At 54.4% G+C, this 144,179-nt stretch overlaps 1 protein-coding gene across 1 annotated transcript; it reads right to left on the reverse strand.

Moving 5' to 3' along the window:
* Nucleotides 1–14,612: 14,612 nt before the first annotated feature.
* Nucleotides 14,613–94,439, reverse strand: KCNN2 (potassium calcium-activated channel subfamily N member 2). Its single transcript, XM_040977142.1, has 9 exons — nucleotides 94,418–94,439; nucleotides 92,535–93,772; nucleotides 92,020–92,115; nucleotides 67,436–67,854; nucleotides 25,749–25,890; nucleotides 21,190–21,300; nucleotides 19,870–19,997; nucleotides 16,211–16,280; nucleotides 14,613–15,044 (listed from the first exon to the last, which is right to left on the reverse strand). Exons 1-9 carry the CDS (start codon nucleotides 94,437–94,439, stop codon nucleotides 14,757–14,759), a joined length of 2,514 nt encoding a protein of 837 aa, XP_040833076.1. The 3' UTR covers nucleotides 14,613–14,756.
* Nucleotides 94,440–144,179: the final 49,740 nt, after the last annotated feature.

The following is a 144,179-nucleotide window of genomic DNA, read 5'->3' on the forward strand; positions in this document are numbered from 1 at the left end:
ACAGAGAGCCTGAGTGTGAAGGCTGGAGATTGGCAGTGAGGGAGACCTCAGCGCTAACTCTTGGCTCACAGGCGGCTTTCACAGAGGCAAGCCCTCTGAACGGGACTGGGGAGGCCCTCAAACCCCTCCACGCGACCATCCCTGCCCTAAGTGGTTCCAGCTGGGGGGGGCGAGACCCTCTCAGCTGCTGACACTTGTTCTTGTGTCCATCTTTCACGGCCATTGCCACTGCGGTGGGCATCGCGTTCAAAGGCAAGTGGGACACTCTGTCCTTCCACTCTGCCTGGCACAGAGAGGAGCCCAGTACTGATGCTGTGCCAGAGAGGGTGATGTGTCAGCGAAGCCGAGCAGTGGGCTTTCCAGCTCTGCTTGTCCGGCTTTGAATGCCGTCTGGTGGGAGCCACTCTGCTCTCTGCAGGCCTGGGAGTCGATGCTCATGCCCCTCTGTTTTATAAGCCGCCCTGCGACCCGCAGCGTGGATTCCATGACGTGTGCTCAGCCATCCATGCCTATATTTGCATCCGACACCAGTGGGTGGCATCCTCCCTTTGACCAGCAAGTTCCATCATCGGCCCTGCTGCGCAATGATCGCATTTCACAAGTCCGCCCCTCTCCTTTGGGCTGTGTCTTTCGGGCGGGGTGTGCGGTTCTGGTTCCACCCCGTGGTGCAGTTAGCGGCTGCTGGTCATGCCTACAGGTGCTGTCCCCCCCCCCCTGGTATCCACGGGCTGCTCATCCCGGAGGGGACACACCTCCATCATTCCTATACACCCTCTCGTTGCCTCCCCTGTGTCTCCCACCCCTTGCACATGGATGTCCTTAGCCGCACCGTCCTGGAGTCTATAAATCTTCCCCTAGTATGCGACTCCTCTGGATATTCCGATTATAACAATCAACCGCAGGATCCGAGGGCCTCAGCTTCACTCTTCCCCCCTCGAGAACGACCGACGGCGAAAAAGACGCATTCGGAGGGAGGAGTGAACCCCACAGGGCGTGCGTAGCCCTGCTGCTGGCCCTCATGATTCCCGTGGCCCCCCCCCTCCCCCGGAGAGGCCTTCCATGAAATGAGCAAGTAAGGGTCCTGCGATTCTTGTCAGGTCGGGGAATTCTTAACCTGCATGACGCTGTGTGATGATGTGTGCGGGTTGCCACTTCCTGCTTACATGTTGCCATTTTTTTGCTTCCAGGCATGTGGGCCGCGTTTCTTTCTATCCGTGCGATGTGAAGGAGTGTTGACCCTCGCAGGTTTTGCTGTTGTCCGTCTTCATTGTGCTAAGGAGGTCTGTTGTAGTGCCTGCCCTCTGATGCCGGGCCATCTTTGCCAAGATAAGCCTAAATTCTTCATGGTCAATTATCATGTTTGTGTGTTGCTGAACTTGATACAATTTTTTATTTCATTATTGGATCAGCTTACGTTCTTTCGTTTTACATGCTTCGTGAAGCTGGCCCCACGGCGTGGCGGGCTCATGAAGTGAGCTGGGATGCTCTCCCTGGTTCTCTGCCCTCTAGAAAAGCTGTGGGAAGAGCAGCCGCCGTCTTTGCTTTGGTGTGAACGCACCGAGAAAGCTGCCTTGTCCGGGGATATTTTTAATTACAGAATCAGTTCTGCAGTAAATATGGAATATCTGCTTTTTCTCTATCTCCCCCTGTCAATTTGGAAAAAATAGCTTGTTCAGGAATTTCCCCCTTCTTTTGGGATGTTTTAGAACTATTGGACAAAAATAGTAATACTTTCTTGTATTTTGACAGATAATATTTATCTGATATGTAAATTACTTTTCCATTCTGGATAATATTGTTTGTGTTTTCCTTTAAAAGTTATTAAGTCACTTTTGCCATTGGGCTATTAATTTATTAGTTTTATGAAAAGAGCCAGCATTCCAGTTGTGTCCTGGCTGCTCTGCTTCCCATCCGGCTCTCTGCTTGTGGCCTAGGAGAGCAGAGGAGGATGGCCCAAGGCCTTGGGGCCCTGCACCTGTGTGACAGACCTGGAGGAGGGTCCTGGCCTTGGTCCACCTCGGCTCAGCTCCTGGGACTCCGTGTGAGACAGGATTGGATTGGGTAATTCAGACTCAGGAGCAGGGTCAGGACGTGGCTGGCTGCCAGGGCGGATCTGAGCACAGCAGGGAAGCTTGCTGTCCCCTGGGGCATCATCAGCGCAGGTGGAAGCGGGGCCTCCCCTTCGTTGGCTGTTCAGAGCAGCCTTGAGGGCTCTCAGTGGCAGAAAGATGACTGACAGAACCCAGCCCTGAGCGCAGTGGTGTCACAGACTGGTGTGTCCGGTGGTCTCACAGGACACACCTTCGTGTTGGAAGCATGGCTACCTGCTCTTGCCCAAACCTTATCGCCTATAGGAATTGCTTCTTTGAACTTTGGGTATCAGGCAGCGTTGGGCAGTAGAATATCCTGGTACATAAACCACATTGGAAGTCCAGCAGCCAGTGGGAAGAGGACCCAGGGCCTTCCCTGGCAGGTCGGAGAGCTGTGTGTCTGCTGTTGACCTCTCCTTCTCTGTGTGGTTGACTGAAAGACATTTTTAAACATTGTTATGTCCAACACTTCCTGCTTCCGTCTCATCGAAGATGGCGATGTCAGAAGTTCGGTTGCAGACAGCTCTGCTCACCTGTTGCTGTACAGCTTGGGGTCCTGTGAGCATCTCAGACACTTCACGTAACCCTCACACGAACTCCCGTCTATCGCAGAGCCTGCGTCTCGGCCAGCGTGGGTCCGTGGGCTTCGACACAGCTCTTAGCTTCCACTAGGGCCTGCTTTCTTAACAAACTTTGTGAAAAATGTGTATTATAGAATAGCACATGGATTTCATTTTTTTTTCCATCTCATTACACCCAACACAACCCACATCCTCAACATTAAACAAATCCATCTCACCATCTCTTCTCTCTCTCCCTCTCATCCCAACACATTAACCCCACCCCCCCCATTAATCCTATTCATATCCCTTTTCATCACCCCCTACCTTCTTCATTCCATTAACACGCTACCGCTCGCGCACGCAATCATTTCATTTCCCCCTCCCCACCTTCATTTCATCCTTTTCCCCCTTAATCCCCATCCCCTCCATCCTCCATTACCCTCCCACCTAACCCCACTAAAAAACCAAACCAAAACACCCCTCCAAATTCCAACCCCCTTCACATCAACCTACACACCAAACCCCTCTCACAACAACCAACCCCCCCAACACATTCCCCTCCCCTTACCGTTTTCAAAAAAAAGTCTTTACTAATATTAAAATCACTAAAATTAATAACTTTTTCAATCAAATGAATCTCCTAAAATTTTTATAATCACTCCCCCCCCCCCCCATTTTCAATTAACATAGTAAAACGATTATTATTTTATTCTGCACTCGGTCCTTGTCACTCCACAGATCCTTCCTGCGATTCACAATTTCAATACCAAATGTCCTACACCACTCCCACCTAGTACACCCAAAGGACAACACTCAGAGGCCTTTGCCTGTGGCTAAGAAACTCAGCGAAGGGCCAGCAGATGGCAGGGATGCGCAGGTGTGGGTATAGGGATGGGAGCTCGCGAAATTGCCAAGTGTTTGATCTCAGTCCAAGTGTTGCTTTGTCCTGGGGGGTAAGAAGTACATGGTGTAAGGATGAGACCTCTGCCGGTGCTGTCTGAGAAAATGGCACGGATTCAGAACAGCGTCACCTTGCTTGGAGCAGAGCTGGCTGCCCAGGGGCTAACTCCTCAACACACGTCACGTATGGAGACAAGAACTCAGACCCCTCACTGCTGGCTTGCTTCCTGACTGCCTGCAGTAGCCCAGGCTGGGCCAGACTAAGCCAGGAACCCAGAGCTCTGCTGGGGTGGCAGGGGCCCTGTTCTTTGAGCCAGCACCACCAGCTGCCAGGGTCTGTACAAACAGACACTGGGCTTGGGAGCTGGAACGCCATCTTGGTGGTTAGGGTTTAAACACAGTAGTTAACAGCGTACCATTTGTAGAACGTGCCTGGTTTTACTAGGGTTTTTCGTGAAGTTGATGCCCTTGGGTGCTCAGGTGGTGCACGCCGAGGACCCTCTGCACCTCTGCTCGCACTCAGCTTCCCCTGTGTCCAGGCACTCACTGCTCTGGGGTTGTTATTGCTGAATCTAAGTGTTGCTGAGCGCTGGAGCCTTGTGCAGCGTATCTGCTGTTCAGTGCTGAGAACCCGAGGTCTGTGCACGGCATGGCGGGAGGAGCGTCTCGGTCCCACTGTGCGGCGTTTCATTTCTGAGTGGCATGGTTTATCACAGTACCTGATGACGGAGCTGTCCCCAGGGTCTGGCAACGGAGCTGTCCCCATGCTCTGGTAACAGAGTTGTCCCCAGGGTCTGGTGACGGAGCTGTCCCCAGGGTCTGGGGCAGTGCTGTTGCCTGCTTCGGGGAGCTCTTGCAATGGCTGGTGCAGTGGTACCCACTTTCAAAAATGGTTTTCCAAAAATGATTCTTGTGTGCGTGTGCATCCCCTGGCTGTGACAAGCCTTTTCGGTTTATGAAGTGTCCTTGGAGTTCTAGAAAGTACTGCTGAAGTTGGGTTGATGGGGTGTTTTATGGTTTTCCCAGGAACAACCAAGAAACGTGTGTCCGCCCTTGTGAGAAAGGTTCACACTAAGTTTGCTCCTAGTGGTTTTAGTTCTTCTGTTTAATCTATAGGTGATTATTGCAGTGTGAGGAAAGGGCCAGCTTTCCTTCTTAAAATACAGACCTGTGGCTGCTGAGCCACATTTGTTTAACAATGTCTACTCCTCGTTTGGCTATTCACGTGTACACACACGTGCAGCGCTCGTATTCCTGGTTGTCCCTCGTGCCTGTGGCCGTGCGTGTCTGTCGTGCCATGGTCATCGGCTGCCTTCCGCGGGGATGCCACCTTCTCGTGTTCATCTCTGTGAGCCCCCAGATGCTGTCGTAACTACAGTGGACAAGTGCTGTCTCACACTCCACGTATCACGCCGCACACACCGTACTATACGCAACACACACTACACACAACATACACACACCATTAAACATACTTCACACAGTGTACACTACACACAACACACACACACCATATAAAACACACACTACACACACCGCACTACACAACACATGTAACACACTCACATAGACTACATACTACACACAACCCATTACACACAACACCCAGTACGCATACGCCATATAAAACGTAAACTACACACCCACCACACATACCACATACCACACTGCATACATCATGCCCACCACACACATAGCACATGGCTTCAGCAGGTGCAGTACCAGGTCATCTCTGCTGGGCTCCTGTTGGTCCACACAGGGCAGTGCTGCAGTCGGTGCTGCAGTTAGTCCCTGGGTGGTGTCCCTGTCCCCTGTGCTCTCAAGGAGCTGAGGGGGCAGCAGCTCAGGGATGGGGGCCAGCTGCTTCTTGGAGGAAGCCTCAGTGTCCCCCACTTGTAAGAACTCGCCTCATGTAGGCGTCCTGAGTGCTCGGACCCTGCCTCTCCCCTCTGCCTTCAGGGGCCCTAACTTAGCCCGGTCTCTGGCAGTAACAGTTGGTGGTTATTGAGGCCCATGGCTCGGTACCCAACAGGGTGGCCCTTCACAGTGGCACACACAAACAGCAGCTGGATCCTCATGAGCTTGCAGGTGACCTCCCAGCTGGTGTGTCGCATGTAATGCTGGCCACGCACCCACGGCCAGAGGCCTGGTGTGCAGTGTCCCCATGGGAGGCAGGGCATGAGCTGCCCCCACGGTCACGACCACACACAGTTCTCAGGAGCCTAGCTGCTTGGCATCCACCCACCTGCCCAGGCCTGTCGGCCACACTCCTGCCCTGAGTCTTCCTTTCCAGGCACTGTGTGTGCCTCCACTGGGCATCTCCCATCCTCTGCCCACATTTCTGCCTGCCACACGGCATCATCAGGCTGTGTCCCATGGCCTCCTGGGAGGCCAGCTGGGTGAGGAGCCACAGGGCTCCGCCAGAGTCCGCACACATCCCTCATGTTTGGAGGTGCTGTCTGTGCTGTAGAACTCAGCCTCACGGAGGGAAGCAGGTGCCTGGGATGGAGTGGCAGACGGATCCTGGCTCTGGCTGTGGGGAGTCATAGGATGCCTGGTCTTGGGGGAAGATGCCCACAGACGGGACTGCACACCCTCCTGGGAGAGCCATGGCATGCTTCAGCAGCGATCTTCAGTGCAAATTCAGGTACAGGCAGGAGGCCACGTGCTTGCTTCAGATGCCACTCACCTGCTTAGGCCAGAGAAGTGACCTAAGCCCAGGGAGTTGAGGGACAGAGGGTCCCAGTACGAGAAGTGAAAATGACACTCTGTGGCTGTGCTCCTTTTGTGGACAAATATGGATCAGGATTTAATGGCGAGAGGCAAAACAAGCATTTGTGCATGAGTGTGGGCTTCCCCCACCGCACCCCCAGAAACTCACAGAATGAGGGGGGCCCTGGAATGCTTGGAGGGAGAAGCAAGGGAGGGGAAGAGACACCTCTGATGTGGTTTGGGGCAGCGTCCCCACGTGGGGACTTTAGGAAGCTCCCATAAATTCCACTTGGACCTTAGTATCTACACTTACAGCATTTGCCCCTCTGTCTCACGTGGTGCAGGTGTGTCCAGGACAGGGGTGTCAGGTGGGGGCTTGCAAACATCGCCAGCTTACTCCGAGTTTTAGCCAGATCGCTGCCTGGTTGCACCATGTCAGAGGAGGCTGTGGGGTGTGGAGGGGCCTCAGGCGTGTGCGAGGCTGGGTGCTGTGTCAAGTCCCGCTCAGAATGATTTTTCTGAAGCTCTTTTGACCCTACAGAAGATGGCAGGACAGGCTGTGCTTGCAACCTGTGGCAGCGGTCATCCCAGGCAGCTGGTGTGGGCAGCCCAAGCTCCCTTCCCACCTGGGCACAACCTCCCGGCCACTGGCCAGAGCAAGTGTGTGGGCCATACAAACCCTCTGAGCCCGACCTCTGTGTGGCAAAGGACTGGCCGACATCACCCTGAACTTGGGACTTCTGATGCCCCTGGGGTGGGTGTGAGCAGTGTTGGATTTCCTTCTCTAAGAGAAGCCCCAAAGGGCTGATCCTTGTGTCGGCAGCACTGTTGCTCCATGCGAAGCCAGTGACACTAGCGGATCCTACAGCTTGCAGCCAGGATCTGTTAGGCAGCTGCTATGGCAACCCCAGGAACATCCCCTCCGCCTAGCTGCCAGGCACCCCCTGTGAGGCCGTCTCTCTTCCCGTTGTTCCCACCCACCCAGCCAAGATCCAAAGCAAAGAGACAGAAAATAACACGTCCTAACAATCTGCTTGCCATTTGGAAACAGCTCACTGGATAAATGTCATGGAAACAAGCTGTTCTTTGGGGAAGAGGAGAAAGCACTGCTCCCTCTGCATTTTAATCTTCCTAATAAGAGAGTCACACAGGCAAATGCCCCTGGTTCTTGGCCGGCTCCAGCCTCGGGGCTGGCCGGCAGCTCCGGCAGCGGGAAGTGGATCAGGTGCTCAGAGTGGGATGCAGCGGCTGCTCGAGGTGACAGCAGCAGGCCAGGGGGCGCTTACGTCAGGGCCAAGGGGACGCTGCACAGTCAGGACCGAGGGTGCTGGCTGGGGTGCCTCTCAGGGAGCATCTGTGAGGTGCTCACTGCAGTCAGTTGGGACACAAGGGCCTGTGGAAGCCACGCAGAGCCCCAGGCAGCCCCTTTGGGCTCCGCTTCCGTGGGCAGAGAAGGCTGAGGCGCAAGCTGAGCCCCGGGAAGAGGGGGATTTCAGCGGCAGCATAAGGGCAAGAGAAGGAATTCCGGGGAACAGGTGCACCTGCACAGCGAGAGGACCTTGAAGGGGTGTCAGCTGCTAAAGGTCTGGGCTGACGTGGAGCCATGACCTCTGGTGTGGAGTGTGGATCCTGGCATGAGGAACATGCATGGAGAGCCTGTGCCCCCGCTCCAGGATGCCAAGCGCTTCCTGGTGAAGGGGCTTCCTCAGTGTGCACGCTCGGGGGGGCTGTGGCCGTGTCCAGTGAAGGAATAGAAGAAGCTACTGAGAAACAAAGGGGTGGAAGGAACCTGTGGAGTCTGTAGAAGAGAAGCTTCCAGAAAGTCAGACGTCGGGTATGAATTTGACTGGGCACTTGGGTGCTTGGGGTGGTGAGGAGTGAGGTGTCTGTACAGCAAGGGCTTGGCCAGCACGTGCAGTGTGCCCCAAGAATGCAGGCAGTGGCACCTCTGTGAGCGTGTCCCAGAGAGCAGGCAGTAACCCGTGTCACTGTTGAGTGGGTGGGCCCTGGGCTCAGCAGCCCACCCTGCCTGCTGAGTGGGTGGGCCTGGGCTCAGCAGCCCACCCTGCCTGCTGAGTGGGTGGGCCTGGGCTCAGCAGCCCACCCTGCCTGCTGAGTGGGTGGGCCTGGGCTCAGCAGCCCACCCTGCCTGCTGAGTGGGTGGGCCTGGGCTCAGCAGCCCACCCTGCCTGTTACGCCTGTGGGCTTCCTGTGCTGGTGTTGCAGTCCCTGCGAGGGAAGGTGGGACGGTGATGCCTGTATGCCAGCTTGCTCCTGGAGTGAGTCGTTCTCTGCACCGCAGTTAAAGCGGTGTTTGCTGCAAAGAGAAAGTGGTTGTGTTAAGGCGGATGGATTTGCTTCAACTTGCAAAAACAAATGACAGTTGCTGTCTCAGTCACTGCATTTCTTGTAACAGGAGAGAGGGAAGCTTCAGGCCACACCTGCTGAGCCAATAGGCTGATACGTTGAATAACATTCAGATAAAACAAAGCAAAATAGAAAATACAGTATTTTCACGGACTCAGTAAAGACTTTGTTCCACTCACAACCACTTTTTACAAAGTGACGCAGCAAATTGTAAAACCCTTTCCCACACAACACGGGAGCCAGGTGTTGTCCCAGACAAGTTCAAGTGAACCCTCAAGTCACCGTGAATTCCAGATCTATAATTCCAGCTGAAGGTAAAACCACACGTGGGTACCCTTTTGTTCCTGTGATGCTGGAGAAGTGGGAGTGTCAGTGAGGTTGCGTCATTGTGGAGCACAGCGGGGCGGATTCTCCCACGGGGGACAGGGCTGTGTCCTCACAGCGCGCCCCTGCTCCTCAGCGTGCGAGCTGTGCCTGCTCCCAGGGACCTCAACAAGGGGTCACCCTGTGGCCCAACGTCACCAGTCCCTGCGGAAGTGAGCACACATGTCAGGAGTTCCTTAGAGAATATGATGTCACCATGCCATCTGCTCTGTGTGTTTACAGAACGGTCGATGGTCAGTTGGAGAAGAAAACTGTCCCTTGCTCCTTCGATGTTTGTGGAAGCATTGCTGTAGCGTGGCCCTGAACACAGTGGTGTGGCTTGAGAGAGAGAGCGAGAGAGAGAGACAGAGAGAGAATGAACTCATGGTCACAGTTGGTGTGCTGGAGTGGGTGCCAGCACTCTTGGAGTCCTAGACAACCCTGTGGACTCCCCACGCTAGAACCTGGTCGACTTCAGCTGCATCAACTCACCAGTGGACTGGTTGCAACAAAGAAAGGTCGTATGGCATTAACTGGCAAGGTTTGTTCTGACCATACACCCGTGCACACACACACGCGCACACACGCACACGCGCACCCCACATATATATTCTCAAATATCGATAGAGCTCACAGCCTTGAGCTAAAAAGGAAACTGACAGAATAGACACATGACTGTATGGGATAGAAACAGAGGATGCACGTTGTAAAGGAGACCTGAGGACGGCGGTGAGAGCAGGTGAGACGCAGGGAAAACAGCGGTGTGATTGAAGTGTTCACAAGGTGAGTTAATTATTTTAAAATAGTGCATCACTGTGCGAAACAGTTTAGAAAACTCTTGTGGAAGGTTTATTTATTTGACAGGCAGAATCATACCGAGTGAGGTCTTCCATCTGCTGGCTTCACTCCACAAATGGCTTCAGCAGCCAGGACTGGGCCAGGCCAAGGCCAGGAGCCTGGAACTATCCAGGTCTCCCGCACGTGTCGGGGATCCAAGCCCCCTGTGCGTTAGCAGGTGTGTTAGGCGCAGAGTGGCTGGCGTTTCAGCTGGGGCAAGCGTGAGATGCTGGTGTCACAGGCACAGCCTAACCTGTGGGCCGCAACGCTGGCCCCATCAGTAAGAACAACGTGGAGATCGGCATCAGATTGTTGGTCCACGGGCAGCCTTCTGGAAAGTTCCATACTTTCTTCTTACATTAAGAAAACATCCAGATTGAGCATGGACAAGAGGTGGCAGCTGACTTAGCAGACACACAGTGTGATTGTTAATACCCCAATCCGTGCTTAAATAGTTACAATGCCAGGGACTCACTACCCGTGGAAGCGGCCCGTTCTGGGTGGAAAGCCAGGTGTGCAAGTCACAGCGCTAACTCTCCCAGTCTTGTACCCAAAGCTCCTGTCCCTGTGGGTGAGCCCTTTCTTCGCTCCCAAGGTCCTTGAACGTGCTCAGTCAGCTGCCAGACCCTCTGGAGTTCTCGGACTCTTCAGCTGACGTAGCAGTGGACCTCAGGTCCCGCTTCATGCAGCGCCTGGGCTGGCAGCCCCGACATCAGTCCCCTGCCTGTGTGTCCCTGCTCCTCGGCCTCACCGTCCTTTGTGTTAGGCGAGCGATTCCGCTCTCCAAGGCTTAGCCTCTGTTTGCTGCTGTCCCATTGGTGATTTTCTTCTTTGTTAAAAGTCTCCTTTGATTTTACTTGGCTGCCATTACAGCACGTAACGAACACATTTCTCCCCTAAAATATTAAAACAGTAGAGTCCGCAGGGCTGTGTGGTAGTATAGCCGGCTAATCCTCAGCCTGTGGTGCCAGCATCCCATATTGGTGAACTTGGAGAACTTGCTGTGACTTTGTAGGCTCAAAGCCTGTCCCATTCTTTTGACTTTTAGTCAACAACTGCTCATTCAACCCACATTAATGAACTTTAGGGTTTTTTTTTTAATCACTTTTTGTTTTGATTTAATTTCAAGTTTACAGAAAAGTTGTAGGAATAACAAGAAGAACTTGGGAGTAGCTTCTCACTTCGATGTACTAAGGGTTAGCATTTTTCCATGTCACTCCAATCACTTCTCTCTCTCTCTCCTACTCCCGTGTGCCCTCGCCCCCTGGTTGGTTCCCGTGTGCCCTCGTCCTCTGGTTGGTTCCCGTGTGCCCTCGTCCCCTGGTTGGTTCCCGTGTGCCCTCGTCCCCTGGTTGGTTCCCGTGTGCCCTCGTCCCCTGGTTGGTTCCCGTGTGCCCTCGCCCCCTGGTTGGTTCCCGTGTGCCCTCGTCCTCTGGTTGGTTCCCGTGTGCCCTCGTCCTCTGGTTGGTTCCCGTGTGCCCTCGTCCTCTGGTTGGTTCCCGTGTGCCCTCGTCCTCTGGTTGGTTCCCGTGTGCCCTCGCCCCCTGGTTGGTTCCCGTGTGCCCTCGTCCCCTGGTTGGTTCCCGTGTGCCCTCGTCCTCTGGTTGGTTCCCGTGTGCCCTCGCCCCCTGGTTGGTTCCCGTGTGCCCTCGTCCTCTGGTTGGTCCCCGTGTGCCCTCGCCCCTTGCCTGGTTGGTCCCCGTGCGCCCTCGCCCCCTGGTTGGCTGGTGGAACCCTGCGGAGACACCTGCGAGACAGGTGTTTTCCCTTTCCGACAGGTGGTAGCGAGTCAGTGTGTGGTTTTGGCTGCCGAGTAGAGGCCGTATTGGTCTGGGGCAGCACTTGGCTGTGGTGTGGGTGGGAGGCCCACGCGGCAGCATGTCTTCCTGGCTGTGCCACACTGGTTTACAGCATCGCTGGTGGCGTGGCTTGGTTCCCTGGAATTAGCTTGTGTTTGCTCGGTTCTTGTTTCCTCTAAAAACCAAAACTAATAAATTTAAGCACGGATCCTTCGCAGTTAGTGACCGCGTGTGACAGGGTTGCTTTCACAGCCTGTAAGAGGGGTTTCCATTTTTATTTGTGGAAGATGACATAAGGATTCTTTCTGTATTTTTTATATTGCGAGGGTCACGTGGTCCTGTGGTCAGATTCATGTCTGTTTCTCTGGCATGGGGTCAACACCGCACTTGCCTGTCCTAGCCCCAGACTCAGTTGTTCCTCTGAGAAGGAGTGTCTGGGGGAAGCAGCGTCTGAGGACCGGCTTGCGGACGCCCCCCGTGGGATCACCTTCCTGTGGCCTCTCCCTCCGAGGTGTGTCCAGTCCCATGCTGCAGGCAAGGGTGGGTGTGGAGGAGCCCATGCTGTGTGCACAGCTGGACGTGATGGGCAGGGCTGAGTGTGAGCTGTGAGGCTTATTCTGCTGCACTCAGGCCTGAGAGGCACCCGCCCCCTCCCTGCGCATACGGGCTGCAGTGTCAGCCCATCTCTCCAGGTTCATAGGGATCACAATGGATGGCCTTTGTCCCTGATGCCCTTAATTCTAGTCGCGCCCTACTCCGTGCTGCGTTGGTTGGCATCTGACGTGCAGTGGAGCAAAATATCCCTGTGCAGCACGGGTGCTCATGCCCACAGGAGCACCCTGCCTGCTGTGCAGTCACTGTGCCACCCTGCTGTGTGCCAAGGACACTGTCATTCCCTGGACAGCCAGGACCTACAGTGCTGTGTCTCACAGCATGTCCCCACCTGAGATCACAGGGAACCACACAGGCATGGCGGAAGCATGTCCATCCCCTGACCTCACTGCCTGCTAGGCCTTTGGTTCACTGTCGGCTCTTGGATGCCTGACCTTGACATGGTCTCCAGGCGGATGAAGATGGCACAGAAGGGTGGTGCCACCGCGGTGCACTGTGGTGTGAGGGAGACAGATGCAGCAGGCAGGCCGAGGGGAGCCTGGAAACAGAGGCCGTTGCAGCTCTGCCCAGCAGCGTGGGCTGGAGAAAGACTGGGACCACACAACCACCGGGAGGCTGCCGAGGTGCCCGTGCGGGGCAGCAGGCTGGTGACTATGACGCCTGAGCAGTGGGGACTGCCAGCTTCCTCTTTCTCTCTCCCTCCTCCCAAGGTGTGTTTATTGGCAAGAAAGGGAGAGAGGACAGGGAGAGAGATCATTAACGCACTGGTCCACTCCCCAGATGGCTGCATTGGCCAGGGTTGAGTCAGGCCAAGGCTGGGAGCTTCATTTCTGCCTCCCATGTGGGTAGAAGGGGTCCGGTCTCTGCTACTTTCCCAGGCTGTTAGCAGGGAGCTGGATTGTAAGAGGAACAGCCGTGACCTGACCTGGTGTCCCAAGCAGTGGTTTAACCCACAGTGCCACAATGCTGGACCCCTCCTCCATGGCTATTCTGTAATTTTTAAACGTTCAGTAGAAAAGCATTTGCTGGTCTTCATGTACTCTGCAGAGTGGACAGGAAGGGAAGATGTGTTTTCAGGGACAGGAATGACCTGTCTACGTGAGCGGTCATGCAGAATCACGGCGTACGAACTCGGCCCCGTCCCCTTCCAGGAGAGCCAGGCATTCGCTGCTGCTCCTCGCAGGGCTCTGTGCTGGGAGAGCTAATTGATCATTACGATGGTAATTAGGCTTAATTATCTCTGCCTTTTAGTCACAACACAGGTCTCATAAGCCATAATTAACTGCATCAGTTGCAGGAACAAATTAATCATCTTTTCACCACGCCCGGCTGCTGACACGCGTGGTTTCCAGAGTCCTTGCCACACCTTGCGTGGAGCAGAGAGCACAGGCGAGGGCTCCCGACTCTGGCATGCCCACTGGGCAGGACCATGGCACCACGGCAGTGGTCTGCGCGCCCTGGGGGCAGACCCAGGACATGTGCGAGTGGGCTTCAGTGCCAGCCACTTGGGGTTGGTGGCAAGTGACAAGCTGTGCACGCGCCTCGTGGACCTGCAGAGGAAATGTCAGTGATGGGTGGAGGGTGGGTGTAAGGCCGACTTCGTCACTGAATCAGGCAAGGTGGACCAAACGCGTCACTCTACTTCTTGCTAAAGGGAAAAAAAACCCGATCACGTGGGGTGGCGTTGACAGCGCTTGGGCCGCCCGCGTGCAGTGCTCAGCTCTAGCTCGGGCTCAGTTAAGGGCTGGCGTGGACGCAGGGCCTGCTCCTGGTCTCGAGCCCCGTCCGTGGCTGCTGTGGGCACCCGGGCAGTGAACCAGGCAGGAGCTCACCTCCTTCCTGTCTCTCAAAAGCAACGAAAGGAAATTCTCGCTACGCCAGCAGCGTGCAGTGTGGCACGCCCGGTGCTGTGGAAGGCAGGTGTATCCGCCTCCTGGACAGATGTTTCTGAAGATGGACTGACGTTTAGATCAGGCCAATGCAAGTGAGCTGCTGCGGGAGCGTCACTCCAGGCCTCGCCTTAGGCGGCGGTAATGGCCCCTGCAGAGCAGCGCTCCCCGCAGGCTCCAGGCCAGCGCCCCACGAGGGCACCCGCTAGTGGGTGCGGGACTCCGGGCTCTGTGGCTTGAACCCGCCAGGTCTTTGCCAGTCAGAGTCACCAAAGTACACACGGAGAGAGAACGGGGTGTCGCGCGTCTCAGCAGTGTGAGAATGCCAAGTGACCAAACGAGCGAGTGCAGAAATTAATTTTTTAATTATATATCATATAATGTAGTAGTAAAGTCTGAAGTGCATGAATAAAAAGGTAGTGAAATTACAGGAGGAACAATCGATAGCAGTAGTAGTGCATTCCTGTGCCTCACTCATTTGGCCTAAAACTTCGTGTTCAGCTTCCCCGGATTCTGACATAGAACCAGGATAACGCTGATTAGAACCGTAGGGCTTTACAATAAAAGCTAAAATATTGACCATATGATGGCAAAAAGTCTTAGTTGTGGGTAACCGACTCTCTTCTAGCTGCTCTCGGAGGAGGTGGGCGGTGCCGTGGAGGAGGACCGCCGCCGCCGCGAGGAGGACCGGGACCGCGCCGCCTCGTAGGGCGCCTGCTTGTCGCGGGCGTCGAGCTGCGCCTCCAGGAAGTCCCGCTGCTGCTGCCGCAGGGTCTGGCTGAGCAGCCCCGGCAGGGCCTGGATGCTGCTGGTCAGAGTCTCCAGCTTGGTCTCCAGCGTCACGATGCGCTTCTCGAAGTCCTCGCTCCGCTCGTTCAGGTCGGACAGCACGTCGTACATGATGTTCTGGGTCTGCGGGCGGAGGCGGGCCCGGTGAAGCGACCGCCCGCGACCAGGAAGGCCCCGCAGCCGGCCTGGGCTGGCCGGGCCTCTGAGGGAGGATGCGCAGGCTCTCCTCCCAGCACTGCTGGCCACGAGCTGTGGGGCTCTGCTGACCATGCCCCGGGCCATGGGGTGAGCTTGCCCAGCGCCACCCACCGAGGGGCTCGGGGGGCCATCGGGTGTGCTCACATAGCACCTCCAAGGGGCCAGCGGCCTGCGTCCATCCCAGACTGCCTAGTCTGAGCTGCCCCTCATCCCCCTTCCCTTCCTCTTTGGGTGTCCCACAGGTGATCCCCGAGGGAAGGTGGCCCCTGTGTCACCTGCTCAGAGGTCTGTTCTGAAAACACAAGCCCCAAGGTCAAAGTTGGGGTGGCGCTGAGGAGGGATGGGAGCAGCTGCGGCAGGCCCTGCGGGCACCTGGAGGTGAACCTGCTCGTCCGCGTCATGCAGGTGGGTGCCCTGTGTGGCTGCTTTGGGAACACATCCCATCTCTTCTCTGAACGAGGAGGGTGTCCAGGCCTGCCCCACCTGCAAACCCTCTGGAAGTCTGCCCAGAATCATGAGGCAGGTGTCGCTGCCACACAACCTGGGACAGTTCGCATGCAAAGGTGAGTGGGACCAGCCCCAGTGCGTGCTTTCCACAGATGGCACAAGGAGTGCTCCATGCTGGCACACCCCAGCCTGGCTCTCTTAGGTCGGGGCCTTCTGGTGCCCCCGTGGAACTGGCACGGCAAAGGCAGTGCTGGGATTTCTGCACACAAGTTTTCAGAGTGGATTTTACAAATCTCAGAACGGTGGGAGAAGCAGCTGGGTGTTACAGCCTTTCTACAAGGCGGGGCAGGATTATTAGACGGTGACATGGAGAACGTGGGAATGCACGGTGTGCGAGACACCTCACTCCAGGAAGTCCTTCCGGGTTCCCTGTGTGAGTCTGCGTGGAGGCAGAGGAGGTTATGCTGCTGCCGGTGGGGCCTGACCCCCGCCCAGCCCGGGGCCCAGCTCCTGCAGTGCCGAGAGGGCATTCTCCTGGGACTGCTTCATGTTCCCATGATGCGCCTTGAGTTTTGGGAAACTGGGGCTGAGCTCTCGCTGTCCTGCTGTTATAGTATGACCTGTCCACTTGATCGGGGGCTCACCTTTGCCAGGTCCACCAGGGTGTTGGCTTGGTCGTTCAGCTTCCTCTGCTCCATTTTCACACTCCTTAACCTAAAGAGGCAGAAGCCGCAGTGAGGAAGGCTCCTCCCCGCCACGCCATGTCTCACGCCTTGCAAACAGCATGCACAGACCGACAAGAGCCAGTAACTGCATGGATAATGCCTGGGCACCCGGGGCAGAGCCCACACCAGTTATATGTCTGCTACGATGAGAAGCATGCTTCCCCAACAACACGGCAAGAAGGAAGGGACAGTGCAGAGGCGACACGTCCACGGGACCACCGGTGCCCGGGGAAGTGGGACTCGGAGGTCACAGAGCTTTTCCCCTATGAGGGGAAGCCACAGCGTTCCCGCAAGCTCTCGGCTCGTGGCCGATAGACATAGGAAGCCATGTGCGAAGCAGCTGGGGCTTGGTCAGTGTGGAGCCATGGCCGCCTTCCTATGCCTACGCGACTAGAGACAGGTGTGAAGCCTGTGTAGTCTGAGATGGGTTGGGTTAGGAAATTCAACCTGATGAGAATACAGTGATAAGTGAGATTCTTGTTAGCAAAAACAGCACTTTGACTCAGCCGGCAGCGAGACCACTGAACACAGTTTTCTTATTCTTCATTGTGGCTTTCTGCACTTTGCATCTTTCACTCCTGGACTGGAAGGGAGCTAGGCTGGAGCACACCCTGGGAGGAGTTCCTTCAGTTTTACTAGGGATCAAAGGCAACAGACTGGTGAACTTAACAGGTGTGTGGGGTCACTGTCAGCTCCTGGCTCTCTGTGCACTGAGCAACTAAGGCTCAAGGTGAGGGGCTCTGTGCCAGCGATGCCCAGCCTTGCCCTCCGAGCTGCTGGGCAAGGAAGGGAGCATGCGCTCCGACCGTACTGCACTCAAGGGTCATTTTACAGGGCAGAGGGCTGAATGCCTCGGGGAGCACTTCTCCAACCTTAAAGTAGAGGTGGCTGCAGAGAAGGAATGCCAACTCGCAGGGCAGGTGTTACTGCCAGGGAGATGCTCTCACACGTGTGAGGTGGGCTCTGCAATATGCCCCAGGTCCACTCTCCCCCTAAGGGCGGCCACTGACTTGGACGCAGTCACAGGTTGGGCCTGGTCTCTGTGGCTCTGAATATAGGAGCGCTCGGGATGACATGAGCTCGACAGAGCTGGACTGTGCACAAACGTGTGTTTAAATCCACTGCCATGTTGAGAAAGCTTTCTCTGGGTACTTGCAAATAACAGTGCTTGCCACGTGCCTTTTAGCAAACTGGCAGGAGTCCCTAACCGCCTGTGGGCCTTTCCCTTCCCCGTGTGTTGTGGCCTCAGCCACACGGGCGCTCACCTGACCTTGGGAGACAGCAGTGTGGACTGGGGCACTGTCCCTGTTCTGTCGGCCAGCCCTGGGGTGGAGGGTGGGTGTCTCAGATGGTGCTAAGGTGTGAAGAGAGAGCCTGCTCCTTTTTGTTCACTCCCAGGTGCGGGCCGCGCCTGCCACGGGTCTCCTGCCAGCCCTGTGGCTCCCTGGTGCACTCCAGCGCCCAGCTGTCCCTCACCCTGGGGAGAGCACGACATTTTCTTACTTCCTAGTGACAGGGACTCAAACAGACCCTTCGGAAGGCTTGAACACGTGGTTCAGAGCGACTGCCTGGGGCCTCCAGACTAGCTGCTCAGGTCCGCAGGTGCCTGGTGTGCTGCCTGCCCTCACTAACCTGGCCAGCCTGCAGCCAGGTACCCTGCTGGAGGACGCGCCCCCCTAAAGCTGCAGCCGCCACCTGCTGTTCCCCAACAGAAGAATAAGAACCACGTTTGCTTCTTCCAGGTGAACTTCACTTATCACAGGGAAGTGTCATGATTTCGGGTCACGTTTCCATAGCAGCAACCAACTACCAAAAGTCACGAATCAAGGGTCGGCTGGGTGCATGCAGCCGTGGGACTCTGCAGACACAGCAAGGAGCAGCTCACACAACTTACTTCCGAGCTCTAGTTTCATTTTGTAGAAAAAAAAAAGACAAAAGAAAAGAAACTATGAAATATTCTGGCAAAGAGTAATACAGGGTGGCATTGAGCGGCGCACCGGGGCTCAACTGGTCAGCTAGGAGCTGTTGCTGGGGTCCCGAGATGACAGCAGAGGAGCCCTGCCCCCACCCGAGGTTCAGCTCCCCCCACGCCCCAGAAGGAACCAGCAGCGAGCAGCCAGCGTGGCTTCGGGCCACCTGTCACTGCGGTGGACACCAGGCGACGCCCTGGCCCATTGTGAGCGTGATGGGACTCAGCGCCTGCAGCCCTGGGTCTCTGGTACAAGCGCAGGTTGGCTGAGTGGACCATGGTGGAGCTAGAAGAATAATCAGCTTTAAAATCAAAGCTGCAACCAGAAAACAGGTAGGCAGAGAAAGAAACGTGTCCTGGCAGAAAGTGGACAGTCCAGCAAGGCAGATACTGAGGGCACAGGCCAGGAGAGGGCAACAGCTGTGTCGGAGGCTTGCAGACTTGGAGAGGGGGGGTGCAGTGCAGGAGGCCTGGGCGCCCTGTCCCAGGAACACTGCCCGCGGCTGGGGCCAGGTGTGTGGGGCCTGAACAGAAGTGGAGAGGCACGCCCCTGGGAACCCTGTGTGGCACCCCAGACGCTGCCCACGGGAGGGCACAGGCACCAGCTGCATTCTTAGCCGTGTAAGTAAACTCCTTCAGCCCAGGAACACCTGACATGCAAGCTGCATGTCCATTACACTTCTGAAGGACCCACTGCAGGGAGGACGTCCGACCGCAGGGCACAGGATGCCCACTGCAGGGAGGACATCTGACGGCATGGGGCACAGGACCCCCTCTGCAGCGCCCTCCTAGGTGCTGCCCATCCGCTTAGGGAGTGCCTGGCTCAGCGCTCCCCGGATGCTCTGCCATCTGTCCCATCATCGGCCGGCAGACAGGTACTCACCATCGTACATGGCTGGAGAATAGCGCGTCTCCCACACCCCCGGGGGCCTGGGGGCTCGGTGTCCCCTGCCCGTGGCTGCAAGTATCCACAGCTGCTTTCACCATGGCTCACTCTGATATAAAGGGACACCCCCGGGCGAGGGGCTGTGGACCCTCCATCCTGGACTCTCCTCACTTCACGGCGAGTGTTGCTGACACTCAGGTGCGGAGTCCCTGACTCCGGGCCCCGCCCTTCCTTTCTCAGCAGGGGACAGCACAGCTGGGAGGTGCCGCTGGGGCCAGCTACCCTGCGCCTGGGCCTTGGCCCTCAGGAGGATGGCAGTTTCCACAGGGCAGCTGCCTGGGAGTGAGGCCTGAGAGCTGTAGTCTCAGGGTGTCTGGGCTGCCAGGCTCCGAGGTCAGCTGCAGTACCGACCTACGGGCCTGCCACAGGGGTGTGAGCCAGTGGTGGCGACACGCTGCCTAGAACCCGTTCACCATCCCAGGGGATGCACCGTGTGGTGGCTCGGGAAGGCCTGCCCCGCATCGGTGACGCTGAGCTCCTGCAGGCCCGTGTGCACAGCAAGTGCGACAGGTTCCTGTGTCGCTCATTCTGGAGCGGGAACCTGAGAAGGCGCTCGGGAAGTGACGATTCTCCTAAGAAATGGTCTGCAGTGGGAACAGACCCCTTGTCGGAGCTGGGCTGGGGCGGGCTCACGCAGGCCGCGGTGGAGCGCCGGGTACTTACTGGTGAATGGCCTGCAGGAACTTGCGCTGGTGTTTTCGCACTCTGGCGTGGTCGATCTTCTTGACTAGCTTGGTGTTTTTGTAGATGAGCCACGTTTCCCTGAGTACGTTGGCGGCCGCATTCTTCACCTGTGGAGAAGCGGGCACAGCAGCCCCTGAGGCAGGGCCGAGCCCGACCTTGCCCCAGCGGCAGAACCAAGGCCCCCTGGAGCAGCACGGCCTCCTCCACGGGGATGCCAGGATTCTGCCTGCAGCCCTCCCGTCCCGAGGAGCCCCAGCGTGGCAGCCTTTCCACTCGGGCTCAGTGAGTGATGCTTCCTCATGCTGAGTTTGCACAGGAACACGTGCTAACACTAGAACCCGCTTTTGACAAAAAGGCTGGTTTCTTTCCGGTAGGACTGCTTCACAGCAGACTTCTCGGGGTGCTCAGTGGAGCCCCCAGTTCAAAAAAAGTAAGGCCTATCTTTATCTCCCCTGGCATGCGTGTTTGGAAGCAGGGTCCTACGTCCACATTCATCCCATGCTAGGTAGTTGGGAAGAAAAACCAACCAGCAGCGCCTCCCATCCCCCTCACTCACTTGGAGGGGGCAGTGGGGACAGTCCTGTGGGTGCCACCTGCCCAGGATGGCTGTGCTGGCACACAGAGCATGCAGGTATCTCATGGCAGTGTGGGACAGGGAAGGGGTTGGCCTGGCGGGCGGGGGTCTGTACCCTTCTCTTCACTGCCACCTGTGTCCCCTCGGATCACTCTGGAACCCTGTCCACTGACTCTCATCCAGGGAACGCAGTGGACACACTGGGTGACTTGGGGAACACTCCACCTGGGTGCCATACTGGATAGTGGCTGCATGGCAAGGTGCCCACCAGGGAGTAAGCCTTACTTACTGCTCCATTTCATCTTTTGGGGTCTCCAGTGACTGACAGAGGGGCTGACACTTCAGCCTCATGAACGCTATGTTCTGCTGACGTGTGTGTCCCCGAGCCCATGTGGGGAGCCCTTTGCTGCAGATGGGGCCTGTCTGTCTGGTGTCTGACTGGTCCTTGAACCTTTGCCTACCACCACCCCCCCGTGCCAACAGTCACGTCCCTGCCCCCAACAGGTGAGCAGGCCCATTGGCTTCCATTAACAGTGTCTGTTTTACTACTCAGCAAGTACCAAGGTAACCCAGTTATTCTCTAACTGACCTTAACCTTGAAAGAATCTCTTTCAGAGACATGAAGAACTGAAACTGATTCTGAGTGTGCCTCCACCTCACCCGTGGCATCCCTGGTGAAATGAGCGCCCGACTCCCTAGCAAGGGCACACCCTGCACCTGCTCACCCGCTTGGTCAACTGCGTGTCCATCATGAAGTTGTGCACATGCTTCTCAGCTTTGGTGAGTTCCAGCTTCCGGGCCACCACGGCCACCACCAGGGCTGTGCAGCCAGCACCCTGCAACCAGGCGAGAGGAGAGAGCCCAGTCAGCAGCTTGGGCCTTGGCCACCTGGGACAGCGCGAGTTTCCCAAGGGAAATGGGACGAGCGGAGCCCTGCCCTTGTTGGAGCCTTGGACTGGACAGCCACAGGGCTTGAACCCTCCTAGGAACGAATGGTGAGTGCAGGCGTCAGTGCGGAGGCCTGGTCTCCCTGGGAGAGCAGCCCCTGTCTCCCCTGGCACTGGTCTGTGGCCCGGCAAGGGCACTGGCGAGCCCTTGTTCAGTCCAGGACCATGCTATGCTCCCGTAGCCCGGCTTCCTGTGCCCACTTCTGTCAACAGGGCCTACCCAGCATGGACGGGCTTCTTGGTGGGCGAGCAGGGAGCACACACGGGGCCGGTGGTAGCAGCAGAGTCCTCAGTGAGTCCCAGCTGCGGAGACCAGGGGGTCAGGACACAGGCCTCCTGCCTCCTTCCTGCAGCCTAGCCCGGCCCCCCATGGCTTCTCCAAGGGCACACCCCACAGAGCTGCAAGCCTTCCCCTGGTCTCATCTCCTGACAACAGAGATGATCTGGCCTGCGGCAGCTCCTAGCCAGTACCTCAGGACCGCATGCCTGTGTGTCCATGCCTGTAGCTACTTCCATAGCTTTGATGTCTTGTCAGGCCTCCTCACCCAGGCCGTGGGCACTGGGCTTCAAGACCAGGAAGTCACCCCCCACGGCTCTTAGCTGGTGAGGAATCGGACAAGTTACTTCCGAAAAACCAACTGGCCTTGGCCCACATCATCGGTAACTGGTGGTCAACTAGACCCCTAGGAATGGTGGTGCTGAGCCAGCGCCCACAGCCTGGATAGGATGCTCAGTCCCGGCAAGGGTCAGGTCACTCACTGCCAGGACCAAGTGACGCAGAGTACACAATGGGTGGGTACCAGGGGAGGAGAGTGACCACTGGGAATTCCTGTGCCCCGGCTTAGCAGTTCAGCAGACCCCCTCGGGGTGGACGGCTCCTGGGCCAGTGGCAGCCTGACCCGGCACGTGGCTGCAGCAGTGCCCTGCGTTGCTGAGGCCTGGAGGAGGTAGCTGGCACAAAGGCTGAACACCGCTCTTTCCTGGCAGGTGGCCATGGCCGAGCTTCTTCTGGAAGGGAAGTAAAATCTTTGCCGGAGTGGAAAATCACTGGCCCAGGAGCCCTGGCCCGTCGGCTGCACGCGGGGGTCCCTGGGCCTGCTGTAGCTGGCGCAGGACCTGGCTTACTGCATGTACCCTGGCACACTCAAAGCCCGCGTCTGCCGCAGTGCCAATGAGGTAGGCACGCAGCCATGACCTGCCCACTCCCTCCACCACCCGCTGCACCCATGGCATACCTCAGAAATGCATGTCCTGTCCTTCCATCCTTAAATTGCACTTCAGAGACGCCATAAGCTTGTGCTCCCCCCAGTTCTTCATATTTGTTTTTAAATCCCCTGCATTTTCAAGCTCTCCAAATCTGCTTACATGAAGGGGGCTCCCAAAGCTTTCCAGGTCCAAGGCCCATTCCTTCTCCCCCATCCCACCCCCGTCCATGCTCACGGTGGGGGAGGGCTGAGGAATGGAGGGACATCACCGTCCACTCGGTCCCAGGACCATCCTGCCTCGCACAGTGGCTCGGTGAGCCTAAGTGAGGCCTGCCTTGCCTCCCCAGTCCCCTGACAAGTGCAGAGTTGGGACTTACACAGGGGACCACCTGAGACACCGGGCCCTGCAGTGAGATGAGTCATCTCCCTTTGACACAGTCACGGTGCATCCGACTACTTGTTCCTGCTTCCGTTCTTAGGGAAATCCTGCCTGATTCGCCAAGATGCCCAGGTGTGCCAACACAGTGGAGAGCGAGCACTGTCCCGGCTGCTGCAGCTGAGTGGACAGTACCCGGGAACCCTGGACACTGCCACGGGCAAGGAGCTCTCGTTCCCTCGGTTCCCAGGACAGCTCGGGGCCCGGAGGCTGCACCAGCAGGCTCCACCTTCCTCCCCACAGGCCCTGTGACGGTGGCCCTGCGGGCACTCTGGAGGCTCGCTGCATAAGGCAGGCATGGCAGCCAGTGGAGGCTCACACCCTCCAACGACTCCGTGTATTTGCTGGTTTTGATTCCGTTATACGCACCAAGGCTGATGCAAAAGAATACTTCAATATTTTGAATATAAGTCTGAAATAACCGTCTGGTCGATTTTTTTTAAGTTTTCAAAATCTCAAATTTCAATGACTGCTGACTGATTACAATAAGTAATTAGGGTGCAATGAAAATTATGAAACTACAGTTGATTAGGAAAAACCTCAGACTTTTTACCTCCAGTGAGCAAGCGGCCTTGGGATGGCTCTCCCAGCACACGAGCCTGCTCTCCAGACGAACACACGTGTGAACAGGACCCCCGCTCCTCTGCCCGGGGCCAAGGCACTCAACAGCCCAGAACCGCGATGCGCTTGACGGCATGCCCATGGACAGCCTGTCCCTGTGGGCTCTGGCAGAGCCTCCCTGGCTGCTGCAGACTCTGACCTTGGCCCCAAGCCCTAGGGGACTCGGTCATGGTGGCCCAGAGCTCCGTCCACAGGACGGGAATGGGCAGCCCTCCCGGGGACTTCCTCCAGGAGACACATGCTGGAGCAAGAACCCGTAACCAACAAGCGTGCAGGCTGCGAGGCACTGGTGGGGGGCTTGACACTCCTGCCGAGCAACTCGGACACAAGGTGCACAAGTTCAAAGGAGAACAGCTGGAATAGTCAGGTCTGCTCCCATAACCCGCAGTGCCAACACTGCACCCAAACTGCCCAAAGCTCCTGGAGTTGCTGTAAGGGAGCACTTCCATCTCAGGGAAACAAATGAAACAAACTTCTCTTGTTTTAGGCTCCTGGACTGCCAGCCAGCCTCCGGCCACAGGTCCTCTCCCCGAGCCCCGGGATCATCGTGGGGGATGAGGACCTGTGGCCGACCTTCAGGAGCATGCCGGGTCTGAGCAAGTCTGCCCCAAGGGTGGGGACAGGGGCCCCCCAGCCTCAGGACCTCGGGTTTTATGCCCACACAGACGGTGGGGTGCTTCTCCTTCTGCAAGAGACGAGGGAGGGAAGAACAGCACCGCCTGGTTGCTGACTTTGGACCCAGGGAAGGAACTACACCTGATAAACCCAGGCACGACTAGGGCGGAGGGCTCAGCTGCACGCCCAACAGGGCCCCCACTCACGTGAACCCCTCAACGCTGATCTGCGGAGGGGGCGGCGGCCTTACCCCCATGCCCTGCAGCATGTGTGGGATCTTCTAGAAACATCCATGCATGTTTACTCCCCCAGGCATCTCCAACTAACCGAAAGCTGTGCGTAGACAACAGGCAGGGAAGTGACCCGACGCATCTGTGGGCACCCCACGTGTAACAGGAAGAAGCCAGAGCCCTGTCGCCCATGAAGCTCTGTCCGGCCCCAGTGAACTAGTGACGTTCATTAAGCCACTGAGATCCATTCTACAACTGCGCCTCCTCACCTGACAGCGAGCTCAGCCGGCACTGTTACCCCTCCCAGGTCAGTGCTGCCATCTGGGCCGGCAAGGACGCTCAGTCCTTGCAGCTGGCAGTGGCCCCTGGGCGACCTCCTGGGACGGTGCCTGAGCATGTGCTGTCCGCCCTGATGCATTAGAACAGGGCTGTTGTCAGCAGATCATAAGCCGTGGCCAGAGGGGGAACCACAGCCTTGGAAACCGCACACAGCAACCAGCAACGCACCCACCCAAGTATTCGGCCACGGTCGTCTGGGGGCCAGCGAGGGCAGTGGTGAGCCACTGCAGGCCGTCCACATTGTGGCCTGCACACAGAGGGGGCAAGGCTGCCCTGGCCTCCCTGTGCAGGTGGGGCTGGCTGCAGACCATGGCAGAGGTGTCCCAAGGCCTGGCCCGTGTTCCTCCCAACAGGGACACTGCAGACCCAAGATGCTGCTGCAGTGCCCTGGGTCCCCGCCAAGCCCTGGGACCACCCTGCAGGACCTGCTTGCTCCCCAAGCCTCCCTGGCTGCTCTCCGTTGGGACCTGCTCCCAAGCCCAGATCTCAGCACAAGTGCTCGCTGCCACAGTTCACTGTGAATTAAATGTCTGCCTGCGGCGCCCCAAGGCACGGCCAAGCAAGCCTGTGGCTGGCTGCTTCTGCTACAGCCGCAGCCAGGGGCCTGTGACATTTCCTCCAAGAATGAAAAAGACTCCAGCGACCCCCTGGCCCCAGAGTCCTTCAGCCCTGGCACACGCTTTGAGAAACCTCCCACGGCCCCTGTTCACCATGAGGAAGTTGGCTGGGAGGGACCCTGGAAACTGGGCTGCAGCTGTGCTACCACTAGGTGACAGCAGAGAGCAAGGCTGGATGATCTGCCCCCTGCCCACTGGGCTGGCTGGGTGCTGCTGGGGACTGGGTGCTGCTGAGAAAGCTGGGCCCACGGGGACCCCGGCTCAGCACACTCACCATGATTCCAGTGAGCAGACACACGCCCTTCCCGCAGTATGTGTTGGGCACCATGTCACCATAGCCAATGGACAAGAACGTGATGGAGATGAGCCACATGGCTCCCAGGAAATTGCTCGTGACATCCTGCTGGTCGTGGTACCTGCAAAACAGCAGAGGAAGCCACTCCTTTATCTGGGTTCAGTAATGGGAGAAACGCCTGGTCCTCCCTGCCCAGGGCACCTTGCTCCCTGGTGCCTCGCCAATGTGTTGGCCTCCCTCCCAGCTTGGGGCAGCCGTGCCCAGAGCTGCAGCTGCCCTGCCCCTCATGCCCTCTCTCCCTCTAGCTCCTGTCACAGGTTCCCCTGCTCTTGTCCGCCGTGAGTGCCCCCAACACCACCTGCAGCCTGGCCACAGCCCCACTGCCTGGAGTCTGCCCTCCCCCTCCAGTCAAGCTGCTACCACGCTGGGAGCCCCACAAAGCAGAAGGGGCACAATCAGCCCTGGTTACTCCTCGCAGCATCCAGTGAGAAGGTTCTGGATCCACAGCTGCAGCCAGATCCCAGCCCTGTGCGCCACACAGCAACGGAGTCCTGGCCCTGGACAAAGCTGCTCTGGGTGCAAGCCCTGGGGGTAGCAGTCACAGGCCATCCCCACCCTTCACTTGGGGACCCCAGTTCCCCAACCAACGGGATGTTGCGGCTTCTGCCTCCTGCCTTCCCTCACCTCTGCTTTCTTGTCCACATTCCTTCCTTTCTATCTCTCTGTAAAGACTGAGAAGAGCCACAAAGAGGAGAGGGGAGACAGAATGAGAGATCTGCCATCTGCTGGTTCACTCCTCAAACACCCACAATGCCAGGGCTGAGTCAGGACCAAGCCAGGAGCAGTCAGGACTTGAACTGCTGCCCATCTGGGATGCCAGCATTGTAGGCAGGGGCTCAACCCACTGCGCCATGAGGCCAGCCGCTGCTGCTTCCTGCCCCTCACAGCCTGGAGGAGAGTGGGAACTCAGAGAGCAGGAGGTACAAAAGAAAATTGGAAAGCTCACGCGTAGCTTTCTTGTGTTCAGACTTTCTGTGGCTGCTCTAGTGGCCCCAAGGTGACCTGGGAGCAAAGGAAAGGACTGGGGGGCTGGCAGGACTGTGAGCACCTGGACCTCATGGGGGAGGGGGCCAGACCCACACGGCTGACAGCGTCCTGTGTGACACGCAGGCACACTGTGCAGGGGACAGACCCACACGGCTGACAGCGTCCTGTGTGACATGGAATAAATATAGCCAAGGATGTGAGTTCTATAATGAAAATTACAAAATGGTAAAGAAACAGAAGACCCCAAACAGCAAGCTGCCAAGATAACGGACTGGCAGAATCAGTGTCACCAACATGTCCATGCTCCCCTAAGTGATTTACAGATTCAATGCAATCCCAAACAAAATCCCTGCTACATTCTTCTCAGATCTAGAAAAACAATGCATATGAAAATACACAGATTTCTAATAGTGAAAGCAATCAAACAACAACAACAATTCTGGAATCATCATAATACCAGACTTTAAGATGCACTACAGGGCAGTTGTATTCCAAACAACTGAACTGGCACAAAAACAGACCTAATCCCAGCAATGAACCCACACATGCACAGCCAACTCATTGTTGACAAGTGAATCAAAATCAATCAAGACTAAATAAGACAGTCTGTGGTTCTGGGAAACTAGATCCGTGTGTGCCCAAGTATAAAACAAGACCCCACCTGGAGCCTTACACAGAGATCAACTTTAAATGGATACAGGTCTACACCCATGGCCTGATGCCATTACTTCACTGTAGAAAAATACTGGGACACTGCAGGACGTGGACATGGGCAAAGACTTCTTGGTGATCAAAACAAATATAAACAAATGGGATTACATCGAGCTAAGAGGCGTCTGCATCTCAGAGGAAACTGCAAAAGGCAGAGAGGCAAGCACCAGTACCGGAGAAAGTACCTGCCAACTACACAGCTAACAGAGGATTCGTGTGCAGGACCCACGGAGAGCTCAAAACAGCAGCAACAATCTAGTTTAGAAATGGGCAAAGTACCTGCGCAGGTTGGCCAACAGACATGAAAAAATGCTCAGGTTCACTAGCCAAACCAGGGAAATACAAAACCACAATTAAGATTCATCACGTTCTAACCCCAGTTAGCACTAGTGGCTATCACCCAAAACTATACACACATACACGCATGCTGGGACGGGCGGAAAGGGCACCCTCACCCGTTGCTACTGCGGATGGAACCGAATGCAAACGGAGGAAACCCGGAGACTCTTCAGAGATGTGGGAACAGATCCACCATGTGACACAGCCATCCCACTTCCGGGAATTTACACAATCAGATCAGCCTAGGAGAGCCCTGTTTACAGCAGCTCAATTCACAAGAGCTAAGATGTAGAACTACCCAGATACCCATCAGTGGGTGTGGGATAATGCAGTTACAGCTACACTACACACACACACACACACACACAGTTATAGACTATATACTGTGGAACATGACTCAGCCGCAAAAGCAATGCAGTCTTATCTTTTCAGCAAAATGGATGCAATTGACAGTCATTATGCTAAGTGATAATCCAGATTTCAACAGTCAGATCTCATGTTCGCCCCAATCCGTGATAACCTCAGGGTACAGGTATGAGAATGACACTTGGACTTGATTACTGTGTACAGCTTTTGCTTATACTCCTGGGAAACTGAAGTTTTTGTTGTTTGTTACTGTTTTCTGCTTAATGCAGCGTTAAATCTGCCATTTCCAAGTGAAATGAAAGTATGTTACTGTATAAACTAGAAAAACACAGGAGGGGTGGAGGGAAGAACAGCTGCTCCAGGCTCCTCATCCACGTCGCGACCACGTGGAACCTGTCTGCTCTAGGACAGACTCCGGCTTTTCCCAGGGAAGTCACCGTCCCCGTTCGTGGGCCCTGCAGGCTGGCCACGGTGCCCACCTCGTCCGGGTCCGAGTCTCTCCACAGGGACAGCTGGGAGACGGAGATGCACGCTGTTGGCTGGCGGGAGGTCAGCTCGGTCTTGCCCTGGTGTCCTGCCCCCTGCACCCTCAGGTGGCTCCAGGCTTCCCCCAGGGGGGCTGGAGTGAGTGACCACTCGGAACAAGTTCTGGCTTTGCAGAGGCGGGTTTGGGGGTGTCATGGTGGGGTGGCTGCGAGGCAGGGGCCAAGGCTGTCAGAGGAGATCTACTTCCTCCCCGTGTCAGTTCAGCGTGGACTGCGGCCCCTGCACGCCTTCTCACGGCATTAGCAGTTACCTGCAGCCGCGAGTAGAGCATACTAGGTGGTCTCTTCAGGGGGCTCAGGGGACTGCTGCAGGGAGGCGGCCTCAGGCCAGCGCTGGGACAGTGCCATGCTGTCCTCTTTCCACCCTCGTCTTTCTTCCTTGACTCAGTGCTGCCCATCTCCCCAGCCCCGACTGTCCCCTCACACCTGCAGGGCGTCCTGAGGGGCCTCGTGGCTGCCCAGCGTCTGCAGTACGTGTTCACTGAGGGCATTGCTGTCTTGGAGTTGTGTCACTGTAGAGCTTAGGGCATAGCTGTGGCCATGCAGCGTGTTCCCTTCAGGGTCACGCACGGGGACGCAGTCGGTCATGGCCTCTGCTCAGCGGGAGCCCATATGCCACCTCATGTTCCAGGCTTTGTGTGCAACTGTCAGTTCTTAAGCCTGTAATCCCAAGTCAGCAGTGGGGTTCACCCGCCACCACTCATTACTCCCTACCCTGCTCCTCTCATTGCCAGGACTAGAACTGGCAAAACCACCGTGCCACTCATCAGCCTGTTGCTGTGAGAGGGGCCAGCGGGGATTTACGTGCTGGAAGAACCAGCTCACAGATCCACCTCCCGACAGCAGCCAAGCAGTAACACCCAGCACGTACAAACCAGGTGAGCAAGGGAAAGGAGAGGAGACGCCAGGCAAGGGCACAGACGCGGGCTCGTGAACGAGTGTTGGTGCTGTCTGCCGTCGGCCTGAGCAGGGCGCTGCGCTCACGCTCCAGAAGCAGCTACAAAGTCAGGGGAAACACTGGCCATCCAGCAGCAGGGGGCAGCCCCCCGCCCCCCAGAGAAGGCAGGCTACCAGAGTGCCAGCGTGAATCAGCCCTGGCTCGAAGCCTTGTGTGCACACTCCAGGGCCCAGCTCGGCAAGGACAAAAGCAGGGTCCAGAGCCTCCCAGTGTCCACCAGCACAGAAGGCAGACCCGTGGCGGGTCTCCTTCATTATTCAGCGGAGGACAGATCAGCGGCCGCACGTAAAACGACCCAGGGCCGCGCAAGTGTAAGTACTGTCTGTGTAAGGTGATCCCGTGCCAGCTCGAGATGCTCTGTGGGGAGGGTACAGTATCGGGTGAGAGGAAGATGGCATGCAGGGCCAGGGCAGCCACGGATGCTGCAGGTCCTACAGGAACCACTTTAATAACACACTGAAGATCCAGTGAAGGACTGAAGCCAGCGTGACAGAAACCAATCTAGGGCCTAGTGCGACGGCTCAGGGCCCAAATTTTCACCTTGCATCCATCGGAATCCCATATGGGCACTGGCTCATGTCCTAGTTGCTCCACTTTCCATCCAGCTCCCTGCCTGTGGCCTGGGATAGCAGTGGAGGACGGCCCAAAGCCTTGGGACCCTGCACCTGCGTGGGATATCCAGAAGCAGCTTCTGGATCCTGGCTTCAGATTGGCTCAGTTCCAAGCACTGTGGCCATTTGGGGAGTGAACCAGCAGATGGAAGATCTTTCTATATCTCCTCTCTGTAAATCTGCCTTTCCAACAAAAACAATAAATAAATCTTAAAAGAATAATTAAAAAAAAGAAACTGATCCTAAAGGAAGCAGGAACAGGACAAAGGAGACAGGACAAGGAGGAGAAAACGGCACGAGGATGATCACATCACGTGTCCTGTGATGCAAACAGCCCGAACAGCCCGTGAAGGCGGAAGCTGCTCTCAAGCCCACGAGAAACAAGGCAGCCCACGGCGGATGAGGCTGAAGGCAGAAAGGACACGAGGTGATGGACATCCAGGCACCTGTCCTTCCCGGCAGTAACAGGAGACGGAATGGTTATTCTCGACACAGCTGAGAACGGGAGACATGGAAACGGATTTCAACTTTTTGTAATGAACTTGAGCACTGCCAGCTTCCCCCCTTCGCTCCCCATGCCTGCAGGTTGAGTCATGGAAATGGGGGAACAGAGCAGCTCAGACAAGAAACGCTCACGTCATCACCTCAAGGACCGCCTAACAAGGAACTCGGCTTTCATCATCCCCGAGTTTTGCCCGACAATCCCTCTCCCCGCACCGAGCTCCCGGCTGGGACATGGTCCCTGCTCCTGAATATGGATAAGCCACAGCTGAGCACAGATGTGAAGCCTTCTTGAGAAAAGAAATGAGAGGGAGGAAGAGAGCGAGCAAAGTGAGAAAATGCAGAGGGCAGGGCCACCTGCACTAAGTTACTTCATGAAGATGTGCTGCAGAAGGCACAGGACAACAGGGACTGCACCACAGCTGGAATATAAACTGGCTACAAAATACCCTTCCAGGAAGGACGAGACAGGAAGAGCGAGAGCAAGGAAGTGCGCTGTCAGGAGTGAGCAGAGGGCAAGTGGACAATGTGAACGCAGGCATGGAGATGTTTGATCCTTGCCTGGGGGGGGGGGGTGAGGCAGGTGACCTCTCTCGAGGGGACTGGACTGAACAGGTGGGTACAGGGGGAAATGTTGGATGCCAGGGACAGCCCTCTGGGGCGGGTAAACACTTCCTAGAGGGGAAACAGCTCTGGCTGTAATGTGTGCGCACACCAGGGCTATCTCCTCCCTCAGCTCTGCACACAGAGGCCATGCAGGATACTGGAGGAGGACCGTAGCAGGTGCAGCTTAGGCCTACCCATGCAGCTGTCCGGAAGGTTCTCTGGGGCAAGCATGTTTGGGAGGGGACTGCTCAGCCGTGAGGGTGCACCCATGACCAATCGGGGGCGAGTCACCAGAGTGCCAGGCCGCCCAGCCGGCAACAGGTCAAGCTGTGGTGTCCCAATCTGCTCAGGCCAGAAGAGATGCTGGTGCTGCCGGGTGCACCTGCTGCAGCCCCAGATGGGTGAAACACACTAAGGGAGCTCGTTCGGAACCACAAGAAGAGCCAGGCAGTGCTGATTCAAAAGACAGACAGAAGAACCGGCTGGGCTGACTGAAACATGTAAACATAAAAAGGAGGCTTGGGTCTAGTTGAAGAAAAGGGCTCGATGCCAGTGGCCTAGAAAGGCCAGCTGCACCAGGCATCTCTGCCATCACCTGTTAGACCAAGGTGCTCACTGGCAGCACATCAGCATCACCAGGAGCAGCACCTGTGCCGAGACCCCCTCCCCCAATCAGGCCGAAGTCCCGGGGGGTGGGATGCTACAAAGGAATGTGTTTGAATGCTCAGGGCCAGGTGGCCTGGGAGCCCACATCCCATGTCCTGGTGCTTCCAGTCTAGCTCCCTGCTGATGCTGTGGACGCAGCAGCTGGTGGCAAAAGTGGCTGGGCTCCTGCCGGCCAAGTGGAAGCCCGGGATGGACTCTGGTGCCTGGCTTGGCCCAGTCCTGGCTGCTGTGGGAATCTGGGAAACGAAGCAGATGATTCATTCTCTCTCTCTCTCTCTCTCTCTCTCTCTCACACACACACACACACACACACACACACACAGAGGAAGGGACAGGAGATACACGCACATGACAGGGAGAGAGACAAGGAGAGGAATGGGAAGCAGAGGGCAGGGAGAGAAAGAGACAGCAAGAGTTAAGTGGCCTTTCCTGCCAGCAGGTCCTGGGGCCATCGGGCAGTTCTACTTGCAGAGCGGGCTCTCCATCCAGGACCGTCTGGCACCTGCAGTGCAGAGAACTACAGACATGGGCAACATCACCGACCCTTCGCCGGGCTCCTGCGATGTAGTCCCTGTGCCCTGGGAGAAGGCGGCCACTGCAGATGCTCAGCTGGCACCCGAGAGTAGCAAGCAGGACAGCTACTGTGAAGCGGGTGGCGGCAGCTGCAGGAAGCCCAGTCACATCCTGAACACCTCCGAGGGAGGGTGTCCGGGCCCAGTGCCATCCCCGGGTGTGTGTGCCCCTCAGCCAACACCGGACAGGCGTTCCCTTCAGGCCCTCAGGTCCGTGAGGCCCCCGATCCCCTGCAGCACCCCGACTCGTCTTCCCGTCAGTGAGCCAGGACGTCACAGTCCGAGCCCAGGCAGATGCCGTGCCATACCAGCAGTCACCAAGGCACAGGAACAGCCACCACCTGGCCACTGCTGGCCACCGCACAGCCCCTCAGCTCGTGTGGTGGCAGCACAGCATTTCCCGGGCTGGGGCATCCCTGGCAATGCTGAAACCCCGAAGGCCGTTCTGCCCAGACTTCACTTTGCTTCTTCAGCTGTAGGAATTTCCCCCCTTCCTTCTCCTAATGTGGGAACACCAGGAGGTGAACTTTTCTTTTTTTTTTGGTACTTGTTTATATCTGACTTTCTGTCCTCTGCCAACCTGGGCTAACCAGAGCTCGATTTTGACAGAGACCAAAATCCCCCACCCACTGGCCTACTCCCCAGACGGCCTGCACCTGCCGGGACCGACGCAGGGACACAGCCCTCTCCTTCCCCCTCAACTGGCAGGGAACTGAGGACTTCGGTTGGCTGCCAGTGTGTGCATGAGCCACAGCAGTAATCAGATGCCTGGACTAGAACCCAGGATCTCGGGGTGGGGATGTGGGCATCCTGAGTGGCACCTAGCCCACTGTGCCCAACAGCAGCCCAGATACACACTTTACACTCAAGCTCAAGATCCCAGGGCGGGGATGGCAGTCACAGCAGAACGGCTGCGGGCGCCGGCACAAGGACACAGCCCGCATCTCCCTGGACAAACATCTTGTTGCCTGGACCTGCCACTCCTCGAGACTAGCGACATCAGCAGTGACTATGAGCCCCTGGTGAAGTCTTAGCTCACACACACGCCACCACGGCCCGGGCCCTGCACACCTGGAGAAGCAGGTCGGGAGTGGCTGCAGCTGGGCGAGCTCTCCTTCCCCGCCCTCTCCGCCCCGACAGACTCGCCAGGGAGAGGGACAGACAGCTCCTGGTGAAAGCTGGCCAGGTGTGAGTCCTGGGCTGGGGACACTGAGGCTGGGATGCCCCAGCCTGGCTGCACAAGGCCCGCCCACACCGACCCCTGACGCCCTCCAGCAAGGCCCTGGCCTGGAGCCCACGCAGCACAGCCTGTCTGCCGTGTGCTTCACCTGACACCCCACGGCCTCCTAAGCACACACAGGGCAGCGAGAAGCGATGCACACCTCCACGCCACGGCGAGATGCGGCCGGTGGCCCCGAGGGTCAGCTGTGTGTGCCCGCACGTACAGGGCGTACCGGTGCAGGTGCGGTGCTCCGTGGAGGAACCTCCGTGTTTTCTGCTTTTGTGGTTTCTGCCTTGCTTGGCTGGGGGCGGTGTGAGCTCCAGGCCTGACCATCTCCGTGACACCCAGCAGGGCACCTGGCAGGGCACCTGGCAGACCACCTGGCAGACCACTGCTTTTTAGATAAGACCTGCTCATACCCACAGCCCACCAGACTGTACTATGTAAACACTGACTTGCTTTAACTTGCTCTTTTTAAAAGTTAACAGTTCAACAGACCAATCACGACTCGGGATTGCGTGGAATTGGCCTGAAGTGCATAAAAACCCTGTGCTGTGCAACCTCCAGTTCCCTCTCTTTCTCCCCCAGTCCCACCGGGCTGGGCAGCCGGAAGCTCAGCCCAGCCTGAGGATATCTGGGGCTCTCGAGATTTGGGTACAACATCGGCCATTCTGCTACCATCTCTGATTCCAAATAAAAGCCTCCCCTCATGTGCACGTTGAGCATATGGCTTCAAGATCACACGTCCGTCTGTTACAGCCAGGCAGACCCGTTTCTGTACACCTGACTCACATGGATTTGTGGTCCACACTGAGACAGTGATGGACAGTGCGTGCTGGATGTGTCCATGGTCCCCCGAGCCGCAAGCAGAAAGCTCCCCTGGGAATGTCCGGGACACCCTGAGGGCAGCAGCACCACCACACATCCTAGACAGTAATGCCACAACATCAGGCATCAAAACCTGGGGGATCCAGTCTCAAGCCCCCAATACTCCCCAGTGAAGGCAGGTCCTAAAGCCCCGGGCTCACCAGGACCAACACTGTCACATCCTTCCCCTGGGGTGTTCCAGCACGAAACTGTACTATCAAGCTCGTTTCACACAGGCCCTACATTGATGGAAACACAACCCCTCCTGGTAGATTAGCAACCGGCAGGCCTGGGGCTCCACACGTGGCCTGGCCAAGGTGCCCTGTCTGCATGCACTTCTTAGAATCTCTTCTGCAGACCCCTGTGCCACATGCGCCAGGCTTGCACCTGGCCATGCAGGACCCAAGCCCAAACTGCTCCCAGGAGGTGGGCAGCCACTAGGGGGCACCCGCTTACCCCATTGGCCAGCACTGGGGAGCAGCCAGGATTCAGGCTGGGACTCCCAGCTCAGCTACTGCCAAAGCATAACTGGGGACCTGTGGGCTCCTGGAGGCTGGGGCTGCAACCACACCTGCAGATGTACCAGGAGGCAGCTAAGGGGCAGCACTGGCATGCCTTTACCCTGCCCTCCCCAGTCTCGTGCACCCGACAGGCCAAGTGGCTGGACTTGTGGGACTCAGTAGCAGGGGTTGCTCCCAGCTCAGAGGTCGCCCACCGGCATTGTCCCTTCTCTTGTCCCGGCAGCCAGCCCTGGGACCCCACGGTTCCCAGCTTCAACAGCTGGTGGGAAAAGAACTGCCAGCTAACTATTCCCATGCAAAATGCTTCTGAATCACATGTTCCCATGAACTCCGGATGAAGCTTCCGGGCACACATGCACTCCACATGGAGCAAAGCCTCTCCCATTGGCGTCCAGGGGGAGAGGGCTTCACCCCTTCGTGCACCCAGGTGTGGTGATGCACCTGGGAGGTTTGCTCTTCCCGCTTCCCAGTCTGCCAGTGACATTGCTGGCTGCAGTGGCCAGAGGGCTAGAGGCAGGAGGGAGGAGCTGGAGGGGAGCCCAGAGCAGCCAGGGTCAGGAGGGACAGCCAGGGACAGGGATGGGACCGGGGATCAGAGGCTGGTCAGTGCCATGTTCTCCCCGCCTCCTCCTCCTCCCAGTGCCCAGTGGCTGACAGGTGGAAAAGCAGATGCCAGGGCTTCTGTCCCGGGCGCTCCGCCAGCCACGGAAGAGCACATCCCACTCATCCAGACGCACCCGGCTCCAAAGGGCTACACCTGCAGGAAGTGGCAGTCACGCACAAACCCGGGACCCTGCAATTTTTTAACACAGCCAAGACACGGGAGACGGCAGGGAGCCTCTGCGGGCTCAGGCCAGCCTTGGGGGTGGCTCACAGCGGCTGAGCATCACTGCTGGCTCCTGGGAAGGAGACGCAGCAGAGGGTCAGAGAGGCAAGGCCAAGCCTGGAGCAGAGTGTGCAGGGACTCAGCCCAGGGCACGCCAGGGTGGCTGCGGGGAAGGCGCCCAGTGGCCTGCGGCCACTCCAGGGTTTACCAGTGACACCCTGGCACTGCGCCTTGCTTCATTCGGCACAGGCGGCTCAACTACAGACCCCGATGCCAAGATGCCACTAAGTGAACACAAACACAGGGTGTTCCCTGGGAGCATGTCACAGACCTCCGATGGAGATGGTCCTGCTAACGCCACAAGGATTTTAAGAAAGATTTCCTTGGAAGGCAGAGTTTCAGAGAGATATCCTCCACATGATGTCTTTTTCTCCCTAAACGATGGCAATGACCAGGGCTGGGCCAGGCTGACAAGATGAGCCTGGGACTCCATCCAGTCCCCATGTGGGTGCAGGGGCCCAAGCACCTGGGCCACCCTCTGCTGCTTTCCCAGGCACATGAGCAGCGAGCTGGATCAGAAGTGCAGCAGCTAGGACTTGAGCGCATGTCACACAGGGTGCCACTGTAGTGGGCAGTGGCTGAAGCAGCTCCCACTCGAGTTTCCAACCTCTCCAGAAAGAGCTGAAGCAAAGCAACACCACTTCAACCCCCTCACCATCCGTCAACCTGCAACACCTGAGCAGTGCAACATGGTGCCTGACACGCCCCAGTGGAAGTTCTTCAGGATCACAGCAGAGGAGGCAGCTGCGCACAGTGGCACAAGTGCCCTGGGCCCTCAGCTCAGCGCAGTGAATGCCAGCTGAGTCCAGTCCCCAGGCAGAAGCGGCCCCAGCCTACCAAGCCAGCCAGGTCTGCTCATTCACACAGGAAACCAACGCCTCCTGGCCCAAGACCAATCTCTATGCCCCTCTGGCCCAGGGTAAGCAGTGCCTGCCCTGGGCCAGCACGGAAGGTGTGTGACACCCATCAGTCCCCTTGGCAACGAGAGCCATGCTGTGATGCGGTCATCCTCAATGCCGAGCCCAGACTGTGTCTGTTCCCTGGATGGCGTCAGCCTTAGAGCAGTCAGATCCCCCTGGACAGTGTGAGTGTGTGAGTGTGTATGTGACAATGTGGGTGCACGTTTGTGGAGTGTGGATGAGTGTGTGTGCACCTGTGAGTGCCGCAGGTGTGTTGTGCGCAGGCTGGGAGGCAGCCAGGACACACCTGGCCAGGAGACAGACACAGAGCAAGCAGCACGAGCCACTGCTCCCCGTGACAGAACCTGAAAATGATCAGAATGTCCCATGTCCATGCTGCCCCACGTCCGCTCTGTCCCCCCATCTGTGCTGCCCCCCCACATCCAAGCTGTCCCCCATCTGTGCTGCCCCCCACATCCATGCTGCCCCCACGTCTGTGCTGCCCCTCATGTCCATGCTGCCCCCACGTCTGTGCTGCCCCCCACATCCAAGCTGTCCCCCATCTGTGCTGCCCCCCACATCCATGCTGCCCCCCACATCCATGCTGCCCCCACGTCTGTGCTGCCCCCCACATCCAAGCTGTCCCCCATCTGTGCTGCCCCCCACATCCATGCTGCCCCCGTCTGTGCTGTCACACATAGCCTTCAAGCGCCCCTCGTGCCCTCCCAATGCGTGGAACGCGGCCGGCACACATGAGGAACTGTATTGTTCCTGTCCCTTCACTGTCAGCCATCACATGGGGTCTCTGGCTGCCACAATGGATGGGGGCGCATCAGTCAAGCTATGGCACAAGACCCTCCAAACCACACGACCCCAAGCCATCTAGTCACAGCAACGCTGTCTTCGCCAGATGAGTCACAACTTGTCCCCATTAGAGCAAGAGGACAGCAAGAAATACCACACACACCCCAGCTCCAGGTCTTTCTCCTGCAACTGACATGGCTGTCCCCACCGGCCGTCCCTCGCCAGCTGACATGGCTGTCCCCACCGGCCGTCCCTCGCCAGCTGACATGGCTGTCCCCACCGGCCGTCCCTCGCCAGCTGGCTCATCTTGTGTTTCTCTGGGAGGACAGCAGCAGGTGCTGGGGACGGGGCCCAGGCTGCGAGCCTTCACCTTCAGCTCTAGAGCCTGGAGGTAAGGTGCCCTGATTTCCCACTGGGTCCACGGCTCACATTCCAGGATATGCTGAATGCGAGGACGTGGCAGGACCCACAGTGGGGTCCACAGGGCGGGAAACTAAGCCAATTACTTCTCAATACAAGAACCAAAACAGTGGAGTGAGCCCCTAGAGGCCCAGGCCTGGCTCGTCCACCTCATGCTGAGAATCTGCCAGGACAAGCTCTCACTCACAGAGTGATACAAGTTGTGTGCACTGCCTGTGTGTGTGTTTCACATCTGGGATTGCTTGGGTCCCAGTTCACACCCTTACGTTACTGGTACAAGAGCTGCCAGCCCTGGGCTTCTGAGCAGCCTCACCTCTTGCCTGTTTTCCACCCCAGCCCCAAGTCCCCCGGCCCCTAGTCCAGGGCTGTGTGGACACGGAAGCCCCGTGCAAGGTGGAGAGACCTGAATGCCATTGGCCGAATCGGTGCTTCATGTAACTACAGAATGAGTCCCACACGATGTCAGAATCCCATAGCCGAATCAGAAAGGAAGCCTCAGTTCTGGACGTGAGCTGTTCAATGTGAGAGCAGCAGACGGCGCGTGACCCGGAACATCCATGTCACCCCATGTGGCTCTGTGCTGACGACAGAGCCTCCACGTGAATGGCTCGGGGAGACTTCACAAAAAGCCAAAGACAAGCGAGCTCTGACACTGCCTTCCAAGTTCTCATTCTGTAGAAAGACGGTGGCCCCCTCTCCCGCGCTGTGCACACTCAGCACCTGCTGGCTCGGTCCTCTCTACGGTTCTTCAGTTTGATTTTGACTGTGGAGATGGGTGCCCCCTGTGGGACCCCCAGGGCAGCCTGAGTCAAGCTCTGTGCTTAGCTACCCCACAGGGAGTAGGGATACACTGGCTGGGAGCACACTTGTCCTCTGTGAGCTGCAGCCACGCACGTGGGTCCCAGGAGCAGGACTCTGGCTGGCTCCTGGGGTGCACGTGCCACCCCGAAGGCAAACGGGGACACAGGCTCTGCAAGCAGGGGGTTCACACACTGTAACAACAGGTTTCAACTGTACTGGTGGCCAACAAACTGACCCGCTCAACGATGCACTTGGGAGACGGGGCCACCGCCCACACTGGCAGACGCCAGCAGCCAGCCCCGCTCCGTCATCCGTGCCAGCTCAGAGAGGGCTGGACTCACAGTGAGCGCAGCACACATCCCTTCGCCCAGAGCTCTTCCACGCCAGCTCGTCTTCCCCTTCCCCACATGCCCATGGCGATGCACAGCTCAGAAGCCACCCAGCCCAGCCCTCTCGTTGAACCTCCCCACATCCCGAGGGCTCACGGCCAGCAGGCAGAAGCCAGGGCCAGGTTCCCACCCTGAAGTGGGTCTCCTGCCCCTCTGTCCAGCTCCAAGGCCTCCCCACTCCCCCGCCCTGTTCCCAGCCCATGACGCTTGCCACCCTTGTCTATTTCTTGCGCCTTTGCCGATGATTCCTATTATAAAAAATTTACCAGCTTCTAAAATCAGCTCTCTTCATTAAACTGCTTTCCTGTGAGCCCTCAAGGGCAGAAAAATAATTTTAGTAAAATCCACTTATTCATGGGAAATTAAATATTTTATGCAAAGGGTAATTTGGGATCCTTGTGCTACTCTTTAACTCTTCAGTCTGATGCAGACTCGAGTGGAGCAGGACTTAATCCCCGCGGAGCAGCGGCTGACACGCTCAGGGTCCCTTCCCATTAACAGTGAGCACCCTGCGACCCAGGGCTGGGACGGACCCAGGAGACGCGCACGCACGTAGAAGCATCTGCAGTTGCTACACTGCACCAAGGGCCTCGGGCCCTCAGCCTGACAGCAGGCACCTGTGGGGCACATCTTGGGCTGCCACCTGGGGCCCTCCCAGTGACTGGACCCCCAACAGCAACCGGCCAGGGTCGTCTTCTCAGTCCCCCGCACCTCCCGCTCTTGCTGCACCTGAGCTTCCCGTTCACACACTGTTTCAAGTGTTTATTCTGCCAAGATAAACCTACTCACCATTCCACTTTCCTAGGAACTCTTTGAATTCCCTGCGTATTCACCAGGCCCTGCCACATCACACCTGCAGTGTTAACAGTGGGGCAGCTCTGTCCCTCTCTCCAAACAGCATCGGCGGTGCAGGTGCAGCGACCACAGCCTCTGTTTCCCATCCCAGAGGCTGGCATGGCCCGCGCCCTCTGCCACCTGTTGCTCACCTGTGGCAAGGCCTTCCAGAGCACAGGTGACTTATCCAAGGAGGGCAGCGGACAGCCATGTCCCAGCACAGGGACACGGAGGCCCATAATGCTGGAAGGCATTTTCCAAGGTTGGGTCTGATAGCCCTTCAAAGCCAGCTAACCTTCTACAGAAACCATCTTTCATAGCCATCTTCCTAAAATTCACTACATAAATGTCACTGTCCACTTGAACCAAATGTATAGAATAGAAATGATTATTTTGGGGGGGTGTTGGGGGCAGGCATTATGATGCAGTGGACAAAGCCACCATCTGTAATGCTGGTGCCAGTTCTAGGCCCAGCTTCTTTCCTCCAAATCCAGCACCCTGTTAGTGGCCTGGGAAAAACAGCAGGACACCTGCAAGAGACCTGAGAGAGGCTCCTGCAGCCTGGCTTTGGTCTGGCCCCGCCTCGGCCACTGCAGCCACTCGGGGAGCGAACCATGGAAGATTAAGCTCTCTCACTAATTCTTTCAAATAAATACATGAATTGTTAAAAAACAGAAACCACTCTTACAATGACAAACACCGCCGATACTGAGCTCCTTGCTGGCCCGGCAGCAGCAGCAGGGGAGAAGGGTCTGTCACTGTGAGAAGCAGCTCTGGACCATGGCATCCGGGGCTGTTTCTCCACCACTGTGTGTGTTCTGTCCCCCAGGGCCAGCCAGCCGCTCGCTGCTGCCCACCCTCCCAGCATGAGGCCACAGGAGAGAGGCCCTTCCGCCCGGCACTAACCTTCCATTGGGGGAGGCAGCAAGCACACCCTGAGAGCACTGGTCATCTTTCTGTGAATAAATCCGATCAGCTGCATGCTCTCTGGCTTGCCGCTGATAACTCAGCCTGTCTTAGCTCAGTGAGGACGGCCTCCTGGGCCAAGAGAAGCAACCCGACATCAAGTGGTCTGGTTCGGCTGCTTAGTAAGTGACCCCCATGAGTGACCTACAAGACAGGGACCCCCCCACCCAACCCCTGCCCTGCGCTGCCTGTGAGCCAGCCTCTCCAGACAGAAATCCTAACCCCATGACGGCTCAGAAGGATCCGAGGGTCGGGTGCTCACTGCTCTCTGGCAGGAACTGGAGCTGCTACAGGGACCCTGGGGGATGTTGCCAGCTGAGCCTGAGTGCAAGAGTTCTGCCCTCTGGCACCGTGACTACTGCTAGGCAGTGGGGTGAGCCGCCTACGTCACAGCATCGTGTTTGCTCCATCACTGCTCAGTGCACACGGCCGGGGAGGCGGGTCTGCACTCATTTCTAGCTACAGGCTTATAACATAAGGCCAAACTTCACGGGGGTGTGGAGAAAGAGCCAGACAGATACCGGTCTTCTCCAGCTCATTCCCTCCTGAGATGATCTGAAGGTTGTGGCTCAACCAGGCCAAAACCAGGCACTTCTTCTGGGACTCCTGTATGGGTGCAGGGGCCCGAGCATTTGGGCCATCCTCCAGCACTTTCCCAGGCCATAAGCAGGGAACTGGATCAGCAGTGGAGCAGCCGGGACTTGAACTGGTGCCCACATGGGATGCCAGCATTGCAGGCAGTAGCATGACTCACTGGGCCACAATGCCGGCTGCTGCTCTGTTCTTAACTGCACTGCTCAGACACCTGGGAGCTTGTCCACTTGATTGAGCACGACCCGTTCAGTGCCGAGCTGTGCTCAATCTCACGGCGGTCCCCAACGAGTCTGTTTCTCTTGATGCTTTCCTCGCTGTCCTGCGTGTAGAGGTCATGGAATTGTCCACGACAAGCAAGTTTAGGATTATCTCTTTCTGATGAATTACGGCATTCCATAATGTCATCTTTTTTATTCCCACTAACATTGTTTTTCAAGCGACGGTGCTATAGGTGTGTGATTCCTTCATCTCCCTTCCCCATTTAGGACGGTCCTTTTGCGACAGCTACAAGTTTAACATTTTGCTATTAAAGTACATCAGAGCATCGGGGGACAAAGGTCGGAAACCTTTCTCACACGGTCAAGGTGTGTCGGACTGCGTCACTGGGAGCAGAGATGCCGATCGCAGTGTGTCCTCACTTCCAGGTACACTAGTCCCCACTGCTCAGTCCACAGAGTAACGAGCATGCTTGCTCACCTACATAACTGTTCTGTTTTTGTATGAAGATTGCCTTGTATCAGAGAGAACATGCATTCACCCTTTTGGGATTGGCTTATTTTACTGAACATTAATGGTCTCCAGTTGGGATCATTTTGTTTGCAAATGTCAGAATTCCATTCTATCCAGCACCCTGGCTGAGCAGTATCCCCGATGTTCCGCGTTCCTTTCCCCATTCCTTCCGGGCGGATACACGGCATCTTCCATGTCTCTGCTAACACAGGGTGCGCTGCTCCAAGTAGAGAGGTGCAGGCCACCTTGACACAGGCAGGTTTCATGTCACTTGGACATATCCCCGGAGTGGGACAGCTGGGTGGGGCAGCAGGTCCATTTCCAGTTCTCTGAGCACGCTCAGGCCTGCCCTGCCCAGGGCCGCGCCATTCTACACTCCCACCAAGGGAGCGGGGTAAGTCAGGAGTTGTTGGAAGAGTTCTCAGTGCAGGCCTCTCCCATCCACCTGACAGCAACGGAGGGGTCCCCTCCCTCTGACCTGCAACGTGGGAGTGTGTGCATCTGTGTCCTGCTGTGCAGGAAGTACCGGGTGTTGTGGCTGTGGCACTTGTGGGTCTCTTCCCACACACTCTGTGACGCTCACAGCTGCCCAGCCTGGCATGCTCTTCCACATCACGTGTGTTCCGGCAGTCGCCATGTCCCTGCTATCCTTATGAATGCTCCTACACCCTGCTTGGCCACTCACTCACCCCTCAGTCCCAGGCCTGGGCTTCCGTGTCACCACTCCATGCCTGGCGTGTGCCCAGCACTCACACTGCCACTGCTCTGGGGTCAGCCCGTCCTCCTGGGCCCGCACCCTTCTCTCTGCAGGCAAGCCGCCTCTAGAGCCCTCTCTGGCTCTCTGCCCATCACCCCTCACTTCAGCTTTGACTTCACTGACCTTCAGGTTAGACACATGCTTGCTCCCTGCACATGGCACTCACTGAGCCTGTCACCCAGCTCCCTCTCGGGGAACCTGGGTCCCCTGCACTTTGCATGGAGGCGTGGAAGGGCAGCCTGGACGGACACTGCAGGCCCCGGGTGCAGACACTGGGCTAGACGTACCCTGTGTCTGCCCCTCGTGGAATGTCGGTGCGCCTGCGCCCCAGGGAGCACTCACACCCAGGCCCGGCAGGTGTCTTGCGATAGCTGCTGCTTGACAGGTTTCCTTCTGCAATGGCTGACTCCACGCTTGCTTCACTCTTTCATTATGGGTTTACCCGAGAGTCTAGTGGTCCAGGTCACTGTCCCCGTGGCCAGCAACTAGCACAGTGCTGTGGCACTCAGCCATGGCTGTGCTCCACGGCCACCATCCAGGGGCCTCTGGAAACCCTGACTCAAGGACTGCATCCCAGGAGCAAGGAGATGGGACACAGGCGCGTGACGTTTTACAGTTCCCAGGAGGTCGGGTGCCGGCGAGGTGGAGCACGCACCACAAAGCAGTGCCGCAGCCAGAAGTGCATAGGCGCTCAGTGCACGAGAGCATGCCCCGTGCTCTCCCTACTGCCACCTTATCCTCAAATGAACAAATAAAGCAAACCCACAGCCCTCCGCCCGCAGTGTGCTGGCTGCCACCTTCCCCGTGCCTGCCTACCCTGCCTGGCTCCTCGGCGCGTCCGAGCACGGTCATCAGGCATCCGGCCAACCACACTACTGCACGGGAAACCCACACTTCTTCACCCCCTGGTGTCTTCCCTGCCTTTTTTTTTTTTTTTTTTTTTAAGATTGATTGATTTTTATTGGAAAGTCAGATTTACAGAGAGGAGGAGAAACAGAAAGATCTTCTGTTCGGATTCACTCCCCAAGTGGCCACAATGGCAAGAGCGGAGCCTTTCTGAAGCCAGGGGCTTCTTCCAGGTCTCTCACATGGGTGCAGGGTCCCAAGGCTTCAGGCTATCCTCTACTGCCTTCCCAGTAGAGGATGGAAAGTGGAGCAGCCGGGATATGAACTGGTGCCCACGCGGGATCCCAGCGCTTGCGAGGAGAGGATTCATCCACTAGGCTATCGTGCCGGGCCCTTCCCTTGCATTTTATTCGAAAACATACTGTGCTATCAAAGTCAACTTGACGCCCCAAGTGTGTTGCAGTGAAACTCCCAACCTGAGCATGGTCTACACCACCACCACGCAGGAGTTCACCAGATCTGTGGGTTGCTCTGCCCGGACAGGAGGATCCAAACACACCTGGGAACTACAGACAGCAGGACTCAACACCTACCCAGGAACTCTAATGAAGAGATGCGTTTTGTTTGCTATGGAAAAAATACCGAAGTCTGGGTCTCACTTTGCCCCTTTCCACGGTCTTTCTCATGTCCCCCATGTACGTGGCAGAGGGTGACTGCGCACACGGCTGGGGCCGCGCGTGTCCTGGATACGGAGCGGCCAGGGCTCCCAACGCGGCCCTGGGCAGCGCTGGATTCTGCCCAAGTGCTAAGGCTGGATGGCAGGTGGCATGGTGAGAACATGTGACATCAGCAAGAGTGGGGGCAGGAGCAGGCCAAGGGGCTCGTGTGCTGCTGCCGCACAGCTGGCCCGGCCCTGCTGAAGAGTTCTCATTGTTCTTAAGAGAGGAGTGCCATGAGGGACCGAGCTGCTAAGCCCTTTTCTACCCCGCCCCCGGCACATCAAATGGCGTGACAAAAATAATTTTTCTGATTCTGCCATGTCCCATCTCTGGAATTCCACACTTTATCTTATCTTAATCCTCCCAAATGCCACTGACCCGGCCCAAATGCCAACCAGGCACACGGAATGCAGGCACTGGTCTCGGGGCAAAGCACTGAAGCCTGGCCCCTGCTGGCACGAGGCTCAAGTCGGGAGCTGTCACTCCTGTCCAGGCCCTCATCTGCACGGGTGAGCCCAGCAAGGGACACTGGGGTCGAGTTCAGGAAGGTCACATCTAGGCTCAGCACCCAGACGTGCAGGCTGCACCACCCTGTTGCCTCACCAAGGAGGCCACAGCTGCCATCGCTTCAGGAAGGGCCGGAAGGAGGAGGAGGTGGAAGGAAAGCTGAGAGCCTGTGACACCCGGCGGGACAGAGGGACGGGCCCCGCCGAGCACCGGGACCATCTGTGGAGGTGGCCTGGTCAGGGGGACTTGCTCAAGTGCCCCCAAAGAGGTAAAGGTACATACGACAACAGCGACAGCCGGCCTGGCCTCGAGCAGCCCGGGCCAACACACGGCACCATGATGCTCCTACAGCTGGAAGGTACAGATCTCTTTTTAAAAAGAAGAAACGCAATAAGACTAAAAAAGCAAGAGAGAAATAAAGCTGAGGTGAGCCACAAGCCACCCTAATGGCCCAGAGCACTCAGGAAGGCGGAGCCGGCGAGGACAGCTTGAGGCCCTGGTCCCAGTCCCCAGGGGCCGGCTTCCCAGCAGGTGCAGCTGCTCTGGCACCAGTGAGTGCTAGAGAAAACGGTGGCCTGGCTCCAGATGGCATCACGGGATGGCCCGGCTCAGAGCTGGAGTGCTGGCAAGCGTGCCAGCTGCAGTTACCGCAGCTGCAGGAGCACCCCCACGTGCAGATGTGGCGGGGTCCACGGCGCTCGGAGGAAGGAGCAGACTGGTGGCCAGGGCAGGAAGGCTCCTCCTGCTGCTGCCCTCCGCCTCCCACACTGCCCTCAGCCCTTCACCCCACTTGTGCTATAAGACAAAAGTTCATGGGAAAGGTGGATTCTGAGAAAATTATGGGTGTCAAAGGTATTTTTTGGCACCAAGATTTCTCTACAATCTGCTTGAGTGACCGTGTGGTTTCTAACTCCCAGCCTGCCCCCGCTATTGTTCCAGGGAAGGATCAATGGGTCCCTCCCACCAAGCTCCCTACACACACCTTCTCCGAGAAGGCTCCACTTCCACTGTTCGGATGCCAGCTTCTCTGTGGGAGCGCGTCCCTCATACAACAACCTGTACCGAAAGCTCGGCTTTCTCTTCTCTCACCGCAGGTTCACATACACACCATTTGATACACAACTGAAAAGTCCACAAGCAATCAACAAATATGTAAATACAGCTGAAGTGCTTACTTAACTCAAAGGGAAAAACTCCATTCTGTGTTCACTGTGGCTACTGGCTACCAGCCACCATGCAGAGGTGGGGGCAGAGGGCAGTGGCACCCACGGGCTCTGGGGACATGCTCAGAGCTGGCGCTCCGTCCCTTTCCTGCTGTCAGGCCCTCACCAAGGCCCTCACTGAGCCAAATGAAAAGTGGCCAGCCATGGATTTCAGTGAAATTCTACACCAGACATTGTCCAAACGGAGAAATGCAGGGCCACGAGGCAGCCCAGAAAGAAAGGGCTCCGATACCAGAGGCTTTCCACGCTTCATCCACATGGCCTGCAGACACAGCCACGGCTGCCCACAGGGCACTCTGCCCCGCTCCCTGTGCCAATGGTCCCCAAAGGGGTGGCAGGAGAAGCACTTAAACAGGTTCTTCAGCACGCATGCTGGTGTCCAAATGTGCCACCGGCCACGTCAGGGTTGGCACAGCGACACAATCCTTCTTGAACCCAACACACTGATCTGAAGTTCCTAAAACCTGAAGGGTACAGCAACCAGTGGTGCTGGCTCCCAACGCCGCCACAGCTTGGCCCCACAAGCAATGCTGCTGCACCTCTAGGGACAGGATGGTGAGTGGCAGGTGTCATTCTGCTGCTGGGCAGGCAGGCAGCCAGACAACTCTGCTGAGCTTCAAGTACCTGCAAGCTATGCTCCTCCACGTGCCAGTCAAAAGGCTCCCTTTCCTGGGACACATCTGCAGCCCATGAAAACATGTGGAATCAGAGGGGGCCACTTGGTTGCCAGGTGACTCCACACCCGAGAGGAACCACCTGACATCACAAAGGCCCAACACCAGAGGTGGCACGGAGGGAGGGCTGCTCCGGCTCTCCCCTCCTGGCCCCTGATGGGTACTTCATGGAGCGCTGTTGCACACTCACTCCCTCACCTTCTCAACAGATCCCTGCAGCAGACACCGTCGGCTCTGTCAGCAACAGGACAACCAGGAAGCACGTGGCTGTCGACTGCCACTGACCAGGGCAGGCCAGCCAACGAGCTGGCTGGAGCCCCCAAGCCCGAAAGAGCAGACAGGTCCTAGCTGAGATCTTCAGATACTGGAAACAGCACAGCATGAAGACACAACTGACCCAAGACGTGTGGCATGCAGTGTGGTCCGGGCTCGGGGCCTTTCAGCAACCAACGCTCTAAGGCCAACCATCAGAGCTTTCACATTAGGAAGATTAAAAAAAAAGAGAGAGAACAAATTATATCAAAAGAGAACACAAATTATATCAAAATGAAGCAGAAGAAAAAACCTCAAGTAAAAACCAGTGAAATGGAAAACAGAAAATCAATAGAGAAAAATCAACCAAATCAAACGCTAGTTTTCTGAAAATATCACTAAAGCTGACAACTTTCATGCCAGACAGGCTAGGAAAGAGAGAAAAGATGGAAAAGGGCCAACATCCGAGATGAAGGCGGTGGCTGCTGACTGCACAGAGCGAACCAACAGTTCGCCTGCAGCACTGACCATGACCTGGCACCCTGGACCCCGGGGCCACCCCGTAACACAACCTAAGTTCTTGGCAGGACCAGAAATGGACCAGCTGAATAGGCCCATGTTTGAAAGGCATTCAGTAACAGCTAATGACCTTCTAGAACACAAAGCACCAGGCACACACCGGTTCCCTAACCCAGTCTCAAATTTTTAACGAAGAAATGACACCAACTCCCTGCAGTGTCTCTCACCAACAGACGCAGAGGGAAGAGGCCCCAGCTCACTGTTTGAGCCTAGGTCACCCCAATACCAAAATCAAAAATATTACAAGAGGGTAGAACTACCACCTACTCTTACTCAGGAATGTCAATACAAAAATCCTCAGGTTTCATCAAACTGAATTTGACAATTACGGAAAGAATTTCAGCTCATAAGTAAATGGGATTTCTTCTCAGTTGACAAGGTTGGTTCAACACCCGCAAATAAGTGCACACAATTCAAGCACGTGCAAGGACTACAGAAGTTAAGGCACACGGGCAAGTTAATGACAACAAGCTACAGAAAAGGCCCCAAAACAAATGCAACACTCATTCCTCACGGAGACCCCAACACGCTCAGGACAAACCTACTGCAGGTACAAACCTCAGGGCACCCAGGAAAACAGAAGCGCTCCTGATGAGAACAGCAATAGGCGAGGAGGCACTGTGTCAGACACAGCACCGGGTTCGACGGCTCGGCCAATGCGATGCGGCAAGAAAAGCAAGGAGAACCACACAGGTCAGGGAGAAAGAGGAAAAGCCTTTTTCCACAGACAGCACAGTTTCTTACATAGAGAATCTCCAGAAACAGACAAGGCAAAGGAGAATTAATACGTCCTAATAAGCTGCAGGATGCCAAATAAACATACAAAAGCATATTTTTGTCTGTTTTGCAATTCCCCTATTCTGAATACATAGGCTTTCTTACATACCAGCAGCGAACAAGAACACAACGTCAGCTATACTAGCACCAAATAAATGAAGTACCTCGGCACACATCTAGCAAAACACACACACACACCCCCCATGCAAAGAGTACAGATGCCCAGTGAAGTAAGTAAAATACACTACACTCCATGGCAAGAAAACCCCATGTCCTTGAGACTTCAGCTCCTCCCAGCAAGTCATTTTGCGGATTTTGACAAACTATAAAATTTGCAATGGAGAGGCCAAAACAAAAACAAATCCTGAGGGACAAGGTTAGAGGAAGGATGTTACTTGATATCAGGACAATGGAGTGACACCAACTAACCCAGGGAGAGCACAGCCAACGGACACACGCTCGTGCAGCAGCACAGAGAGGGTGTGGAACTGGACCGACCGAGTGCAGCCAATGAACGTGCAGAAAGGAACGGAGAAGTCAACGATACCGGAACAAGCAGGCACCCACGTGCGCGCGCGCGCGCACACACACACACACACACACACACACACACACACACAGTCACGCCTTATATTCAAAATGGAACACACACTTTTTTAAAAAGATGTATTTGTCTGCATTTGAAAGGCAGGGTTACAGAGAGAGGTCTTGCCCTCCAGATGACTGCAGTCACCAGAGCTACGCCAACAAAGCCAGGAGGAGCCAGAAGCCTCTTCCGGGTCTCCCAGGTGAGAGTATGGCCTGAGGACCTGGGCCACAAGCGGGGAGCTGGATAGGAAGTGGAGCAACCAGGACACGAGCCAGTGCCCATATGGGATGCTGTCAACGCAGCCGGAGGCTTAGTGCACTAAACCAGAGTTTCAGCCACAAATCAGATTTAAATGCCAAACACAAATCCATAAAACTAGAAAACATCACTGGGGAAAATCTAGGTGATTTTGACAAGGTGAGGACCTTGCAGATACAATCTCAAAGTTGCTGAAGTCACAGTTCGTTAAAACTAGACATACAGACTTTGTCAAAGACATTGTGGACAGAGGAAAACACAAGACAAAAACGCAGGAAAAACATCTGAAAAAAGCTGTGACAAGAGAGCGCCAGTATTCACAACACGCAGCCAGCTCCTGGGACTCAGCACAGCTCTGAGCAGACAGCTCACCAGAGATGGTAACTGGCAAATGCAAGGAGGTGCGACACCCCATGTCACTGGGGACTGCTCACTGACGCAACAATGAGACACCACCGCGAACTACGGGACAGCCAGGAGCCAGACCAGCAACACCAGAGGCTGGGAGCGTGGAGCCAAGGAACTCTCACTTGCTCCTGGCAGAAATGCAAAGCAGTGCAGCCACCAGGGAACCGAGTTTGACCTCTTTCTGTACAACTGGGCGGATGCCTGTCACCCACCAGTCACGCTCCTGGGTGTTCTCCCCAGGAAGCTGAAAAAATGGTCTGCATAAAGGGAAAGACACAGAACACTCATGAGTCAGAGAACTTAACTGTGGTAAGAATGGTCGCATGGCCTAAACTGAACAAATGCAGGACCCCGGCTGGCCACTTCACAGCCACACACAGGCCCCCCTGAAACAAAAGGGGCCCAGAAGAGACAAGGTGGGGGCTCACACTTCCCGATTTAGCAGAGTGACACCAGTGCCCAGACCTGGCAGGACACTTGGGGTGGGAGGAGGTGAAGAGTTCCTAGGCAGACAGGAAGGGCTCTGTGGGAACAAAGAATTAGGCATATGAGGAAACACATCATCACCGGTCACTCGGAAGACAGTGCCCCTGGAAAATGGAGAGGGTGACAGGTGGGTACCACAGTGGACACCACCGGGCAGCGCATCTCAGGAGCTTAGCAACAGGTCAGGCAGGCCCAACCTACCTTTCCTGGTCAGGTCAGCTTCCCCAAGGGGCTGGCAGCACAGAGTTAGCCGGTCTGAGACCATCAAACACCAAGTGGGGCCTGGACACAGGCAAAGGGGTTGGGCCATGCAGCCCCACCTGAGCTGACACCGATCCTCCCTTGGGGAGCACCACAGGCAGCAGGGAACAGAACTGGGAACCATAGAGAAACCCAGGGGCCTGAGTGAACCCCACAAAGGCCCAAACCACTGGATGAGCAAAGCACCTCCCTTCCAGGGGGTGGTGTGGGATAGATCCCCATTTGTGAAAGAACGAGGCAGGCATCTGTAAAGGAATGAATGTAGATTCTTACCCCGCTGCACATTTGAAACACAGTTGTGAAGGGTTGAAAGACAAACAGAAGAAATGTAACACAACTTTGAAAACCCAGGGATAACCTGTATGACCTTGAATCCCAATGGATTCTTAGCTACAACACAAAGAGCATGAAGAAAAGGAAACTGCATAATCTGGGCTTTATTAAAAATAAAAACGCTTATGCCTCAAAGGGTATGATCCCTACAAACAGGAAGAGACAACCCACAGGGCAGGAGAACATAGTGGCCAATTATGTAACTAATGAGAGTTCGCATCCAGGAGCTACAAAGAACGCTTCGACTCATGTCAGAAAAACTCACTTAAAACAGGGATAAAACACTGGAGCACACATTCTGAAAATGAATACAAACATACGAAAAGGATGTGAAGCAATTCAGCCTCACTGGCTGCGCAGAAACGCAAATCCTCACGCCAGCAGGCCAGGCCCCAAAGTCAGACAATGCCCCGTGCTGGAGATGACAAGGAGCTGGACCCCCACACAGTGCAGGTGACACAGCCAACCTGGACTAGTGCCCACCAAGGCCACGGGTGACTGAAGACAGCACTGCTGGGGACTCCTGGGGAACGCGCTCCACAGGATCAGGGACACGTCCTCGAGAAGGTACCACAATACGCCAACAACTACAGCAGTGCGACTCGCACAGGCAAACCCTGGGAACAGCCCACATCCTTCAACACCATGGCGAGGTCCCACAGGCCACCAGACACCTGGTGCCACATGGACGGAGCTAACACACCATCCCTGGCGCCCGTCTGGTGAGGGCACAGAGCAGGCAGGTGCACACCATCAGAGATGAGCTTGTGGCCATTAAGGACGGGGAGGAACAGCAGGTTGGGGGACAGCATCACAGGGCCATGAGTCGCACAACACCCCCGCCAAGCACCCTTTCACCATAGACAGCTCACAACCAAGCTGAAACAAACTCAGTGACGGTCACTGGCAAGGCACACAGCTGACCGCCCAGAGTAACAGCACAGCATCGTGGAATCCAAGCAGGTCAGGCCCGAACAAAGCAGCAGTAAGGGAAAGGACAGAGGCCGATCACGCGAGCCTGGTGACCAAGAGCCGCATCCCCAGAGCCAGAAGCCCACGCCTGGCACATCCTTCCGTGGCCTGGCGACAAGCAGCGACATCGCAACTGGGGTCTCCTGAGGCTCAGCTCGCAGACTGCCAGGTCAACCCCGAGCCTGGTGAAACATCACAACCTAGCAATGTGGATCCACTTCTATCAGCTGACTAACATTTAGAAACTATTTCTACTAGAATCATGACTTTTTTTCAAGCTCAGAGGTGTTAAGTAAATCACACAGATCAGTGCTAGAAAGCCTAAGTGAATTTCATTTTGTTATTGGCTTCACTGCTTGGGTCACTGAGAGCCTCCGAGGTCCTTGAGTATCTGTCATCAGTGCTAATCCTTACCAGGTTCTTGAAATGCTCGAAAAGGAAAGCGCATATTTGCATGTCACATTGTCACAGAACCAGAACAGAAGGACTTGAACGAAGTTTGTAAGTAAGACTAAGACTTTTGCCTAACTGATTCATCAGCCATTAATAAAACAGTTGGTTTTGATTTTATGATATGCTTTTGATTTATTTATTGGAAAGGCAGAGTCCCGGAGAGCCAGCAAGACATACACCACAGAGAGTTCTTCCATCAACTGTTCATACTCCAACTAGCTGCAAAGGCCAGGCTCAAACCTGAGTCTGGAATTCACTCGGATCTCTCACAGGGTGACAGGGGCCACTCCTTCAGACTGTCCTCGCTGCTTTCCAGGGCAGGGAGATGAATCAGAAGTGGAGCAGCCAGGACTCGGACCGGTGCCCTTGTGGGATGTTGGCATTGAGGATGGCAGCACAGCCTGCTGCTCCACAATGCCAGTCCCTGTTCCAACATTTATTCATAGGATATTGAATTTGGTAAAGTGAGTTTAGAATCCAAAGAGAAACTGAGTTTTGATTATCTAATGTTAAATTAAAAAAAAAAAAAAAAAGACAGCCTGAGATAACACACTCCCTTTGTAGGACGAGCCTGCTGAGAACTCCAAGAAAATGCTCACCTCTGGGTGCATCTCCTGGAGCAACCTGCAGAGGCTCCACACACAGCAAGGCCAGCCCAGGCCATGATCTGGCTGATGTCCTGGAGTGGCCACTAGGCCCCCCACGGGCTCTGGGGGACCAGGGACAATAGCTTCGAGAAACCAGGTCCCTGTGCCCCTGCGGCTGACGTGAAGCAATGGTTGAGGCCCGACCACACAGTAGACAGTAATTCTCCAACACGTTGGGACCTGACAGGCAAGTGCTCAAGCCAGAGGCGGAGTTCAAGTTCTGCTCCAGCCCAGGAAGGCTGCCTGCCTGATTTCAGGCACCAGCACCTGCGGAGCCACTTTGGAATTTGATCTACACAATGGGGAAGGGTCAGCACGAAGTTTACCAAGTCAAGACTGGAAGCCACTTAGTACTGGGCACACGGAAAGCACCACAGAGGGGTGGGACAGAAAATGCTAAATAACAGAGCTACCTGGGAGATGGCAGTGACATGCCTGGGCACAGAGGGACAGTTTCAGGCAGCAGTGCCAGCACCCCTCTCCCTGAGGGGGACACCTGGACACTGAGGGCCTGCGTGCCAACTGGGGTGGGCATCACTGGTTGAGGGAACCGCTAGGGTCCTGGCACGGGTGCCCTGGCTGAGTGTGAGGAGGGGGCTGTTGCAGGGGAGCAGCTGGGAGGCAGGTGTGGTGCGGTGGGAAGTTACCGAGGCTTCTGCTGAGAACGGTGACTGCAGCATGTGGACTCCTTGATGACATGCGGGGCCGGGTGGGGGCGGGCTGAAGGAGCAGAGGCAGTTGGGACCAGGTGGCAGCTGCCTGCTCTCCCTCCAGCCGTGGCCTTGGGGGTGAGTGACTGAGTAGGGCTGGTAGGCAACATGGTGACAGAGGGCCAGGCACAGGGGCATTGTGACCCCGCAGTCCCCCGTTGGACCGGCTTACAGATGGGAAAGCCCCTGAGGTAGAGGTGCAAGAATCGGAGATGGCAGTAGAGAGACTGGGACTGAGGGCCAGCCATCAGCACAAGGGGAGCTGAAGGGCACACAGCTGGGGGACCCCCGGGAGCCTGGCCGAGGGGCAGAGCCCTCCTCCATACCGCCTGAATGCATGAAAGCTGCCCTGGAACAAGACCCAGGTGGTGACCACATATGGGTCCAGCAGCACCATGGCCACAGGGGCCAGCAGACAGCCTTGGTAGCCTTGCCCAGGCAGAGGGAAGGCAGCAGGGTGGGAAGGGACCCGGGCAGGGTTAGAGCAGGTGTGACAATCAGCCCCAAGTGTCCTTCAGCTGCCAGGGCCCCTGCAATGTGCATGATGGGCACACACCCCCACCTGGCATGATCACCCCCCACAAAAAAAACCACAATTAGAATGAGGAGAAAAATCTGAGTGTTCCACAGTTTGGGCTCCCTTAGAACAAACACTGGTTTACCATTCAGCAGTCACACTGTTCCCTTTCCACAAAAAGGCACTGGACAACAGTAAACGGCAAGGTCATGGACATCATGGCAATACTGCAGGCAGCTGAGTACAAGGAGGTGCTGGGAAATGCTCCTGGTTCTCGCACGCTCCAGGCCAAGTTCTCAAACTGCTGCTGCAGCTTCCCTAGCTCCGGCCCTGCACCCAGACTCTGCCCTTGAACTTGGCTGTCCCTGTGTTCATGTTTGTCCCTTCAGTTCAGTCTATTTTCTCACTTTCCTGCCTTTTGAAATCCTATTTATTCTGAAATCCTGAGTCAGAAGCTTTCCCCACACCCCAGAATGAAAGCAGAATGCTCCGTGAGCCTCTGCTCTGGTGTCACAGCGGGCTGACACGTTCACCTGCTGTGTGATGAGTCCCTAGAGGGCAAAGAGCACGCCACTGCTATACTTATCCCGCACAAACACGCGGGAATGCCAACATTCATGCTCCCTCAGCTGTAATGGGATAATGGGTACTGAGCTTCGAACTCATTTCACTGCCTGGCGCCAGACCTGCTGGCAGACTGCTGCTTATCTCAGTAAGTGAGCACCTGATAAATGAACTTGGTCAACGTTAGGGCGGCCCTGACCGCTGGCATGGGAGGCCGTGGGCTCTGCCGGCTCACTGGGCATGCTTCTGGTGTCCGGTGGCAGTGATAAGGGTGAGAGACCCAACTGTAAAGACATGGAAAGGACCTTCAAGATGAGCGACTTATCTAGAGGTAGCCACTGACCCTCTCAGCCAATACAAACACTGAATCCTGGCTCCTGTCCAGGCGTGTGGCTTGTGTTGGGCACACAGGAAGTAAGTGCCCCGTCACAGCCCTCAGGGGGCCACGCTGGGCATCAGCAGGTAACAGGGACGTGGGAAGGCTTGCTCCTGCTGACCACTCATGATGAAGAACTCGGTACACACCAGCTGTGTGCCACCCACACCAGGTCCCAGCAACACTCTTCTGTTCCACTGTTCACATGCTGGGCTCTGCAACTTCTACCTCAATAGTACCCAGCTGTCAGAGTGTTCAGAGCCACAGAACTGGGCCTCCAGTGACTCCACAGCACTAAACTTGTGACATGTGCCAACAGGTGTGCTTCCCTGGTGATTCCATTTAGTTATTGGCACTGGCAAGGCCCACGTATACAAGAGGAAATACTGTGAATGGGCACCGCAAGCTTCCACAGCCAGCATGGCTGCCAGTGGCAGGACCTCCCAGGAGGCACTTGGCCACTCCCCAGCCCCGTGGACAGCTTCTGTGTCAGTCTGTTCTGCGTCTCCACACACCAGGGCATCTATTTTCTGGTCACCGCCTGTAACACTAGCATCCCCTATGACCTCAGGTTCCAGTCCTGGCTGCTCCACTTCTGACCCAGCTTCTTGCCAGTGTGCCTGGGAAGCCAGAGGAGCACAGTCCAGTGCTTGGGTCCCTGCAGCATGTGGGGATCCCAGCAGAGCTCCTGACTCCTGGCTTTGGCCTGGCCCACTCCCAGTCATTAGTCATTCGGGAGCACATCAGTAAACCCCTGTTTCTCAAGCTCTCTCTGTCTCATGGTCCTGGGGGTTGGGAGTTGGGAGTCGAGGGGCAGACTTGTGGCCCTTTCCAGGGCCAGAGGGAACAAGGGAGCACTCTGGGGACTTCTTTACAAAGGCACATTCCACTCACGAGGGCTCCATGCTCACTAGCCACTGTGGCCAGGGGTGATCACATGGGGCACTGGGTTCCCACAGGTGACTCCAGAAGCAGGGGCACACGGTCCCATGTCCCAAGGCTTGCCTGTAGCAACCCCTGGATACAGAGACAGGGTCGTGGGCTGACCAAGCTACACTTGTGCTGTCAGAGCTTTTAAAAATGTGGGACTGACCAAGTGGTCTGGCTAAAATACCAGGCAGCAATGCTGCTAGTGGCATGGGGGCTACCAGGGGGTTCTGATCCTGCACTGCCTTCAAACACAGCAAACAGTGAGTGAGTCAGCTTGAACCGAGATGGGCCCACTCTCTCATTTCAATCCCCTTCCAGAACACTCAGCCCACATGTTGGCTTCTCCTTTTTTCCAATGATTTCATCTAAAAATGTAGGCTCACAAATAAGCATACTTCAGGATCTCTTCCTTTTCAACAAAGATAACCCTATAAAAAGAAAACATGAGATAACGCTCAAGTCAAGAATATCCAAGGCCGTGCACAAACAGACTGAGCAGAAAGGAAGAGAAATATGCAGTGCCCAAGGGCACCAGCTGCTTCCAGAAGGGAATGGCACCGTGACGCTGAGTCACACTGCCAACGACCCGCCTAGGGCATGAGAACGGCGGGCAAGGAAGCTGGCCCCACCTCCGTGCCCCCCCTGGGCTTCAACCCTGAACAGACCCAGGCCAAACAAGCCAGACCCTCACCAGTTACCAACAGTACAGGGCATGAGTCCTACACGTCATATTGACTACGGGGGCACGGGGGACAAGGGAGTGTGGGGCGGGGTGGAAGGAGCTCCGAGTCAGCCCTGCTGTGTCACACCATAGTGACATCACAGGAATTCTCTGACGTCACTGTAGACCCGAGGCCCACAAAGTTGCCCCACACCAGGCCTGGCTGCAGTTGATATATTTTAGTTTATTTTAATACACATGGTCTCCATCACATATCTGTTTCCTCCTGTGGTGCCATAAAAGCCATCAGAACTGGCCCTGATGCCCCAGCTGCCCAGCTGCCCTGGCTGACTTGCACACTAAAAGGAAGGCTTTCCCTTCCTTGCTGACTGCTGAACCTACAAATGTAGCCAGTAAAGACCACAAAGGAAGACAAAAGCCAAACCAGACTAAAAACCATACAAACAAAAAACCCTCTAAGAGAAACTCCACCTAGACACAGAATCCTCAAAGAAAGAAGACGGAGAGAGAAGAAACAGCTTCCCAACAGCCTGCTCGGAGCAGACGTGTGACACCTTGAAGACCTTCCTGCAAGACAACGCGGGATCGGCGGGATCTGCTCCCAATACCTGCAAGGGCGGGGAGCAGGCACTTTCAGGCTCTGCAGGCCACAGGGCGCAGGGCTGGCTGGGCCATATCCCAGGAGCACTGCCTGGCTGCCTGCTGCCAAGACCCAGGCTCTGGGGACGCGCACCACAGGGCCAGAGATGAGAGGTGGAGATGGGAGGGCAGCAGCTCAGGTCAAGGGCAGCTCCCTGAAAGGAGAGGGGAGCCCCTCAGGACAGCGCCCCCTCTGGCCTCCCTCTGCAAGGGCCAGCACAGGGGTGCTGAGGGCTGGTGAAGCAGGCCCTGGGGTTAAAGACTAAGAAGATCCCCCCATCCTCCAAGCCCAGACTGCAGCAGAGAACACCACAACACTGTGAGCGTCGGAGGCAGAGCCAGGCCTGCCACACTCCTGTCAGAGCCTCCCGGCTGGCAGTGCGCAGGCAGGCCTCACGCTTCCAACGTGTGTGCCACTTCTGCCCCCAGCTGCCTCCCCGAAACATCACCCATTAGTGTGCTGGCCCACAGGGAAGCGACTCAGGCCGTGAGCACTGTTTCACGCAGCAGGCATCGTCCCATCACCACTCTTCACTGTGGCCGCACAGGGTGAAGCTTTCCTCCACCTGGAGTTCTTCAGTGAGTCCTCCTCAGCTTTCCACTGCCTGGCTGATGGTCACAGGCCTTGGGGAGTGATGGGGCTGCCACTGCTCGGGGCACGGTGGGGAGACATGAGCTGCGAGGCCTCACCTCACCCAGACGCGAGCAACTGGTGCAGCTTCTGCTACTTCAGCAGCACAGAGGAACTCAAGTGCCCCAACCCCGAGAGCAGGCATCTCCCAGCCTCCTACTGCAGCCACCCCAGTTCTCCCTCAGCACAATGTGCCTGCTCAGCTATGCACAAAGCACCTGCTAGTGCTCGCTTCGGCAGCACATGTCACAATGCACTGCTGACCAGGCCAGCTCAGACCCACCACAATGCACCTGCCCATCACGCTGGATGCCAGTGGCCTGGGCCAGGCTGGGCAGCAGGCAGTAATGTCAAGGAGGAGTGTTAGACCTCAGCAGTGGGGAATCTGTGAGCGGGAGCCAGAGACCTCTCATTTCACACGCATGTCTCTGGGCATTCCAGAGTCTGGTTTAGAAGCCAGACTCGGGTACCTTACAAGATAGGTGAGCATGGTGAGCAGTCTGCCTGTGGGAAGCTAAGAACACTCGCCCCTCTCCGGGTGCAAAGCCGGCAGGGACTGTGAGCTGCCTGCCAATGAACCAAGCACAGCCAGTCTTCCGTATGACCCCAGCAGCAAGAGCATGAACTTTCCCTGAGTCACCCCTGGTGGACATTGAGGATGACTCCCTCAGATGTCCCAAAGTACCCCTTGTGCTGTTCAAGACCAGAGTTTACGGTCATTGCCACGTCACTCACTCAAAATACCGGGGATGTTTCCTGAAAGCAAGCAGGTCCCCACGTGTGACTTCTCACCATGATCGCCTGCACAAACAGCATTTCAACGGAATCTGAACACCTCGTAGCTTCCTTATTTGCAAACCACAATCAGTCCAGTTTTCCAGAGAAGCTAAAGCCTCAACAGCAAATGCCAGTCTGCTGACTGAGCGCTTCTGCAGGTAAACCAGAACCGTGCACACACCTCCTGAGTCACTAGGGAACCTATCAGATTCTACGTCCAGGTCAGCTTCATGTCCAGGAGCTGTGTTTGAATGTCCTTCTGCTGTCCAGTAGTCGAGGGCAGACACAGCAGCCACCTGGCCAAGTGGCCTGCAGCGACAACATCAATACTCCACAGCTACACTGGGCCGGCCCACAGCGAGGGCTGGGAGAGCCTCTGTCTCTGCCCTGTGTCCAGCTGCTGCCAGATGGGGTTGGAGCCCTGTGGATGTGCACCCACACTTGGCCTGAAGCAGGCTGTGGCTGTCAGGACACACAGCTGCCTCAACCCAGGAGACAACAAAAAGACCTTGAGAGACCTGCTGGAGCCACTCCCACAATGAGCAGCAAGTTCACGGGCGTTCTCCAGTCCACTCGCAGGACCGCGACAGCCGTGAGAAGCCAGACCACTCCTGGGGAGGTTTCCTTCCAAGCACACTTGAAACAAGTTCCCCTGTGCCTGCCTCTCCTCCCTGCTCCTAGAAAACAGCAGTTAGAAATGAGAGACGCCAGGGCAGGAAGAGGACAGCAGAGAGAGGGAGAAGAGGTTTGGAACCGAGCAGGCTGAGCTGGCAGCGTGCAGAAGCAGCCTCCTGTGGCGCTGATGTGGGGAAAGCCAAGTTGACACACTTTAACCCGTCCACAGCCATGGTGAAATGGAAACCAAAACCCACCGCACGCCTGATCAACTGTCACACTAAAACCCAGCAGGCAGCGGGAATGCTGCTTCGCTCATGACGCTCGGAAGCTGGGGATACAGGGAAGGTGTCCGCCAGCGTCCAAAACCACAGACCCAGAACTACACGCATGCAATGATGACATGCACATAGCAGTATGTGTGTGTCTATGTCCCGTTGACCACACATACATGTAGACACACACACAACTGATGATACTACGTACTCAAATGTGGACAGACACACACACTCACAGTTGGCCATATCACGTACCCACATCTGGTCACACACACAACTGACCATGCTGTATACCCACATCTGGACACACACATGGTTGACCATCTATGCAAAGATACACATACATAGAGACAAACACACCCTTACATTCAGACACAAATACATTTATATACACGTATATAGACATACGTCCATATACAGAAATAGGTAAGACCACACACGTACACACACATGCACACACATATCTACAAACCTATACAAAAATACACATACACATGTACACAACACATACATCTATGTACACACAGTTATACAAGTAACAGACACACATCCATACACACATAAAACACATAGATACACAAACACACATGTAAATGCACACACATGTACAAAGACACACACACACACAGCTCAGAGAACAGAGGGAGGGTTCAGGAAGGCTCTGAAGGCAGAAGGAACTTGGGACCCGACTCCATAAATGGCACCAGCAGGTGCGTCCAGTGGGCGCGTGCTGGGATGGATCTGAGATGCCCGCGTGCCAGGCCTTTGGTCTTCCGCCTGGAATAAGCACCACAGGCATGTGTCCGCCTCCTCCTTTCAGGAAGGCAGTGCAGGCACGCAGAGGAGGCAGGGTGCACCAGACACTGCCCTTGGTCCCTCAACACTCAGGACTTGATGTGCCATCATGGTGCTGGAAGCTGCGACCCCCTGAGAAACCAGAGCTGCTCCAGCTGGGGGGTCTGAGGCAGACCCGGTGAGGTCACGGTCACGACCCTGCATGTTACATCCACACATCGGTCCGCAGAACACTCAGCACTGAACCAGGACAGGTGAGACCAGAGGGAAAAGAAACCGCCTTATCACCCGGGCCACTAACCGTGGTGCTGGCCCTGTGTCCTCACCAGCGCCTCAACGTCCATTTTGCCATCACTTAAACAATTATCGAGAAAGCTGGGTCACCAGGAACTCACTTCAGAATTCTCACAACCAACAGGAAACAGGCACGTGTGGTAACCTTACACACACACCAACACCACAGCTGGCCACCAGCTCTCCCCACCCCACGTGCAGCTCCCACGTCACATCCTCCACCCCAGGACCAGAAAGCAGGCAGATGCTGGCACACAGCAGAAATGGTGCTCACAGCCCATCCCCCTGGGATCGGGGCCCAGACCACAACCCCACACTGCTTAGACCCCGCAGGAAACAGGCATGGGCTGCAGTTCTGTGACAGGCATAGGAACTGCATGAGAGCAGGGTGAAAACCCACATGGCGTTTCCCATCGCACTGCGACACCATCTTCCTGGCAGTTCAAATCAAAACGCAACCAAAAGGTCACGTGAACAAGTCATAGGACAGGAGCTGAGCGGACCACTCTGACATACAGGGCCAGCTCTACATCCCAAACAGAGCTGAAACAGAGTCTGGCTTGCGGGCTGCTTCTGCGCAGTTGCCAAATTCATACGCCGTGCATTCCCACGGGTGAGTGCTAACGGGAAGAAGTTATCCCTCACGCATCCACAAGGAAGCTTAGCTTCGGGGGAGCAAGACCAGCTCCCCATGCTGCCACTTGCCACAGAGGAAGCTGTTCTTAGGCACCTTCAGTAAACTCCTCCCCTCTCCTCATGTGTGCCAGGGAAGGAACATGAAATGCTAAACGGACAAGGGAGAAACCAGAACAACCTGTGTTTGGCCAGGAGTGCCTTAACGGGGTGCGCTGTTCCCAAGGACCAGGGGCGGCTGCCCCACTTCCTTGGGTCCCAGCTTAGTGCTTCCCCCACATAAGAGAACTGCAGCCAGAAGGACAAGGGCTATGCTGACAAAGAAGCCCCTTTCCAGATCCCGCCTGCAGAGGCTGCAATCCTTCCTGCTCTGGCACTTCCTGGTGTGCACTCTGTTGTCCGCCTCGATGTGTCTAAAGTGCTGCACACTTAAGTGTTCTAGAGCCCTCAAGTGCAGCCCCCACAAACAGTCTGTCTTGGGTAACACTTCTGCTCCCACCCCAGCTAATGTTTACTCAGCCCCTGAGACACACAGTGAGCTTCCCATGCTGGACCACGGGGCAGCTGCCCCTCCCTGGGACCTTGAGTACTGGGATCCCAGTGTCATTTCAGAAGCAGGTGTTCTAGAACTTTCTCCTACATCATCCCTAGTGAATGCAAGTATGCACAGCAGCCTTGGAGCTGCTCCAGAAGCCAGATACTTCCTAAACCTGAGGCGGGTCCCCTCAACACAGGGTCAAACTCAGGCAGAGAGTGGGGATTCCTGGGGCCTGTCCTAGGACAGTGCACAAGGCAGGTTCAGGTCAGAGAGTCACAGCACACTGTGGACAGTGACAGTGTGGATGTGACACAGCGTGGAGTGACACAGCGTGGACAGTGACACAGCATGGATGTAACATGGTGACGTGACAGCATGGACGTGACACAGCGTGGACGGTGATAGAGGGTGATGTGACACATTGTGGATGGTGACACAGCGTGGACGTGACACAGCGTGGATGTGACACAACATGGACATGACACAGCATGGACAGTGACACAGCGTGGACGTGACACAGCGAGGATGGTGACACAGCATGGACGGTGACACAGCGTGGACGTGACACAGCGTGGACGGTGACACAGCATGGAGTGACACAGCGTGGAGTGACACAACATGGACGTGACATAGCATGGACAGTGACACAGCGTGGACGTGACACAGTGTGGATGTGACACAACATGGATGTGACACAGCATGGAGTGACACAGTGTGGATGTGACACAGCATGGATGTGACACAACATGGATGTGACACAGCATGGAGTGACACAGTGTGGATGTGACACAGTGTGGATGTGACACAACATGGATGTGACACAGCATGGAGTGACACAGTGTGGATGTGACACAGCATGGAGTGACACAGTGTGGATGTGACACAACATGGACATGACACAGCATGGACAGTGACACAGCGTGGACGTGACACAGTGTGGATGTGACACAGCATGGAGTGACACAGTGTGGATGTGACACAGCATGGAGTGACACAGTGTGGATGTGACACAGCATGGATGTGACACAACATGGAGTGACACAGTGTGGATGTGACACAACATGGATGTGACACAGCATGGAGTGACACAGTGTGGATGTGACACACTGTGGATGAGACACAACATGGACACAACAGCAGATGTGACACAGGGTGACGTGACACATTGTGGATGGTGACACAGCGTGGATGTGACACAGCGTGTTCATGTCACAGCATGGACCGTGAGCTTCTCAGGACATGCCTGTGCACACTTTGGACACTCAGGTCCCGGGCACGCGGCATTTTCACTAGTTACGGTCAATGCATCAGAGGCACCTGCTGCACCAGGGAATGACCGCCATGAGGAGCAGGCGCACCCCAGGGAACCCTACCCAATGCAGGCATCCTGGGAATGCTCAGGAACAAGACAGAAAGAGGGTCTTGGCACACCTTCCTCTGAAAGCTTGCGGCCTGTCCCCACATTCTCTCCAGCAGGAGGGGCGGGGGGGGGGCGGGATGCTGCAAGAGAAACACCCACGGAAGTGCCCAGATTCAGGGGACGATGCTAAGGTCAACATTTCAGCTTCGTAGATACTTGGTGCTTTTGCATGTCTGGATCTGACAGCTCACAACCTGGTGATTTTGTGTGGCCACATGTGAATTTTAGTGAAATATCAAATGTGGAAAACATGCCATCACAACCCCGGTTGATGGAAACTTTCTTTTACACATCTGTGGAATTAGGAGACAGTCCCTTCTTCGGGAGGAAGCTTATCAGGATCTAGTCTGCCAATGAAGAGCACAATGAGGTGGCTACCCTAAGCTCCCTAGGTTCCTGAACTGCACAAACAGGACTTGGGCCCACTGTCCCTGTCCAGCCTCTGGGAGCGCTTCCTGTGACTGCTGGCTAGACTGCCACTCTGGCCTGGAATGGCAGCTTCACTGTAGGGTGGCCATCAGCGGGCTGCTAACAGGATCCATTCTAGCCTGCCCAGGCTTTCTGGGTTTAGTGACAAGCAGCTGAAGTGGCTAAGGGGAGCCACTTTTAAACAGAAAATGCATGGCAGGTGCGGGGGCTTCATGCTTCCTGACAGGTACCTGGGAAGCAGGTGGGAAGCAGGTGCAGAGACACCCCCTGTGGAGACCCGAACGTCGATAAACCAGGGCTTTCCTCCCGCACCTGTCACCCCAGGATGCTTGCTTCAAAACCAAACCCAATCCTTCCAAACAGGTCAACTTAGATTTTCCACATTTGTTCTTCACACTTGACAGGTAGGTCTATTCCAGAAAATGCCACAGACCTCTAAATATCAAGATTGCTAGGAAACAACTCAGCACCATAGGATGCCTACCTTTCCTTAAAAGGAAAACTTTGGTCCCTCAAATGCCATATTCAGATACAGGACATTAAGAAAAAAAATTAAAACAGTCACTTCAGCATGTCTGTTAAGAACAGGTGAACTTGATAACTTGCTGGCCTTAGCTCCTTCCTTCAACCCCCTTTAATTCACTATCAATAACTTTAAAACCAACATGCAAAAGCAGCATAAACCCACACAGACAAAAGATGAGACCCTGGGAGCACAAGTGAGAAAAGCAAGCCACTGCCAGCCCCGACCGTGACCCCACACCACAGCCATGCGGGCAACCGGGGACAGTGGGCATTCCCTGGACGAGAGCCAGGGACCAAAGCCACAAAAACACAACTTTCCACTCCAACACAATACAAAGGGCTGGCACCGGGGGTAGCGGTAAAGCCTCTGACGTCGGCATCCCCTGTGGGCACTGGTTTGAGTCCTAGCTGCTGTTCTTCTGTTCCAGCTCCCTGTTGGTGGCCTGGAAAGGCAGCAGAGGATGGCCCAAGTGCTTGCACCTTGTACCCAGGTCAGAGACCAGAGAAGCTTTGGGCTGCTGGCTGCTGTGCATACCATTTGGGGAGCGAGCCAGCAGATGCAAGATCAAGCGATTTCTTTTCCTTTCTTTTTCTTTCTCTCCCTCTCTCTCTCTAACACTGCCTTTCAAATGAATAGAACAAATTTAAAAAAATACATAAACAAAAAAGTCAGAAAGTATCACTGACAACCCTAGAGAATGATGCTATTTAAGAATTCACACCACAAAGTGCTCAACGATCAGGCACTGTCAATTCATACTCAGAATACAAACACTCCAGTATGAAGTGGGGAGACAAAACTGGGACTACCTTCCAATATTTAGAGCAAAAATGGAGACATAAAACCATAAAGAAAATGAGAGACTTAGAAAGCTAAACCTAGGTGGGTCATGAGGCACGCCCAGACAACAGCAACAAACGTCAGTACGTAACTGCAAACAATGCCCAACGCTTGAGGACAAAAACCTGAAGGTGGAGTGGGCTGTCAAGGTTTCATCACCATGGATTAAAACAGACCCGTCCAGGACAGATTCCTCCAGGTGTCTGGAAGATTCCAGAAGGACAGGTAAGAAGTTTTCTCTCCCACACCACTGCGTCATAGAAATCACTGCAATTTAGATTCTGTCCCAACAGCAGAATGAACCCAGAGGCAGGGAGGAACCCAGGAACCCAGGAAAGCAGGTACACACATGCAGGGCCAGCTCAACACAGAAGCAGGCCCAGGGGTCAGGGGTCATTTCATCAAGGTGGACCTGACAACAGGCAGACCAGAGCCAGAAGGATTTCACACAACCTGAGGGAACTTGAGGTTGTTTCGTGCACAGAAAACACGAGGCCAACAAAAACTCCAAAGAAAATGGGAAGACTTTTAGGAAAGCAAAAGACCATCACAACATGTGATATTCCAACAACAAATGTAGTTCATATTCCTGCACCAACCCCGGGCAGACTGCAGCTCACAGACCTTAGGGGAACGCGGAGGGTGGACGCGTGGAGGGCGCGTGAGGACGCGTGAGGGACATGTGAGTGCCGTGTGAAGGTGTGAAGGGTGTGTGAAGGGCAAGTGAGTGATGACGAGTGAGGGGCATGAGGGGCGTGAGCGCTGCGTGAGGGGCGTGAGGGGCGTGTGAGCGCGTGTAAGGGAGGAGTGAATGACGTGTGAGGGACGCGAGGCGTGTGAGGGGCATGCGAGGAGCATGTCAAGCGTGTGTTAAGGGTGTGAACGGTGTGTGAAAGGGCGTGAGAGGACCTGTGAGCAATGCATAAAGGATGAGTGAAGCACGTACAAAGGATGTGTGAGGGACGTGTGAAGGTGGTGTGAGCAGTGAGAGGGATGTGTGAAGGGACTTCCAGATGTGGAGCCAAGGCCCACGTCAACAGAAAACCCTGGACGCAGCCATACAAGCTGTTTTGGGCAGGTAACAAGCAAGAACCGAGGCGACAGCTGGAACTTGCAGGGCAGCTCCGGGAAGCAGGGCCAGGCTGCCTTGCTGCTTACGTGGGCTGCTCCCACACAGGTTCTCTTTAACCCACACAACTTCAACTTTTGAAAACTGGATTTAAGAAAGGTGACTGTACGGCCCGTATGTGAACATCCAATGCCCTAGAAACTTCTACGCCACTGCAGTCTGCCCCTCCCCCGTTCTCCCCACCCAGGCACAATGAGGCCCTGCTGTCCGTGAGCTCCACGCAGGCTCCCACTGCTCAGCTCCCTGAAACGTGAGTGTGTGTGCCTGATTCTGGGCCACACTCAGCAGACCCCCATCCTGCCTCTTCTTGGTATCCACAGGCCAGAACAGCTCACACGTACCCACCCCTCCAGGCTGCCTGCTGGACACTGCCACAATTGCCAGGAAACCAACCAACCACTTACAGAGTCTGTAACCTGTGGATAGCATCAACCAACACTGTCCCGCCAGATTTCCATGTCAGCAGTGCTCGATACCCATAACCATGGCATGGGAGCAACTCTGGGTGGCCATGAAACTGGTGTTTCTAACAGAAGCCTCCAGAACAATCTCCAGGTCTCCAAGTGCAGGCACACCATCCAGAGGAAGCCCTCCACTGAAGACCCCCGGTGAGGGGTGCCATGAACTCTGCCCCACGCACATATCTTGAGCAAGGCGTCAAGGGAGCCCAGCAGAGAACCCCGCCTTGCACCGTTCAACGGCTTGCTCTCTCTCCCACTCGGGAAGAGCCCGAAAGGGCAGGACTTACCTCTCACAAGCACGGACTGTCCACGCCGCGATTATCCACAGTGAGATACTGAAGACCAGGAGCACGGTCCCCGGGCATATGGTCATCAACGTCTTCATAACAAAGCGAGTGTTGAAGTTGATCTTGTTGAGCGCCCCGATGCTCCGCGAGGAGGCGTCGGTGAACAGCTTGCTGTGCAGCAGCATGACCCGGGCGATCAGGTAGAGTCTTAAGAACATCGGGATGGACAGGATGATGTCCACGTCGGCCGTGGTGGTGGAGGGTGCGTAGGAGAAGGCCAGCCGGGCCGTCCACGTGAACGTGTAGTTCCCAGGAATGGGGTGGATAGCACACACCAGGATTTCCAAGCAGATGAAGAAAATACGTTCGTAAGTCATGGCTATTCTCCAGTCATCTGCTCCGTTGTCCACCATGAACAACTGAAAAAGTCAAGCAGAAAGTCAGCTTCAGGACGGCAGGTGCAGCCCACACCACACACAGGGGATGGCCACCAAGCACGCAAGCACAGGTCCCACTTGTACACCCCCACCAGGGACATGACCCTGAGATGCTTGACGCAAGGGAAGTTCTTTGGTAAAAATTAGTTAGAAACTGGCTGCCCAGGAGCTCAACAGGCTGTGGAGGCCACACCCCTGGAGAGCCTTTCAGCTGACATCACTGGGCCTGCATGTCACTGCATCAAGCAAGTGACATTAAGCCTGTTAGTGACATCAGCAACACTACAACTGACATCACTAAGCCTAATGGTGACTGTATGAATCCTGAGGGGGACATCAAACAAGGCAGATGGTGACATCACCAAGACAAATAAGGTGGTGCCAGTGCCAAGTCTATAGCTGACAACATGCTCACGTAATGGCTCAGGGCTGTCAATAATGAAATCTCCCTCAGATGCTGACATAGTGGACTTATTGCAGACTGGTTACCTCCCCCCACCCCCGAGGAAGTCTGCACTTGAACCCTTACCCAGTTCTACGCAGCAGAGAGAGGCAGAGACAGCACAGATGCACGTGTGAACAAGAGAGGATGGGGGCAGAAAGGAACACCTCATCTCTTCCCTGGCTGCAGGCGCCTGGAGACATGGAGGGCCCTTCTGACAGCTCATGGGCATTCAGGTGCCCACCAGGTTGCCAGGCTGGAAGTGCCTCATGGGCGAGGCATGGCCAGCATGCCCACAGGGGCCCAGGCTGTCTGCTGAGACCCATGTCACAGTCCCACGTGTGGTGACAGCAGCCCAGCTGAGAACTGCACAGTCTTGGAGGTGGACAACAAGCAGGCAGGGGCTGGCGGCTCTCCCTCAGCCTGGGAGTGGTCTGCCAGGGCCTGGGAGGGAACGTTGCCTCAATAGAGAGGGTTAAAAGGTCTCTTTCTTAATAACCCTGCAGTTCACAGTCGTGACATTCATCCACCAAAGAGCTGCTGTGAGCACTGCTCTGCACTGAGAGTTCCGAGGGCCACAGAAGCTCGTGTCTTCTGGAACCAGCAGACTCTTTCAGCGAAAGCACGCCTGCACAGTGAGTAGCTCACCTACGGCAGCGTAATGGCTTCTATCATAACCTCTGATCTGAGCTCCTTGGCATGCCTGACGTGTGTGGACAATGATAATTCTGTTTTTCTGGACTAGCGAGGGCTCAGCTGTATAACAGGTTGGGGATGTCCTCGCCATCTCCAAGGACCCTTGACATGGAGGACACCCATCATGAAGACACAGGGGAGCCCCCCACTGGGCGTGCTTGCTGACGGCTGTGCACCATGCAGGGTCGGGAGACCCACGCTTCAAAGATGGAGACACCTGGGTGAGCACCTCCTTCACTAAGGCAGGCGGCTGGCAGACACTGGTGCTCATAGTGGAAACTGCAGTCCTGTAAGAAAGTCAGGACCGTGGCTTCACCCCAGCCTCCATCTGTCCCACAGCTGCTGCCACCTGGCCCCCTCAGCCGCTGCGACCTGGCCCCCTCAGCCACTTTCTCCACCAGCCTGGGATCAGCAGATTGCACAGATCTCCAGCTGCACAAGGCCCAGGGTGGCTGGACCTGCAGGGATCACCCGCTCCCAGGTTCCCCAGCACAGCACACAACCAAGGACCAGTCCCTGCCACGATTCAGTGAAAACAAGAAACGTGGCGAGCATCATGGCCCACTGGGGCTGCCCCAGAGCATGCGCCTTCTCCCACCGCCACCCCCAGCACTGGCGCTAAGATCCCCAAAGATGTCTTGGCAAAGAAACCCGCTCCTCCCTCTGTCAGCTGCTCATCCTCTCCTTCCCAAGCAAGTTCTTCAACAGAGACATGAAACCTGCCAATCATGGCCGCTCTTAGGGACTCATCACCTCCAAACTTCCTTGGTGACCTCACTGACACCTCCCTTAGCAGAGACAATCCACTGGTGGAACGCCATTCTCCTGGGAACCTCGATTATACAAGCCCACAATTATCAAGACTGAGATGACTCGAAAGGGCACCCATGAAGTGGGACCAGCAGCCGCCCCTACCAGAGGCAGTTAATACGTGCTCTGGCTGTGTCCCTCACTCTCTGGGCATCTCCCCAGTTGTAATGTCACTGGATTTGTCTATTTCCTCCTTACGCTCTGGGCTTCTGCACCCCAGCACGCCCTGTACTGTGGTGGGGTGTCTGTATGGTCAAGTCTCATTTCTTTCAAAATGGATGCCATGTCTACTCTCCAGGGAATGGTCCAGGGCCACTGGGTTCAGAAACCCCCCACTCAACCACCTTGCCCCCCCCCCACCAACTTCCTGCATATGTCTCTCATGGCTGCAGCCACAGGGGCCAATGAGCTATTTTCCCAGACTTCCACTCTACCTGTGCGTGGCTTGGGCAGCACAGGGGCCCCACCCCAGGCCAGGATGCTCTGTGCTTGCTCAGTGAGTCGTGGGGTGACCTCCTCTCGACTCCATCCTGATCACAGGCTACACGCTATTGTGTGCAGCGCTCAAAGCACAACAGAAGTAAAGACTATGGGACTGTCCAGATTTCCAAAAGACCCGCTTTAACTAAAGCAGGACCTCCTGCTGCGAGGCTTTGGCTCCACAGGCTCCCAATCACTCCCAGGACAACACTGAGAATAATCCTATTTTGGGTTTTGTTTTGCCACAGCATCTAATCCAGAGTCAGGGAAGAAATGTTTGCTCTCCCTCTCCACAACACACCGCCCACCCCGAATGCTGCCTACGCATTTCCTCCTTCCTGACAAAGGCCAAGGTCCCCACCACTCGCTGGCCAGTGCTGAGCTACCAGGAGGCACAGCAGACAGAGGGCTGCTCAGGACAGGCAGAGGCAAGACGGCGAATGCAAGGCAATTGAATCAGGTGATCTTGTCTCTGGACACAGCTCTCAAGGAAACAGAGAAACAAAAATGAGAGATGACATTACGTGGTCATGGGGCAGAGAGTGGCGACCTGGACAGAGGGAGGGGCCAGTCCTGCTAAAAGCGGCCAAGGAACCAACCCATGCAAAGGCCCTGGCATTATAAAGGGCTAGCGGGCCTCAGGCAGCGAGAGCATGCTGGAAGGACTGAACTGCTCCAGCCTGGACCCAGGGATGCCTGCAGGGCGAGCCATGGCCTTGAGATAAGGTTACACAATAGCACAGGAAGAGGCGTGGACAGGCAGAGGGAAGCAGGGATCTATAGTAGACACCCCAAGGGCTCAACCCACAGGGACCTTTGGGAAACTGGAGGAGAGCAAGCAGAGTGCATGGGGGCAGGACCCTGCTGCTGGCATGGCTGGCAGCATCCCCGTGACTGTGCAGGTGCCCGGCACCTTGCTGCAGTCTCTCAGTGGAACTGAGGCTGCAGTGACAGAAAAAGCAGAGGAACCTAGAAGGCCACAGAGCGTCCAGTGAGAGCAGAGTGTGCTGGTGGCACTTCCTGAGTCCCTGGGCCTGCGGGAGCCCAAAGCAGCAGGCTCCACAGGGTGATGAGACGCAGGACTCACTCAGAGATGTCTGGGCCAGGGAGGGGGATTACAGCCACCAGCCCAAACATGAAATCCAAAGAAAAACAAAGAAACGTTGAAATCCATGCCCAGTTCTGCCACAATTCTGTGAACTCTGTGACAACTCTGCATGATCAAGGAAACTCCCGGGGCTGAAGGAGAAACAGCAGAATCAGCAGCTCAGGGTGTGAGACCCGACCTGGAGGTCACCCAGGAGCCCATGAGCTAGTGTGAGGAGGGATGACGCTTCCTGGGCACTGGGCACTGGGCACGCGGCTGAACTGAAAATGTGAGCCAGCCCATCTCACAGCCTCCTCAACGCCACACACTGAGTGCAGCCACAGAGCTGTCCCCAGCCTGCAGGTCTCAGCCTCAATGCCACGCACTGAGTGCAGCCACAGAGCTGTCCCAGCCTGCAGGTCTCACAGCCTCCTGAACGCCACACACTGAGTGCAGCCACAGAGCTGTCCCCAGCCTGCAGCCGACAGGATGTTTCAGGTTTGCTGCCAGCAGAGCGCTCACACACCTGACCTTAAGACAACAACCCTGCATTCATCTTTTTTCTGACGCTGAACGAAGACTTCAGGGCCAAGTTTCACAGCTGCGCTGCTGTCCTGCTTGAGCCATGGCCAGTGGGCTTTGGCAGAACTGAAGTAGGCAGAGGGCACAGCTCACTGGGCCACTGGCCCTCTCCAGCTCCTGGGTTCCATGAACCGGCCGCCCCCATGCCAGCAGTGGAAGCGGGTGGAGCTGGCAGGGGCCACAGACTCATCCACCTACCCCACATGCCCCTCCTCTTAGCCAGGCTGCCCATCAGGGTGTTCCAGGGCAAGGTCTAACACAGCCGGGGTCTCCTTTCTGGAAAACAAAGCAAGGCTGAAGGCGCAGCTCAAGTGCGGCCGGTGGAGTGGAGAGCGTGCTGCCTGGGAGGCCCCGGCCTGGCCTGCAGCTAGCCATGTGCACCCAGCCAGGTGCCAAGGGACAGCTCCAGCTCCGGAGTGGGCCACCCATGTGGCAGACCTGCATTGTGCTCCGACCGCCCGGCTCTGGCTGCCCCAGCTGCCCCAACTGCCCTGGCCGCTGGCTCACTGTACAGAGGAACCACACACAGCAAATGTTGGTTTCCTCTTTCTTTAGCAGCTGCTCCATTTGTCTTTCCTTTTTTAAAAATCAGCATTAAGTTATGGGCAAGGAGATAAAAATGGCTTCCAAACCTACAGAAAGCAAGGTGCCCGGTAGCCTGCACTGCTGTACAGTGCGTTAAGCCACTGCCTGGAGGCCAGCACTCCCCGCCAGTGTGCGGATTCAAGTCCCAGCAACGCAGATTCCCGCTGTTGCACCTGAGACAGTAGCAAGTGTTCTAGGTTCTTGGGCCCCTGCCACCCACAAGGGAGATCCGGGGGAGGGAGGCTTCAGACTGTACGCCCAGCCCAGCCCAGCCCAGCCCAGCCCAGCCCGGCCACTGTAGTCATTTGGCAAGTGAGCCAGCAGCCGGAAGATATCACTCACTGTGTGTGGGGGGGAGGTCCTTATTACCATGTTGTTCAAATAAACCTTTTTTTCTAAAACAAAAACAAAACAGCGCTGGAACCATGGTAAATTAGGAAAAGCTGCCACCTGTGGGAAGAGCATCTCATATGGACACCAGTTCATGTTCTGGCAGCTCCACCTCCCTTCCACCTCCCTGCCTGTGGCCTGGGAAAGCAGTGGAGGACGACCCCAAGCCTTGACCCTGCACCCGCACGGGAGACCTGGAGGAGGATCCTGGCTTCAGATCAGCCCTTTACCAGCTGTTGTAACCATTTGGGGAGTGAACCAGTGGGTGGAAGATCTTTCTCTCTGTCTCCCTCTTAACTGTATTTCAATTTCTTAAAAGAGGAGCTTTCCTAAAGCCAAGCACCACCTAACAACATGGCAAAGCAGCAGAGCTCTGCTGAGCAGAGCATGTGGATTCATATTTATGCACAAAGAACTCTGCCAGATCCTCCACAAATGAATGACGCTATGGAGGGGAGATGAACAGAGAGGCTGCAGTACATCCGGAAGGGAACTTTTAATTACACCATCTCTAATCATTCTGACTTTGGAACCATGTGGATAAATAATGCTAACTGAACAAAAAAAAAAAAAAGAAGAAGAAGAAGAAGAAGAAGAAGAAATGAAGGCCAGCAAATGTTAAAGAGGAGGAGAAAGGATGAGAATAAATGAGGACAGCGGACATTCAAACACTTCTACCAAATACTCCACATATGCAAGACCATCAAGTCCTAACCACATTCTGAGTGACAATGATTAGAACCAAACCCACGAACCCAATTTATACCTAAAACGCTCTGCTCAGCTAAACCTTGACCCATTGCATAACATAACTTTTTCCAATAGCACAAACAGAAATAAGGTTTTGCAGTTAATTTTTAAACTGAATATCCACTAAATCCAAGCCGCCTCTCCCTGCATTCACGTGCTGAAGGCTTCTGTTGGTTGGGTCTATGGCTACAAGATTAAGAGGACCTGCAGTACGAAGAGGTGAGGACGATTTGGGGTGACATTTACTCACGTGACAGCGAGAAGGAGGTGAGAGGGAGTTGCCTCAGAAATACGGAGCTGGGACCAGGAGTTCTGCCAGCCACACACTGCCTGGGTACTGCCCACTCGTGACCGTGAACTCCAGCATTAGCATACCCTAGGGAGAGCAGCCCCAGACAAGGATGGACAGAAACGTGTTCATCCAGAAAAGGGCTCCTCTCCCAGCAACCAGCATCTGAACGCACCAGGGTGAGGGAAGCAGCCAGCAACACCACTGTGGGTGCCAGTGGGACGAGGAGGGTCACGCCAGACACGCATCCAGCTTTGCTGACCACAGACCTGGCCATGCAGCCAGGCGTGGGGAGGGAAGACAGCCTGATAGGCCCACAGAGGTTTCCTCCACAAGCCTCAGCCCAAAACCACAGGAGGAAGACAACAGCAAAGCTATCTCCACAGCTCCCCAGCCCCGAGCAGCACCAGCAGACACCACCAGCCCAGAGCAAAACTGCTCACAGCTCCCCAGCCCAGAGCAGCATCAGCAGACACCACCAGCCCAGAGCAAAACTGCTCACAGCTCCCCAGCCCAGAGCAGCACCAGCAGACACCACCAGCCCAGAGCAAAACTGCTCACAGCTCCCCAGCCCGGAGTGCACCCGCCCACCCTGGGGCCTAGCCTCTTCTGGGGAGCCTCAGGCGGGCGCTTCCCAGTGTCCTGGTGGGTCACACTACTGTAAAACTCCTCCATTTCCAAAGACAAAGGTTGGAAAATCGAGGCAGCAAAGTGTGGTCATGAATTGTCAGTTACTTTGTGGGAGAAGAAACCGTGTTGGGGCTACAGGAGGCCAGTGCCCAGCTCCTGGGTGTCCTGCTACATTTTATGTAATTATTACATGTTGTTCTCTCATGCTGCCACCTGTGGGTCACACAGTGTTACATACTGCTAACATGTTACCTACTGCTAACACATTGTTAACATACGATTTGTACCTATTACCATGGACTGCCTTGTGACCTTGAGGAATCTATGAGACATATCCACCTTATTTCCTGGAAACTGTTATCAGCTGCCTCTTAAAATCACTGTCATGATACATCTTTTAATTTTTATTGGAAAGGCAGATTTACAGACAAAAAGGAGAGATCTTTCATCTACTGCTTCACTCCCCAAGTGGCTGCAATAGCCTGAGCAGAGTTCATCTGAAGCCAGGAGCCAGGAACTTCTTCTGGGTCTCCCACGCAGGTCAGGGTCCCAAGGCTTTGGGACGTCCTTGACTGCTTTCCCAGGCCACAAGCAGGGAGCTGGAAGGGAAGTGGAGCAGCCAGGACACAAACCAGCTTCCACACGGGATCCCAGTGCATGCAAGGCAAGGACTACCACACCAGAAGCAGCAAGCATGCTTTTAAAAATAATTATAATAAATACAACAACTGCTGTGCTGCAAAGGCCATTTCCACCTAGGCTGGAAGCACACGCCCACCTCTGGCTCTTGCAGTTGCTGTGAACACACTGGCGTCCCTTCCTTCGAGTCTGTCTCAGGCAGCGCTCCTTGTTGGCACTATTCTTATTATTATCATCATTGGCAGAGGTCGACTATGTGTAAACGCTCATTAGAATCCTCTCTTTATGTTGGGAAGTAGATGAGACCGAACCAACCAGATTTACCATGATGGATCTCAAATCCACAATGTGATCAAGCACCAACTCACTGTATTTTCCCTGGAAGCATTATGCTATATTTGCCACGCAGCCAAAATGTGCTCTCCTGTTCTCAGTTACCTGAAGCACTTAAGAAGCCAGATGAGCACCAGCTCAAGCCTATTATCTCATTTGCCCTTATCAGAGGCCAATTAAAGCAAAAACGATGCAAACAATTGGGCTCTGGCCAGAGCGGAACAGAAAACCTGAGGCTGAGGTTCAGCCCTCCCTGCAGGCGCAGGGGCTGGAGCCTGGCAGGGACTCTACTACCCCGTGAAGAGCTGGGAGCAACCAACGCCCCAGTACGACGGACACGAGGGGCACTCCCTGCCGACCTCAGCCAACCCCTGCATCTCCCCGCAGAAGTAAACACTTAAATAAGCCTGCACAGGACACTCAACGACTTGCAATTACAGAAGTAGATGATGCCCTATTTTGAGGTTTTTCCCGTGTTTGGCAGTCTGCACCCTAAACTTTTCAAGTTCAGTCGTACAGACCTTTCACTCAGGTCACCGTAGCAGCAGAGCCAGGCACTGCCCTGGGCTGCCTGTGTCCCGAGGCCTGTGAAACACACGGCTGTGTGTTGTTAGCACCGGGGCTGCAGTGAGCCAACGAGCCTCGGTAGCCATGGAAGCGGGAGTTACACGGGACTCCAACGGGGCCAGCAGATGTACCCAGGCAAGCCAGCCTCGGGATCTTGCGCACATATCAGGATGTCCCGCCACTTGCCACATACAAGCCAGACACAAAACAGCTTCAGGCAGAATAGACACGACCAAGGACGTCCAGGGACTGCGTGCATTCCTGACCAGCCGGGGTAGGCAGAACGCAGCAGAGGAGAAACAAACACGGTGAGAACCAGGCATGGAAAGAGGGAAGCTCCGTCAGCCCACCAGCTGCGCCCCAGACCAAACAATTGTACCTGGTTCACTCACCAAAAGGCTTCACTACGTGACAACACAGCCAAGGCCCAGGGTGCGTCCCCACTGGATGACACCACAGTGCCGCATGCGTCCCCACTAGATGACGTCAAAACGCGACGTGCGTCCCCACTGGATGACACCACAGTGCTGCGTGCGTCCCCACTAGATGACGTCAAAACGCGACATGCGTCTCCACTGGATGACACCACAGTGCTGCGTGCGTCCCCACTAGATGACATCACAACGCTGTGTGCGTCCCCACTAGATGACACCACAGTGCTGCGTGCGTCCCCACTAGATGACGTCAAAACGCGACGTGCGTCCCCACTGGATGACACCACAGTGCTGCGTGCGTCCCCACTAGATGACGTCAAAACGCGACATGCGTCCCCACTGGATGACACCACAGTGCTGCGTGTGTCCCCATTGGATGACATCACAGTGCTGTGTGAGTCCTCACTGGATGACATCACAGAGCCATGTGAGTCCTCACCAGCTCACAGTGCAGCGCTGACCTCCAGGGAGACAGTGGGAGAGGTAAGCTGCCCTCCCGCTGAAGGCGGGTATGTGTAGGATATTACACCCACATTCAAAATGTAGCTCCCAAATGTTAAAATAAAAACTGATCAAATAATCAATTGTGATCTCTGAAGCACTACAGGCCAGCAATGGTGAGGCGGGAAGGGCACGCAGGGAGAGCTTGCTCCCTGCAGGCTGCTCGCAGACACACACGCACAGCTGGCAGAAGACAGCGCTAAGGGACAGTGAGGCCAGGAAGGGGTGGGGGGTCCGGAGTCAGCACACTGGCAAGTCCACACACAGAAACGGCTGTCAGCAACAGTAGGTGGGAAAACAGGAAGGACGGCATGCCCATGCACAGTGCCCGGGGCAGAAACGAGGCCCAGGTCAGAGGAGATGCTGCCAGACCTGGGGCAGGGTTAGCACGGCCACCCCAGGAGAGCACAGACGTGGGGAGCATGCACTCCTGAGCACGGTCATCCTCCCATGCCATCCACTCCCTGGCTCCCACCCCATCGCTCTGCTGTTAGATGTGGAAGAATCATCAAGATGGATGTTGCAGAACAATTCAGAGGGTCCTGCCACAGGGCCCCGAAACACTGTGGAGAATGGGCGGACACCAGGAGGAAGCGTGCTCGCTCATGCACATCAACACAAACACCACACGTGTGCATGCTGAGCTTCCCCGTGCCTCGTGTGCCCTTCTTGATCATACTGACCCTTGCTCCTAACTGTCCAGCACGCTCCTTAAGGACCATCGCCTCTGGGCCACCTCTGGTGTTGCTGACCACTCCTCCTCCCACCGGAGACTGTAGGCAGGAGAGGACAGAAAGACCACCCCCACCCCTGCCTACAGACCCCAACAGAGTGACACCCAGGAACAGGACACTTAAGACTAAAACATCCCTCCACAAGCCCTTTGAATGACTGCACAAAACCCAACTCAACAACTCTTCAACTAAAGCTCACACACTGAAGATTGATTACTAAAACCTGGGAAAGACTTCTCATGTCTGCATGAATTCCATCAGCCTTATCAAGCAATTCCAGAAGATTCAAACTATTTCCCTGAGGGCCAGTGCAGCCATAGCAAGCTAAGCTTCCGCCTGCAGCACTAGTGTCCCACATGGGCTCCAGTTCAAGTCCCACTGCTCCACTTCTGATCCAGTACCCCATGACAGTCTGGGAAGGCATCAGAGGCTGGTCAAAGTGTTCAGGGCTCTGTACTCACTGGGAGACATGGAGGAAGCTCCTGGCTCCCAGCTTTGGACTGGCCCAGCTCTGACTGGGGTAGGTATTTGAGAAGTGAATTACAGCTAGAAAATTTCTCTGTGTTCCTGTAACTCTGCCTTTCCAATAAAAATACATAAGTTGAAAAAAAAATGTTTCCTAAGCAAAGGCAGGATCTCGAACACCAACAGCCCAGGGAGACGTGCTGGCCATGGCAGGGGCAGTCATGTGGCTTGGAAGCCGCTCCCCTGGGCAGCTCAGTGTCCACGAGCAAACAAGCAAGCAGTCATGGGCACACAGGCCACGTGCCCTTGTCTCATGGAGAAAAGCCCTGGGGGCATAGGGTCTCAAAAAACATGAGTGCCACTGTCCTGAGAGAGCCAGAGAAATCCTACCTCGGGGCAGGTGCCCGGTCAGCCTCATCCTTCTGCTCCAACATCTGGGAAGAGGCGGCTGTGTCAGGAGCGCCCAAGCAGAGTGCCCAAGCTTCTGGAAACTCCACCAGGTCCCCAGACCAACAGGTACACACACACAACCTGGGGATGGCAATGCAGTCTAATACTCACAGCCTGAGGGTACTGGTGTAGCCACACACACACACACACACACACACACACAACCTGTGTATACACACAGCCCAGAACCTGCTTTCCCCAGAAGAGCAATTTTCACAGAGCCCTGCAAACTGAACCATCCTGATCTGCTCCCAGTTCAGACCCAGGGCCCTGGACAGCCCACCTGGCCTGTGGAGACACGGCACAGCAAGAGGCAGAGCAGGCAGCTCTACTGGATGTTCCCAAGTACAGCATCCACTCAGGCAAATCGGGAAGTTGGTGAGAGCAGGCTGGCAGTCATGGAAGCAAGGGTTGTGGCTGGAGTGGTGATGAAAGCAAATATAAAGCAAGCAGGTGCCAGGGCCTCCTGGGGCACTGCTCAGCGTGCTGCAGCTTCCCAAGCTGGTTCCTGAGCCACCATGAAACCTCTGGACAGCGTGTGTAGGAGAGAAGCTGCTCCTCCCGGACCACCCGTGTTAGGAGCGTAGCCTCTGGTCTCGTCAAGTACAGCTGTCCAGGAACACAGCCCCCCCACGTCCACGCTAGAAAGGAATGTGGACCCCAGTGCCCCGCAAAGCCCCACAGCACCGTCAGGAGACAGGAACAGACGACAGGCGGGAACGGGCCCCCATCCGCCCCTCGCTGGTTTGGTTCCACAGGTGTGGCAGCCGGCCCTAGGATAGCTCGGGCTGCAGCCTGTGTGGGACCACCTTGAGAAGGTAAGAGCTAGCCACGGGAAACACTCAGGGAGGCTAAACCACTGGGGGCTGCAGGACTGAGAACAGAGTGTGACAGCACTGGCGGGGGGGGGGGGCGCTGCACACAGGGACGGTCTTTAGTAAACCTGTCCCAGAAAAGGGTCCGGGAGAGGGGGAGGCACCCTTTATAGAGGTACCATGCGCAGAAGGCACAGGATTCCACAAAGAAGGAGAAGCAGGAGTGCCCAGCGGTTAGGATGCCATCTGGGGGGCCCAGCCCCACGTGGAGGGCCTGGGTTCCAGTCCTGACCCCCCTTCTCCTCCAGCTTCCGCCAGCAGGTGGCAGCTCAGGTACTGAGGTTCTGTTACCCATGTGGGAGAACCAGACAGTCCTACCAGGCTGTGGTGGGACTTTGTCCAGTGAACCAGTGGATGACAGATTCCAATGGAGGACAGGAGAGGGGAAGAGGGAAGAGCGGAGATGAGACTGGGAGTGGAGGAGGAGAGGAGAGGTGGAGAAGGAGGCCACGGAGCAGGGCATGCGAGGGCAGTCACAGCAGAAGACATCATCTTTGGGGGCAGGGGGATGTCCTAAGCAGGGAGGCGCTGTCCCTTGCTTCACACTGACCTGTCTCCTCCTAGAGCCCCTGCATTCTCACTGCCCTCCCGACACCCCCAAGTGCCTCCCAGGCCCTCAGGCAGGGGTGGCCTCCTTGGCCAGGCACCACACGTGCCCGGGGCGGGCAGAGCCGGCTTCCTGGGCGTGGACTCTTGAGCTGGATTCAGCATGGGCTCCCATGATGAAGTTGGTGCCATGGCCCGCAGGACAGCAGGCTCCTGCAGAGATCTGCATCTCCCAGCTGGGGTCCAGAATGACTCCGAGAAAACACCGAAACAGGGCCCGCACAGAAGTGTTGTGCAGGTCATCTCGCCTCCAGGTGAGTGGACACCCCCAGGATTCCAGAAGATGGTGTGTGACTTGATGGGCCACATGCCCTCTGCCTGCCACATAGGGGTGGCCATGGCAGCACCTGCTCATATGGGCACGGCTTGCATTCCAGTGAAACCATGCAGGTGCAAACGCACTGGGCAGAGCTGCCCAGGGGTCTCCTGGCACCCCACAGACAGCATGCTGATCCCTGCTCCGAGTCAGCCTATGCCTGCTTCCCCTGCCCACCCTGCCCGGTGCCCTCCGACCAGGACACAGCTCCACCACCTCGCTGTCAGCTGGGCATGCTCCTGGAGCCCAGGCTCTGCTTCCTCACCAGGACGGCACACAGCCCTGGTAACAATGACAGCAAGGAGGGTGGCACAGGGGCCCTGGAGAAACCATCATGCTCAGCCTACAGAACTCCCCACGGCTCAGACACACAGGCTTTTCCCATTCCAGGGATGGAGACAAGGCCGAGCAGGCAGGCTCTTCTGCCAGCGAGGGCACAGCGAGAAGCTGGCATCTGGGGCTGGAGCTCGTACAGTGCCTGGCCTGCTTCCTGGAAGCAGAGGGGGAGCTCTCAACTCCAACAGCGTCCTCTCTGCTGTCCCCAAACCCTGGGGCTGGGGACAGGCCCAGGAGACACCGTCCACACCTCTGTGCAGCGGCCCTTCTGCTCTCCTCAAAGCCCAGCACTACAGGGACCTGTCCCCATGGCGGAAGAGGCCGTAATAATGATGGTGACACCTGTGTCCTCCTCTGAGGACAGATGCCGACATGCCCCAGGGGCACTGAGGGTCACCAGGCAACCCTGCTGCATCCGTCTCCCCTGGTGTCAGTGGCAGGTGGGGAATCCCGCCGCTGGGGGGCTGGGAGTCTCAGAACACAGCACTGTGCTCCCCAGCAGTGCTCCCACAGACACCGAGGCCATGGGAGCCCCGCGGGAGCTGGGGCAGCACTGGGTTGCCCAGGCAGAGTCCTAGAAACAGCAAGGAGGGGAAGCTCAGCCTTCTCATTCTAACAAGCAGAGCCTCACTGTCGCACACAGCACGATGCTGTTTAACACCGCTGGGAAAGACGAAAACGAGGCCAAGGCAACGGCTGAGCCCAGCCTAGCCCTCCTACCCCACCGCTCCCCAGGAACTGGGCAGGACACCCCAAAAAGGGCTGGAGGGACAAGGTCCTCACACAGAATTGCAAGGTGATGCTCCCAGGGGAGTCATTTCTGGCTGTGCCCACGGTGAACTTGACAGTGGGTGGGGTCTGCACCCCCCCACCCCGAGCCAGGCCAGAGCTCAGCAGCTAACAAGGTGGCAGAGCGTCGGGAAGGAGACAAGGGCGGGGCCAGATATGCCAGGGAAGCCAGATGAGAATGGGCTGAGGAGCTGAAACCCACACAGCTCAGGGGCACCCACACAGCTCAGGGGCACCCACACGGCTCAGGGGCACCCACACGGCTCAGGTGCACCCACACAGCTCAGGAGCACCCACTCGGCTCAGGGGCACCCACACGGCTCAGGGGCACCCACACAGCTCAGGTGCACCCACACGGCTCAGGGGCACCCACACAGCTCAGGGGCACCCACACAGCTCAGGGGCACCCACACAGCTCAGGTGCACCCACACGGCTCAGGGGCACCCACACGGCTCAGGGGCACCCACACAGCTCAGGTGCACCCACCAAGCAAGCACACAGAAGTGCAGTAATTGTCTTCCCCAAATGCATGTCACTGCTGCTTGCCCCGCAGCCTTCCAAGGTTATCTTGGTGATTTCTGTTTATGTCACTGCTGCTTGAGTTTTAAAGGCCTGTTTCAATGCATTCTCTTTAAAACATCCTGTTTGACACCCAGAAACACATAGTGGGGTTCTTGGTTAACATCCTAGTGGGAAACAAGTAAATCCTAACTGGAAACATCTTTTGATAACAGCACTAATATCAGCAATTGTTAGCAACAAGTTTAAAGGACAGTGGTTGACACGGATAAACACATCTTCAGCTATTCCCACCCAAAACAGGACAATCCCCGCTCTCCGATCAAGTCCCCCAGCAGGGGCTGATTCACCCAGGCGGCAGCTGACCCACAGCTGCTCACCGTCAGGCCACTGGCTCAGGGACATGGAGAACTAGGCGCAGCTGTGGAAAGCCAGAGGCGGCCATGCCGAATTGTGCAGCTAGCAGTCAGCTCCGCTACCAGCTTCACAGTGCCTATGACCTCCAGCTATACCAGCAAACCCCATGCCACCACGGAATCTCTCTTCGCCACTCTGTCATCAACAGTCTGGGGACCTGCCCGCAGGTCAACCTTCACGATGGTGGATGCTATTCCAACACAGTCCATCAGAGACCGAGTTACAGACCGCAGCACGGTGCTCCTCCCAAGTGCAGTGTGCTCACAGGCTCTGCATGCTTCTCCCTGCAAAGCCCTAGCTTCCTCACAGACCACCCCGTGGCCGAGCCGTACAAACCACACACGGATCTCAGTCCGATGGCTGGGAACCATTCCCATGGCTGCGCCGGGTAACCACTGCAGATAAATTACAGAAACGCTCAGGACATTCAAGAGAGCAGACTAAATGACGGATGTTAGTGTTCTGGCTGTTGACATCTGTTTCCAGTTTACAGGGCAACGCCGACCGAGGCCTGCCACTCCAAACCAGAGGCCTACAGTTTCTCGACTCAGTTCAGGAGTATTTTCAGAGAAGCAGCAGACACAGCTCCTAGACGAAAAGCAAACCAGGACTGCTTGCAGAGGACACCTGTCCTGGTTATGCACAAACACCTGACTGGCTCTCTGACAACCACAACTGCTGTGCTTGGGTCAGCGCAGGCAAGACCAAACCCTAGCGCAGCAAAGCAAGACAGAAGCCTCCTGCGGCTGTCCTGCAGAGCTGCAAAGAGCCAGCATGGCGGAGAGGCGCTGCCACCACTGCTCCACCCACCGTCCGGCTGCGGCTGCCTTCAGCAGGGGTGAACACCACAAATTTCCACTATCCCAATCACTCCCTCTGCTTGCTTTTCGGAGCTCTCATGTAACTGCTAAGTCACCAGGGTCCTAATTAGTGACATGAGCTGTGAGGCCTCAAGGAGTTATTTGGCTCCCAGCACGAAGACAAGGTGCTTTAAGGGGGAGATGGCCACGCAGGTGAAAACTGGAACATTCCTAATATCGGAAGGGCTTCAACATTCACTCCCAGCCAACGGCCCGCGTGACCACGCCCACGCCTTGCCCCGCATGAAAACTTGCTGACAGCAGGAATCCAAGCGACTTGGGGGGGGGGGGCGGTGGACAGGGAATGTTATGCTTGCTTATTGATTTGGAAGGCTGTCCTTAAGAGACCAAAAGCTTTTATTTAAAAACAGGTGGACCATGTAGCAGCCTGCAGGCACACACCCTCTAAGTGTGAATGGATCGGGGGCATCACGCACACACCCTCCTTTCTGTTCTGTTTCCGAAAGAAAAAAAAGCCACCATCACTGAGCCCAAGGCCAGAGAGGCGAGGTTCCAGTTCTCCCCTTTCCACACCAATGAGCAGCACAACCGCAAGGTACAATCAGCAGCTGGCCCGGCAAGAGCCTGCCGGAGGCGCCAAGGCTCCTACTGCCAGCAGAGTACTCCACTGCCCGCCTCGCAGACAAGGAAGCCCAAGTTCAGAGAGGAAGTCACTTGCCCAAGGTCGCAAAGCTGATTAGCAGCTTGGCTGGGACTGTGCAGCAAAACAGAACAAAAGAGTGGGACAGTACCGCTCAGCAGGAAAGCCTGCAGAGGAATCTCAGAAGCATCCCATGACACAAGAAAGGAAAGTGACTGGGGATATTTGGGGACAAAGCTATCTTTCAAAAGTGTGCTCCTGTCGTTTCTATAAAAACTCCAGTTACTAAACAGGGATGTCCATTCACAAACCTGGTTAGCACTCACTGAAAAAGCCCAAGATGATGGACAATGGGAAGTGCAGGAGGCCACAGCGAAGGCCACTCCCAGACCCCTGCCGGGGTACCACGCCACACTGGCACCCACAGAGTTTGGTGGAATGGTTTGTGAGCACTTTAAAACAGAAGCAATGATACAGGCTTTCACAAGGATGGTTTTTACAAACTACCAACAACCTTAGACAACGTGTTTTCGGCATGGTACACGCTTCCCACTAGAACCTCAGCTGTCAGGGTATTCATGGGAAAGATAATATATGAGATGCATCATTTCCAACTCCAGTGCCCAAACATGAGGAAAAGGATTAAAACACCACCATTTCCATGATGGAGAATGCTTTTAGACATTAAGAATTTTTGATGGTGTTGGAAAAGCAACAGAAGCGTACATGGGCAGGACACAGGACTTGTCTTACACAGTCACATGGCAAACACCACGTGCCTCCACGACAAACCACGTCAGTCATGTGGGAGCACGACCTGCTTCAGCTGCGGTCTCCCCTGGCCATCACCCTTTCCATCTCTCACCGCGTTATGAATCTTCCAACAGGAATAACTTTATCTGACGTGGGGGAAAACATCTTCAGAGAAAAGGCATTGGGCCACAAGTCCCTAAAATAACTCCTAGAAATGATGACTGAATCAGGCCTATGTCTTTCTGGAGCCACGAAGGGCTGGGGAGATGGTGACGCGCAGCTCGCAGGGCCTCGGTCACAGGGGGCAGCGGCCCAGGCTGTGGAATGGCTGCAGCTCGTGGAGGTGAGGCCACCGAGGCTGTGGAATGGCTGCAGCTCATGGAGGTGAGGCCACCGAGGCTGTGGAATGGCTGCAGCTCGTGGAGGTGAGGCCGCCGAGGCTGTGGAATGGCTGCAGCTCGTGGAGGTGAGGCCACCGAGGCTGTGGAATGGCTGCAGCTCGTGAAGGTGAGGCTGCTGAGGCTGTGGAATGGCTGCAGCTCGTGGAGGTGAGGCCACTGAGGCTGTGGAATGGCTGCAGCTCGTGGAGGTGAGGCTGCTGAGGCTGTGGAATGGCTGCAGCTCGTGGAGGTGAGGCCACTGAGGCTGTGGAATGGCTGCAGCTCGTGGAGGTGAGGCTGCTGAGGCTGTGGAATGGCTGCAGCTCGTGGAGGTGAGGCCGCTGAGGCTGTGGAATGGCTGCAGCTCGTGGAGGTGAGGCTGCTGAGGCTGTGGAATGGCTGCAGCTCCTGGAGGTGAGGCCGCCCAGGAATCTGAACCCAGCTTTGCAAATGGGCACACGGACAGCTAGGACTTTGGTCACTTGTGTCGTGGGCTCCGCAGGTACAGAAATCAAACTGGCGAGTGTGGCCATGGCAGGTGTGCACACTGGGTGAAAGACATGACGATGGACCCTGTTTCAGGAGCAGAGCCTGGAACCAGCCAGACACCTGCAGCCCTGCGGCCCCCAGAGGTGGTCCACGCATGAGGAGCAAGCATCCGGCCCCAGGCAGTGACAATGGCTATCGGATACCAAGATGCCCCTGAGCAGGGTCAGGAGACGGAACGCCCCATGTTTGGTTCATGAAGTACTTCTGGAGTGTCACCCAGATAGTTCCTGTGGAGCTGTGACCATTTCATGGTGCCAGTGGCCAAGGTAACACAGACTTCCGAAGTCCCAACCACGTTCGGCACTGGTCATGCGTCAGACTTCCTCACTTCGAGAGCCCAGCAACATGAGTGGGACCCTGAGAGAGGAGGCAGGGGACAACATGCCAAGGCACGCAGGCCAGCACCCAGGGGACCAGCACCCAGGGGACCAGCACCCAGGCTGGCACGCATGCTGGTTGATCTATGAAGGGGCAGTTCATCCCATGCTGCTGGAAGTGGCCATCTGATTCTGCCTCTACCACATCAGCCCCGACGGCTCCCCAAGGTCAGGGATGACCTTGGGTGCGCCAGGTGCAGTAGCCAGCTGCAGCCACCTCAATCCTGGGCACTGTGCTGGCTATCAGACCCTCACGTAGGCAGCCTCCCTGGGGACCGCTGGGCTCCCTGACTCACTCCCTGGCACCTGGTGGACAGGCGATTCTTGACCTTGTCCTTGCCCCGCCTGTCCCTGCGACGCCAATGATCCCTGTGGGCCTGACTGCAGTTTCTGTGCCATGAAGCCTCCAGTTCACATTTCCAGGGCAGACATGTCCCCAGCCCAGTGCCTCACTTGCAACCAACAGCAACGAAAGCAGGTTACTGCCAATTCTACACCCTGCCCTTCCCGACATGAGGCAGCCAGGTACCCCCACGCCATGCCTGCTCCTTCCACCTGCCTGGTCCCCAGCCCTCGCCCATCACCCCGGTACATCCACTCTGCCTGCTGACGGCCCTCACGGTCAGCAGACCCGTCTCCCCAGAGCGTCAGACATCGTGCAGGGCCCCAAGCCTCTGCTGCTATTGGATCCCAAGGACACAAGGCCACGGCAGCCCCTGGATCCAGCACCTGCTGGGTGCCACGTGGCCCCCTGTAGCCCATGCCAGCCTGCTCTCAGTGTGAGCCGACCAAACTCCAGCCCAAGGGCAGAGCTGTTTGCCATGAATGTTTCTCCTCTTGCACATTTTTGTATCATGCTGTCAGTCCCTCTGCCCAACACGCTCTCCCCAGCCCAACACGTCCCCACCCCCGGCTGCCCTGTTTGTCCCCGACCATGGCTTTTATCATGTTTCCAAGAACTGTTTATTTTTTTCCACTTTCCTTACCTCCTCTGGAAGCGTTTACTCCTAGAGGCAAAGACCTTGGCTGTCTTGTTCCCTACTGCATTTAGCTGAGCTCAAAAAAATTACAGATGAAATGAAGAAAACCAGATTTCATTTCAATATAAGGAATTTCTCCCTACACAGAGAAGCTGGTGAGCAGCAGAACAAAAATGCCCGGGTGTGGACCAGCTCAGGGGGAGGCTCCAGCAAGGGTGACAACAGAGCGAGCACCACGCCGCGTGGGGCCCCAGGCCAAGGGACAACTCTGCCCCTCCCCTCCCTCACCACCTGTCCACCCCATGGGATACAGACTAAAAGACAAAAGCCACAGGGCCCACCACGGAACTGCACAAAACGTGCCTTCAATGGGACCAGGTTCAAGGAAGCCACGCATGGGAGCCGTGAGGGTCCACTGGTGCTGGTCTCCAACGTGCCGGGTGCCCGTGTGGCAGTCACTTCCTCATCAGTAACACAGAGCAGCAAACAGCCTGGCACATACCTGTCAGCTGGGCAGATCAGGCGCCGTGCAGGTACCACACGCAGTGCGGAGCCCGTGAGGCCATCGGTCCTCGGGTTCACTCCTGCAGGATCCGTTCTCCGGAAGATAATCAACATCTCAGACTTTCAAAAACCCAAGAGGATTTTTAAAAAGTTCTTTTTGTAACATCCACAGTGGTGTGGAGGAATAACAGAAACCTGACAACTTTGCGATAGAACAGCACCTGCTTGCCCCAGCTATGTTGCTGCTGGAGTCTGCCCCCGACAGTCAGGTGGCAACCGACACACAGTGCTACCAGAGGGGACAACAACCAGAGCACCTCAGAGCCTGTGTCGCAGCAAAGCTCAGCCAACTCCCACTCAGCCGGCCACCTCTGCAGAGCTGGCTGGCCAAGGGGCCCCAGGACACCCCGAGGACACAGGGGATGCCGCTGCCCAGCAGGGTCTCCATGTGCCGGGGAGTGAGGACCCCTGCAACCCAAGAAGGAATCAAAGAAAAGCTAAGTGTGTACATGAACACAGCAAAGTAGCCACTGTTGAGATTCTGGAAGGGAATGTAAGAATTCTAACAGCAGTGACATCACAGAGGCAGGACTGAAGGACACAGAAAGTGATCAAGCTGTTCTCCTGTACCGACACCATGAGAACTACAGGCAGGATTCCAGCATGTTCTGCAGCTCACTCTGTGACGGGCCAGGGATGGGAGGCCCGCAGCTGGCTCATGCTTGGGGGACAGCCAGAGTCCACCACGCGGGTGGGGACTACCCCCTCACTGGGGCAGGAGACCCCAGTCGTCACGGAGGCCTCTCCAGCACTTTCTCCTTGGAGCAGCCTTGGTACACAAGTAAACACCACGCTTGCTTTTCAGCCACAGCTCTAGATTCCATCTTCAGAACGGTAACTTGAGAAAACATGAGCTGTTACTGCGTCCGGAACGATCCCAGAGACCAATCAGGGTGCTGACCCGAGTGTCTTTCCCAAGGACACAGAGAAGCAAAGCTGCTTCCAAATGCAGACTGTCACACCTGCCATTCTCCCAAGCCCAGGGAGACACAGAGAAGTCGGCGGCCAGACCCAGGGCCCTTTCCCACTTTAACACCTGCGTCTGCCAAGCCCAACGACCAAACAACTCTTTCAACTTCAATGACCTCAACAGGACCAAAGGCAGCACAGCACACGGAAGTTGAGAAGACAGGAAAGCTGCACTCAAAGTTCTCCACGATGAAGAACTGGGGACTCGCTGGGCGTTCGCTTCATCAGGAAACAACGTCAGGTGTGAGAGAGAGAGAGAAGTCCCTGGGTTCTACTTACAATGGGGCAGTGGCCTTGACTCTCAACATGGAGAAGCCGCTCCTTTTATTATCAAAGAACCTTTCTAAGTTACACAAGACCCACTCTCCAGGCATCGTCGCTGGCAGGAGACCACCAGACCCAAGTGTTTCCTGAATCTATGCAGATACTCCATCGTGAACGCTACTCGCATGTCAGCTGGGGGCTTGGCCGCTGGCAGGAAGTGAGGCCGCTCATCTATTTGACCAGATCAAGTGCGTACGTTACTGGAATATGCCCTCACCGGATCTAATTTTTGTCAGCATTTGAACAGGAAAAAGTGATTACACTTTCAGTTGTGAGTAGCATAAGTAATTAGTGAAATGAACACGCGATCCAGCCCAGTGCACTGAGCTGTCTCTGGTACTGAAACACGACACCGAAGCTGAAATTTCCTGAACCGTGTTCTCGGCTAGGCTCACCGTCAGCCGCACGTCGCCCGGACTCACCTGAGCTGCACTGGGTGTTAACGCTTCATGAAAGGGCATGCTGCCCTGTGTCCCAACGCTCCCAGGGAGGATGCCAGGACCTCCCCAAGCTCAGGTACCAGCTCCAGCGGATAGAGCAGGGAGCCGGCTCAGCATCTGATGTTTCCCAACAGCAGGGGGAATGGTGAGAAGCAGGTGTTCCGATAGCGCTGCCCTGACATACTAGGAGCAAGTCTAAGAACCCTGGCTTTAGGACAAGCACTGCGCCCAAGGCCACACTCAACGGCAGCTGCAACTGCTGCACCGAGTTTCCTAAGTCAAGGTCAGTGACTGCAACGCTTTAAACTGTGAATGTTGAAGGCAGAACGGCGCAGAGGCGACCTGAACGCTGGCACTTTCAAAGGGGGCATGACTCAGGGTCTTCCGGAGAGGCCCCTGGGAGGGATGAGCCTCAACCTCCCTGCTTCCTACTGGCCCATGACTCCCGGCGTCTCCGTGCTTACCAGGCCCCTTCGCACGTCCCATGCCGGGTTAACAGCACAGCTGATACAAATCTGGGGCTGTTGCTTAGGGTAAAGGCTCCACTCCACGAGACGCCACGCATATATCCTGCTCCATGACTAACCACACGGAGACCCCTAAGATTCCATTTTGAAATGACCCCAAGAGTGGCAGCTTTAAGAGAAACCAAAACCCACAGAAAACAGATCTAATTTTTTAAAAGCTAACGTTCCAGGACATTCCCGTTGGCTGGCAGGAAAGACGGCCAGTGGGCTGACCCCCCACTAACTCAGTCCTCCCCGTTCCGAGCCGCTGCCAGACCCTCATGACACGCCAGTTCCCAGGGGCACCCAGGGACAGACGCTGTCCCCAGTGAAGCCACTGGGGAAGTCAGAGTTCCCGGGGCCTTACTCCTTCCTGAGTTCTCTAGGGTGACATTAATGTCCACAGCTCCCCAGAGGCTCCAGGCTCGATTGCAAAATTCCCTCAATCTGTCTTGAAAAGTCTATTTTATATTAATGCCAGCCAACATCCCCTCCCAGGGACGCTGGCTTCCTCATGTTCCTAGCAGGAACAGGCAACACAGGAGAAGCTGAGGGGTACGCTGCCTACCAGCAAAGTGTGCCTTTTAATAACTTCATTTTCCAGAGCACTAAGAACATGTCAGAATGTGGTCTCCCTACGGCAGATTTCAGAATCAAAGCAACAGCCATGCGTGTCGCAAGCTCTGGAAACGGCAGCGGGGCAGGGCAGGACCAACGTGGAGCCGACTCAGAGCGTCCGGCACTCGCCTCTTCTGACTTCAGCCCCCTCAGCCCCACGCTGACAGCCCCACGCAGCTCCTGCCAGCCTGGCCATGTCCTCTCCAGGTCAGAGCTGGCGGATGCGCCTGCCTTGTCCAAACCGTGTCTCAGCACCTCCTCTAGATGCTTGCAGGAGGTTCAACAGCTCCAGGTCACCAGTACTGAGTTCAAAATGAGTCTGTGGACACAGTCATGGTGGTTTTTGAAAAAATTCAAATGTGTGCACCCCGCCTTTGCAGCTGCAGCTTTATTCTTTATCTGCCGAGAGACTCACCCTCACTCCTTCTCATTCCCTGACCTCGCTCGCTTGGCAACACACACTAATTTGCAGCGACTTGCAGACACAAGCACCAGGTGAAGGAGTGTCTCCCTCCCCTGGGGTCGCTGGAGCCTTGCTCTGGCTTGAGCAAACCCGAACGCCACTCTCTTCCCGGCTGGGCGTGTGTCTGCAAATTGCCAATTTAAACTAATGCAACACGACCAAATCTTGAACTGCCAAACAACAAGTCCTCTACAATGTCTGAAGTTCAAGCACAGCCTGGATATGAGACAGCGGCAGCCGGATTTGGGGGTTTCAGGGTGCTTCCGAGTGCCCAACAACCGGTCACAGAAAAACAACCGGAAAGCAGCCGTGACTGCAAATTCTGAGCTGCAAAAATCTCAACCTACTTTTTGGAGAGCTAGCTATTAATTTAAAACTTTCACTGTCCCTCTGACTGTGGGCTACACTGTGCAGAGCATTCTGCCGTTTTCAGCCAAACCTAAGAATAGAGCTCCTGGGCTGCATTTAAACAAGCAAACATTTCCTAACAACACAGCTCTCGGGACAATAGCCGTTAACTCTTAAGATTTCAACAACAAAAACAAGCTTCATGGTGAAAGCAGGTAAGAATCAAACTGCCAGGCTTCGGGAACCTGAGTGCAGGGTAAGGGTGCAGCCAGGGTGGGGGTGTCCCACGCCTTACTCTCACACATCACCAGCAGCTCTCTCTGCTGTGCCACGGGACGGCAGACGACACGCGGCAGGGCTGACACCTCCCCTTGCCATCAGCCTCAGGGAAAGGTGCTCCAAACAAGGGCAGAGCAAGGCCGGCCTGTGACCGCCTCTACGAGAGCCAGCAGCAGATTCAGATGTGTCCACTAGACACACAAGAGGGAACACCTCGAGGGCTTAACACTCCAGAACCCACTGCGTGAGTCAGGACAGCACCGCCTGGCCTGGCTCTGCTCTCCTCTTTTTGGAAGAGTCGGTCAGGTGCCAGGCCCAGAACTCCACTCTGTGCTTCCTGCAACCTCGGGCAAGGACAAGCTGGCGTGCCCGGGGCGCAGGCAGCAGCCCTGGTCTCCCAGCAACCCCGTTACCTGTATTTCCCTGGCGTGGTACACGATGATCAGACCGAGCAGGATGACAGTGGAGAGGCTGATAAGGCATTTCAGAGCTAAGGAGTACAGCGACGCCTGCAACAGTCAGACACAAGCACTTTTAGCCAGGAGCACTTCCAACCGCCCTCTGAGTCTGGGGAGGGGGAGGGCCCTGCGGGCAGACCAAAGTCCCTCAAGGGGACTTGAGTGTTCTGAGACCCCCTCAGACCCCTCGGCCACAGAGCAAAGCCGGGTGGCGTGCAGAACGCCAGAACGCGGGAGGAACCAGGCTGGGCTGCCGAGGAAGTTCCACGGAGTCGCAGGCGGCCGCCGGACCTCCGGCTTCCAAGACCACTATGGCTGGAGGTCCGCACAGGACTGCCTGAGCGCACCGGGCACTCGCATCGCCCTGGCCAACTTTGGTGCCCTCGCCGGTGGAGCTGGCCGGCCGGCAACGCCCCTCGGAGCCTCAGGACCCCGGGCCAGGCGCTCCCCGTCCGCGCCCCTGAGCGTACCTTGTCGTAGGCGCCCCACGACAGCTCGGTCTCGATGACCATGACCACGATGCCGAACATGCCGAAGATGAGCGCGTAGTCGCTGAGCCGTTTGCGCTTCTCGAACAGGGCGCGCCGGTGGCCCAGCTTGTAGCCGATGTTCTGGTTCTTTTTCTTGCTGGGCTTGGCGCCGCCGCTGCTGCCATGCGTGCTGCCGCCACCGCCTGCCCCGTAGAGCGCCAGGTTGTTGGAGTTGTTGTGCTCCGGCTTGGAGACCACGATCTCGGGTGCCGGCGATGAGGCGGCGGCCGCGGCAGACGGGGAGGACGCACCGCCGCCGGGCGCCGGGGGCTGCAGCGGCTGCGCCTCCGAGTCCATCTCATGCAGGTTCCGGCGGGACGCGCTCAAGTTGCTGAGCGGCCGCATGACGCCCCCGTTGTACCTGCAGCTGCTCATGGCTATTTCGGTGAAGGGGTTGCTCTCGCGGCGCGCCTGGGGCGGGGGGTGCGCGTGCTGCGGGGGGTGGTGGTGGTGGTGGTGGTGGTGCGCGAGCAGCGGCGGCCCCGAGCCCAGGCTGCCCAGGCTGCCCGTGGGGCTGGCGGCGGGCTGCAGGCGGAGGCACTGGGGGGACTGCGCGGCGGGCGCGGGCTGCGGCGCGGGCTGCTGCCGGCGCGCACTGGCATGGCTGGACGGCGTCAGCTCGCTCACGTTGAGCTGGCTGCCCCGACGCGACGAGCAGCAGCAGCAGCACGAAGAGCCCGACAGCGGCGAGGAGGTGCGGGTCCGCAGGGCGCCGCCGGGCGAGGAGCCGCGGAGCAGCAGGGACAGGTTATCCCCCGCCCCCGCGCCCGCCGCGGGCCCCGAGGAGGAGGCGCAGCTGTTGCGCCGGAGGCACGGACTGCTGCCGCCGCTGCCGGGCGGCGGGTGCGCCAGGTGCGGGTGGTGGTGCGGGAGCGGCGCGTAGGGCGCGCACGGCTTGTCCTGGCTCGGTGGCGGCTGCTGGCAGTGCAGGTGCGCGGAGCGCGGCGGCGGTGGCGGCTGCTCCGGGAAGAAGCCGCGCTGGAACTGCAATGGGGTTTCCATGTCAGGGCTGTTAAAGCTGCAGGGAGACCAGGCGGTGGTGCACCCTGCGCAATGCGTTATGGTCGGGAGCGGGGACTCCTGCCGCTGGTGCGAGGAAGGGCCCATGCCGGCTCCGGTAGAATCCAGGCGGCGAGTCCGATTGGCTGGGCGCACCAAAACAATGGGCATGACATCACCTGCGGGGACCGAGACCGAGCTGGCGGCGCGCGGCGGTGGCGGGCGGGCGGGCAGCTGGGGAGGGGTCTGCCCCGGGAAGGCCCGGAACGCACGCCCGGCCCGCGCCAGGCCGCCAGCGCACCGGGACCCACCTGCTGCGCCGGAGCGCACGCGGCCCTGCCCGGCGCCGGGAGCCCCCGCGCGCCGAGGCCGTGCTGCGGGGGCAGCCGAGTGGAGAGGCGCGCGAAGGCCGCCGCCCTCGGCCCGGAGTCGGGCGCGCTGCCCTGGTCACCTGCGCCCCGCACTGCAGCGCGGCTGGCCACCCAGGCCATGGGCGGGAGCGGCGGGGCCGGTGCGGCGCCTAGCCCGCGTCCGTACGCTCCGCAGGGCGGCCAGGCAGCCGCCCCCTCGCCCCGCGCTCGCCCCCTCCGGGCCTGTCCCACCGCGTCGGGCCGCCTCCGGGCCTGCGGGGCGGCGTCGGGCTCCCGCATCCGCCAGCCGCCCCGCCGTGTCGGGCCCGGCGCGCCGAGGCGCGGGAAGGGTTAAGCGCGCGCCCGGGCGGGGCCGGGGGAGGGGATCCCCTGCGTCCGCGGGCGGGGCTGGCGCGGGCTTCCCGGGGTCCCCCCGGCGGGGGCGGAGGGCTTTCCCCGCCACCGCCCGCTCACATGCGCGCCTTCTGCGGAACATGAGGGGCCGGCGCCCCCAGCCGCCACGTCCCGGCTCCGCGCTCGGCACCCCCGGCGGCCGGAGAGGGTGGGTCCGCGGGGGCCGCTCCGGCCGTGGACTGCAGGCTGCCTCGAGGGTCCGGGAGCTGCTCGGGCGGCGGGCCGCGCGCTCCTCGTGGGCTCCTCGTCCTCCTCTTCCTCACCTGCAGCGGACACACAGCAAACGCAGGTCAGCAGAGCGCACGGCGAGCGCCTGAGCGGCCGAGGGCGCGCCGCCCGGGCCAGGCCGCAGACGGGCCGGATTAGCGGGAGAGCGGTCCAAGTGTGCACCGCCCCCTAAAGCGGCAGAAACCGAGGCCTGGGGGATTGTGTGTGATGTGCTGGCGCGCGGAGGGTCGCCACGTTTCCCTGTCTCAGAACCGATAACTGGCCCGGTTTGCATTGTAAACTGTGGTTTGAAATGGCCATTTTTGTAATAAAAATGAAGATAATTAGAGCTCTCGCCCTGAAAGCAGATCGCCCTCATTAGGCAAATGGAGCCTCGGCGGGATCCAGTTTCTCCATGCAATACCTGGCGGCTGCCTGCCCGGGAGGGGGGAGAGAGCGCCCGGAGGGGAATTGTCACTGCACACAGTGAATAGTTGATTTTAGGATTATGGGGGTGGGGGGGGTGGGATTAGAACCCACAGGCCCAGAAAGAGAAACGGGAAGGTGGTTTGTGTGCCACAGCCCATGGCAGGGCAGAGCAGTGCTGAGCGCCCCAGCTGTTCCTGGGTTTACATAAGCCATGCTAGGTGGAGAATGGGGGTGGGGGCAGACCGATGGGACAGAACCATGAAAGTGGATTACAACCAACGCGCTCGGAATCAAGTTACTCTGTTCAGAGAGGAAACAGGGCCCAGCACTGCCTGGATCGCCCACTGCAGAGCATCATTCAAGACCCAGCTGCCCCGCTCCTTGCTAAGGTGCCTGGGAAAGCAGCGCAGAAAGGCCCACGTCTGGGGAGCGGGCCAGCAAGCAGACCGGTGTAGTCTCCCTCCCTCCATGCCCTCTCTGTCATACGTCTTTCAAATAAATCTTTGAAAAAGGACATTCATCTCCAGCACAAAATCCGTCCAACATGCATTAGCACTGTTCTCGGTAGATTCGACAGCTCCCTGTACCTGCTTAGGAGAGAATGCTGGGTTCCTCCTTACAAATCTAAACACTTTAAAAGGAGTTACATAAATGTCGGCGGAGATTATGCACTCTCAAATACCACAACAGTTGTTATCAGCATTTAATTGGATGCCAGTCTCTGGAGTTCCTAAAATGTCATTAGGAAAAACAGCAGATGCATCCCTTGTGCCAAACCAACTTCCCAAACAGCAGATTGCAGACTTCAAACCCAGGGTTCCAGCCATAATGGGAGGGGACTGGCTTCTCTTGCCAAAAGTCCCTCGGTGCCTTCCTACAGTATTGCTGGGGGGTCCCCCATATCCACGTGGCACTGAGTCCGTGTCCCCTCCTCCTCAGAGCAGGTGCAGGAGGAGGAAGGGACACGCAAGACCCAGAAGAACGGGGCCAGTGGCACTTCAGCCGATGTTGTGGGGAGAGCTCAGGAACAGGAAGAAGAGCAAGCCGTCAGACTGGGTTCCTTTTCCCTAAAGGAACCCACGGACCACAGGCACTCAGAGCCTCCTTGGTGGACGTGTCTGTGCTGGGAGCCCCCGACGGCTCAATAGCACAATGGTGGAAATTGGCAGGTGCAGGCCCCGCCGTGCTGCTCCACTGCTGGTGCACAGCATCCTAACTTCAGTGACTGGGGCAACCTGCACCAGCGGGCTAGGATGGAGGGAAACGAGTCCCCCTGTGGACCTTAAGAACAGGAACACCACAGCTTTGTTCTGCTGCTTTCCCGGGTAGTACTCGAATCACAGGCAGCAGGCAGGATTAAGCAGTTACAGCAACAGTCTTCTTCCACTTGGTCCTGCCTTACCCATTCATGTCAGAGAGAGGAGGGAAGGCGAGAGGGAGATGTGAGGACGCAAACATGAGCCAGCGGTAAGGGTTCAGGCAACTGTTCGCTTTTTTCCATCAAGGATTATAAATGCTAAAATTCCCCTGGATTAACACCAGAGGTCATACTCATCCACAGATTGCTTTCCACACTGAATCCATTCAACATGTCCAGCAGCGTGACGGGTGTAAAAACTATGTCTTTTCTTTACGGCACACACCAGTTGCTTTGCCACGATTGTGATGTTTGAAGCTTGTGAACCCGGGCACGTGAGTGTGGACACACGCCTACCTTGTAACACACACAGCCTCCACCCACACAGCCTATAACACACACCCCTTCCACTCACACACAGCCTCCTCTCAAATACAAACACCATACCAACACCCACCCTGTAACACACAGCCTCCACTCACACATACCCTCCCCCGCATCACACACCTCTTCCCCACCCCCCACATACACACACCATCCACCCACATACCCATCTTCCCACACAAACCTCAACACACAGCCCAGCATACACACACCCTTACACCCTGATGCAAATACACACCTTCAGCTCACAGCCTCTCCCCACATACACATCTTGCCACTCACACAGCCTCCTCCAACACCTTCACACACCCTGTAACACACATACATACATCCTCCACACACACAGCCTCCCACCCACATATGCACATCTTCCCACACAACCTCCCCAGCAAGCTCACACGCCCTCCACACATGCACACATACACAGCTTCCCGTCACACACACACACCCCTTCCGCCTGCACACACAGCCTTCCCCCTTAGATCCTCCCACATACCCCACCCCAGACGCTCGCTCACACTGTGATGTGCATTTTGAGGGTCCCCACCAGGTCTGTAGATTAAAGGCTTGTCTGTTGGTGGCCCCATGGAGGCGGTGGGCACCTCAGGTCCCTGGGGTATGTACTGAAGGTCCTGGCTGGCAGAGAACGTGAGCACTCGGCAGGATGCCCACTCCTGCCCCTGCCATGCCTGCCCTTGCCAGACCTGGGCTCTGCCCTGGAACCTGCACACGTGGGGCTCAGCACTCCTCCTCTGCAGCGTCTGCTCCTCAGGCGTTTCCTTGCAGTCCTGCAACACTGACTAATTGGAAGTCATTCTCATTTTGTCAGGAGAAATGAACTTGTGTGAAGTAGTTGGGTGAGCAGGTTGAAATTTTAAACTTGTGGGTCGTGTCAACAAATATCCCTTGGCACCTGGAACACTCCCCTGGATCTTACAGGTGACAGACAGGAAAGTGATGTCATTTTAAAGCCACCCCCCCCCCATGTTGTTTAGCATGTCCCAGGCAGGCACTCCTTGGCAGGCAGCAGAACGCTGGTTGGTTCTCATGTCTGCCTTGCAGATAAAGAGCCTGTGCACACAAGGTGACATGGCTGGCAGGACTCCAGACGGTCCCCAGTTTGTGGTGCACCTGACTCTCATGCCACCAGCTTTTCTCCTCAGCAGGAGAACCACCTGCCTACTCTACCCCATCACCTGGGAGCAGACAGGAAGGGCGATCATGGCCAGGAAGCTGTCCCGCTTGGGTGTCTGATCTTCCTGTTGCCTCTGAGCAGAGCGGCTGGTGAGACACAGACCAGGTGTGGATGGGCCTGTCCCTGCTGTGCACCTGCCTAGGAAGGTGTTCACCTTCCATGTTCCTCCTCCCTGGACACGGGTCAGGACATGGGAAGGAGGGTCTACCCCACGGGCTACTCGTCAGGCCTCTGGGTCCCTCCTGTCCCTCCTGTCCCTCTGCCTGCCCTGTTGCTGGACAGGCTCAACACATCCATGACCCCCAGTCAGTCCCTGAGGTCTCTCTTTCCTTTCTATGACTGCGTGTGGCTGCCCACCTCCTAATGCCAGCTCACTACAGTGACGGAGCAGATGTTGACACACGGGAAGGGCAGAGCGAGGACCTGCTGTGTGAAGCCCAGCACAGCACCTTCAGCCGGAGACGCTCTGAGTTCTGACCCAGTGCTGCAGGCTACAGATGCATACTTATCTAGTAAGCTGGATTTTTGAAAACTGACTTTGATTCAGTGTTATTGCTATTTCATTTTATGGCTATCCATCCATTGGCACTTTGGGTCCACTGTTTTAATTATTAATGTGCAATAATTCCATGTGCTGGACAGAATCAGGCTGGACTGCAACACCCATTGTTTTGTGTGGAATGGGCTGGAAACAGAACTGATCCAGCAATTGCAACCACCAGCTGATTGGGGGTGACGAACTGTGCCGGGCCGTGTACTGGCAAGTACACACGAGAATCAGGTCCAGGATCACCTCAGACAAAGTTTCTTTGGGGATCTCCATAACCAAACTGCTGGACTCAGAACCCCAACCATAAAGTAAAGTGTAGGTTCTATGGTCTGACAATGGAGTGCAAGTATCTGAACCAGGCCTCCTAGGAGGCTCAGACGGAGCAGTGGACAGCACAGCCAGGTGCACACGGAGGATATGGCAGTCCATCAGAACCTGCAGAGGACACCTGGCTCCACAACAGAGGATGGAGGACAGAACAAATCAATCAACCCCCCCAACCATGTTGGCAGTGAAAATGTGGGCAAACAGACTCCAAGGTGGACCATGCAACCAGTGGATTCTGCAGCGAGCTCATCGTGCTTGAAATGGCAAGACTGGCAGCAATTCAGAACTGTTGAATTATCAAAACCACTTGAGCAGGACCCTTAGAGCATGCCCCACATTGGGGACCTGGGATGGGTGGGAGGCTGTGTGGGGCTTCCCCTTTTATCTCACCCTTTACCTCAGATACAGGGGGGAAAAACCCAATAATGTGGAAGCAATAGTCTTACCCACTTAACTGTAACCCTTGACCCTTTGTGCTCTAATCAACTACATAAAAACTGTCAAAAATAAAGAAAAATAGATACATAAAGAATAACATAGCATACTTTACAGACCATGGTAGGAAAAGCAGACACAGCAGGTCTGTGCTGGGCAAGGATGCAGAAAAAGTCCTCTCTGCCACAGGGTGTTCTGTTCCCCAGGCTGCTGCCCTGCTCCGAGGGCTGTGGTTCGGCTACGGGGGCACTTCTTCACCACTCTCAGCCCTGGATGTCCTGCCTCATGCACCTGAGAACGCGCAATGAGCGATGCAGAGGGATGCATGTCCTCCCTGCGGGCCAGCTCCATCCGAGTGGGCCTCCTCACTAACAGGTCCCAGGCAACAAGGATGGCAGCAGTGGCTCCTGGCTGCTGTCCACGCTCACGGCACTCAGCGTGAAGCAGGTGGGCCCAGCGATCCAACCCCGTGATTTGACAGAATCCCGGTGCCCAGCCCTGAACAGTGCTCAGAAGCTGGTCAGAGGGAGGGGTGTGAGGAAGATGCCACCAACAGAAAATACTGATTAACTCTCAGAAAACATGAAAAAGAACCACAGCGAAATGCTGGTGTTCCCCGTGAGGGACTCCCTAGAGCAAATCTTCCTGGACTGGAGCTGTCAGGGGAGGAATCAGTGAACTTGAAGGTGAAGAGTACACAGCGCAAGGGACCGAGAGAACTAGAGCCTGCGAGAAACGGGATACCACAAACTGCAGCACATCCTTAAGACAGGATGAAAAGCAGGGGCGAGGGGAGGAGAGAAAACATGCGAGGAAATAATGGCTGAACACATTCTAAGTGTGATGAAAATCCCGAATGTACACATCCACAAAGTTCAGCCAACTCCTACCAGGATACACATACACAGCCCACAGAGGTCATGTCCCAGTCAGAATGCCAGAGTCAAAGCAAAGTAGGAAAAATCCTGCAACTGGCAAGACAAGCAGGCACCTTGGGCAAGGCAGCCCTGTTAGACCAGCGGCTGACCTTCAGGCACCTTGGGCAAGGCTGCCCTGTTAGACCAATGGCTCACCTGTCAACAGTGGCGACCTGAGGGTGGTGAGCTGCGCTAGCCAAGGTGCTGAAAGAACAAAGGCTGCCATCCTAGAATGTCACACTTGGAAAAGCATCAATCTTGGAGACAAGGGGACAGCATGTGGCCTGGTGGCTGGAGTCCAGGATGAGGTCAGTTCCAGCCTGGCCCCCGATCCCAGCTTCCTGCTGCCACCCACCCTGATGACAAGGAAGGACCTATCACCCATGCAGGAAACCTGAACTGGGTTTCTGATTTGACCTCAGGTTGACCTAACATCAGACTGAAGAGCTTTCTTGTTCTTCCTGACTCCCAGGTAAATAATTTTTTAAAAAGACAAATATTTTTCCAGAGAAAACAAAAACGAAGATAATTTGTGACTCATAGATTTCCTTCCAAGAAATCTTGAAGCTATTTTCAGACGGAAAGCAGTAACCTAGGTGGCAATTTGAACCACACAGAAAACCAGGACGCCAGAAGGCAAAGCAGGCAGCCACTCTGCAAAAGCAGACTTTTATCATTTTCTCTTTCTCTTAAATGATGTTTGAAGAAGGTTCATCACCCAGTGCGTGACCATTACTCTGTAATACAGAACCACCAGCAAAGGTGAAAGAAGCAGAGCAGTGACACGAGAAGTGGCATGGAAAGCTCGTATCCTAGACTTCCCTAACATGTACTCACTCTCCTTTATCCTGAACGCCTTTATAAAGAATTAGGTTAAAGTCTTTATGATGATATAGTGTAAGACTTGCCATATTCACACACTGAGAACACTTTAAAAAGTCTGTGGATGTTGGGCCCGGTGGCATGGCCTAGCAGTTAAAGTCCTTGCCTTTCATGTGCCGGGATCCCATATGGGCACTGGTTCTAATTCCAGCAGCTCCACTTCCCATCCAGCTCCCTGCCTGTGGCCTGGGAAAGCAGTCGAGGACGGCCCAAAGCTTTGGGACCCTGCACCCGCGTGGGAGACCTGGAAGAGGTTCCTGGATCCCAGCTTCGGATCGGCATAGTATCGGCTGTTGCGCTCACTTGGGGAGTGAATCATCGGATGGAAGATCTTCCTCTCTGTATATCTGACTTTGTAATAAAAAAATTAGATAAATCTTTTAAAAAAATTAATTTGAGGAAAGGGTAAAGAACAAAGAGTGTGAGAAAAGGTAAATTAAGACACAAATCAACCAATACCAATAACAGCAATAAACAAACAAAAAGCAGAATTGTCACACAGAATTGTGTAAAAACCCAACCTTCCAGACATAGACACAAACTGTAGATACAAAGATTCAAACAAGTCGAAGCTACAATATGGAAAAGTACATACCAGGTAGACAATAATCATAAAAGAGCTGAACTGATTCTGCAAGGATCAGCAAAACTAGACTTCAGAAGCAAAATGGTAACTGCAGGTGGAGAAGGCAATTTTATAATGACATCACTCACAAAAGCACGGCCATTAAAATCCATGTGTGGCCGCACCATGGACAACGGTGTAGATGAAGTCAAACTGGCAGAGTGCTGGACAGCCAGACGCCACGGCCCCACGCTGCAGGATGGCCAACAGCAAGGTCAGCCAAGACGCAGCACTGAGCTGTCAGCCGGGGACCCTGTGTGCCTTGCAGACACCCTGCCCACCACGGCAGAGCACACAGGGTCATTCTCCAGGGTGTGCCACGTTCTTGACCGTGAGATACGTTTCAACACGATCAAAAGGACCAAAGTAATACCAGATGTGCTGTCTGGCCCTGAGGAATGAAATAAGGAACCAAAACCACAGGGAATGTTGGGACACTCAAAAATGGCTAGAAATAAAACATGCTGCTGGATTGCGTCATACATGAAAGTACAGCAGGAACTAGAAAACACAGAGATCAATGAAAACAAAAATATAACTTGCTGAAATGTATCATGTGTATTAAAAGTAGGGCTTAGAGAGAAATTCATGACTATGGATGCCTGACTGAAGAAAAAAACAGAATACGTTAAACCAGCAAGCTAAGTTCTCACCTTAAGAAACTGAAAACAGAGAGCAAAATAAAGCAAGGGAAAAAATATCAAAGACTAGGCTAGACATTGATTGAATAAAGGACAGAGGGGCCAGCACTGTGGAGGAGCAGGCTAATTCACCTGCAGTGCCAGCATGCCTTACAAGTGCCAGTTCTAGTCCCAGCTGCTTCATTTCCAAGCCAGTTTCCTGCTAATGGCCTGGGAAAGCAAAGCAGAATGACCTTGAATCCCTGCCCCCACATGGGAGACCCAGAAGAAGTTCCCAGCTTCCAGCTCTGGCATTGTGGCCATTTGGGGAGTGAATCAGGAGACAGAATGCCTCTTACCAAGAAGACAAAAAAAAAGAAAAAAAATGACAAAGTCTAGAAGTAAGTAGAGGACATCACTACTGACCTCACAAAAATGAAACTATTTCTGTTAAGACAATGGTGTGACTAAACACATTGAAATAAGCAAGCAAAACTGGCTTAAATTAAATGGAAAACACAGGCCTATATCAATGAAGTGATCAGATTAGTCATTTGAAACTTCCTCTGATGAAATGATCCCATCCAAATCACTTGACTGGTGAGTCCACAGTATATTTAAATAATTAGCAAGAGTAATTTTTCACAAACCCTTCCAAAAACACAGGAGGAAGACACAGATCCTAACTGCATTTAAATATCAGAATGGAAAAAACTTCAGGAAAACACATGGATATCATTTATAAATATAGATGCAAAGATCACCAACAGAATAAACCTGAATACCATAACGTACAAACATGATAGAGCATGTCCAAGCCCGTTAGTTATACACATGAATAGTTAGTTTCAGACCAGAGAGCCAATTCGTGCTGCGCAGCAATGCACGTGAACACCTCCAACAGATGTGGCTGAAACGTTAGAATTCCAAATGCTCTTGTCACAAGCAGGCTCAAGAAGGAGAGGAGCCAAGCCAGAGAACCAACTTCCCCAGCCTGAAGCATTTATGAGAAATCTGCTTCTAGCATCAGACTTAATGATAAAAGGCTAAATGCTTTCCCCTTCAATCAGAAAAACGATCTGTTTCCTCATTTAATTAAACATCGGATTGTAGGTCCAGTCACTGCAATAAGGCAAGAAAAAAAGGGGGCCAAGACAGAAAAGAAGGAATCAGATTATATCCATTCACAGGATATGATCAGGTATGCAGGAAATCCTAAAGAATACACTAAAACACTATTTTGTCTAATAAATACTTGTATCAGGTTTCTAGATCCCAAAGCCCAGCAATCATATTTCCATGCACTAGCAATGAAATTAATCTAAAGGCTAAAAGTGAAATTAAAATTCATCCCATGTACAATAACAAAAAGAATAATTTGAACTATACCAATAAAGTGCACAACATATTCTCTGAAATGAAAAGAAGCATTGCCGAAAGAAGTTTAAAAATATACACGGAAGTGAAGAAATAGCTCATTTGCACAAAGCAAACTTTATATTGTTAAAATGAGAATAATCTACACAATCTGGCATATGCTTATCAAATGTCCTAGCTGTCTTTAAATCGGTAAGATGATCCTAAACTTCATATGGACATGAAGCAAACCCAGAACAGACAAAGCAACCTTAAAACAGAACAAAGCTGAAGGACGCACACTCACTGAATGGACTGTGATCAAAACAGCGTGGTACTGAGCATGAGGACCAATACACAGTTCAGTGAAACAGGATAGACAATCCAGAAAAAAAGTTTTACATTTATACTTGAGAGACATTTGGTAAGGGTGTCAAAATAATTCAGTCGGGAAGCCCACATGCAAAAAATGAACTCGCACCCTCTTCTCTATGTTGTAAACAAAAATATTGGCTCAAAATGGATGTAAGATCTAAATGTAAGAACAAATCTGTAAGACTCATCAAAGCAAACAGATGCGTGATTGTGACCCTCGGTTAGGCAGCATCTCTCATATAATACTAAAAGAAAATACAAAGTATACTCCCCCAGGAGTAAACACTTCAAAGTCAACGATCTCCATCGAGGGGCCGGTGCTGCGGCACAGGGAGCTAAGCCAATGCTTGTGATGCCAGCATGCCACCTGAGTGCCGGTTCAGGGATGGCAGAGGAAGCTCAGCTGCTTGGGCCTCTGATGCCCACGTGAGAGCTGGATGGAGTGCAGGGTCCTGATTGCAGACAGCCAGTCCTGGCTGTGGTGGCCCTTTGAAGAGTGACCCAGTAGATGGAAGATCTGTTTCTCTCCCTCCCTCTTTCCTTCAAATAAATGCACGTATTAAAAAAATCTAGAAAGGACTCCATCATGTGGAAATGCAAATCGAAATCACAGCTAGATACCAGTTCACAACCACTCAGATGTATAGAATGGTAATACTCATAGAAACAGAAAAAATGACAAGTGTTGGCAAAGACATGAAATATGAGCTCAGATCAGCCTGGCAGTGCCACAACACAGTGCGTAGAGTCATCATGCTACCCATCAAATCCACACATAAGTTTGTACTTTGGTGAAGTGAGAGCTTGCATTCCCATCACAACACAAAAATGCATCCTTATACAAGGACCTGTATCCCAGGGTCAGCAGCATCTTCAAGAAAAGGCACAAAGCAGGAACCATTCAATGCCATTAACTGATGAATGGACACAGACACCCAACCATGGGACTCCATGAAGTGCTGACACACAGTGTGGCTGCACCTTGAGAACACAGCACAGCTAGCTGGGCCCAAAGGACGATGTTGCATATGGTCCCTTCGGGGACAAAGCTGCAGACACAGAGTTCCCACAGAGGCTGCCAGGGGCTGGGGTGAGGTCAGCAGCAGACCAGAATCCCTGGTAAGAGATAAACTGTAATACACTGAAAACATGTTATAATTGGATTGTGGTGATGGTGATACAACTCTGCAAACAATACTAAAAGTTGTTGCTTTGCGTCCCTTAAGTGGGTGGGTTCACGGCACGTGAATTGTATCTCAAGACAGTTGTTAACAATTGATGAAAATTGCCTCAAAAAAAAAAAAACCGGACGCAGAAATGAATGTATCAATTGATAATGAGTTCATTGGTGAGACAATCTCTGATTTATCAGATTAAGAAGTTCTCCTAGCAGCCTAAGTAACTCTCATTCAGGTATTCCAAGGCATCTGAGGATGCAAGATTTTTTCCTGTGAGACTTCAGATAAATGGTTTATAAATCTTACTAATTTCATGATTCAATGATTAAAAAGCATTTCAATGTATAGGTGAGCTGCAGAAAGTAGATTTCTCTTAATTACTTATGAAGGCACTTCACCAAGTTAATGGAAAATGGAATTGAAAGGTTAAGTTCATTTTGGTGCAAAAAAATGTTTGGAATTCATGGACAGAAGCATCTTCAAAAAAGACCACAGAAAATGTGCATTATGAAAAATTGTGCACAGGTCCCAACTTTTTTTTGCACCAAAATAAGCTTAACTATTCATTCCACTTTTCCAAGACCTTAAAACTATGTCTGTCTTGAGTGGCAGAGAGAGCGAGAGATGGAATGTTTCCAATCTCCAGTTCACTCCCCAACGCCTGCAACAGCCAGCACAAGTCTAGGCTGGAGCTGGGAGCCCCTCCCCAGACTTGCACGTGGGTGGCAGGGCCCAGCATTTGAGTCCTCCAACATCTGTACTGGTAGGAACCTGGAGTCAGGAGCCAGGGCCAGAACCACACCCAGACCCTCGGATGCAGGAAGTGACCTCAGAACCGCCGTCCAGGTGCCAGCCCCTCTGCGAGCGTTTGTAAGAAGCCTCATGTGGCACGGAGATCAAGGACTCTTTGTACCAAGTTGGACTGTTAACATTTGCTGTCATCAGATGGATCCTGAGAGACAGTGTGAAACAAAGCGGCCTTTTGCAGCCACTAACTGTACCAGCACATTCTGATGTGCCTTGACTGCGGCAGCAGTGGGAGCGCACACTCTGCCCCCCGAGGGATGACAGCAGACACCCCTCCACACGCAGCCTGAGCCAATGCACATACCTTAAGAGTGTGTGTCTCCACAGGCAGGCTCTGGGCATCCACACGTGACAGGCATGCCTGCCATTCGCAGCAGCCCTCTCTGACCACACCTGACAGCTTAAGCTCCAAAGGTGGCTGGTGACTGCCTCTTGTCCTCACACCAGCCACCTCTGACATTCTCACACGCATAAGGACACATGGACACACACACACCCCCTCATATGCCTTGACCTCCCACTACCTGGCATGCCGGCATTCAAGTCATTGTCCATGTGCCAGCCAAGGAGGTGGGCATTCTCTCTGCACTCCGACTGCAGCCCTTGGCCCCTGTGCCCATCTACATCAAGCTCCGGTGGGAACAGCGTGAAGTCCTGTACGTGTCCTCCACACCCTGCCGGCCCTGTGGCAGGCAAGGATCAGGGCACAAGCTGGTTTGCATTCATTTCTATCTAAGCACATTTCATGCTTTAATATTTATTAGAAGTGGGGAAGTTTTAATTATCGCATCTCAGTAACAGGCGTAAACAGAGGAAGTCAGTTACACAGCACCGTCTTGCCAAGCAACCCACTGTTCTGGAATTTCATCAAAGGCTAACAACAAAATGCAGTCCATAGGAGACAGAGCCCATGTCAAGCCTGGCTAGACTCGCGCATCTGCAGATTCACAACCTGAAGGCGACTATTCTTTATAGCTGAATGGACCCAAGCACCATCCTCGAACCAACTGGAGGATGGCACGATGTTTTGACAGCATCTTCACCACAGTCCAGTCCCTGGACCGGGGAGGGGCAGGAGGAATCTGCAGGAAGCCCAGTGTGTACGCAAAACTGCAGAGATCCGAAATACAGCAAAGCAAACTTACCTTTTTATTTCCATGGACTTTTTGAAACATCCTCACATTATGTTTGCATTTGCAAAAAAGAGCGGCCTCCCAAATCAAAAACCCCAGGGCTGTATTATAAGCAGTTTGATTTGCCACGATCACCTCTATCTTCTGAGAATCTGCTTGGTTCTTGGTGCTCACGTCTGCTGGTGACCTGAGATCTATCAAGTGCCCTTTCTGGAGGGACTCTGCCCTCCACATCCCACAGCCACCCCGCCTCTGCCACACAGCACAAGGCCCTCCACGTGTCCCCCACCGGCTCACTGACGCCCTGAGGTCCAGAGTCCACAGTGAACCACTCCCAGCCCAAGCATGCTGTACACACTTGTTTGCATGATTATGGGAACTGGCAAAGCACAGTTCCAATGATGTCATTTAAAAAAAAAATAATTGCCAAAATTTTCTAGTTTCTATTTTGTGCCCTGAAGGATTTCAGCTTCTATCTGAGCCAACAGCTGGTTTGTGTCACTATCAAGTAAAGTTGGAAGGATTTAAAGTTCATAAAACTTCTACAATTTGGCTATAAAAAACCAAACCCAAGAATAGAAAAGACCATAAACTTTCATCATGAGAACTTTATGAGTGAAATCTGACTGATATATTTTATAGAAATGTATCTGTCTTTATTTTCACTTTTATTTCATGGAGAGGAATAGTTTCTGGTTGTTTTGGCTTTGGATCCTGGTCTGAATTTCTGCTCTTCAAGTAAATCAACATTTGCATCCTACAAGACATCAACCTAGATTATGTGGGAGTGAGTAGACAAGGAGGTTCTTTGGCTAAATCAGTTGTCCAAGACCTGAGACACCAACGGCCCCCTCTGCTCATGCCACCTGCTGCTCCTTTCCCACATTCCTCTCACCCATATTCCCCTTGGCAGTCCCTTTAAAGCTGCCCTTGACCTTCAGAATTGAACCTGAGTCCCTTGGCCACCCTCCTTCCTGAAGTCAGCACAGGCGCCAGTGTTGCTTTCCAACAGTATACCGGACATCTGTATTCAGGGGTGATGCATGGATGCGCGAGACGCGATCAAGTGCCTCTGATTTCATACTAGAGTGTGACACCTGTGGTTTTCTTAGTGTCAGCTCTTCTCCAGCACTAGCAAGACATCATTCACAGTGTCCATGACATAGAAGCAACTTGTCTATCATGTGATGAGGAGAAACAACAAACATGGCGCACATCCAATCTCCATCAATTACTAACAGCTCTAAAACGGGGGAGAGGCAGAATTCTGTCCCATTTGACAGTGTGGACGAGCCTAGAGGACATGATGCCAAGTAAAATGAGCCAGACACAGAAAACAAGCACGGATTGGTCTCACTTGTGTGTGATCTAAAAACGTCGGACACATAAAAGCAGAGAAAAGAATGGCAGCCAGCAGCTGCAGGCAAGGGGGAGCTCGAGAGGTGTACTTCCAAGGCGGTCGGTCTGTTCTAGGGGTCGGGGCGCAGAACACGAGGCCCACGGCTAAGTGGGCTGCACCAGGCTCTCAAAACTGGCTGGGAGAAGACCTGAGAGGTCCTCACTGTGGCAGGGCGAGTGAGAAATGGCACAGTGTGTTCTCAGCTTCCTTTCTTTCCACTGAGTGGACTCTAGAACTTGGTCCCCAATGGGGCTGGCTAATAGGCTGAAGGTTGTGATTGGTGGGTCAACTCCACACGCATGGGGTCAGGATGGATCAACGCAGTCAAGTGCTCTGGCTAAAAGACAACATGGACAGGTAGAGGTTTGGGAGCTTGGAAGCATCTGCTAGATATGACAGAAGCTGCCCCGGGCCTGCTCCAGCTGACTGCTGCCTAGCCGGGCCCAAGACTGCCGATCTCAGTATTCTAGAGACAAGTCCAGAAGCCAACCCTTCATGTTCAGTCTCCCAATCTCCAAGTCTTTGTAGCTTTCCTATGAAACATAAGACAGTGAGGTAGGCATACCTGTCTCTCAGAACCAGTCTATCACTCCTGTAACTCCTCCCACTCTCTATCCCTGTGTGCTGCTTCCGGCCAGGACCTGCTTCCGGCCAGGGAAATGCAACTGTGTCATGTGACAGAGGTGTCGAGGTAGAAATTTGCCCTAAAAGAAACTGGAATAGCAGCCAGCATTTCCTGTGTGGACAAGACTATAGTCTTCGGGCATGTGGGGAGATGGGGCCGGGGTGGGGCAGTCAACTACATCTCAAGACACGCCTAGAGGCTTTGTCAGGGCGCCCTGAGCCCGGGAGGGGAAGAACCAGAGAAGAACCACCAGTGTGGCTCCCCAGAGCTCAACAAACAGGAGGTTCAGGGGTCAAAGAGGCTGCTGCGGAGGCCTAATACAGGCCCCAAGGGCTGACTCACAACACCAAGAGGCTGACACAGGCCCCAAGGGCTGACACAGGCCCCCAAAAGCTGACACAAACTCCAAAGGCTGACACAGGCCCCCAAGGGCTGACACAAACTCCAAAGGCTGACACAGGCCCCCAAGGGCTGACACAGGCCCCCAAAGGCTGACACAGGCCCCAAGGGCTGACACAGGCCCCCAATCGGTGGCTCAGGGAACTCTTGACCCAAGAATATAAGAGCTTTCACCAAACGGGGCTTGCCTTGTTGCTCATGAGCCTGCCTGTGTGTCTTATTCCCTTCTGTAAGCTGGTTCTGGTAAACCACCCTGCAGAGATGCAGAGTAAGAGAAAAAGCTACACAGCATGAAGACCCAGAGTTCACTCCTGCTCCACCCATGTTGGGGAGAGATGACTAAATCCTTCTATAAAGTGACAGTGGTGCCTGCCTGCCTCACACATCACCACGATGGCTCATATCTAACACACGTGAAGGGAATGGCGTCCAACAGGCCCTGAGAGCATCAGCCCTCGCACTGCAGGATCGCAGAGCTGCCTCCCCGATGCAGGTGCACGTCAGCAGGTGTTACTAAGCTATGATGGCTCTCGGAGCTCCAGCCAGTTCTCAGGATTAGGATTTAAGGTGGAGATAACATTTAGATGATTTGTGTTCACCCTCACAACTGAGCATCAGAAATGGAAAGGAAAGCAAAAGCTAAGGTGCAGAATCTACAAGCTCGGTGTGCTGGGCCTTTAGAAATGCTTGCTCCCAGAAGTCCTGGCAAAGCTACTCAAAGCGTGAGGCCGATTCATCGTGTTCAACACAACAACGTTAGAGCCTTTGTTTTAGAAGAATGAAGACATAAGGAGTCTCTCCTGCTGGGACAAACATGACGCTTGACTGCTTTTACTCCCAGTGAATGGCTTGATCAAAACTGTCCTGCAGACACACAGCCTTCGCTTCCTGTCTGATGACTAAGGGAAAGCTGGAGGTTAGAAAAACTTTTCATACACGAGGTTATCTGTCCAAGAAAGAAAAATCTACTTGGACTGAAGTTATGAACTCATGCTGAGCTCTACATGTTAAATTTCAAAATGAGCCATGAGTGGAAAAGAAACATTCTTGGATTAAGAAAGCCTGTGGACTGTGAAGACCCACCAAGAGCAACTTGAAAGCCTTCCAAAGCAGCAGCCCGGGGCACAGAACTCAGCTCCCCCAGAGCCCAGTGCCTCCGGTTTGCAGGATGAGAAAGCTCCGAGCGTTCCAGGAGAGGCTGACTCCGGGCGTTCCTGATGCTGATGTAGGGTGTGTCCCGTTCCTCGGGGGCTAACAGGTGTTCCCTAAATGATCACACGTGGCTTCTTGCTGTAACCCCGCACAGCACATTATTATAGAATGACTTGAATGTCTCCTCAACACCTACCACCCAGGGACTTCAAACACCAACTCAACTCCTCCCCAACGAGAGCTGACGCGCCTCCTGCATTCCCTCTCTATGACACCAGTTGCCCATGACAGGAGTCCCTTGTTCTCATCCATCAAGTCTAAAGTTCAGCCCTGTTTCTCAGCCAGCACTGCCTGTGTCCTGAGCCTCCCATGTGCTCTCCTGGCGGTGCCCTGCCCAGCCCCCACTGCAGCCTCGTGGGTCCTCTCTAGTCCTTCTGTGACACACTCACTCCACAGAAGGCAGGTGCAATAGAAGAGGCTGAAAATCAAATCTACCACCTCATTGCTTAAAAACTTTCCATGGCTTGCTAAGAAACGGGGACTGAGTCCCAAGGGCCTTGCTACCGTGCAGCAGGTTCTCCTCAGCCTGTGCCCTCTCTCTCCTTGTCCACCTCACAGATCCCTTCACAACTCCAACTGGTTCTTGGCATATAAGCCGTTTCCTTTTCATGGCAAACATGCTCCATCACAGCCACACCCCCACCATTTGTGCCACAGCGCAGACGCCATGTTCTTAATATGTGTCCTTCAAGATCCTTCCAGCTAGCCATTTAACCCAATGATTGGTCGCCAATAGAGACATATCTATTCTATAGGGCCCAGCTCCTCGGTTTCTGATCTAGGCTCCTGCCAGTGCACCCTTGGGAAGAGCAGGTGATAGCTCAAGCTCTTGAGTCCCCGCCACCCAGGTGGGAGACGCTGACCGAGCTATGGGCTCATGGAGCTGGCCTGTCTCAGTCCTGCTGTTGGGGCATTTGTAAGGAGACCCCCAGCAGCCTGTTCTCTCTGCCTTTCAAGTACAATAAATAGATAAGGACTTTTCCAAGAGATCTTTCTTTAGTAACCAGCACCAGCACTCACTCAGTCTGTGTTATGGCCCCCATTTGGCTTCTGGCAACAGGCAAGAAATTGTAATTATTACATGCTGAAGTGTGCTTCTCCCACCAGAAAGGCTTGTGAGAATTCATCACGTGTCTTGTGCCTCGTCCCTAGAACTGTGAGAATTCATCACGTGTCCTGTGGCTCACCTAGCACCGAGAGTGGCAGATGCACATGGGCTTCAGAATGCAGGGTTGTCTGGTTGGCATTTCAGATACGCTACTCAATTTTTTACAAGTGAGAATTCACAGCAACTCAAAGAAATTGGTTACTGTACTTCTCTGTTTCCTGAACTGCTCCTACATACGCATGAGAGCAATTTAAAAAGTTCGTGGAAAACAGAATGGAAAGAGAAATTCATTTTAGTGCCAAAGTGCTCGAAGCTGTATACTCACGGGCTCCTTAAAAACTCATGATAAAAAAAAAATGCCAATTGAGGACAAACTATGTATGCATGGATTTCAAAACCATCTTGCACCCAAGTAAACTGGTCTCTGAATCTGTTTTCCCAGGCACATCCTGAGGTATCCTTCTCTCTCTCTCTCTCTCTCTCTCTCTCTCTCTCTCTCTCTCTCTCTCTCTCTCTGTCTCTCTCTCTCACACAGACACACACACAGACACACACTGCTGTATTTGACCTTGGCCAAGCTGGCACTGAAGAAGATCCCAGGGTGTCCCTTTGCTTCAAGCTTGCTTTTATTGTTTCAAAATTTATTTGAAAGTGGAGTTATAGAGAAAAAGGAGGAACGGAGATACAAGTGTTCCATCTGTTGGTTCTCTCCCTAAATGGCTGAAACAGTTGGGGCCCAAAGCCCAGAGCCAGAAGCTTCCTCCAGGTCGCCCACGCACTCGCCAGGGGCCCAAGCACTTGGGCCATCCTCTGCTGTGTTCCCAGGTCATTATCAGGGAACTGGATCGAACGTGCGATGGCCAGGACTTAAAGCGGTGCCCATATGGGTGGTGGCTTTACCCGCTATGCCACAGTGTTACCCCAGAGCTTATTTCTTAGCGGCGTGTGTTTCAAGCAGGCACAGCTCCACAGAGCACTTGCAAAACGTGGGAAATCCTGGGTGACTCGTCCTCAGTCAAAGGCAGTGGTGCCAAGCCTCCAGCCTTGCCCAACATCAGTGAATGACTTTGGGATGCCCTCAAGGGCTCATCTGAGAATCATTCTCATCCTGCGGCAGTGACTTGGCAGTGACACTGGCAGGATGAATCAATTCCAGGGCCTCACCATGTGCCTCCCAGTCAACTCGGAAGTCACTCTGCTCCCCAGGCTCACATGGTCTCCTGGTTCTCTGAAGCTCCCTGTCACTCCCTCCCCCACCACTTCACGCTCTCTCCATTCCCGCTTCTCGCCACCTCCTAAGCAACCACGCCCCACTCTGTGTGCTGCTTCTGCCCTGCCTCCTTCTCTTGACCCCTGACCCCCAGAAGCACTCAATACCCCCTGTTTCTCCTGCTCACTTCCACTCATGCTCACCTCCATGAGTAATGGCTTCGGCTACATTCCCTGAAGATCACCCCAAAGCTCACTCTATGATGTCCACGCACAGCTTTTTCACACTTATCTTCTGTGGATTTCCTCAGCACCTCTCATCCGCATGGATTTCAAAGGCTGTCGCACTCCCAATAAACCTTTTAACATCTCCCCCCAGGAGCTCTTTGTAGCACTCCTGCATCTTTGATGTAGCTAACTCAAGTGGATGGAATAGGCACAGCACTATGGGGGATGCTTTTGGAACTGAGGCCCAGCCAGGCCAACAGGAAGCAGGAAATAGGAATAGGTAGTTGAGAAGACTCCTAAGAGATATGTGAGGGAGTGCTGAACAGAGCAGCGAGAACTCTGATGGGCTTTTCCATGTCTCAGGGGAATACATGAACAGGAGCTGGCATAGTGGGTAGGGTGTCCCTTCAAGCTCCCCAGGGATACAGCTGCACAGCAGGTGCTTGCTGAGGCACGGGGAGCCCTGTGCATCCCCAAGGCGTTCGCTGGACACACACCACAGGTTAGCAAGCAGCCTTGCGTCCCTCACATGGGTTAGGTTATTGCCTCAAAGGGTAGATGGCTTTTCCCAATGGGAAAGCTTAGAGTTAAATACAGAAACAAAATAAACTGGGTGTCTGTTATTAGCACTTCAGTGTGGTGGTCAAGGTCATGCTTATATTTTATCTTTTAAATGCTTTACAATGTATAAAAAATTAGCAGTGCCATGCAATCTGATAGATCAGCTATGAAATCCTGCTTAAAACATAGAAGTTATATATACACAGGCTCCCAAGACAGACCCTGTAAAGGGTGGGGCAGATCCTTCGTAGGAGTGGGGAAGACCGGAGAAGCCCTTGGGAGGTGAGGCTCCGGACGTCAGCAGGGAAGCGATTTTTACTTACTTCCACACGCAGCTGCCTTTCTTTGGGAAGAGCAGGCATTCTGGAATATTACAACTCCAAAAGCGCAACGGAAGATCATCTTCACCTCAAATCTCACTAAGCTGAAGTGCAGAGGAAAGCCCTGTGCTTAGCCACATGTAACTCGTTAGTAGCAAAGCCAGGCACAGAGTTCAGGGTTCTCGCCACCATTTTGTAAAACAGAATTAGTCATTTTATTGCATGCATTCAAGTATATCATAACATGATGTTATAAGACACAGGTATAGCACAATACTTGCTGCAGGAGCATAAACAAACACAGCCAACCCCTTTCACTGTTTCCCACTCCCCATCCTCACAGGAGCATGCACCTCCCATCCCCCATCCTCACAGGAGTATGCACCTCCCATCCCCCATCCTGACAGGAGTATGCACCTCCCATCCCCCATCCTCACAGGAGTATGCACCTCCCATCCCCCATCCTCACAGGAGTATGCACCTCCCATCCCCCATCCTCACAGGAGTATGCACCTCCCATCCCCCATCCTCACAGGAGTATGCACCTCCCATCCCCCATCCTCACAGGAGTATGCACCTCCCATCCCCCATCCTCACAGGAGTATGCACCTCCCATCCCCCATCCTCACAGGAGCATGCACCTCCCATCCCCCATCCTCACAGGAGTATGCACCTCCCATCCCCCATCCTCACAGGAGCATGCACCTCCCATCCCCCATCCTCACAGGAGTATGCACCTCCCATCCCCCATCCTCACAGGAGTATGCACCTCCCATCCCCCATCCTCACAGGAGTATGCACCTCCCATCCCCCATCCTCACAGGAGTATGCACCTCCCATCCCCCATCCTCACAGGAGTATGCACCTCCCATCCCCCATCCTCACAGGAGCATGCACCTCCCATCCCCCATCCTCACAGGAGTATGCACCTCCCATTACCCGCAGCCTTCACATGTGCATTAGAGTCTCAGGTTGTTCATCTGACATATTTGCTACTCAATATCCATTGGCTTACATACGCCCATATTCTCAATTCCTACCCTGATAAGTATTATTTTATCTATTTGATCTTTTGGGAAGATTTTGTGTGTAAATGAGAGCATACCAAAACAAAGCAGCAGAAAGCAGAAGAAGAAGATGAGGAGGGAGAGGAAGAGGAGGCAGCAGAAGCAGCAGCTAAAGGTCAGGGCAGAGGACATCAGCTCAGAACGCACCGACCACTTGGTCACTGCAGTGAGAAGCAACGGACACATGGCAGGAGTTTCAGAAATGGAAGAATGAACCCAAGGAGCAGGTGAAGAGAAACGGGCCACACTGTTGACAACCCACTGATGGGAGTAAGAGAGACCCCGGTCAGGAAGCCAAGTCACTGACCCTGCACATTGCCAGGGACAATGAGGGCCAGTGGCAGGACGTGAGAAGGGAGCCGAGCCTTGGACGCACTGCGGGGCAGGCTCAGCAGGGCGCTACAGCAGCGCAGGCACAGGCTGGGGCCTGAACTGCTTGACGACATTGTCAGGGACCGCCAGGAGCAAAGGGATGCTTTTACATAGAAAAAGTAACATTTCTTGAAGTTAATATTTAACCCCCAAAATGTACATTTGTAGATGGTCTAACTCTGTTGAACCCTTAAACTTGTAAATATTATTTTCAGGTATACATCAAGAGACTCATATAAAATAAGAACAGCTCTTTTCAAGCAATCCTTTTATTTTTATATCATTTCCAACTTTTTACTAAAGCATCCCAACAACGGTGCTAAATGTCACCTGTGGAAATCTGGAACCACAGCTGCTTGTAACTGCTGATATAGTCCCTTCCTCAGAGAACGCCAGAAACTGCGGGGCTCCTGCCATCAAGCACTCCTCCCCGGGGACAGACCAACAGGTTCTGCAGATGCTTAAGGGATTGGCTAAGACAGAGCAGAGGACGTGAGCTCGTCATTGTGACAGGAAACTCGGTGAGAACTGCTGCAGAAGGCCACGAGGAGCCGCGGGCACTAAGACACAGTGCAGCACAAGGCACCCACTAAGACACAATGCAGCACAAGGCACCCACTAAGACACAGTGCAGCACAAGGCACCCACTAAGACACAATGCAGCACAAGGCACCCACTCACGCTCCTCCTGCGTCTCTCACTGTTCCCATCCAAGCTCCTGACTGCTTCGCCCAGGCTGGGATGCCGCGCCATCCTCATCCTGGGCTCCACACACACACCCCGCTCTCTCTTTCCCCTCTCAGGCTGGAATAAGCCATAACTTTGCTTCTTCCCATAGTGCTTTCTCTAAAGTGCAGGTGCCGCCAAGGTCAGCAAGGCCCAGAGGGTAGTGGGCAGGGCCAGCGAGTGCAGGGACATTGGGCAGGCAGGGGACACAGACTCTCCAGGGGGAAGCCAGGCGCTCTGACGCCAGAGTGCCCAGTCTACAGCTCAGGATAAACTACAGGGAAAGCAGATGGAAGATGCTGCCTTCTCCTTGGTAGAAGGAGTGTCAGCTGCCCCCAGCCAGCAGCAGGTGAGGGAGAGCAACAAGTCTACCTTGGCCAGCATGGGAACAAACGACTTTGCCCACGGCCTGCTGGGCATAAATGCTCCTGGTACCACTGGCATGACCTCAAGAGCCTATTCCCTTCCCGTTTAGCTGCAGGACAACCCCCAACAGCCTGCAGGCTCCTTGCCACGACCATCAAGCCAGCTGCACTTGCTGCCCTGCACAGGCACGCCCTCACCTTCCAGCACCTTGGAAGAACCTTCAGCCTCCCCTGTGCTAGGTCCTCCCACCAGGTCTCCGTTCCTGGCAGCACTGGGCGGAGAGCACAGGCTCCTGGTCCAAGCCCTGACACACAGCACGGATGATGCTGGAGTCACCTGTAGCAGGTCACTGCACTCTCAAGCTCCTCCCACCAGCCCAGCTCCTGACACAACCGGAAGAGGAAGCAAAATCCCTATATTTCGAAAAGCAAACCAAATGAATTAGTTCAGCTCTCCCTTCTCTGAATTTCTGCTGGGAAAAACCTTTTGATTTTCCTTACCTATCACAGACATTTCACAAACAAGGAAGCTTCCAGCTCCACACCTGCAACTTGAGGGAGGGCTTGGTTCTTTCACAGCCCCACTGGCAACACAAGTCTTAGAGGAAATCAATGAACAGGGACCAACATTGTAGCGTAGCAGATAAAGACACTGCCTGTGATACCAGCATCCCATACGGGCACCAGTTCCTATCCTTACTGCTCTACTTCTGACCCGACTCCCTCCCTGTGACAGGAGACCTGGACGAAGCTCCAGGCTCCTGGCCATTGGGCCCACCTAGGTAGTGAGCCAGTGGATGGAAGATTCTCAGTCTTTCTTTTCCTGCCTATCCCTCTTTTTTGTAACTCTTCCAAGAAAACAATATTTTTAAAGAAACACAACGAGCAGGCCCAACCCACCAAGAGGCGTTAGCAGGACAGGGAACAAAGAGATTCAGTCCTGTTGCCCACAGACACATCTATAATTGAAAAGACGTTAGCCAACCAGAGACAGACACAAGTGCACAGAGAACACACTCCGGCGGCCTTGTTAGGGCACTCACCACTACCCCGCGCCATCAGTGTTTCAAAACTACTTGAGGGCACTCAAGGCAGCTGGCTTTCTCATGCTGCTTAATCATTTATGTCCTAAATTTGCAAAGCAAATTCTGCCTGGAGTGTCAAGCTACATTTTATCACATCCCCTTAATACCACAGGTTTTGGATGACTAGAATCCAAAGGCACATGACTTCCTTGTTTCCCACTGTCTTGTCATCATTCATACAATGCCCGGCTCAGGGCTCTGTGACCTCAGCCAGGTGAATGCCAGCGCAGCATGCCCGAATCTCGGTGCGTCACGCACAGCCCATGGTCTCTGCTCCGGCCATTCACCACTCCGTGCCTTGCATCTCCAAGCTGTGAGTTCTTCTGGATTTCTCCTGCTCATGTTTCTCCTTTACTTGCTTTTCATTCTCTTCCCTCCCGCTGCCTTCCATTGCTTCCGAACCTTATTTGAGATGGGCTCCAACACAGGACCTGGCCCACACAGGACCTCCATGCTGCCAGCTGGCTCCCTGCTGGGGAACAAGTGAGTCCCTGGGCATTGGGAATGGTGGGAACACTAAGTTGGGACAATGTCAGCAAAGGGCATGTGCAGCATTCTCCTTTTCCATCAACACTGAACACTGTCTCTGCGCTGAGTAAGTCAAGGTCATCCCACCTGGCTGTGAGTTGTGGCTTCCTGACAGGGACAGCACTCTGGGCGGGCAGGCAGGCAGGCAGGCAGGGAGTGGTCCAGTTCCCCAGGGCAGTGCAGGACAAGACCTGGGCAGCCTGTGTGTGGGAGGGGGCAGGCAGCTCCCTAAGAGGCAAGAGGCACACATCCTACTGTCACTGGAGGCTGGAGTGCTGAAGCGGGCAGTGAATGAGTCTAGAAGGAGGAACCCTTGGGGTTTGGTCTGCCAGATGGCATGCAAAGCAAGATCTCCCAAACAGGAAGCTTATCCACCCTGACCTTCAGCCAGGTCATCAATGGCTTCATCAAGCCATGGCATTGCTTGGAAGTCGGGCATGGTCTAGAACATAAACAGAGGGTGTGGGGAACATTCCATGAGCTGTGTGTGTGTGTGTGTGTGTGTGTGAATAAGGGGCTACAGCTCCATGGGCAGGACAGGACCAGGCCCAGGAAGCTGGAGGGAAAGGTCAGAAGGACGGGAGGTTCTCACCACAGTTATACACTGCAGTGATGGCACTGTGGGATTAGCACATGGGGACCGCGGGCACAGTAGACTCTCCTTGTGGTCCCATGTGCCATGACAGGGACTGGCTGACAAGAGTGTGGACTGTGGGCAGGCCGGGCTGTCATCAACACACCAAGAGCCTCGGTTACCCTGGCTCGCCCCCGAACGTGCTGTGGAATGCCAGGCTCTGTCGGCCCCAGCACACAGGCTGAGGCTTGCTCAGGTGTGCCACAGTCGCCCAGGTGCCCACACTGCTGTCCACGGCAGCTTAAATGGCCAGTCTCCAGGTAGCAATGGCTGTAACTCTTCCAGTGAGAACAGTCAGACCGACAGACTGCAGCAGTGTCTGCAGCAGGGCACGCAGGAGGGGTGCGATGGGGAGCCACGGCTTCCTTTTCCTGCGTTTGACTTGCTCAGTCGGACGAGCTGCGTGCCGCACTTGGCGGTGAGAGGCAGACATCTTTGGCCAAGCCTGCCTCATCTTTGGCCCAGAGGCCATGGCACAGAAAGTGCACAGACAGCACTTGGAGTGGCCATGACCAACTCGCTGCCGATGTCAAAAACTGCCCAATGACTCAACAAATTCAACTTGATCCAGTTTAACAATTTATCTAATTAAAGTTTCCATATCTGCACTATTTTTTTTCGGCCAGTTGCTCTGCAGCTCTTACAATATAACTAAAGTCAGAAACTTTCTCAGTGGCAGGGGCGGCGGTGTTAACTTTCAGCTTTCCTCTGTGCTTCGAAGCCACCCAATTACGACATCTTGTTGACAGTCTTTGATGCACAGCCCCCCACGCAGGACAGGCTGTGACTCGGCTCCCTTCAGTCACAGGTGCACAGTTTACACATTCACGCCGAACGAGGCAGAGGAGGACATTGAATCCACGCGCCTTCACCCCTTCCCTCCCCAAGCTCCTCCTCGGGGGCTCTACAGTGTGCACTACAAGGCAGACCTGGGATGCTCTTCCCACTGCTCCCGCCACCGCAGTGGGGCTCTGCTGGCACCTGGGCTCAGGGAGATGGCCTCATGCCATGGGTCGTAACACACAGCCTGGTCACCTCTCATCTGCACGTCTGTGTGAGTGTGTGCGAAGGCATGCATGACTGTGTATGTGAGTATCGTGTGTGAATGTGACTGTGCATTTAGTATATTTGTGGGTGCCGTGTGACTGTGTGAAAGTGCATGGCTGTGTTATAGTGTGCATGAGTGACAGGAGGCTGTATATTTAAGTGTATGTGTTGTGTGTGACTGTCACTGTGTGCGTGTCTACATGAGAGTATGCGACTGCGTACATGTGGCTGGGTGCGAATGTGCATGGTGAGGATGTGAGTGTGTGGGTGTCTGTGACTGGGAGCGATCTGCTCTTGGCCACTTCAGCGTCTCTTTATTGGATACCGGGAGCAGTGAGTGGGGGAAGAGGGTAGACGCCTCCCTCCTTCCCGCTGTGTCTCCAGCCCCAGTCAGCCGAGAACTCGGTATATCCCAGGAAACAGCACTCCCATGCCTGACACGACACCTCTTACGTTTAGCCTCTTGCCATCTGCAGGTGCAGAAAGGTTCCTAACTCATCACATCTTGGCTCTTGTTAATTCCCTCCATTTGTATTTCTCAACTGGCATTTTAGCATACGCAGCCAGACACGGCCAGGCTGTGACTCCCCCATGGACAAGTGCCCCAGTCGGCGCATGCTGACTCCCTTCCCCCATGGACAAGTGCCCCAGTGGGCGCATGCTGGCTCCCCTCCCCCCATGCTGGCTCCCCTCCCCCTTGCTCAGTTTGCTCTTACTATCAGCAGCAAAAGCAGCAGGCAGTGTCTTCAGCACGTCATTTTTCAACCTCCTCAGTTCAATGAAGACCGTCACCGCTGGCAGACCCTGCTGTCCCGTCACCACACAGCTTGGCCATATTCCCTGCTGTTGTGCGTTGGGATCCCCTTCCCACCAGCTACCAACAGCAAGTTCCGCATTTCTCTCAGGGAGACTGTTGACAGAGCCTTTGACCGCCTGCTTCTCTGTTCATGATGATTTAGGGTTCTCTATCTGCACCTCCCAGACTGTCGAGTCCCCACTGGCAGAGCCGCTGACCTCCAGCATGGCCTGTCAAAGCAAAACCTCACCATGCCCCCAGTCCAAAACCTACCGCCCCGTCCCAAACCCATGACCACACAGTAGGTGTCTGAGGCAGTAGCATCACACCTCCAGGACCAAAACAAACAAACAAACAAACAACAACAATAACAGCAAAACCAGTTTCTGTGGCTGCTGTAAGGAATGGCCCTCGTGACCTCATGCCAACCTGTTTCCACCCAGTGCAGGTCTGCAGGTAGGGTGTCATGGGCTGACACAGCTGCCAGCAGGGCACAGGTGCTGCCAGGAACCTTCAGGGGAGACTGTGCCTCCCTGCAGAGGCAACCCTTGCTCCTCGGGCCGGAATGTTCCCATTTATCTTCTGCTCAAAAACACCATGTCCTCCCCTCGCCTTCATCCCACAGCCACATCTGCCCTGCATTCTGACCACAGCCACACCAGCAGCACTGCTAAGGCCTCCTCCCCCTTCGTCCCACAGCCACATCTGCCCTGCATTCTGACCACAGCCACACCAGCAGCACTGCTAAGGCCTCCTCCCCCTTCGTCCCACAGTCACATCTGCCCTTCGTTCTGACCACAGCCACACCAGTGGCACTGCTAAGGCCTCTGCCCTGCATTCTGACCACAGCCACATCTGCCCTGCATTCTGACCACAGCCACACCAGCAGCACTGCTAAGGCCTCGTGCCAGCGCAGGGTCCACCCTGGTGATCCAGGATAATACCACGTCTCATTGCTGCAAACCTTCATCCCATCGGCAGAGACCCCTTCTCCGCAGAAGGCCATGCACACTCCTGTGATTAGGGCAGCCTACCCCCTAACTACTTACACTGTAACTCCTCGCACTTGGTACTGTATGAACAACACGTTACAACAAAAGGTACTTTTTAATGTGCATGACAAAAAGGTTGTCAAATCCTACATGTTCCTGCGTACCTTCTTCTTTGCTGTGTTCTGCTAACCAATCCAACAATGAATTCCAGCCAGTCTGCCTTATGACAGCAATAATGACTCGCTCCGTTTTACAGCAGTGCAGAGTACGCTGTGCGCTGTCGTGAGCACAGACCTTGCTGCTTGCCAGGTCAGATCGTCAGCAAGTTTATATCCTACCGCTTACTCGCGTGCCCAACGAGTTCTCCAAAGAAGAATTGGGCACTTCACCTTTTACAGGGGATGTGCAACTCACGCCGTGGCGTCAGGCAGCGTGTACCATAAATGAGACCATGATCTGCTAGCGAGCTAACTTTCCTCAGACCTACCTGTAAAGGCTTCAGCACTTTCAGTGTTGGCTCAAGGCAATGCAATACTGCATTTGATGCTTATGGCATCAGAACAGAATGAGGGATCTTATTAGGTTTAATTTAAAGGGATAGAAGCTTCCAGCAACTTTGTTGAGGTTTTACAGGTGCCTTGTGATAAGAACAGTCAGACTCAGGACCTGTAGCTTTAGGGTCCACACCGTGAGGAAGCTTTGCCGTGAGGCACCGCCTGAGTTGGGGCTGCTGGTGGTCCAGCCAGCGCCCCCTCCCAGGAGAGCACACAGGGACTGCAGGGATCCAGAGGGCCTCTCCACACTTGCTCGAGCTCACTGTCTGCAAAAATGCCTTTCCCTGCTGCCCTGCGCTGAACACGAGTGTGTGTAGGTGTGAGAGTGTGTGCATGCGAGCGTGTACGTGTGTGTGTGGATGAGTCTGTATATGTGAGCATGAATGTATAGTGTACATGAGTGTGCATGTGTGAGCACATCTGCATGTTCATGTATGTTGGAAGCATATCCGTGTGCATATGAGTGTATGTGTGTGAACATGTTTGTGTCATGTATGACTTTATGATGTGGGTTCATATCTCACTTGTATGCGTGTGTGCTGCGTGTGAGTGTGTACATGTATGTAAGCGTGTGCACACGTGCGTGCTAAACACCCCAAGCTCAATGACAAGAGCACTAGGAAGAAAACCAGCTGCCTTGGTCTGAATTATAACCAGTTAGCATATACAGACCTGACTGTGCAAGACCGGGTCTCTACTGGGTTCTGAAAAGTCAATTTCACATAGAACTTCAAGGATACAGGAACAGGAGCCAAAAGGCCTGGTTTTTAGTTAAATAAATTCTGAGTTTTAAAAAAACCTGCTCAGGCACCAACCTCAGGCAAGTTCCTTAACACCTCTGGATTTCAGGTACATCAACTGGCAAGTGAGACGCGGGGCACTGCTCACCTGCTGGTGGAGCCGCTCTCCCCACAGTGAGTTCCCAGGCTCGGGAGCTGTGGCCTTGGTGGAGCGCAAACAGCAGAAACACCGTGGCTCGCCAGCAGACGTGGTTATACCAATGACAATAATGGGCACAGGAGCTGGGGGGTTGGTCACCTGGGGCTCTGCCAGGGCCTGGCTCAGCTGCCAGAGACTTGGCAGCATGGGATGGAGCCCTGTGGCCCACAAAGTCGCCCCATGAGCCAGCTGGACAAGCCAGCATTTCAATGCTCTCCATGACGGAGGACAGGCAGCATCCAGCTATTACAACCAACAGCTCTGCTCCTGCGACTGCAGTCCGTGCCATCCTCCGAACAGGCACAGAGGCAGACCAGACCCCTCCCCGCCCCCCATAGCCCTGCACCCCTGCCCGCATCCCAACGCCCGGCTGTAGTCAGTGCTCTGCCAGGCAGGGGCGGACAGGCCCTTGGGGCCAGATGAATGAGTGCTTTACGTAACTTCCTATCAAAATTGAGATGATTTATGGCCAGCCTCCCTGATCCAGTGCTCGGCAGGCACGGAGCAGAATCTGGGATCTGCCTGAGAGAATAGCCAGATGCAGGGAAGGACGGGGCGTTTAAACAACATGGTGGGCACGCACAGCTGTGCTGTGTGCCTTCGTCCCACGCAGCTAGCCATTCAGCCATCCTTCCCTGGCCCTCAGGCCAGCCTCCCCGCCTCATGGTTGGTCATTCACACCTCCAGCGTCAGGCAGGCCACGGCTGCTTTTCCTCCCACCATCCACACTGCCATGTAAGGAGAAGGCGATGGCGCGTCAGTGGCAGTGAGTCTCAGGATCCTCCAGAAGGGGAGACAGGTCTGACTGGAAATGGGGACCCTTCCCCGAGCTGGACCAGCCCCTCCTCCCACTCATGACCAAGAGGAGCACGGATGCAGAGCCTCTGCAGCCCCTCACAAATGTCATCATTAGCAGGCAACAGAAGGACGTCCCAGAATGAGGCTGAGAACAGGATGGTACAACCCAACTTTGGCTGCAACGCTTCCTCATAAGAGATGACTGTGGCACCCTGGCATTAAACTGGCACCCTACAAACCTCTGTATTTCAGACTGTTTCAATTGGAAGCAAGGAATAATGGTGTTTTCTTATGTTTTCCTTTCCATGGATGCAACTCAAGTCATAGGGATTATTTCAATGAGCAAGGACCATCACAGCAACAGCAGAGAGGTTTTCATACACAGTGGGGAGTTCAACCTTGCAACCAGCTCCGCCTTGAGGCTGGTAACCAGACAAGCGCCCTCCTCTCTCTCCCCAGGCTCCAGGACGCTCTCTGCACTGCAAGGCACGAGGGAGCTCGTTTCCACGGTGGATTTCCACTGTGCTTAGACAAACAGGCAACAGATGACTGAAGGACAGTGTGGAGGGCAGGGAGCAGGCCCTGCAGGGACGTGCCCTAGGCCTTTCAAGATCCTTCCTGGGTGGGCACTGGGCAAGACAGAGCAGTGGCAAGGGCTGGAGACCCTGGACCTGAGATGACCCCTGCAGGTGCAACTGCTCTCCTGCCAGGATCTGACCTAGCCGGTGATGCCTTCACCCCGTGGCAACCTCCCTGGTGTGGGAGGAAACAGATGCGCTCCTGTGTGTCCCCTCAAACTCCAACCTACCCCCCAAAACCTGTCTGCGTTGGGCCGCACAGGACAAGGCACAATAGCAACCACATGGAGCAGCACAGCAGGGGCCTGGGTCCAGCCTGACGCCTCAGTCCACCCACTGCCAGGGCATGCACATCCAAACTGCCTTCCCACTCTCCTACTTAGCTGGCCCCATGAGAATGAGGAACGCAATGAGCTCGCAAGCAACACCCTCATTCCACAGACTCAGGACTGGCCAAGGGCATCACGCAGGATCACGGGAGAGACTTGGCAAAGGAAGAGAACTATAAATTGTAATTATGACTTATATCCAGGGTATGCAAGTTTACCAAATCCATTAAATTTCCACTACAGAAATGATGTAAATCTGGTGAATAATCAGATAGCATAGAAACTTACAGATAACATATATGAAGCATCTTATAAAATTGTGTACTTTCATGCTATAATTATGATATTTTACAATTATTTTGCTACACATAGTTAATTTTCTATTGTAGAATAATAATATAGGATAATATAGCTACATCTCAAATTTTGACTTTTTTAGACCTAGGGTTATAATTGTGTACATTAAATAAAATATGAACTCTATTAACACTGGTATAAATTGGTTATTCTTCAGATTTTAACAGGAAAAGGGATATTACATGGAAACATCAAAAAAAATGAGGATTGTTAAGGTTTGGAAATAGATTTGAAATATGCCAAAACCAATTCTTAGCAAAATTTGAAGATAACAAACCTATCTTTTAAGTGCATCACCTTCTCCTCAAAACACAGCTTTATCCTGTTTAACAAACTAGTAAGATCTCCAGAAAGATGAGGAAAGCAGCAGCACGAGCAGGACATTGTCAGGCAGAGTAATCCAGCGCAGCTGCCGGACGCAGAACCCCAGGACAGAACTGAACAACCCGCTGGAGGAACACGCCAGTTCCAATCCCCGTGTCCCACACTGCCATGCCCCACAGGCCTGCTCCCTCAGGCCTCACAGCCCCTTCCACGGTCACACCTGCTCTGTCACGCAGGCAGGTGCACTGCTCATGGAGGCTGTCGGTAGGAAGCCACACACCCTCTTGCTCAGTGTGTGAGCATGCAGGGCCTCAGGATAACGGCTGTTGGAGCTTCTCAACAGGCTCCTTGCTCTCGCCCTTATTAATGTAGAAGACTCCAAACCCCTCACTCTGACGTGCTGGAGCACTGATGCAGACGAGCTTTCCAGGGCGGCCCATACCACCATGGTGCCGAGGCCAAACACTGGGGAGCAGGAGGCTAGTAGTGTCTGAGCTGGAAGAAAAAGCCCAGAAGGTGTTGGAGTCAGGAACAAATCAACACCAAAACAAAGCTGGCCTGAGCCCAGGTACCACCTTCTAGCAGAGTCATCGCACAGTTTGAAAATGGAAAATCACCATGGATTTAAAAGATTTTTAAATTTACTTTTATTAGGCAGATTTATGGAGAGAAGGAAACACAGAGAAAAAAAAATCTTTCATGTGCTGGTTTACTCCCCAAATGGCTGCAATGACTGAAGCTGAACATATCTGAAGCCAGGAGCTTTGTCTCGCGCGTGGGTGCAGGGTCCCAAAGATTTGGGCCGTCCTTGACTGCTTTCCCACGCCACAAGCAGGGAGCTGGGTGGAAAGTGGAGCAGCCGGGACATGAACCAGGGTCCTTATGGCATTCTGGCACTTGGTGACAGAGGATTAGCTAATTGAGCCATTGCACTGGGCCCAAGTCACAATGTAGTTTGAATAAGAGACTGGGGTCTCTGAAGTCAATGGTGGTAAACTGGACAAGGATGTCTAATAAGCAACTGCCAGCCAGATGACATCACTTTTGTTAAGAAGTGTATTATCCAGTGAAAATGTCCTGCATACGGAATCTTTTGACAATACCTGTTGGTAAGGATGTGGGGGAACGGTATACTCTAGTGAACTGTTGGTGGGACTGTAGACATGGGCAGCCACTATGCAAGTCAATATGGAGAGTTCTCAGGCAACTGAAACTTGATCTATGAAAAGACCCAGCCATCCCTCTCCTGGGAATGTGCTCAGAAGTGATACCTACACACGAGCAAGCAGTCTGCATCCATATATTCACAGCAGGACAATGCACAACAGCAAAGCCATGGGAACAGCCCAACTGTCCATCGAAAGAGGATTGGACAAAGAGACTGCGATAAATCTACTGTGGAATACAACTTGGGTATTAAAAAATGAATTTCTAGCATCTGCAAAAGAATGATCATAAGCAAAGGACACTGGCTAGTAAAATAGGCCAGTCTGAAAAGGACAAATATGCTTTCTCTGATATAAGCCAACCTGCATGCAAAATAAAAAGACACACAGGGAAACAAGTATATACTTATATTCTCACAAATGAACAGTGTAATGGAGACTAGAGTATTGGGGGAAAGAAGAACTGCACTATGCATCTCTACTTCTGAATAAAAGAAGGACCCTGAAACTGTTAAATACACCATTACAACAAGATGCCCACCCCTACACTGTCACAACACGTGTAAATAGCAGATGTTGGAACTGTGACTGCAGCTGTAGGAATACAGTATTGTAAAATTCAGGGGGAAAAGGAGGGACGGGGGAAGCCCCATGCCCACTAAACAGTATAATGGAAAACTGAATGAGAATGGAGAAATAAATAACGTTCTTCTTTTCTCCCTCCTGCGGAAGCGGGCAGTGAGGGAGATCAATGAGCCTCAGCTGGCTCCAGTCCACACAGACTTCTATTTCCTGTGGCATCAAAGAAGCTGCGGCTCAAAGCCGGGAGTTAGGACAGCAGCAAAAGCCCAGTGCAGGTTCCCCAGGGAGAGAGCAGGAACTGCAACTGGCGGGAAAGTTGGAGATGCAGGTACAAGGCCAGCTGTGAACTGAGATGCCCCTTCTGCAAGGCACTAGCCAGCTCCACGGGCTTTGTCTAAGAAGCTGTGTGCAGCACCCTGTCCTGCTCCCTTCCCGGAGCTCACAGGACTCAAACTTTAGAGTGTTAGCAGGAGTGAGGATTACATGGAAATGAACGAGTCGCAAGACGTTTTGCAGCACAACGGACGACTCCACCCTTCCACATTTTGATGTAGTCTTGTGTGTGTTCACAAGAGTGTAGGCCATCTCACTTGTGTACTTGTGTGCTCTCATGCATGTGTGCACACACAGAGCACCGCAGCACTGTCTTCACTACCCGGGTTTGGATAGTTGGATTAGGCAACGGCATGTGGGGCGTAGTGCAATTCCTGCTCTTTTGGCAGAAGCGCCATGTAGCTCTAATGGGCCGTGCTTACAGCTGAGCACACCTGCCATCCAGGGCTTCTGAGTGCTGGCCTGGCCCTGGGTCAGAGTGAACCCTGCAGCGTCTGTCACAGCTGGAGAAGGGCCCGGTGATGTGTCTGAGCAGTGCTGAGCAGAGTTCCTAGTAGGCACTGAGCTGAAGTTCCAGGTGGCTAAGCCACCCAGGCATTCTGAACACCTCCACTTCTGCAGCTCCCGACAGAGCAGGGATGACAAGCAGGCCTGGGGCTTTGGTGCACGCAGTGTTTGTCACCCCGTGGGGATGCCCATTTCAGCGGCAGCTGCATTGCTTCCAGCTCAGCTTCCTGCTAATGCGCCTGGACGTGCAGAGATGACGGCCCAGGACCCTGAGTCCCGGCCACCCACACGAGAGACCCGGATGCAGCTGAAGGCTCCTGGCTTCGGCCTGGCCCTGGCTGTCACAGCCATCTGGGGAGTACACCAGAGGATAGATTCCTCTCTTCCTCTATTCCTCCATCTTTCAAATAGACAAACACATCTTTTTAAACACTGACAAGACCTCCTGCCACACAAGGAACTGCCTGGGAGACATCTCTCAGCCCAAGCTCTCTGATGACCACATGCCCCAGACCACCTGGTGTTCTTGCCTCACCTGCACCCATCCTCAGGACCACACTGGGCTTGTACCAGCATCCTGCTCTGCCTGTCTGGGTACCTGTCTCTCCGGGGCTGCTCAGTTTCTTGGGAAGTCCCTCCCCCGAAGGCCTGGAGAATGGCCCTGCATTCTCTCCCTTTGTCACTGCTCCCACCCAGAAGGGAGTGAGGGCGCTCTCAGAGGAACCCAGCTCAACCAGCATGGCCATTCAGCAGTCAAGACATGAGGCAGTGTGAGGAGAGGCAGATGGACCATCTCAAGTTACCCGAGTTTTCAGCCCTCCAGGCAGATCATCTTCATATTACATTTAACCAAGTTTGCACATGTCATGAAAGGTGAAAACATAGTAAAATGGTTTATCTCAAAACCGAAATAACAAAAGGAATAAGATGAGAACATCAATCACAAATAATGAAAAACAGCACCTTCTTAGGCACAGAGGTGAAAAAAAAAGAGGCTCCTGCCTTCGTGGGTGACAAAGATGTTTATTTCAGGAGTGTTCCATGGAATGCATTAGACTGTCTCTTTGATATTTCTGGAAAATGAATGTGTGTCCTCTACTTGACCAGACACTCAAGGAAGACTAATGCTGGGGTGACCGTAACCAGTGAGGATGGTGTCTGACCTAGCGGCACTCCACACTCGTCGTGGGGGTTGATGGGAAGCATGGCTCACAACACAACGCACAAGGCCTCCCCAGACGCTCCGCCATCCTGGGAAGGCCAGAGGTCAGTGCAGCACTGGCTGCAGAGGACCCAGACTCCCACTCTCTCTCATGGCCGGAGAGCGAGGTTGGGGTCTTTTCATTCCACTGCCTTAGATGCCTACGCCAGGCAGGGCTGGGTGTTTCTCATCCTACAGCCTTAAATGCCTGTGCCAGGCAGGCAGGATGGCAATGCTAACATTATCCTGGTGGAGAAACTGACTCTGTGACTCTGGGACCCACTCAAGATGCTGGATCCAGTGCACATCGGGCCTATGGGTTTAACCCTTTAGGCAGAGGGGTTCTCAGAGCATCTGAAGTCCATGCAGTGTGGGACTTGACCGTCTTGAGAAAGAAATGAGGTTGAGTTTACAGTATGCTGTGAAAGAGGCTCCTCCCAAGAGCGCATGGGCCTTGCCTGTCCATCACCACGCATACCTAGGCTGCCTACACCAGACACTTGCCTGCTGCCTTTACAATAGCTCCTTGGTGGAGAACTGGATGTTGTTGGAAAGAAAACCTTCTATGAGGCTGGAGCTGGGAACAACATAAGCAGAGCCCTGGCTCTTAGCAAATTGTCCAGAAAGGGGCAAAACCATGGAGCAGGTGCAGCGGTGGGGAGAAGGGGAAAAACTACAGAGCAGGTGCAGTGATGGGGAGGCAGCTTGTCCCCTCATGAATTCTGGCTGACATCTGACGTGTTACTATTGCTGAAAGGGATGATCTGCAAGGTCCAGTCAATCTGCTTGTGAGGAAGCTCGGTCGCACCAGAGTGTGCTGCAAGGAAAGGAAGCTGGCTGTCCAGGTCGGCCTGTTCCAGCCCTGCTATTCCCCCTTCTGCTCCCTGCCTCAAGTGGACGCACCGTGGGGTCCCCAGCAGCACGGTGGTCTTGGGCTTCCCAGGCCTAGGAAGCATGATGAGCCAAATGAACTTTCCTTCTCAAACATTCTGTCAACACAACAGAAAACAGACACAGACAGATGTACAAAGGTTCAGCGGGGCAGGGCAGGACAGGGAGAAGGGGTGTGGAGACAAGCAGGTGAGGCTGGGACAGCAGGGCAGTGAAGCAAAGCTCTCAAGCACTTTGTGTCTTGTCAAATACCATGGGTGTGCACAACACAAACAGGGGATCCCACCACAGGTACATGGGAAATGCATTCAACCACAGCAAAGAGTGAAAGCCGAAACTTGCAGAAAAACGAATGGGATTCGAGCTGATTATATCACAATAGAGTAAAATACGTTTTCTCTCATACACAAAAGTTAAAAATTATGCATGCATTTGTGCACACACACACATAAACACAAGTAGAGATGTGTGTCTGTACGTATCTAATCTCCATTTACAATGGGGATAACTGGAGGCTGGAAAAGACAGGGCTGAGACTCGGTGACAGGTGCTAGAGGCAGCAGGGTGAGCCTTGTGGGTTCTAGAGTCTTGCAGTGCAGTAGGGCGACTCACAACAATGTCTTTCCTATTTCACGCAGAGAACTGGATGTGAGAAGCTGAAAAGGAGTGACTGACGGGGCTGCGGCAAGGAGACCCAGTTCATGCTGCACAGATGTGTTGGAAGGCCCCACTGTACTGCTTACAAACGTGCGCCTCTTACACATCAACACAACTGCTATGAATAAACCTTTAAAAAGCATCCATGCATTTCAAAAATTGTTTTGTACCCAAGTGAACTTCCCTTGCTATTCCAAGTTCCATGAGGTTTGTTCAGGAGCTGCCCACAGCTCCACAGACGCTGCAGAGACCGGCAAAGGAGCTATAAGACAGGTCAGGGACTGTGGCTCCCTGGGCCAGTGCTGCTTACCAAGCGGGAGATACGGCGCCATCAAGGTTAAACAAGCAGTTACCTGGGTATTTGATGTATGTGTGTGTATATATACATTTTTAACTAAAACAAGATTTTGCTGGATCAATCGTTTGTTCCAAGGAAGCAACAAGTGAGCTCACCAGGCTGACATTTCCCAGCAGAACATTCGGGAAGTATTTAGAGAGTGTTTTAAGTTGTATGATACCAGCAGGAACCAGAGGTCGTTTGCAGTGGAGAGAGGAGGTGGACGTTGTTATTGGAGGTTGACCTTGCCAAGGCCAACTCAGAGGGTGAGGAAGGTGGGGGCAGAAGGCTCCGCGCCCCGCTTCCCCACTGCATCTCATCCACACACAGGTGGCTCTAATTCAGGGCAGCTATTCTGTGCATGGCAGTTACATCACGTAACAGAGGGTCGAGCCTCTTTCAGGGGCTTTCTACTCATTGCTGTCCCAGTACACACTGATGGCTTAAATCCCGATTCCTCACGGTCTGAAGGGCTGCATGACAGTAGCCAGGTACAATGAAGGGGGCTGAAGATCTCAGAGGCCTTGTAGGGGCAAGGGGGCTCTCTGAAGGCAGGGCGTCTGCCTCCATTTGAAGGAGGGGACAACACACAATGCCCAGCAGAAGGAAAGGGAAAAGCCTGGGAGTTCTTAGAGTAAGGTTTTGAAAGACGTTGCCTGAATGTCCAGGAGCAACGCAATGGGAAGTCAACAGCACAAAGAGACGGGAAAGCACAAGGGTGACGCAGGCAGATTTCCATGTTGCTGCAGAGACCAACGCAAGCTTCCACGGAAGCAGAGCAGCTTATAAATATAACAGCTGTGCCACAAATGAGAAAAAACATGTTTGCAGCTTCCAATGTGATTAAGCAGGCCCAGGGGGATGACTGACAACTGGTGTTCTCCAGACTTCCCATCCATCTTCCCTGGGCTACATGTGTTATGTTGCTGAGCAAATTCACCATGTTACACAGCAATAACATTCGAGGCATCAGTCTTGAAAAGCAGCACATAAAATAAATATTGCCTTGAAAACCCCGAGGTTGCTAGGAAATTATGTCAAGTGCAATCCTCTCCAGTTATAACTGATTTTTCCATTTTATATCTTCCTCAATCACTGAGCTTAACCCCTACAGGAATTTACACGAGGACAGCTTACATACCTCCACAAATATAAATTTCCCAGGGGTTCCACTCGGTCCTTAGACGGTATCGGGCATTAGCGGGAAGAATTTCGGGCAGGGTCAGTCGTTCCGGAAAAGGACAACGCCTGGGCTCTTGACCATATGGGGGCCTGGTAGGGGCCGGGGACCGCGGGATGAGGCTGGGCCCCTGCGGACAGGGGCAGTGCCTCCTCTCCTTCTCCAGGCTGACTCGAGGCACACAAGGTTGAGGGGTGAGCTGCATCAAGCGATTTGAGTTATTTTAAGAAGAAGCAATTCATTGTACCAGGTGCCAAGCTGCAAATGCCTGGACAGCCTGTTCAAAGAGCCAGCGGCAGGAAGAGGGTGCCAGGAATCCACGCCAAGCAGCTCTGGGAGAGCCAGGGCGGCCCCGCCTGGGAACAAGCATTTCAGCTCCCCTCCTCCTCCCCACCCCCCACCCTCCATGGGGCCAAGGCTGCCAGACAGGGTCCTCTCCCTGGGGTTCCTTAGACCCATCTCTGCACACATTGCACACACCCCTTGTCAGAGGGTCCTTGGCTCACCAATACCAAAGGGAAACACACAGAACACGGCAGGGTCAGACTTATTCCTTCCCTGAGCACAAGCAACTGCTATAAGGACATGGACTCACAGCATCCTTGCATCCACTGTGGTACTAAACCTCACGGCACCCTGTGTGTGCAGGCAGGGATGGAGGGAGGTGAGACTGTCTCCTTTTATAACAGAGGCACTGGAGCCCAGAGGAACTGTCAACTGACCCAGCACAGCAGACACCATGAGCAGTGAGGGCAACAGGACATCAAGTGTGCTGGAAGAGAAAGCCAAGGGCTGGCCCAACCCCCGCAAGGGACCTAGTCAGTCCACACAGCAGACAGGCGGATGCGAGTCAGCAGCCCGGGACTGGGCGTCCCACCCACGCGCCATGACACAGCACAAGCCAGAGAGAGAAGGGAACAATCCTGCATGTCAGTGCAAGGCGCAAAATGGACAGAGATGACACAGAATGAATTTGCAGGACAGAGGAGCCGGCCAGACACAGGGAGTCCATCTAAAGACGACGACAATCTGCATCCAGCTACAGACGGGAGACTGCCACATCCTGGGAGCCCAACGCGGCTCTCACGGGGTTCCACATGCATGGCCGCGGCTACCCAATGGCTGCCATTCCTATCCTTGGCAAAATACCATCAGTGCTGGCTAATAGAATCACCTCCATTTCTGCACCCCACAGAGTATCTTCATCAACCATGGAGGAGACAGCAAATGAGAGATGATCTGATGTACATTTTTGCCTCCTGCTGCAGGCACCAGAAGTAGGTCTGGACTACATCATTTCAAGCCAATGCCATTATCTTTTGAGGAAGAAATTCACCAATGCCCAACACACACACGTACACAATTAAAAATGTTTTAAAATACACTTGTTGCAGAGACACAGGGCCACGTACAATGAAGTCCATGTCTGATTGCTTGCACGTACTCCATGGGGCCATTGCTGCCCAGCCATGCAGTAGAGACTTCCAGGCTTCCAGGCTTGTGAGAAGCAGGGCACGCCCAGGGGTGGCAGGCATGCGAGAACAGACTTGGAGGAATCGATTTGGACACCTTGATGTGCCACACTGAGATGGCGCTATACCTCATCCCCCTGGGCGTGCTTGCCTTCGGAGAAGGGAAATGAATTTGCTCTGAAACCACCACCAGATGCGACAGCTGAGCTGCTGAACACAGACACAGCCTTCTAAGGCTCCACCTGCACTTAGCCCTTTGCTGCAAGCGCGTCTAGTAAACACGGAGCTGCAAGCCCAATGATTTGAGAACTATCGGGGCCAGCAGTGCCGCAGCTCTGCTCTCTCCATTGGTAAGTTCCCAGTTTTCTCTGAACAGCCACCTTAGAAACACTGTAGTGGGGATGCTGCCTAGTTCCCCTAGAAACCAAGTTTCCAAGAAAATGAGCCATCCTACAAAGGCTGGGCTGCCCTCCATGAAGTTCTGAAGTTATACCTGAGTGGGTGATGTGGCTCTCACTGGCAAATGCCTTGGCAGAGAACAAGGCTGGGAACCGTGCACTGCCAAGAGCAGGGCTGCTCCTGCCCTCAGGCCTTTGACAAGCAGCCTGGAACCCCTGCTGGGCATGCTGGGCAGGGAAACCAGGGTTTCCTGGGTTACAGTAGCTCCCCCTCCTCCTCTTCCTGTCCCTGCGGTGTTCAGTCTGCAAACAGCTGGTCCCAGGGCAGAGAGGAGGCGGAGCAGTCTCGCAAGGTGGAAAGAACTAGATTTTGCAAAGCAAGCCCAGGACAAAGTGTGAGCTTCACTCCCCACTGTCTTTCCCACACAGGCCCTGTTCTGTCCAGGGCTGTGCTGGATGCTGTTACTCCACAGAGCGCTGCGGGATCTGGCCTCTGCTGCCCTTGCTCGGGCAGGGGCACTGTGCCATACAGGACAGGACCCATGGCCATGATGGAGAACAGATATGGGGAGCCTGAACACAGGTCTTGCACAGAGCCATGGAGGACTGTCTCTCTACCTGGCCTCCACCGTCCAGAACCCACCCTTCCCATTCATGGTCAGCGTGACCTCCACCTCACCATACCTGTATCTAGGCTGTGTCCGCATCTATTTTTTGAACCAGGAGCCCTTGCACTTCTCTGACCACTTGGTCCTTCTTTGCGGACACGTGGCAAGGTAGGTGGCCCTCCAGGACAGCTCACCAGTTACATCTAGGTCCCCCAGTGGTCTCTTGGACAAACAAGGTGATGCCTTCCTCTGCCCTTCTCATAATGTCCAGTGGTCCACAGCATCCCCATCCTGTGCCTCCGGCAAACAATCAAACTGAGCTGCCACAGCCTGCCTTTCTGGTTATCTGGAGAGAAGACATTTGAGAGGTTTGGCCTATCCCAGGGGAGACAGGGACGGGCATGGGCATGCACTGTGCGTCTGCGGAGGAGACTGCTCAGAGTCCCGGTGCCCGGGTTACCGCCCTGCTTCCCGTGAGCCACAGAGCCGACAGTGGGCTTGGCCTGGAGGACTGCGCCTCATTTTTGATGTGCACTGATCTGGTCTTTGAGTTGTCATTTACTTTGAATCGCACTGTCCCAAGTTTGTCTACCGTGGATAAACTACTGGGATGCAGGAGCCAATGCACACCCCTCCAACAGACAAAAGTGAAAGTGTACGTCTTCCGGCATTCCCCAAAATAGACATATTTTCAGTTGGTTCACTAGTGGTCAAAATACAAATCAGATGGCAAGGTTAACTTACTTTTCAGCTCCTACAGGCACTGTTCAAGGACTGGAATGGAACATTCCAATGTGTGTCACAACATTGAGTCCTGAAGTAAACTAGGCCATACAATAAGACAAGCATCCCATAAATTGTAATTACTGGTAAGAGCTTACTGGAAAAGGACTATTACAGACTCAAGTTTGGGTTTCATAAACTAGGACTTGAATCCAAGAAGTTGAGATTTGCTCATGGTCTCATTGAGCCCTCACACTTCCATCTACCTACCCATCTGTCCATTAGCCCTGACATGAGTAACCTTTCTTCAGCCCTTCGGGCCTTTCTCAGCCCTGGTTGTCACCAGTCAGTATCAACCCCTCCCACCCAGGCTGACTCTGGCCACTCCCCATGCTCTTAGCCTGGGGTTCTCCAACACCAGGGAATAAGAAAGATGCACATCTATAATCTGCAAGTTAAAGGGGGTAATGGGCATAAGGCATTCTGGACACCCACAGGACCAAGTGCCCATCACCTGCAGTGTGGCCAGTAGACAGCACAACCTCTGCCCCGGAAGGCCTTCAGGTCCTCCTCTGCTTCACTTCCCAGTCCCCTCAGCTCAGTCTCCAAATTCCTTCTGCAAATCCTACACAAAAGTCTACAGCTCTGGCTGGGCTTCCGGGGACACCAGGGCTAACATGGCACCAAGACTGGCTATAGAAAGACGTTGCCATGGATGCTGGAGCTGAATTGAATCACGTACCAGGCAAACAGCAAAGATATTTAAAGCTTATGGTAAATGAGGTGGTGGAAATGCCCAGGACACAGTAGTTTTGCAATCATCCTCAGCCGTGATGACCTGGGAAAGCTTGACAGGGAAGACTCAGTTCCTGTTCTGGGAGGAACCAGCTACCCGACAAAGGATCTGATTATTTCTTTCTTCCTATATACCCACCTACCTAGCCATGCATCTATCCTTCCACTTATCCATCTTTCTATCATCTATATATCAAGTATCCACATGCCATCCATCCATCATCTCTCTTCCCATGTATGTCTCTATATGTGTCTCCACCTACCTACCACTTATATCTGCCAACCTACGTTCCCTCATTTCTCTGCCATTTCCTTATGTGCCTATCATCTACATATCATCTTTCTGCACGCATCTACATATATTTATACATAATCCTATTATTCATCCATCCATCTATCCATCCATCCATCTATCCTTCCATCCATCCATCCTTCCATCCATCCATCCATCCATCCATCCATCCATCCATCCACAGAGGTATGTATTTTATCAGGAAGGGTGGGAGTGGATTATGAAATTCGGACTGCAGGATGAGGAGAAAGGAAGCTCACACAGGGATCAGGAAAACAAACAAAACCATTGTCCGGCAAGAAGATTACAGCCAACACCTCCTCAAACTGAGAAAACCCCTTTAGCAGGGCAGTAACAGGGATGTGATCAAAGGCTCCACTGGCCTCAGTATTCACCACACCACTCAGGGGCAGCTGGCCAATTGGGATGGTGGACAGGCCTGGTGCAGCCAGTTAGACGTGGGTTCAGGAAGCATCCCTATAGCACAGGGCACCAGCATGGAGAGAAGAGGGTGCTGCACAAAGCTCATGGGCAAACACAACTTGAAAATGAGCTTACTTAAGCACAAAACAGACTTGAAATGCAGGCATAGCTTTGCATTAATTTCTGAAGTCCCACTGCACATGTCGAGTCAATGAACGATAAATGGAATAGGGTCCCTGGTACCCACAGTCCCAGGGCTGGCCCCCCTCACTGCCACAGTGGTACATTAGGGGAGTGAGTCCACCAAGGGATACGATGAAAACCCGCTGCAGCTGAAGTTACCATGGACACCTTGCCACAGCGAGTCCCTAGAACTGTGGGGAAGGAAGGACCAGGCCCTTCCCTGGGGGCACGGTCACTGCCACACAGGGAGAGCAGCGAGGCGACATCAGGGACCAACAGGAGTCAGGCTTCCCACTGCTCATGTTGAAGGGCTAAGGACAGCAGCCACATCCTGGCACCGAGGCTCTTAGTGGCTGAGTCATGGTCACAAGTGCCCCACCAGGAACTCAGCAATGACTTCTCATGGCCTCCAGCTGCTGGCCAACTCTCTCATCTCTCCTATAACCCACATGCTGAGAAGATGAGTTGACCTGACTGGCCTTCCTCCACCTGCAGCTCTAATGTCGCCCTATCATCCTCCACAAGCTTGTCTTAGAAGTATTATCAGCAACTTCCTCATTCAGGCAATACCACATGGTGCTCAATCAACTCTGGATGACACTGACTGCCCCATGCTACTGCTTCCTGTTCTTTATGCTCATTCCTAAAGATCCCCACAGTCACACAGCCATCACAACCTCTCCTGCTTCTCTGGCATTCTACACCAAAGTAGTTCTCCATTTCCATTAGCTTACCCACATGCCTCCCTTAAATCGTTCATTCTACCTATTTACATTGCAATCCTGGTTGGGCTATTTTTTAAAAAGGGGGTGGGAGGAGGGAAGGAGGGAAAGAAGGAGGAAGAGAGAGGGAGAGAATCTTGAGTCAGTTTACTCCCCAAATAATCATAATGTTGAGGCTGACACCAAGCCAGGCTGACACCGGGAGCCAGAAACTCCACCCAGATCCCCTGTGTGAGCAGCAGGAGCTTAAGAACTTAACTATCTTCCACAGACCTCCTAGGTGCTTTAGGTAGGGAGTGATTAGAAGTGGAGCAGGTAGGACATGAACTGGTGTCCATATGTGATGCCTATGCCACTGGCAGTGTTTTAACCCACTGTACCAGAACCTGGGCCCTCTAGATAGGTTATTACAAGGAGTCTTCAAAAGTTAAAAAAAAAATGGTACTACAGAAACCTATATGTGGATTTTGTTTTCTTTTGCATCCAAGTGAACTTGCCTTTTACTTGCATTTGTTCTTAAACTTTTGAAGTACTTTTGTATTTCTCACTGAAGCCATGGCAGTGGAGTTTCAGGGACTTCACCCTCTCTGCAAAGTGGTCAGTGGGCCTTTGGTGTAGCTTTCAAGCAATGGTCTTTGCCTCCTTTCCAAGCCCCATACTACCAGTGTTCCCTGACAAATGACAGCAGTATAAATTCAGGCTGTGCAGTGAGGTGGCACCACACGGTGGGAGAGCCTAGCAAATCCATGTTCTGCCCGCAGCCCTTCTGCAGTAGTAATGTGGCATCAGGCCAAGCCTTCACACTCCAACCATGACATTCAGTTCTGTTCATCTGAGAAACTGTGTCATAGACAGCAGAAAGCCGTGCTGGGGCTGCTGCTGGGGTGCAGCACAGGGAGCTGCTCCCTAAGATGCTGGCTGCCATGTCAGAGACTGGTTCAAGTTCCTGCTATTCCTTTCCAATCCAGCGCCCTGCCAATGCACCTGGGAAAGTAGCAGGGGGTGGCCCAAGAGCTTGGTCCCCTGCGTCCACACAAGAATCTTGGATAGAGTTCCAGGTTCTATCTGACTCTTGCATCTATTTCAACAATGAATCAACAGATTGAAGATCTCTCTCTCTCTCTCCCCTGCCTTCTCTCATTTACTCACTCAACCCTCTCAACCTGTTGCCTTTCAAATAAATAAAGAAATATTCTTTTAAAGCCTTTTAAAAGGGTGAAATAAGTTAAGCAAATTATCCCCTCAACGCTCTGGGGGCCAGTGTCATGGCATAGTAGGCTAGGCTTGTTCTTATAATGCCTGCATCCCATAAGGGCACCAGTTCACATCCCACCTGCTTCATTACTGATCCAGCTCTCTGCCAATGCACGGCGAGGCAGCAGAGGATGGCTCGAGCCCTCAGACTCCTGCACCCACATACAGATCCAGAGAAAAGCTCTTGGCTCCTGGCTTTGGATAAGCCCAGCTCCAGCCACTGCAGCCATTTGGGGTGTGAGGCAGAGGATGGAAGATCTCCTTGCCTCTCTTCTCTGTAACTCTTTCAAATAAAAATAAAATGAATCTTAGAAAAGGATATGCAAAGTAACAATCTAAGTATCAAGGGGCAGTAAGACAGAAATACTGCTTTGCTCATCTCCTCCCTTTTTATATAACAAGAGACTCCACAAAATTCATGGAAAACTATCATTAAAATATATTTAATTATTATAGTACTTTAGTATATTTTATTGTATTCCATTTTGGTTTTTTAATTTTTATCATACATTTATTTGACTTTTGATGAGGTTTACATAGTTAGGAAGGATGTTCACCCATGTGGACCACTGACTAGGACAGGGAGGGTCCAGGAATGGGGGAAAATAGATGAGACAACTATTTCCGATCTCTTTTTCCTCCTGTATCTGGGGAAAGATGCTTGGATTTTTAAAAAGATTTATTTATTTTTACTGGAAAGGAAGATCAGATATACAGAGAAAAGGAGAGACAGAAAGATCTTCCATGTGCTGGTTCACTCCCCAAGTGGCCACAGTGGCCAGGGCTGAGCCAATCAGAAGCTAGGAACCAGGAGCTTCTTCCAGGTCTCCCACATGGGTGCAGGGTCCCAAGGCTTTGGGCTGTCCTCTCCTGCTTTCCCAGGCCACAAGCAGGGAGCTGGATAGAAAGTGGAGTAGCCAGCACATGAACTGGCACCCACAAATAATTCTGGCACTTAAAGGGGAAGGATTGGCCAATTGAGCTATTATTGCAATGGGCCCTGTACTTAATAATTTAATGAAAAGGAAAACTTTCAAGGACCCCTTGAAAATACGGACTTCGGGGCTTTGCACCAAAATAGTCTTCTATCACATTTTGTCACAAAGTGCTGACAGTACCCTCATATTTCCCAACACATCCATTCATCAACAGTCCCTGTGTCTGCTGGGTAGTTTTGCTGAACTAGCTTGGGTTGAACTGGCTTCGGGAATCGGCAGAACCAAGCTTGCCACCTCTGTCTGCCAGGACTGTTCCGCCTGCCTGGGCAAGCACTCCATACAGCCCCTCCCATGCATCCTATCCAGAAGTTACTCTTTTGCAAGACACCATCCAGGGTTCCCTCTTGCCACCGAGGACAGCCAGTGCAACCCCTCAAACGTGGAGCAGCACACCATGGTAGCCTTCACCCAGGCTTAGGGTGACCAAAGGGCTCTGAGACTCCTCCCTCTGAACACAGGCTGGGTGGCAGCCCAAGCACCTGCAGTGACTCCGCCCGGATGCACTGCACCCCTGCGCATCCTGCTGTACTTGCAACCAGGACACAAGATCAGCTTGGAGCAAGTTTTGCGTTGTGCCGCTGGCATCCAGCCATTGTGTTTATCTTCCCTTCCTTCGCCTTTCTGGTCACTTCCGAAGCACTGACACCCATCGCCTCCCAGCAAAGTGACCGTGAGGCCAGCTGTTCCGGCTTCCCTCAAGCATGGAGAATACCATGATAGGAGCCATGTGTTTTCACACTTGGCTGCAGCTGCCCATGTCTCATAGGATGCCACAAAGATAATAACAGGTTCTAAAGAACACATCTGGAATGAACAAATGTTCACTGTGCTCTATAATAAGTTATTGTGGAGCCAGTCACTGACCTCAGGCCCCACGGCATTCCATCACCCACTGAGTTGGGAACTGCTAAATAGTTCAGGTGGACAGAAGAGTGGAGCTGGGACAGGCCTGCAGGTTGGCACAGCCCACCCTCCAGGGACTGCAGCTCAGCAGACCCTTCTAGGGCTTGCAGGGGGGATGTACTGATGACTCTGAGCACAAAGAGACTGTGCTTTGAACATTCACAAGTAGGGACTGTGAGCATCGTTGGGGCCACCTAACACTGAGTATCAAGACGTGAGCTCCAAATCACAGAGGTCTGAAAGTGCCCCAGAGTTCTTCTGAAGGGTGGGGGAATCTTACAACACGTGTCTCCCTCACCACAAGCAACCCCGTTTTCTGTCTCCCTTTTTAAAGATTTATTTTTATTCGAGAGGCAGCATTACAACAGCCGGAGCTGAGCCGATCCAAAGCCAGGAGCCACGAGTTTCTTCCGGGTCTCCCACATGGGCACAGGGTCCCCAGGCACATCAGCAGGGAGGTGGATCAGAAGTGTGGCAGCAGGCACTTGAGCTCAGCCTACTCTACTGCGCTGCCAGTCCTCTTTTTTTAATTGAACTACTTCTACAAGAATGAGAGCCCACACCCCACTGCTTCCATGAATGATATCTGGCTTCCAGCTCCAGAACTGCATTTCTCTTCCTGGGATTGTATTCAATGTGTACATCATGCTTAGCATATTTATTTGACAGCAAGACACTCTGCTGAAATATTGCCCCACATAATGGCCTTGACCTTGTATTTCAGCCTATAGCCCTGCCACAGACGCTGCTAGGTCACAGCCTAGCACCCCAGGAAGCAGAACACACATCGAGGGAGGAGCTGACTTCTAGGCTGCAACTCCAGAGGAAAGGTCAATCGATCAACGTTCCATCAACGAACAACCTGCACATTTCATACAGATGAAGAGCATCACCCACCCAGCCTCAGCCCCATGCTCGGACTCCCCTCCTCCTTCCTTACCGACCCTCACGTCACATTCTAGACACAAGCTGGACCCTCCACTAAATAAAGAATTCAACACGTAGTAAACAGAAGAATTGTTGAAGAGTGGAAACAAGCTGTTAAACAGAACCAAATCTGAAAGTATAATTTTGTTCATATCACTACTTTTTTGGGGGGGGGGACGACTCTGTTTAGAAGTTACCACAAATACAGAATCAACCCAGATATCCACCAAAACATGCCTGAATAAAGCACATGAGGTACATATACACTGTGGAATTCTACTCAGCCATCAAAATTAAATCCTGACACAACAGGAGTCCATTATCTTAGTGAAATAAGTCAATCCCCCAAAGACAGATACCATACATTTTCCCTTACTGCTAGCAGCTGAAGTAAGCTTTTAAAAACCCACTCTCCTGTAGTCCTAATCATCTATGTCAAGGTTGTCAAAAACAAAAGCCACAGCAGCGCAGGGTCCTGGAAGCCACTTTCACAGGACATTGTCACGAGGTCTGCTTGAAGACCAGAGCCCAGCCTGTAGGGCGGACACAGTCTGCCTACAGACAGCGGCCACGAAGAAGCTTCGCGATGCTGTAAGAACCGGAAGACGCGGCCTGGCAGAAAGTGGGGGGCTGCCCACCGGGCCGGGATGGGCAGCGGGCTGGCATGGGGCAAGGCGGTGACCACTGGCTCAGTCCTCCCCCTAAGCCGGCCCTGCGTGGACATCACCATGGGATGGCTGTCAGCGGTGGGGAGGTCCACCCTCGTGGGGCGCCCCAGCCCCAGCCCCTCGCACGGGCAGAGAACGAACCGGAAGCTGGAGAGGGAATGGGACCCCCTGACAGAGGCGCCCAGGAAGCGAGGCTGGCCTGCGGACAGAGGCCGTGAGTGTGAGGCCCGGGTCCCTCTCAGCTCTCACAGGGCACGGGGAAGAGCCAGGGAGAACGGCTGAGGAGCTGAGCAGCAGCCTTTCTCCCTCAGCCCACAGGCCCATTCAGGAAAGTGCCCTCAGCCATGGCTCCAGGCCGTGCCTTGATTGGTTTGCGGGGGTCACATGACCCAGGCTGGTCCAATCAGGATCTGTGTGCGTGAAGGCCTTGTCCCACAGTGCACTCGCAGATGACGGACCACAAGGAGGCTGGCCAGGCCAGGGCAGCAGGAGGGGCAGGCGGGGAGCAGGGCACAGGCATAGATGGCATTAGTAGCTCTGGATGAGCCCGCTCCTAGAAAGCAGCTGCCCCTTTGGATCAATGGCTCTAACTGCCCTGTTATTTCATTTGCATCAGACATTTCAAATGAAATAATCTTAATTTCTGGTGACACGGAGCAGATGTGGCTGCTTGCCTGATCCAACAACTTCCCATGAAACACCTCAGCTACCTGATTGAAATCCATTTACATGAGCACTCTCCTCAAAGTTGATCAAACAAACAAAAAAATGTACCATGAGAAACCCATACATGGATTTCGAGACTTTCCTGGACCAAAATAAATTCAGCCTTCCATCCTATTTTCCATTATCGTTAAAAAGCACTCAGATATCACTGCATTTTATATGCCAAAATATAAAACTCTCCCAGAAATGCCAAAAGTGCATTTACTCCCGCTGCTCCCCTCCCTGTTCTCGGTGTCACCTTTAAATGCCCTCTCCCACAGACAACCTTGCCAGGGCCTGCAGACGCTATAAATAATGGGGCCCCTGGCACCGCGCCTGGCCCTCCCTCCTGCGTCTACAGCCCCTCAGGGATGGCCTCGGGCCAGATGGCCTTCAGTCCAATTTCCTGTAAATATTCATTTCTAATGAAAATAATTAAAGATACTAATTTGCTGTTACCAAGGCCATTTCTTCAGAGACCTCTTGGTGCTTCAGGAAAAGGACTTTCTTCTCATACTAATTGCCTCAGGGCTTCTCCCCAAAGCTGCTCTGAGGCCTCAGCGGGGAC

Source organism: Ochotona curzoniae, unplaced genomic scaffold, assembly GCF_017591425.1.
Source record: "Ochotona curzoniae isolate NIBS_2020 unplaced genomic scaffold, NIBS_Ocur_1.0 contig_1, whole genome shotgun sequence".
Classification (NCBI taxonomy): domain Eukaryota; kingdom Metazoa; phylum Chordata; class Mammalia; order Lagomorpha; family Ochotonidae; genus Ochotona; species Ochotona curzoniae.

Coding starts and splice junctions, on each gene's coding strand:
- KCNN2 (XM_040977142.1), bottom strand. CDS start 94,439: ATGTTCCGCAGAAGGCGCGCAT. Junction 93,773..94,417: donor GTTCCGCAGAAGGCGCGCAT/GTGAGCGGGCGG, acceptor CGGTCCCCGCAG/GTGATGTCATGCCCATTGTT. Junction 67,855..92,019: donor ACCACGCCAGGGAAATACAG/GTAACGGGGTTG, acceptor TGACTTTTTCAG/TTGTTCATGGTGGACAACGG.